At 37.7% G+C, this 129,428-nt stretch overlaps 1 protein-coding gene and 1 pseudogene across 2 annotated transcripts; both read left to right on the forward strand.

The window, feature by feature from the left end:
- The first annotated feature begins 57,187 nt into the window (after positions 1 to 57,187).
- Positions 57,188 to 57,254, forward strand: LOC136386618 (U7 small nuclear RNA; annotated as a pseudogene).
- A 23,572-nt stretch (positions 57,255 to 80,826) lies between these two features.
- On the forward strand, positions 80,827 to 121,145 carry NEXMIF (neurite extension and migration factor). 2 transcript variants are annotated; one of them, XM_066357279.1, is made up of 4 exons: positions 80,827 to 80,928; positions 113,093 to 113,218; positions 114,589 to 118,960; positions 119,562 to 121,145. In XM_066357279.1, the coding sequence occupies exons 2-4, from the start codon at positions 113,140 to 113,142 to the stop codon at positions 119,653 to 119,655; spliced, it is 4,545 nt and encodes a 1,514-aa protein (XP_066213376.1). In that variant the 5' UTR covers positions 80,827 to 80,928; positions 113,093 to 113,139; the 3' UTR covers positions 119,656 to 121,145. The 2 variants fall into 2 exon arrangements, with proteins under 2 accessions (XP_066213376.1, XP_066213378.1); XM_066357281.1 differs by having other exon boundaries at positions 114,589 to 118,479; positions 119,562 to 119,666.
- Positions 121,146 to 129,428: the final 8,283 nt, after the last annotated feature.

Here is a 129,428-nt window from a genome sequence, read left to right on the forward strand (position 1 = left end):
ATAATATATCTGGGGATCACAGTGAAACTTTTCTTCCAGGAGACCTTGATAATTAAATTTTGCAGAAAGGAGCCCAGGCCCAGCATAAAAGATCTATTTTTGTTGTTAAGCTAAAACATAATAGGCATTTCCTAAAGAAACCTCATCCATGAACTTCTTTGTGAAAAGTAATTAGTGTTATGAATGTATGATAGTTTTCCTATTGAAAAAAATCTCTCATGATGGGAAAGTGCACACCTTAACATAGAGAGGTGTTTCTTCCTTCACTCTTTGTGCCTCAATTCTCTTGAATATTCCATACCACCACTCCCTAAATATTATTTTGAAATGGTTATTTCCCAGTGAACAGCCCATTAGACCTGTTTTTCAATGCTGTGTAAGCTAGCCTTCCCAATGTTTTTCTACCTTTCATTGACTTAATGGTTTCCCCCAATTTACAGAAACATTTATGGCCTAAAGCCAATGATTGCCTTGGGTCTGGAAACAGTCATAATCTACTTACCCATATAATATATACTGCCTGTTTCTACCAAATTTATTTATTTAATTTAGAAGATTAAATTTAACAGGGTGACATTGGTCAACTAGAGTACATAGATTTGGGGCAAACATCTACACATCATTTGGACAGTCAATTATGTTATATAAAAATCTGGTTAAAATTGGTCTGTTTTTATTTGTGGTAAAAATTCTTTTCAGGCCATATATAACAAACCATCAGCTAATATCATACTCAATGGTGCAAAAATGAAGGCTTTTCCTCCGAAATCAGGAACAAGACAAGACTGCCCACTCTCTCCATTCTTATTAAACATAGCTCTGGATATTTTAGCCAGATCGATCAAGGAAAAGAAAGAAATAAAAGGCATCCATATTGGGAAAAAAGTAAAGGTATTACTTTTTTCAGGTGACATGATCCTGTATATAGAAAACCCCAAAGACTCCACCAAAAACTATTAGAAACAATAAACCAATACAGTAAAGTCACAGGATACAAAATCAATATACAAAAGTCTATTGCTTTTTTATATGTCATCAGTGAAACTTTGGAAAATGAACTAAAAAAAGCAACTCTTTTTACAATTACAAAATAAAAAAAATACCTAGGAATAAATTTAACAAAGGACATGAAGGACCTATATACTGAAAACTATAAAACATTATTGAAAGAAATTGAAAAAGACACAATGAAATGGAAAAATATTCCATGTTCATGGATTGGAAGAGTCAACATAGTTAAAATGGCCATATTACCCAAAGCAATATATAAATTTAATGCAATCCCCATTAAAATCCCAATGTCATGTTTTGAAGAAGTAGGATAAAAAAATCACCAGGTAGCCAAATAGCCAAAGGAATCTTGAAGAAAAAAGAATGAAGCTGGAGGTATCACACTATCTGATTTCAAATTATACTATAGAACCATGATAATCAAAATGCATAGTATTGGTAGAAAAACAGACATACAGAACAACAGAATCAAGAGCCCAGAAATAAAACTACATACATATATGTGGACAAATCATCTTTGACAAAGGAGCCTAAAATACAAGATGGAGAATAGAAAGATTCTTCAATAAATGGTGCTGGGAAAATTGGAAAGCCACATGCAAAAGAATTTAACTTGACTACAGTTTGTCACTCTGCACTAAAATTAATTCAAAATGGATCAAAGACCTAAATACAAGATCTGGAACAATGAATTACATGGAAGAAAACAGGTACTAAGCTCATGGACATTGCCATAGAGAATAGTTTGTGAATTTGACCCTAAAAGCAATGGAAGTAAAGGCAAAAATAAATGAATGGGACTATATCAAACTGAAAAGCTTTTGCACAGCTAAGGAAACTGACAACAAAACAAATAGGCAGTTAACTAAATGGGGTTGATATTTGCAAACAACAGCCCTGATAAGGAGTTAATATCCAGAACATATAAAGAACATCTCATCTACTGTGATTGTGAACAATCCTCACAGCCTTTTGGACTGAGAGTAAACCCCACCCACTGATGTGCCAACAGCAATCAAGTCTTTTCTACAACAGAAGGGCACACACAAGAGACATTCTTGGAGCACCTGGTTCAGATTACCAGGGAAAATGCAGCACGGGGCACCACAGGACACCTACTACATAAGTACAACCTGCAAAATCTGGGAGATATAGCAGACACACCACATACATAAAAATGAATTAACAGGAGAAAACTTCAGAAAAAGAAAAGTGGAAGCAAGAAATCTACCAAATATAGTATTCAAAAACAATCATTATAAGGATGCTTAAGGAATATAAGGGAAGAAAAAATGATTTAGTGAGACCTTCAAAAAAGAGACAGTAAACATGAAAAAGGATGCAGAAACCATAAAAGAGAACTAATCATATGAAAACTACAATACCTGAAATAATACACTATAGGGAATCAACAGCAGATCAGATGAAGCAGAGAATCAAATCAGCAATTTAGAAGACATGGAAAACACCAAATCCAAATAATAAAAATAAACAAAGAACAAAAAAAATGAGGATACTTTAAGGGATCTCTGGGACAACAATTGTACCAAGATTGGCATTATTGGGTAACAGAAGAAGATAGAGAGAAAAACCAAGGAATCAAAAACTTATTTAAAGTAGTAATGACTGAAAACTTTCTTATCCTGGCAAAGGAAATAGATATATAAGTCTAGGAAGTGTAGAGAGTCCCAAAGAAGATGAACCTAAAGAGATAAATACCAAGACATAATTAAAATGCCAAAGGGAAAAGCCAGTAGTAACCTACAAGGGAGTTCCCATAAGACTTTCAGCAGATTTCTCAACAGAAACTTGGTAAACTAGAAGGGATTGGCATGGAATATTCAAAGTGATTAAAAGTGAGGACCTATAACCAAGGCTAATCTACCCAATAAGGCTATTATTTAGAATCAAAAGAGGAGTTAAGAGTTTCCTGAAAAAAAGTTAAATAAGTTTGTCACCACCAAACCAGTTATAGAAGAAATGTTAAATGGGATTATTTAAGAAGAAGGGGGGGGAAGATCATAAATATGAACAATAAAATGGAAATAACTACATACTTATCAATAATCACTTTAAGTGCAAATGGATTAATAGTAAATGTAAATCAAAAGACATAGAATGCCTGAATGGATAAGAAAACAAGACCCTTACCTTACATATGCTGTTTACAAGAGACCCACTTTATGTAAAAAGACACACACACACACACACACACACACACTCACACACACACACGCTGAAATTAAAGGGATATAAAAAGATATTTCATGCAAATGGAAACCAAAAAAAAAGTTGGGGTAATAATACTTACATCACACAAAATAGATTTTAAAACAATGGCTGTAACAAAAGGCAAAGTGATTCCAAGATGGCTGCAGAATAGGTGGAAGTTACGCTTACCTGCTCCCAGCCCTAAACCATATTTATAGCTAAAGTATACAGCAATCAACCAGAATAACCAATTGAAGGTTAGATGAACTATTATAACCAAGGATTTACAGAAGAAGCCATATAGAGACTGGTAGGAAGGGCAGAGATGCAGAAATGGTTGGACCCCATACCCGTGAGTGGTGGCTGAGAAACCAGAGGGATATCTTGACTGCCAAATTCCCTCCCCACCGAAGCATGGCATCTCAACTCCATGCAGGGATCTTCAACCCAGAGCAACAGAGATGGCAAGAGGACCCTGTGGAGCATCAACTTGAAAATCAATGAGGAATGAATCTTCCTGGAAGAGCAGGGAGATTCAGATTCACCTTCCCAGGGATGAACATTTCTACTGTTATAGCACCAGCCTAATGGGGTCACTGTGAAGTCTTCTACCTACTGGTGAGGCCACTGTGCTATGCTCAGGTCCTGCAGAGGGGTCTGTTGGCTGCACCCAGCTGTGATGTTTGGGGCACTCTTTTTCTGGGGAGGTTCTTAGTGGATAATCACACAATGACTGAACTATATGGCTTTGGAAAAGGGACTGGTCTCCCCCACTTCAAGCATACAGCTGGTGTCCCCCCATCTGTTGACATGGCTAGCCCCATCCTGGTGAATAGTGTCACACAGGGAGATCAGAGTGTTGTGGAGAGCTGGGACTTTTGGAATGTGTCTCTGAGGAAGCTTTTCTCTGGGAATCAAAGGGTGCTGGGGTTTGTGGCCATATTGTGTGTGTGGGAGGGTACTTCTCTCTCTCCTGTGAGCTCAGTGTGTTCTATGCTGGGAAGGGGAAGAAGTGCCTACCCACCTCCAGCAAGCTTGTGGGCAACATTTCCAAAGGTAGACTGTTTGGATCTGTCCTTCTAAGTCCTAAATATCCCATCTTTCTGAGCTCAGTTCTGTGGGAGGAAGGAAGAGTTGCTCAGAGCTGGGGCGTTCAGAGTGTGAGTCCCTCGGAGGATATTGTCTGGTACTGAGAAGAAGTGCTTGGCCCTTCCTGTGGACCCCAATGAGAGACTCTTTTGATCTGTCCCCCTGAGCCTGGTGGCTCTTCCTGGAAGAGCTTGCTTCTGCAGTGGGGATGATTGGCTGCACTCAAACTGATCCTGCAGTGTGCTCCTCCTGGAGAAACTAGAATTGGAGATTTTGGAAGAAAGTGAGTGATTCAGCTCTGGAGTAGGGGCCACTTCCCCCTCATTGAGTATCTGACTGCATGATCCCAAAGTAGGGGAACCACTAATTCTGTCCTCTCGACACTGGTTGTCCTGCCCTACCAAGTTTGTAACATGGAGAAGGGTCTGTGGGTCACTACCAGCCTGGGACCACTCCACAGTCTTTTTTTAGAAGAATCTGGAGGAAGACCAGGCAACCTCAGAGGGAGGCAAAGTAGCAGAAAGGTGGAGGTGGACCTCAGGAAGCATTGGTCCTTTTATAGATTTGCCACTAGTCCTTAGCTGGAGGAATCCAACCCCCATACACAGATTAGCACGTCTTATGCACACTGAGGCCTAGTAGATGCAGCCAAAAAGGTAAAGAGCATGGTAGCTCGAGATAGGTAGCACAAGACCTGTTACACAAAATATCTGACATCAACTTGTACCTAAACCTCACCCAAGTGGACCTAGAACCAACATACCAGTGGCAGACTTCACACCATACCAGAGCTCAACCCATAGAGGCACCCAAGTGACACACCCAAAGGGGAACAAGTCTGCCTTGGGAGGCTGTCCCTGTGCAGGGAGTCATACATGGTGATCAATGTTTATTCTTAAAGGGTTATTTCCACCTACAAAATGGCCAACAACATTCAAGATTCAATTACAACAAGAGGGTGCACACAAATCACAAGAAACATCCTTGGAGCATGAAGTTCAGGTGATCTGGAAGATTGTGCCACTGAGCCCAATAACACCTTCATTATAAAGTCATAAAAACATATGGTAGTCATAGAAGATCCATCTCTTGATTCACAGAGAAAAAATGGGAAGACAAATAAATATACCTCAAATGAAAGAACAAGAAAAATCCATGGAAAAAAAAGAATTACATGAAATGGAAGCAACTAAATACCAGATGCAGAGTTTAAGACAATGTTTATAAGGATGCTCAAAAACCTTAGGGGAAGAAGGCATGATCTTAATGAGAACTTAAACAAATAGAAAATAAGCATTAGAAAGGACATAGAAACCATAAAAAAGAAATCATCAGAAATGAAGAACACAATATTTAAAATAAAGAATACATTAGAAGGAATTAGAGCAGGTTAGATGAAGCAGACGATCAAATCAGTGATTAAGAGGACAAGATAACATTAAGCATTCAAGCAGAGCAGCAAAAAGAAAAGAGAAATTTTTTTAAATGAGGAAAGTTTAAGAGACCTCAGGGACAACATTAGGCATAAAAACATCTGCATCATAAAGGTACAAGAAGGAGAAGAGAGTGAACAAGGGATAGAGAACCTGTTTGAAGAAATAATGGCAGAAAACTTTCCTAACCTGGTAAAGGAAAAAGTCACACAAGTTCAGGAAGTTCAGAGAGTCCCAATCAAGATGAATCCGAAGAGACCCACACCAAGACACATCATAATTAAAATGCCTAAGATAAGAAACAAAGAAAGAATCCTAAAAGCAGCAGGAATAAGACAATTAATTACCTACAAAGAAACCCCCCTAAAGTTGTCATCTGATTTCTTAGCAGAAGTACTTCAGGCCAGAAGAAATTGGCATGAAATAGAGAAAGTGATGAAAAGCAAGGACCTACCACCAAGACTACTTTATCCAAGTTATCATTTAAAATTGAAGGTAAAATAAAGAGCTTCTCAGAGCCCTCCCTCAAAAAACAAACAAACCAAAAAAAACCAAACAAACAAAAAAAAGCTAACGGACTTCATTAGCACCAAACCAAACCAATATTACAAGAAATGTTAAAGTTCCCACATTAAGAAGAAGGAAGAAAAAAAGAAATCAAGAGAGAGGGAACATAGGTATAAAGAATAAAATAGCAATAAATATGTACCTATCAATAATAACCTTAAACAGAGACTCATAGACACAGATAACAGTTTGATGGTTACCAGAGGGCAGGGTGTGGAGGATGGTGGTGGGTAAAGGAAGCCAAATATATAGTGATGGAAAATGGTTTGATTTTGGGTGATGGGTTTGTAAAAAAAAAAAAGAATATTAAATGCTCCAATCAAGAGACAGAAAGTAGCTGCATGAATAAGAAAACAAGACCTGTATATATGCTGTCCTCAGAAGACCCACTTCAGAACATAAGATACACATAGACTGAAAGTGAAGGGATTGAAAAAAGTATTCCATGCAAATAAAAATAAAAAATAATCTGGGGTAACAATATATTTATATCTGACAAAATAGACTTCAACACCAATGCCATAAGAGGCAGAGAAAGTCACTACATAATACTAAAAGGATTGATCCAACAAAGAGTGTAACCTTTGTAAATATATATACACCCAACATAGGAGCACCTAAGTATATAAAAAAAATTTTTGGTGGACATTAAGGGAAAGATCGTCAGGAATAGAGTAATATATAGTAGGGGATCTTAACATCCAACTGACATCAATAGATATATCTCCCAGGGAAAAAAAAATCAACAAGACAACCTTAAATGGCACATTGGATCAGATGGATTTAATTGACATTTACAGAATGTTTCATCCCAAAGCAGCACATTATACATTCTTCTCAAGTGCACATAAAACATTCTCAAAGATAGATCACATGTTAGGAAACAAAAACAGTCTTAAAAGACTTAAGAAGTTTGAAATCATATCAAGTATCTTCTCTGAACGCAATGGTAAGAAAAAAGAAATCAACTGCAATGAAAACACTGAAAAACACTTAAACACATGGAAGCTAAATAGCATGTTATTAAACAAAAAAATGGGTTAACAATGAGATCAAGGAAGAGATCAAAAGTTAACTGGAAACAAATGAAAGTTAAAACATAACCATTCAAATTCTATAGAACACAGCGAAAGCAGTCCTGAGTGGGAGGTTCATATCAGTATAGGCATACCTCAAGAAGCAAGAAAAATCTCAAATAAATGATCTAACCCTACACATAAAAGAATTAGGAAAATAAGAACAAACAAAGCCCAAGGTTAGTAGAAAGAAGGAACTATTAAAGATCAGAGCAAAAATAAATGACATAGAGACTAAAAAAAATACAAAAGATCAATGAAACTAAGAGCTGGTTCTTTGAAATGATAAACAAGATTAATGAACCTTTAACCAGACTCAACAATAGAAAGACAGACCCCAAATAAATAAAATAAAAAATGGAAGAGAAGAAATAACAGCTGACACCATAGCGATGAGGAGGACTGTAAGAAAATACTATGAACAACTCCATGGCAACAAATTGGACAAACTGGGCAAAATGAATAAATTCCTTGAAGTACAGTGTGTCTGTAAAGTCATGGTGCACTTTTGACAGGTCACAGGAAAGCAACAAAAGACAATAGAAATGTGAAATCTGCACCAAATAAAAGGAAAACCCTTCCAGTTTCTGTAGGATGATGTAGCAGCATGGGCCTATCACCTTATCATGCATCAGGCCACACCACACGTTCACTTTAGGGTTGTTACGTTCGTACTAAATATAGGCATGAGGATGTTCAGCAGCCCATATTTGGACGTTATGGCGATGAACATGTCCACAGATATGGAAGGTCGCCTCATATCTAAACACAATCTTCTGAAAAAATCTTGCATCATTGTTGATCTCATGAAGCATATCTGTAGCAAAGGTGTATCATGTGGGTCTATCTGCCAGTTTGATAGCGTGCAACAGCCGCAATTTGTACCCCATAAAACAGAGATGTTTCTTTAACATCTTATGAACTGTAGTCTTGCCTAGGTGTAATTGTCGAGCACACGCACACACAGATTTTTTAGGGCTCCTTAGGTAGCTATCCCGTATAGCCTCTACAGACTCGTCACTGACTGATGGCCTACCAGAATGCGGTTTCTCCACCAAACTGCCGGTTTCCTTCCACTGTTTATCCCACCGAGTAATGTTATTCCTATGTGGTGGTGCTTCGTTATAAACGCGCCGATATTCACATTGCACTTTGGTCACAGATTCGAATTTAGCAAGCCACAGAACACACTGAACTTTCCTCTGTACCGTCCACATCTCGACTGGCATGGCCCTGGGCTGCTCCGCTGTATACACGGTGTTACGTCATCATCTGCACATGCTCACATGCTACCACATCATCCTACAGAAACTGGGAGGGTTTTTCTTTTATTTGGTGCAGATTTCACATTGCTATCGTCTTTTGTTGCTTTCCTATGACTGGTCAAAAGTGCACCATGACTTTACGGACACACTGTATACAATCTTCCAAAACTGAATGATGAAGAATAGGAAAACCTGAATAGACCAATTACAACTAATGAAATTGAAGCAGTATCCAAAAAACTGTCAGCAAACAAAATTTCTATACCAGATGGTTTCACAGGCAGATTTTACCAGACATTCAAATAAGAACCAACACCTATCTCAAAGTATTCCAAAACACTGAAAAGGGAGGAAACTTTGAAGCTCTTTTTAGGAAGCAAACATTTTCCTAATTTCAAAAACAGATAAAGACACTACAAAGAAAGAAAATTATAGGCAAATTTCCTTGATGAATATAGATGCTAAAATGCTCAACAAGTTATTAGCAAACCAGATACAGCAATATATTAAAAAGAGTATACACCTTTATCAAGTGAGATTTATTTTGGGGGGGCAAAGTTGATACAATTTTTGTAAATCAATAAACATGATACACCACACAAACAAAATGAAGAATAAAAATTACATGATGCAGAAAAAGAATTTGATAAAATCCAGCACACATTTATGTTAAAACTCTCAGCAAAGTGAGAATAGAGGGCTCATACCTCAACATAATAAAGTCCATATATGACAAACCCACAGCCAACATTATACTCAATTAGCATAAACCAAAACTGTATTCCTTAAGATCAGAAACAAGACAAGGATATCCACTTGCACTACTTTTATTCAACATAGTACTAGACGTACTAGCCTCAGCAATCAGATGAAAAGAAAAAAATAAAAGGCATCTAAATTGAAAAGAAGAAGTAAAATTGTCATTATTTGCAGATGACATGATACTGTATATAGAAAACCCTAAAGATTCCACCAAAAAACTACTAGATCTAATAAATGAATGTAGCAGGATACAAAATTAGTATTCAGAAATCACTGACAGTTTTATACACAAATAATGAACTACCAGAAATAGAAAATAAGAAAACAATCCCATTTTCTATTGCAACAACAATAAAAAATCAGATACCTAGAATAAATTTAACAAAGGAGGTAAAACACCAATAGTAAGAAAATTATAAGATATTAAAGAAAGTGATTGAGGAAGATACAAACAAGTGGAAGCATATACTGTGTTCATGGATAGGAAGAATTCACATCAGTAAAATGTCCATGCTATCCAAAGCAATCTACAGATTCAATGCAATGCCTATTAAAATACCAATGGCGTGTTTTAAATATCTGAACAAATATTCCAACATTTTATATAAAACCACAAAAGACCCCAAATAACCTCAGCAACTATGCTACAAGGCCATTGTAATCAAAACAGCCTGGTACTGACAAAACAATAGGCATACAGATCAATGGAACAGAACAGAGTACCCAGAAATAAACCCACAGCTATTGGCCAATTAAAGTTTGACAAAGGCAATAACGTACAATGGAGTAAAGACAGTCTCTTCAATAAATTGATGTTAGGAATATTGGAAAGGTACATGCAAAAAAAAAATGAAACTAAATCACCAGTTTACTTCATGCACAATAATAAACTAAAACTAGAAAAAAAAAACTTAAATGTAAGTCAGAAAACCATAAAAATTTTAGAAGGAAACAGGCAGTAAAATCTCAGACATTTCTCATAATAAAATTTTTGCTGATATATCTCCTCTTGCAAGGGAAACAAAAGGAAAAAGTAAACGAATGGGACTCAATTAAACTAGAAAGTTTTTGCATAGTAAAGGAAACCATCAACAAATTGAAACAACAATCTAGTGAATTGAAGAACATATTCTCTAGTGATACATCTGATAAAGGGTTAATATCCAAAAAGTTTAAAGAACTTATAAAACTCAACACTAGGAAGGTAAACAATCCATTAAAAAATGGGCAAAGGGTCTGACTCGACACTTTCCCCAAGAGGAAATACAAATGGCTGGTAGACATTAAAAATGCTCAATGCCACTCGTCATCAGAGAAATGCAAATTAAGACCACGAGATATCACCTCACATCTCTCGGAATAGGTATCATCAATAGTTACACAAATGAGAAGTGCTGGCGAGGATGTGGAGAAAAGGGAATCCTCGTGCACTGTTGGTGGGAGTGCTGATTGGTACAGCCACTGTGGAAAACAGAATGGAGTTTCCTCAGAAAATTAAAAGTGAACTGCCTTATGACCCAGTGGTTCCTCTTCTGGAAATATATTTGAAGAAACCCAAAACACTAATTCAGAATAATACATGCACCATGTTCACTGCAGTGTTATTTACTTAGATTTTTAATAAATATATTTTTAAATTTATTCATTTTAGAGAGGAGGAGGTGGGGAGGAGCAGGAAGCGTCCACTCCCATATGTGCCTTGGCCAGGCAAGCCCAGGGTTTTGAACCTCAGCGCTCCAGGTTGATGATTTATCTATTGCACCACTACAGGTCAGGCCTGCAGTGTTATTTACAATAGCCAGGATTTAGAAGCAGCTCAAATGCCCATCAAGCCTGCTCCCTTTCTTGATTCATGAAACAGCCTGGCTAGTTTGGGCAGGGTTGGTAATTTTGACTCTTCCTAAGGATTAGATATGAATTATGCAAACTTTTAACCTCAGCTTTAATGCTGATAAACTTGGGATCTTTTAATTTGTCTTGGTCTCAGCTGTTCTTGTCAGTGAAAGGGGACAGATAGAGTGAACATTAATTTGCATTTATGTAAAAGGTATGGCATATACTTGGTGAGGTAGAGAAATGGAAAGTGCAGGACATAGTGGCAAAAATGGAGTTGTAAATCATTTAAATGGTATTTGGATAATATTGTATTTACTCAGAGATGCAGATATCTTGACCCAGTGGCAAACCTCAGCAAACCATTTTTATCAATAGAGGGCCAAAACACCCCAACTCCTTCAATGTAGTAGGCTCCATCACTTCCAGACCAACAGATATCTGGTGACCAAGGGCCATCCAAGTCAGAAGGGAGTCCTAGTAGTGCTTAAGGCATGTGACTGCAGTGACCCAAATCATATCTGGATTTATAATGAAGAGCATGAATTGGTTTCAAATAATCTGCTTTGCCTGAATATGTCAGAAACTCACTCATCAGAACCACCATGACTCATGAAGTTCCATGAGACAGAAGGAACTCAGCAATGGATTTTTGGGAAGAATAATAGGCAGGTGTCAATTACATAGCACTTGAGAGTGGTTGATACACTGAGTCACAAAGATTATGTTGCTATAGCAATCTGTGATGGCTCCTTCTCACAACAGTGACATTTGTAAGGTTAATATGGATGCCATGGCTGAAATGGTGATTCATCATTCTTGTCCTCCTATGGAGATGCCTGAGAAGATCAGCATAGGTAAGACAACAGGTATACTGGAGGCAGGAACACCAATTGACCATCAAGAGGTGAAGAAGTATGTTAAACCAAGACATTAAGATAATTTCTGAGCTTGTGTTAAGTAATTTCTTGCTTATGGTAGGAAATAAGAATACAACTTTAATATAAAGAGTCAAGTTTGTACAGACTGACAATACCTAGAAAATGGACATGTCTATTCAGATTTATTTATGCTTCTTTATTTTATTCTTTATTAAATTTATTGGGTTGCCATTCATTAATAAGTATATAAATTTCAAGTATACAATCTGTATATTGCATTGTATGCTCATCATTCAAAGTCTAGTCTCTTCTGTCACAATATACTATTTGACCCCCTTTACCCTTTTCAACCTCCCCACCCTCCTTCCCAACTGGTAACCACCATACTGTTTTCTATGTCTATGAGGTTTGTTGTTTGTTTGTTCATTTGTTGCTTTCTGTCTTACATCCCACATATAAGTGAAATCATATGGTTTTTATCCTGTTCCACCTGACTTGTTTTGCTTAGCATGACACTCTCAGGATTTGTGTTGTCAGAAATAGCAGTGTTTTATATTTTCTCTTGGCTGAATACTATTCCAGTTATATATGTACTACATCTTTATCTAATTATTCATTGAAGGACACTAGGTTGTTTTCATGTTTTGGCTATTGTAAATAATGCTGCATGAACATAAGGTTGCACATATCTTTAGGAATAAATGTTTTAACTTTGGGGGGTTCATAACTCAGAAGAAGGATTTCTGGGTCATATAGTAGTTATTTTATTAATTTTTTGAAAAACCTCTATACTGTTTTTCATTTTAAAAAAGTAATCCCCTTTAATAATGGAATGGTGTTTATCTTATCAGAAACTGTCATGATTTTCTTAGAAGATTTCATAGGAGACAGTTAATTTTTTTTTACTTCTATTATCATGTTCTAAATAGATCACTTTGAACAAACTAATTGCATCCGCATTACTTTTAACTTCAGAAAGCATTATTTATAAGATTATACTTAAGAGGCAGTTACCTATTATAAATTATTTTATTGAGTTATGGTATTATTTACATTTAAAGTAAAGGATCCTTTTAATTAAAAAAATTATCTGATCCAATCTCCTTTATTTTAAAACATGTATAGAAATTGAGGCTCAGAGAGGGATGTAACTTGCCCAATGTTACACAAAGGAGTTAGAGATGGAACTCCATACAGATCAGTCATTCTCAAACTTTTAAATGTAGCATAATTACATGGACAGCTAATAAAGAACACTGAGGTACAGTCTTGAAGGATATTAGAGGATGGGCTTTGGTATCCCTAAGTTCTTCAGATGATTCTGTTACACACCAAAATTCTAGACTGATCAACACCATACTGATTTCTGTAATATTATTAGGTATTATTTCAATGCTTATGCTATCATATCATTCATTATATATGTACAAGCCATAGTGTCAGTTGTTTTTTATATATTTGCTTCAAGGTTATGTCTGAAACTGAAAGAACATGGTATTGCTATCACTACTCTGGTTGCCCAAATTAACCTTTTATCTTCTGTTGTACTGTATTAGAGAAAGTATAATTCAGTGCTAAAAGACCTAGACCTAATTTAAAAGTTAAGAAGATGGTTAATACATTCTCAGAAGACTTATGTTCTTCTGTGTGGCATAATTTTAAATGCTGTAGGAATTTGGGCAGCAGGCAGTAGAATGTCCTGACTGGAGGAAATAATACCTGATAGGAAGTTGCAGAAAATAAGGGACAAACAATAAAGAACATTTTTTTAATTGCAAAATATATATTGAAGAGGCAGTACAGGTGAATGAGTGAGCCCTAAACTGGTGATGGCAGTTATGAGTTGGGCTCTCAGCTTCTCCTTGATTGGCTAAGATATTTTCACTTCTTTGTGTACCTTGGATTTTTCATCTAAATATCTAACAACAATCCTGGTTACCTAGCTTACTCTTACAGATGTTTGACAATTAATGAGATGACAGTTTGAGTTTTTTGAGCTCTTTCAATGAAGGTATTCCAAACCTGTGGCATTACTATTATGCCTCATAGACATCTTTCTTAAATTTTGTTGTTCCTTGGAGAACTTACTGTAAGTTGAACAGAACACTGCTTATATATCCATTATAGAAACTTGCCTTCAGGACTTGAATGATATGAGGACCAACTGGAAACAATGAAATTTTGGTAGAAAAGAGTGAATATTTCAGAATGCTAAATGTGTACATGTACAGTTCATATGTGTTTTTTAAAATTTTGACTAATTTATAACTTAAAATCTGCAAGAATAAATAGTACAAATAATTTCTATATACACCTCTCTCAGATTCCCAAAATTTTAACATTTTACCACATTTAATTTCTCCTTCTCCCTCCCTCCCCATCTCTTTTCTCATTGATATTATCATATTATGTGCCTGTGTGTCTCTCTATTCTCTCTCTCTCTCTGACTCTTTCTCCTCTTCTTCCTGAAGTCTTTAATAGTAGCATACATGATGCTCCTTTATTATCTCTAAATACTACAGGGAACATTTCTAAAAACAAGACTATTATTTTTCATAATTACAGTAATGATCAAAATCAGGAATCTCATCAATTGTCACAATAATGTTCTTTATAGCAAAGGAAAATGCTAAAACATGTGCTACATTCTGTTGTCACAACTCTTTCATCTTCTTTAAGCTGGAATAGTTCTTCAGTCCTACCTTGTCTTTTAAGGTAATGTTTTTGAAGGGTATGGACCAATTTTTTTTTTTTTTTGTATTTTTCTGAAGCTGGAAACGGGGAGAGACAGTCAGACAGACTCCCGCATGCACCCGACCGGGATCCACCCGGCAGGCCCACCAGGGGCAACGCTCTGCCCACCAGGGGGCGATGCTCTGCCCCTCTGGGGCGTCTCTTTGCCATGACCAGAGCCACTCTAGTGCCTGGGGCAGAGGCCAAGGAGCCATCCCCAGCGCCCGGGCCATCCCTGCTCCAATGGAGCCTTGGCTGCGGGAGGGGAAGAGAGAGACAGAGAGGAAGGAGGGGTGGGTGGAGAAGCAAATGGGTGCTTCTCCTATGTGCCCTGGCCGGAAATCGAACCCGGGTCCCCCGCACGCCAGGCCAACGCACCACCGCTGAGCCAACCGGCCAGGGCCGACCAATTATTTTTTAACAGCTTTATTGAAATATAATTAGTATACCATGCAGTTTACCCATTCAAAACATACAGTTAAGTGTTGTTTGGTATAAGAGTGGGCAAATGCAGGTTTATAGTTGCTTGTATGGAAAATAATACAATAATTAATAAACAAGAATACAAGAATAAACTCTGTATTTAATTTCATTTCCCTGATGACTAATGATGTTAAGCATCTTTTCATGTGCTTATTAATTATTTGTATATATATTTTGAAGAAATGTCTATTCAAACCCTTTGCTCATTTAAAATTGTTTTATTTGAATTTTTATTGGAGTTGTAGGCATTCTTTATATTTTCTGTATAAATATCCCTTATCAGATATGTGGTTGCAAGTATTTTTTCACATTTTTTGGGTCATTTTGCTATTTTTTGATGGTGTCCTTTGTAGCACAAAAGATTTTAATATTGAAATTTAATTTATTTGTTTTTTTCTTTTGTTGATTGTACTTTTGGTGTCATATGTAAGAAATATTGTTGAACCAAAGTCACAAAAATTTACTTCTATGTCTTCTTTCCAGGGTTTATAGTGTTTTAAATTTTTTTTTAGATTTCCTTTATTCATTTTGAGAGAGAGAGGAGAGAGAGAGAGAAAGAAAGAAGGAGGATGGAGCAGGAAGCATTAACTCCCATATGTGCCTTGACCAAGCAATTCCAGGGTTTCGAACGAGTGACCCCAGCATTCCAGGTTAACATTTGATCCATTGCACCACCACAGGTGAAGTGAGAGTTTATAGTTTAAGCTCTTGTATTTAGGTCTGTGGTGGTCCGTTTTAGTTCATTTTTATGTATAGTGTGAGGATGGGGTCCAACTTCACTCTTTGCATGTGGATATCCAGTTTTTCCAACACCATTTTTTGAAAGAGTTATTTATTCTACTGAATGGCCTTGGCACCCTTGTTGACAATCAGTTTATCATAAATATAAGCATTTATTTTTCATCTCTTAAATTCTATCCCATTGGTTCACAGTCTATACTTGTACCAGCACCACACTGTCTTGATTACTGTAGCATTGTAGTAAGATTTAAAATTAGAAAGTGTAATGCGTCTAGCTTTGTTCTTTACAAGATTGTTTTGGTTATTGTGGGACCCCTTACATTCCCATACGACTTTTAAGATCAGCTTGTCAGTTGCTACAAAAAAGCCACCCGAGACTTTGGTAAGAATTGTGTTCAATCTGCACATCAGTTTGGGAAGTACAAACATCTTAACAATATTAAATCTTCTGATCCATGAACATGGATGTTTTTAAATTATTGATAGCTTTCTAAGTTTCTTTCAACAGTGTTTTCAATTTTTAATGTACACATCTTACACTTCTTTTTAAAAATATTTTTCCTAAGTATTTTATCCTTTTTGATGGTATTATAAATGGAATTATTTTTTATTTCATTTTTGGATTGTTCATTGAAAATGTATAGAAATAAAATTGATTTTTTTTGTATATTGGTCCTGCAACATTGCTGAAACCATTTATTAGTTCACATATCCTTAATAATATATATATATATATATTGTATAACCTTATGAATTGAGATAGCTTTATTTTTTAATAATATGAATACCTTTTATTTCTTTTTTCTTGCATAATTGCTCTGAATAGACACCCCAATATAATGTTGAATGAATGGACATTGTCTTGTTCCTGATCTTAGGGGGAGCACACTATGTTTTTTATCATTAAGCATGACATTAACTATGGAATATTTATTGATGCTTTTTATCAAGTTGAGGAACTTTCCTTGCAATCCTAATTTGTTTAGTGTTCTTTTTTTTAGTCAAAGAAGGGTATTGGATTCTGTCAGATGCTTTTGTGCATCTATTGGGATGATCATTTGGTTTTGAACTTCTATTAATATGGTGTATTATAGTGGTTGATTTCTTCAGGTTAAACCAACCTTGCATTCCTAGGACAAATTCTATTTGGTCATGGTGTATAATCCTTTTCATATATGGCTGACATCAGTTTGTTAGTATTTCTTTTTTAAAAATTTTTTTTATTCATTTTAGAGAGGAGAGGGAGAGAAAGAGAGAGGAGAGAGAGAGAGAGAGAAGGGAGGAGGAGCTGGAAGCAGCAACTCCCATATGTGCCTTGACCAGGCAAGCCCAGGGTTTTGAACCGGCGACCTCAGCATTTCCAGGTCGATGCTTTATCCACTGTGCCACCACAGGTCAGGCAGTTTGTTAGTATTTCAATGAGGATTTTTGTATCTATATTCATACCAGTTATTTATTTTTATTTTATTTTATTTATTTATTTATTTATTTATTTATTTATTTATTTATTTTAGTGAGTGGGGGAGGCAGAGACAGAGTCCTGCATGCACCTGGACTGGGATCCACCTGGCAAGCCCAGTAGGGGGTGATGCTCTGCCCATCTATGGCCCTTGCTCTGTTGCAACTGGAGCCATTTTTTAGTGCCTGAAGCAGAGACCATGGAGCCATCCTCAGTGCTTGGGGACAACTCACTCCAAACCAGCCATGGCTGCAGATGGAAGGAGGAGAGAGAGAGAGAGAGAGAGAGAGAGCGAGAGAGAGAGAGAGAGAGAGAGAGAGAGAGAGAGAGAGAGAAGCAAGAGGAGGAGGGGTGGAAAAACAGATGGGCACTTCTCCTGTGTGTCCTGGCCAGGAATCAAACCGAGGACATCCACATGCTGGGCCAACACTCTGCCACTGAGCCAACCCACCAGGGCCCAATTATTTTTTAAAATGTCTCTCAATTTGAGTTTGTCTCATGTTTCCAATGATGAGATACAAAATGTGTATTTTTGGCAAGAATGCCACATAAATGATAATATGTTCTTCTCACTGTTTCATACATATCACAAGATGCAAAATACCAATTTGTCTCATTACTAGCGATATTAATTTTAATCATATGTGTTTATAAAATAGGTTTTATTGAAATTTTATTTGAGTTGAGCAGTAGTTCAAGATCAGAGCAGCAGAGAGATAGCTGCATAAATAAGGTTTAGACAAACTCTCTTTGATCTTTTGGGTACGAAGGATAGTATGTTTTTAAAAGTCGCTTTTCAAGTTGCTGATTACTGCTATTTTGTCATATTGGATTGCCTTGAAAGAATCATAATGATTGTACCAACTCCCTGGAGTAGTGGGCATATCATTCAGCAGTGTGGTATAAAGAATGAGAGCTCAGAAATCTGGTTATCTGAGTTCACGTTTTAGCTCTGCAATTTGTAATTGTGTGATCATGGGAAAATTACTTAACGTCACTCACAAAAACTCAATTTTCTGATTTGCTAGCAGGACTAATTATAGTGTATACCTCATACAAATTTTGTGTGGAATAAATGAAATAATGTTCATTTGGTTTGTATTAAATATTCAAATGTTAACTGTTAATGATATGGAGGTAATTTTATGGCGTTTGGCCCATATGCCAATAAAAATAAGCCTATTTTATCTTGAAAATAAATTTCATAGATACTGAACCCTATCACTGTGTTGAGACTTTCAGTTCCCTTCTCTCCCAGGATTTCATTTATATTTTGATAGTAAGGATATTTATCATTTATAAGGTACCTATAAGAAGAAGCATGTAAAATTTAAAGGTCTTCAAACATTTTAAGGAATTCTAAAATAAGATACATAATCAGGCACAGTAAGATGACTTATGATCAGTTTTCAATCACTGTAAATTTTATGAACATGTTATTTTGTTTTTCCTATTCCTTTTTTGTTGCTTCCCACTATTGTCCTTTTAAAACTGCCAAAAAAAGAAGGAGTGAGGCATAAGGAATAGGAAAAAATGAAATCAGTCAATCTTGCTACTTTGGTAATAGGGGGAAAGGAATAATATTGAAAATTGATTAGTTAAATGAGATTTTTATATAGTTTTTATAGTTAATGTTTTCTTTGTCCAGAAGCATCTTAGAATATTGAAAGCTGGTTGTATATAAGAGTAGTGGAAAACTAGGTAGTGCTATAGAAATATGCCATGGCAGAGACAAAGTACTTTTTACCCTTTTAGGAAACACTGACTCAAAATTCAAAGACCAAATCAAAATTAAAAAGCAACCTATTTCAGTTATAACTTTTTTCTTAATTTATTGAGATATAATTGACATGTAATATTGTGTAAATTTACATGTACAAAATTATTTAATACATGTATATATTGCAAAATTGTTCCCACAATAAGGTCAAGTTAACATATCCATTACCTCACATTATTAACTTTTTTTTGTGGTGAAAACATTTAAGATCTCTCTTAGCAACTTTCAAGTGTATAATACAGTATTGTTAACTATAATCACCATGCTGTACATTAGATCCCCAGAACTTTTTTATCTTATAATCAAGTGTGTATCTTTGAAACATCTTTCCATTTCCCCTCCTTCCCCAGCCCAGGCAACCACCATGCTACTCTCTGTTTCTGTAAATTAGGCTTTTGTATATTCCACATATAATTTCTACATAAAACCAACATAAGGACAAACTCAACTGATTTTAAAAATTAAGAACAGGAGTTGAGGTAAATATCCAAATAATTTACATGTTATCCACTTTTATTTTTTTAAATCACAAAATGATTTTTTTCACTTTTTATGAATGTAAAATGTTAAAATGTTTGCATATTATTACAATAATTTCCACAGCAGTTGGAACAAACTCTGATACATTATTAATGGTATAGTTAAAAATGTGTGCACTATATGCAGTTATCCAAGAGTTTTTGGGTTTTTTTTTTGTATTTTTCTGAAGCTGGAAACGGGGAGAGACAGTCAGACAGACTCCAGCATGCACCCGACCGGGATCCACCCGGCACGTCCACCAGGGGGCGACGCTCTGCCCTCCAGGGGGCGATGCTCTGCCCCTCCAGGGCGTCGCTCTGTTGCAACCAGAGCCACCCTAGTGCCTGGGGCAGAGGCCAAGGAGCCATCCCCAGCGCCCAGGCCATCTTTGCTCCAATGGAGCCTCGCTGCGGGAGGGGAAGAGAGAGACAGAGAGGAATGAGAGGGGGAAGGGTGGAGAAGCAGATGGGCGCTTCTCCTGTGTGCCCTGGCCGGGAATCGAACTCGGGACTTCTGCATGCTAGGCCGACGCTCTACCACTGAGCCAACTGGCCAGGGCTTATCCAAGAGTTTTTTGAAAAGATTCTTAAACCTTGTATATTTTATAGTCAGGTTCAGCAAATAAACACCATGCATACTGCAAGTTACCTCTTTCAAGTGCTAAAGGGAGAAGAGAGATAGGAGATAATTAATGTTGGGAAAGAAATGCAAGAAGTACAGGAAGAGAAGGCAAAAAAGGATCCTTCTTAAAGGAAACAAAAGGTTGTTTCCTACTAAAGCATGGAAATTGAAAGTTAACATATCTACTGTGTAAGATCACCTAGGACTAAAGATATTAGTACTATTAACATTAGGGAAGTGGAGTTGTAGAAGAGATTAAAGAAGTAGGGTTGTTTACACTAAAAGACTGGGAAATAGGTGGCATGATTTTTGTCGTTATATATCTTAAAACTTAAAAGAAAGAGGAATTAGTCTTCTATTATATGGCAGAAACTATAGAAAAGAAAGTTTGTTTTATCATATGTGAGCATGGAATGGGAAGGCTACTTTCAGGAGGTAGTAAATGTACTCTTCACTGGAGTTACTTTAGTATCATGAAGCCTTAGTTTAGGTGACTTGTAAGGTCTTCCTGATACTGTGGTATGTGGAGAGATAAAGGAATTTGTATTTTCTTTCACTATTAATAAAAGATGTTATGGAAAGCTTTTGTTGTCTTGCCTTAATCTTCTGGAAGGTAGACCATGGAAGGTATGTGATAACTAGTGTACTGTGGGATTTCTTTTATAGGAACTGGCTGTTTAAGACTTAGGCCACAGCATTATGCTACATTAATCTTCTATTCTTGTGAGTTCATTTGTAATGGCTGAAGACCAAGAATAAAAATAACAAAATCATATATTGAATTTCTGTTTAGCTTTCTACTCCCAACATTATTTTTTGTGATTGAGGGTTTTCCCTAAATTAGAAATTTGACCAAATAAAACATCTCTGAACCTCTCGTTTTTAAATTTTATACCAGTGAATGAAATACTCATTATATTCTAATGGTACAAATGAGAACAGAATAGGTTGAATAAAAATCAATTTAAATGTAGAAATAAGATTTCAAATTGGACTTTATAGTGTATTAAAATACATTGTGTAAGAAATATGTTTTACTGTGTTAATGCTCACAGATTTTATTACATTATCATTTATGTTGTTGGAAAAGCTTAATAAGTCACAGCAGATGCTATACAATCTCAGACCCATTTTCTTGCCAAATCTTCTACTGCTAGAGAAAAGGAGTTACTTGTGATATGGAGATTTTGTTGTCATCCATCGTATTCAAGTAAAAAATGTCAGAGTTAAGGATAACTCATTTAGGAATCTATGTTTACTGATGAGGTTTTAATCAAAGTCTTACCAAATAAAAGGGGATACACTTAAGCAAGGGATTATTAAGAAATCATTAAAGTTAATCTAGCTTTAAAAAACTATTCTTTTATCTCTAAGTGTAATGGTGTTTGCTTATTTGTTATCTATTTATTCTATATAGGACAAAGCATTTGGGAATTAAAAAGGAAATGGTTGAATAATTACAAAAGCCAATATTTTAGTTTCCTTTCATATTGACTGGGCTTGAATTTCTTTAAAAAAATATATGTACCTTAGAGTTGTAAGACTGAAAGTTATGTTCATTTCATTTAACACACAGATAATTTTTCTCTAAGAATAGCACACGTGTTCATTGCTTTGGTGAGAAACATTCAATAATACGGAAAAGCAACCACAAAAGGAGAACAATAATTGCAAATTATATATTTGATAATGGGTTAATAACTAAAATATATAAGGAACTCACACAACTTAATAGTAAAAAAAATTCCAATTGAAAAATGGACAGAGGAACTGACCATTTTTCTAAAGAATATACACGAGTGGCCAATAGGTACATGAAAACGTGTTCGACATCTGTAATTAGGGAAATGCAAATCAGTGAGATATCACCTCACACCTGTTAGAATGGCTATCATCAAAATGCTAAGCAATGAAAAGTGTTGGTGAGGATATGGAGAAAAAGGAACTCTCATTGAGAGTTGGTGAGAAAGTCAATTGGTTCAGCCATTGTGGAAAACCATATGGGGTTCCTCAAAAACTTAAAACAAGCACTACACTATGATTCAGCAATTTCACTTCTAAGGGTATATATCCAAAGGAAATGAAATTAATGTCTTGAAGAGTTATTTGCATTTCCATCTTTATTGCAGAGTATTCACAATATCCAAGGTATGGAAACAACCTAAGTGTCTTTCAACAGATATATGGATAAAGTAACAATTCACTTCTGGGAATATATCCTAAGAATCCTGAAACAGTAATTCAAAAGGATATGTGCACCCCTATGTTCATTACAACATTATTTACAATAGCCAAGATCTGGAAATAGGCCAAGTGCCCATCAGTAAATGAGTGGATAAAAAAGCTGTGGTCCATTTACACAATGGAATACTATGTGACCATAAAAAGGAAGGAAATCTTACCCTTTGCAACAGGATAGATGGACCTGGAGAGTGATAAGTCACCAAGGAGGGATACACAAGACATGATCAGTTTTTAAGAAGTTTATTTATTCATCTGTGAACAGATAGGTTGAGACCCTAGTAGCATCAGCAGTGAGAGGATGAAGAGTCTCATCCTGATAAGACTGAGTTTGGCTGTGTTTCTCACTGAAGGGGGAAAACTTCTGTTACCTGTGGCAGTTGAACAATGGAAGGGTTAAACAATGGAGGGTGTCCTGACTAACGAACAAGCAACAGAAGGTTGAGTAAGTGAAGGCAGGGGGGATGTCTAGCTGACAGAATGTCTGAGGGTCAGACATCAATCAGGATTGCTCAGGTGGAGATCTATGGGAATTACCCTGGATCCAGGTCACCAAAAGTTCAGTTTGGCTAGTTGAGGCTATTGGTAAGGGGCTCTGGACCCAAACCTAACAGAGGGCTTTATACTAAGTGAAATAAGCCAGTCAGACAAATACCATATGATCTCAATTTTGGAGAGGGGAGAGACTGGATGAAAGAATGTGAAGGAATTAACCAAATAGCATATATATATAAACACATAGATTCAGACAATAGTGTGGTGATAGCCAGAGGGAAAGGGGGTGGGGGTAGGTGGGGGTGGGCAAAGGGAGGGATGGGAACAGAAGAGACTTTCCTTGGGGCGATAAGCAGTGTGCAGTGTACAGATGGTGTTTTATTGAGTTGTACACTTGAAGCCTGTATAGTTTTGCAAGCCAATGCCACCCCAGTATATTCAATTAAAAAAAGATGTGAGAATATATTATTATTTTATATTTTACATACTTTATAATATTTTATGACATATATTAATTATATGTTATAATTAATTCATATATTATTCAGCCATGAGAAAGAAGGAAATTCTGCTGTTTGCAGCAACATGCGTGGACCTTGACTGCATTATGCTAAGTGAAATAAGTCAGACAAAGACAAATATTGCATATCACTTATATGTAGAATCTAAAATAAAAGTCATAGAAACAGAGGGTAAAATGGTGGTTTCCAGGGGTTGGGAGGAGTGAAAGAAATGGGGTGATGTTGGTCAGAGGGTACAGACTTTCAATCATCAGATGAACAATTCACAAGGACCTATTATACAGCATGGTGATTATAGTTAAGAATACTGTATTAGACATTGAGGAAAAAGATGGCAGCAGAGTAGGCGGATGCACAGACGCCCAGCTCTCACCACCAAACTGGAATACAAATCAATTTAGGAAAAATCAGCATGAAAAACCAACTCTGAACTGCAAGAACGGCTCTCAAAAACAAAGGAGCAAAGAGGAAATCACAGGAGTCCTGGTGGGGAGTGCCTGAACCTCCTCTGCTTGACGAACGAGGGGGGGGGCTGAGAGCCCAGAGAGGATCTCAGAGGGAGGGGAGCAGAAACTACTGCTCACAGCCACTTGCCTGGTGACCAGGGAGCGAGGTGCGTTGAAAGGACCAGCTTATCTCCCAGGTGGAGAGGACAGGGAGAGGGACAGACTGTGAGGGGATAAGGAATGCAGGAGACGAGCTAAAAGGGCTGACTCATCCATGCTGGAGGCGGCCATGGCTGGGGGAGGGACTGAACCTTTCACAAAACAGAGCTGAAGTGCTTCTGGATCAGAGATCTCCAAACATCTCTCCAGCTCCAATCAGCACAACAAGACACAGCTGAAAACAAGAAGTGGGGAGGAGGGGCAGTAACTCAGGTCTCCATGGAGATCTGAGATACACCTCCCCCTACTGAAGCTGAGAAAACACCCTGCCCCCAGTGAGTCTAGCTGGCTAAAGAGGCCTTCAGAGTCTCAGGTTACACCCACCGCATTCCTGGATTAAGTTTCAAGGAAGTCCCCTGCTGAGATCAGTAAACAAGACTATCACCTGTTAAGAAAACAAACAAATCAAGACTTCAAAGCTGCCCAAATCCGAAAGTGGATTACAGATAACAGCTGATACCAACCCAAGAAGACCTAGAAATAACACAACTGAAAACTGGAGGCAGACAACACCAAGCCTAGACTCAACCAACTCTACAAATAAAACAAAAAAAAAGAGGATGAGAAGACAAAGGAGTGCAATCCAAATGAAACCACAAGAGACACCTTTGAGAGATGAACTGAGTGATATGGAAATAATCAAACTTCCAGATGCGGAGTTCAGAATAATGATTGTAAGGATGCTTAGGGATCTTAGAACAACAATGGAGGGGCAGTTTGAAAACCTAAATAAAGAAATAGCAAGTATAAAAAAGAATCAGTTGGAGACGACAAATACAATATCAGAAATAAAGACCACAATGGAAGGAATTAAAAACAGGATAGATAGAGCAAAGGATCGAATCAGCGAGTTAGAGGACAACTGGAATGAAGGCATGAAAGCAGAGAAGAAAAGAGAAAAAAGACTCAAAAAGTCAGAGGAAACTCTTAGAGAGCTCTGTGACAACATGAAGAGAAATAAAATCCACATCATAGGGGTTCCTGAAGAAGAAGAAAAAGAACAAGGGATAGAGACTTTGTTCAATCATATCATAGCTGAAAACTTCCCTAAATTAATGCAAGAGAAACTCTCACAAATCCAAGAAGCACAGAGGACTCCATTAAAGAGAAACCCAAAGAAACCTACACCAAGACACATCATAATTAAAATACCAAATCTAAGCGATAAAGAGAAAATATTAAAAGGTGCAAGAGAAAAAAAATTATCACCTACAAAGGAGCCCCCATAAGGATGACATCTGACTTCTCAACAGAAACACTTGAGGCCAGAAGGGAATGGCAAGAAATATTCAAAGTAATGCAGAACAAGAACCTACAACCAAGACTACTTTATCCAGCAAGGCTATCGTTTAAAATCGAAGGAGAAATAAAAAGCTTCCCAGACAAAAAACAACTCAAGAAATTCATTACAACCAAACCAATGCTGCAGGAAATATTAAGGGGCCTGGTGTAAACAGATCAAAGTGGGAAAAGAATACAGCAAAAAAAGAGGAATACACCTTTAAAGAAGAAAACGGCAATAAATAACTACATATCAATAATAACCTTAAATGTAAATGGATTAAATGATCCAATCAAAAGACATAGAGTAGCTGCGTGGATAAGAAAACAAGACCCATACATATGTTGTCTACAAGAGACACACATTAGAACAAAAGACACACATAGATTGAAGGTAAAAGGATAGAAAAAACGTTTCATGCAAACGGAAATGAAAAAAAAGCTGGGGTAGCGATACTGATATCAGACAAATTGGACTTTAAAACAAAGGATATAGTAAGAGATAAAGAAGGCCACTACATAATGATAAAGGGAGTAATCCAACAGGAAGATATAACTATTATAAATATCTATGCACCTAATATAGGAGCACCTAAATATATAAAGCAGACTTTGATGGATTTAAAGGGTGAGATCAACAGCAATACTATAATAGTAGGGGATTTCAATACCCCACTAACATCACTAGATAGATCCTCAAGAAAGAAAATTAACAAAGAAACAGCAGACTTATTGGAAACACTAGATCAACTCGATTTAATAGATATCTTCAGAACCTTTCACCCTAAAGCAGCAGAATATACATTCTTTTCAAGTGCTCATGGTACATTCTCTAGGATAGACCACATGTTAGGGCACAAAAGTGCTCTCAACAAATTTAAGAAGACTGAAATCGTATCAAGCACTTTCTCCGATCACAATGGCATGAAACTAGAAATGAATCACAACAGAAAAGCTAAAAAATTCTCAAACACATGGAAACTAAATAGCAGGTTGTTAAATAATGAATGTATTAAGAATGAGATCAAAGAAGAAATAAAAAAATTCCTAGAAAAGAATGACAATGAGCATACAACAACTCAAAATTTATGGGACACAGTGAAAGCAGTGCTGAGAGGGAAGTTCATAGCACTACAGGCACACTTTCAGAAGCTAGAAAAATCTTAAATAAACAACTTGACCCTGCATCTAAAAGAATTAGAAAAAGAACAGCAAGTAAAGCCCAAATGTAGTAGAAGGAAGGAAATAGTAAAGATCAGAGCAAAAATAAATGACATAGAGGCTAAAGAAACAATACAGAAGATCAATGAAACTAGGAGCTGGTTCTTTGAAAAGGTAAACAAGATTGATGAACCTTTAACTAGACTCACCAAGAAAAAGAGAGAGAGGACTCAAATAAATAAAATTAGAAATGAGAGAGGAGAAATAACAACTGACATAACAGAAATACAAAATATTGTAAGAAAATACTATGAAGAACTGTATGCCAAAAAACTAGACAACCTAGATGAAATGGACAAATTCCTTGAAACATATAATCTTCCAAAAATCAATCTGGAAGAATCAGAAAACCTAAACAGACCGATTACAACAAAGGAGATCAAAACAGTTATCAAAAAACTCCCAACAAAGAAAAATCCAGGGCTCGATGGCTTCACAACAGAATTCTACCAAATATTCAAAGAAGAACGAACTCCTATCCTTCTCAAACTATTTCAAAAAATTCAAGAGGAAGGAAGACTTCCAAGCTCCTTTTATGAGGCAAGCATAATTCTGATTCCAAAACCAGGCAAAGACAACACAAAGAAAGAAAATTATAGGCCAATATCTCTGATGAATATAGATGCTAACTCTTAAACAAAATATTAGCAAACCGGATCCAACAATATATGGAAAAAATCATACACCATGATCAAGTGGGATTTATTCTGGGGAGGCAAGGATGGTACAATATTCGTAAATCAATCAATGTGATTCATCACATAAACAAAAAGAAGGAGAAAAACCATATGATAATTTCAATAGATGCAGAAAAAGCATTTGATAAAATCCAGCACCCATTCATGATCAAAACTCTCAGCAAAGTGGGAATACAGGGAATATACATCAACATGATAAAAGCCATCTATGAGAAACCCACAGCCAACATCATACCTAATGGGCAAAAATTAAAAGCAATACCCTTAAGATCAGGAACAAGGCAGGGGTGCCCCCTTTCACCACTCTTATTTAACATGGTCCTAGAAGTCCTAGCCACAGCTATCAGACAAGAAGAAGAAATAAAAGGAATTCACGTGGGAAAAGAAGAAGTAAAATTATCATTATTTGCAGATGATATGATATTGTATATAGAAAACCCTAAAGTCTCAGTCAAAAAGCTACTGGACCTGATAAATGAATTCAGCAAAGTGGCAGGATATAAAATCAATACTCAGAAATCAGAGGCATTTTTATACACCAACAATGAACAGTCAGAAAGAGATATTAAGGAAACAATCCCCTTCCTATTACAACCAAAAAAATAAAGTACCTAGGAGTACAGTTAACCAAGGAGACTAAAGACTTGTACTCGGAAAATTACAAAGCATTGATAAAAGAAATCAAGGAAGATACAAACAAGTGGAAGCATATACCATGCTCATGGTTAGGAAGAATAAACATCATTAAAATGTCTATATTACCCAAAGCAATCTATAAATTCAATGCAATATCAATTAAAATACCAATGACATACTTCAAAGATATAGAACACATATTCCAAAAATTTATATGGAACCAAAAGAGAATACGAATAGCCTCAGCAATCTTAAAAAAGAAGAATAAAGTGGGAGGTATCACACTTCCTGATATCAAGTTATACTACAAGGGCATTGTACTCAAAACAGCCTGGTACTGGCATAAGAACAGGCATATAGATCAATGGAACAGAACAGAGAACCCAGAAATAAACCCACAGTTCTATGGACAACTGATATTTGACAAAGGAGGCAAGGAAATACAATGGAGTAAAGACAGCCTCTTTAACAAATGGTGTTGGGAAAATTGGACAGCTACCTGCAAAAAAATGAAACTAGATCACCAGCTTACACCACTCACAAAAATAAACTCAAAATGGATAAAAGACTTAAATGTAGGCTGTGAAACCATAAGCATCTTAGAATAAAACATAGGCAGTAAGCTCTTTGACATCTCTCAGAGCAATATATTTGATGATTTATCTCCATGGGGAAGTGAAATAAAAGACAGGATAAACAAATGGGACTATATCAAACTTAAAAGCTTTTGCACAGCTAAAGACAACAAGAACAGAATAAAAAGACAAACTACACAATGGGAGAACATATTTGACAATACGTCTGATAAGGGGTTAATAACCAAAATTTATAAAGAACTTGTAAATCTCAACACCAGGAAGACAAACAATCCAATCCAAAAATGGGCAAAAGAGATGAATAGACACTTCTCCAAAGAGGACATACAGATGGCCAACAGGCATGTGAAAAAATGCTCAACATCACTAATCATTAGAGAAATGCAAATTAAAAACACAATGAGATATCACCTCACACCAGTCAGAATGGCGCTCATCAACAAAACAACACAGAATAAGTGCTGGCGAGGATGTGGAGAAAAGGGAACCCTCCTGCACTGCTGGTGGGAATGCAGACTGGTGCAGCCTCTGTGGAAAACAGTATGGAGATTCCTCAAAAAACTGAAAATCGAACTTCCTTTTGACCCAGCTATCCCACTTTTAGGAATATACCCCAAGGACACTATAGAACGGCTCGAAAAGGAGAAATGCACCCCCATGTTTGTGGCAGCATTGTTCACAATAGCGAAGATCTGGAAACAACCCAAGTGGCCGTCAGAGGACGAGTGGATTAAAAAGCTTTGGTACATATATACTATGGAGTACTACTCAGTCATAAGAAATGATGACATTGGATCCTTTACAATAACATGGATGGACCTTGATAACATTATTCGGAGTGAAATAAGTAAATCAGAAAAAAAAACTAAGAACTACATGAATCCATACATAGAAGGGACATAAAAATGAGACTCAGAGACATGAACAAGGATGTGATGGCAACAGGGGTAGGGGGAGGGAGGATGGGGTGAAGAAGGAGAGAGGGGTTGGGGGAGGGGAGAGGCACAAAGAAAACCAGATAGAAGGTGACAGAAGACAATTTAACTTTGGGGGAGGGGTATACAGCACAATCAAATGTCAAAATAATCTAGAGATGTTTTCTCTTAACATATGTACTCTGATTTATCAATGTCACTGCATTAAATTTAATAAATAAATTTAAAAAAAAGAATACTGTATTATATACTTGAAACTTAAGTAGATCTTAAATGTTCTTACCACAAAAGAAGAAATGGTGCCTATGTGAGGTGATGAAGGTGTTAGCTAATGTTACTGTGGTAATTGTTTTACAACCTTTCATGCACTGGCATGAAATTTCTGGTGGACTGGCACCCATCTGCAGACCAGTGGTTGAAAAACACTGGTGTAGAACATATTTTGTGGAGTGAGAGTAGCTAGAAAGCTCTGCCTTAACCTAATTGTGAGACAATGAGGGCATAGCATAGGGTTCTACAAGTATTGGTCGACTTACAACCTATGCAACTTATGACCATTCGACTTTACCACCACAATCGCTAGCCATGACTGCTCCGTGTCTGGCAGCGCAAGCATTGCCCAGCTGGGCGTACAACAGTGTGGACCACCTTCCAGCAGCACTACCATCTCCACGTGCACTATTTCAATTGTTATCCCAGACTCAGTATAGCAATTTGTGTTTTGTGTCTTGGATATTTTTCTTTTTTTTTCTGAAGTTGGAAACGGGGAGGCAGTCAGACAGACTCCCGCATGTGCCCGACCGGTATCCACCCGGCATGCCCACCAGGGGGCAATGCTCTGCCCATCTGGGGCATTGCTCTGTTGCAACCAGAGCCATTCTAGTGCCTGAGGCAGAGGCCAAAGAGCCATCCTCAGAACCCGGGCCAACTTTGCTCCAATGGAGCCTTGGCTGTGGGAGGGGAAGAGAGAGACAGAGAGGAAGGAGAGAGGGAGGGGTGGAGAAGTAGATGGGTGCTTCTCCTGTATGCCCTGGCTGGGAATCGAACCCAGGTCTCCTGCACGCCAGGCCAATGCTCTACCACTGAGCCAACCAGCCAGGGCCTGTCTTGAATATTTTTCATCAAATCCCTCCCAAGATGTCTACCAAGAGGAAAACGTCTTTGCAAATATTAAACCAGTTGTACTGGTAATGCAGTGTTTTACTTAAACCTGATGAATGTAAAAATAAGAAACAAAATGGTGTAAAGATGATACAAATGGCATAAAATGAACAAAGAAAACTATGATATGTAACAATAATGAAAGAAAATTATGATAAAATATGACTTAAAGATTTTTATAACATCATTTCATAGTACTGTACATATAGCCTACTCAACTTACAACCAAATCCTGTTACAACTGGTCTGTTGGAACCAATCGTGGTCGTAAGTCGAACACTAGCTGTATTAGCATTGCAAAAAGATGCAGTAGAGTTTAGATATGGTGTCTTGATAGATTTAGGGCACAAGAATGGCTCTCACTCTCTCAGATTTGAAACCCTAAAATTATCATGCCTTTAACAGAGATAAAATACTGGCCTTAAGTTTAGACATTTTCCAGTGTCAACTGATGGTTGTTGATGCCAATTGAGTGCCAACAGGAATCCCCAATTTGGGGTGAGGTGAAGAAGAAAGCTTATTCAATTCAAATAGCTTAATTGTAATCTAGCAAGGCTATGTAACAGCATGGCTCTGAGGTGGACCTGGGGCGAGACATTTCTCCTGCTAGACTGCTCTGGTCTGTTTCACGTGGTCCACCTGCTCCACCTTCTCTAGTCTGCTCCCTCCACTCTGTCCCACGCTGGTATGCTTTGCTCTTCTCCAGCAAGTCATCTTTGGTGTTTCAGCTCCACTGAAGGACATGTTGTCTTCAGTTTTCAGTGGAAAGGGAAAGTATGCTCCTGGAGCCAAAGGAAAGCTGGTTTACACAGAAAGAAGCCTCCGTTTCTGGTCACTGATTGGATGGTCTTCATACAAATGAGGATTCCAAATCCTTGCAGTTTGATTGCTCCAAAAGGCACTCTCCTGATTGGTTAGAATGGAGCTATTCTCATTGGTCAGTGAAGATGCTGAGGTTATGACTGCAAAGCTCCAATTAGAGAAAGGCTCAGTGGTGGAAATAGGATTCTAAGAACTCCTATAATCCTATATATAAGGGCTGGCTCAGATTATAGGAACGGAGTGCAAGCAGGCAGTTTCATTGTGGGAAACAGGCTTCTCTCTGGAGTGTGTGAACCTCTTGTTTAGAAATGGCTGTGAAGCTCTGCTCTTATTTTTAAAAAAGATTTTATTTATTGAATTTTTAGAGAGAGGAGAGAGTGAGAGAGATAGGGGTAGGAAATGGAAGCATCTACTTGTAGTAGTTGCTCCTCGTATGTACCTTGACTGGGCAAACCTGGTGTTTTGAACCAGTGACCTCAGTGTCCCAGTTCAATGCCTTATCTGATGCACCACCACAGGCTCTGCTTTTAAATTCGAGCCAAGTTAGCCATCAGAAGCCCTTCTTGGTAGGTATCTTCTTAGGGTCCACAGCAATGATTCTGAAAGATTTTATTTCAGTTAGTTTTGATACATAAAGTGAAAAATCCATCATTCAGTTTTATCATGAAGCTGAAATTAATCTTAAAATGTAAAATATAAATAAATACTTTAATTGTATATATACATGTCATCTAAAAATAAACCCTGCAGCTGTCTGAGTTGTAAAGACCGTGTATTAAGGTTAAATCAAACAAGTATGCATTCTTTATAGAAAAGCTGATTAAATTGACTTTCTGATTAGTGATTTAAATCAACTCTTCCTGATTAGTGATTTAAATTGATGTGATTTATTCCATTAATGCAAAGATTCTGTGCCCTCTGGGGGTTTCTCTGGAAGGGCAAGACAACTCACTGACAGCATGGACTGGAATACTGCCAAGCCAGTTCCAGAGCTCAACCCACTTTGTCTAGAAATTAAACCCAATAAAAAATTCCTTGAGGCTTCATGACAACACAAGAATGTATGGGTGTCACTTATGAACCAACGGGGGTTAAAAAGCAGGAAGTCAATTTTATATTTAGCCTCACATTTTCTGTAATTGTCTCACATCAAATATATTCAGTGATGTATTGATAGCTAATGGATTTGTGTCAATAGTATTTTCTTATATTATGGTCAAGTTGTTGTTTGCTTCACATACATCAAATTCCTAAGTAAATTGGAAGCTCCTCAGGACAGGGACTATGCATCTGTTTTGTTTCCTCCCAATGCATACCATGAGACCTGGCACGTGGCTGTATTGAAGTAGCATAAAGTATTTTAGAATATGTGAGTCTGGACCCATAGTGCTATTGGGGACTTCTGTAACACTTTGGATTCCACAAAAGTACTGTAAATGTTGACTTCCATTAGTAAGATAACTGAATATTCCTATTAAAGTTGTTCTCAGTAATACTATTTGTGTATAATTTTTCAAGATACAAACTAGAAAGTAGAAATATATACTTATCTGTAAAATGAGAGGATATAATTTATAATAGTCTATTCTTGGCTTTTACTTGGGCTCTCCCCAATTAAACTCACTGAGCTCAGAGTTTGCCTACCTGGGAAATAGGATAGTAATTCCAACCTTGGCAACTGGTTGTAATGATTAAATATAATAACATGTCAATATCCTAGTAGTACAAGTTCCTTTGGAGTGAGAAGAGGTAACTCATTGTCCATTTTGTTGAAATGTGCTACAAGAATGACAATAAAACTCTCTGACAAATCTATTCACAAATTCTGGTTCTGAGTAGCAGTATCCACGACTGATACTAACATACTGTTAAGCTCTGAAATGCTGTGGTGATAATTTTCATGATATGTTTTTTATGTTTATTGTCATTTATAATACAGAAAATTTTTTACAATTCTTATTGCATTTTGTTACCAGAAAGGGGTCCTGGCCTTGAACAGGTCTGCCTAGGGTCTGCTGGTAGTGTGTGGGTTCTTGACTTCATGTAGGAAAGATTTCACAACACAAGTCCAGATGAATTTGAGACTATGTTTGTTAAAGATGGGGACATTGAAACAAGAAAGGGCTGGGATAGAAGAAGCAACAAAAGAGAGCCTAGACAGGGCTGCTTTGCCTTTCTGGAAATATTATTGGGAAAAAATTAGCCTAAGTGGGCCTGCTTTGGCTCATTGAGCAGTCAGAGAAAAGGGGCCTTGGAGACAGGTTCAGGGGTTATACCAGGACAAGCTGCTGATGTCCATTGTTCCCCTACTTACAAGTCCTGTGGGGACCCTTACAGTTCAGGAGATGCACAACTGTAGGGGGAGAAGAGGGAAAAGGGGAAGGCCTGGGCATGTTCAGTGGGGAGGGAGAGCACACAGTGTGTTCTTAATCTTGAAGGTTTTAAAGCAGGTGTCCCCAAACTACGGCCTGCAGGCTGCATGCAGCTCCCTGAGGCCATTTATCTGGCCCCCTACCGCACTTCCGGAAGGGGCACCTCTTTCATTGGTGGTCAGTGAGAGGAGCACTGTATGTGGCAGCCCTCCAGTGGTCTGAGGGACAGTGAACTGGCCCCCTGTGTAAAAAGTTTGGGGACCCCTGTAAAAGCCTGGGGGCTTAGGGGATGTCTTAGGGGAGGATCTCAATAGAATATTCATCAACTTTATGCTGATGCCCCAAAATGAAATTTATTCCCCCGACTTCATCTGTTCTTGGGTGTGATTGGCACAAATGGCATTAATTGGATTTCTGCTATCTTATCTCCCTGAGTAGGGTGATTTAAACTATTTTCTCTGTGATTGGGGAGAAGTGTGAACCATTTACTCTTAAGTGTGCTTGGTTAGGGAAGATAGGATTTTATGATTTACTTAAATGGCTATAAACTGTATGGGCATTTAACTATCTGTCTCAGTTTCTCTATTCTACTTCCTGACTACTGGCCTGTCTCAATTTGAGCCTCATAACTGAAATAAATGCACTAAAAGTACTAATTTCTTTATTGAATCCTTAATACATGCTAATGAATACATGTGCTCAATAAAATCACTCAGTACTGATAATGATGGTAAATTCATGATACAAGTAAAAATTTCTGCTGTCATGAAACTCACATTCTGGTGGATTAAACTTTGAGTGAAGAAACCTGGCTTCTAATTCTAATATAGCTACTAACTCACTAATTGTGAGAGAAAATTGTGTGTATTTATATTCATGTGTGTAAGTGTTTTTACCTTGATACTTTCATAAGACATTCACTTTTTGAAATAGACTATTGCCTCAAATAAAATACTAGTTTAATCCAACCCATTGTCAAAGTTTATGAAACTTGTCTTTAGAATGCATAGAAATGATCTCATCTCTGTTTGGTGGCACCTATGGGCAGCACTTGGTAAAACACTTTGTCTCAAGAAGGAACCTGGAAACAGTTATTTATAGTGTATTTTCTTCAGCATCTTATTTATACATCTGCCTTTCATCTTTTTGTTTTATTCAAAATTTGAATTTTATGCAGAGTAATGTGGAGACTCTGAATTGTTTGATTTCTGTTTTGTTGTTTACTTAAGGCTATGCCATATAATTATTGCAGGTCCTTATAAAGAATCTCAGTTTAATGAAATAATTATTTTCTAAGTGTTTTCTGACCTTTCTTCTTTAGCTTCACATTCTCCTTGAGAATTTTGGGATTGTTATGATTGCTGTTTAACAGCATGAGAAACGAAGGTAAAAGAAAGTAAATAGCTAGGCCAATATTTTCTGGGAGAAAAAAGCAGTAAGTGTCACTTTTAGACTTCTTCTTTATTCTGTACAGCAGGTTATCCCAACTCATCCAGCCAGTGATCCAATACACCAGGCCAGAAAGCTGCAATTTGCTGAACTTGAAGTCAAAAGACTTCACTGCTGGTCCTAAGTCTGCATCTTTTATGACCTTGGACAAGCAGTTAAGTTTAATGGGTTACTGTAAAATGGGATAAACAATAACCCTTTCTTGAAGCTTTCCCCTTAAATATCTTGATCTGATCTTATCCTTTTTCTCTGATTTTCTTTTCTCCTATTTGTCATCCTTCTGAGTTGAGACTTGCCCTCTTTCTTATAGGCTTGACTCCAATCTTTTTTTTTTACTGCAATCATTTTATTTTTTTACTCCAATCTTTTTAAACCTGCCTATCCTCCTCTTGGTATTTTATTGTCCTATGTAATATTTAGCTGATCCATTTCTTCCATCATCCATGAATGAAGGAGGAAGCAAACCTGATTTGTCATTTTTACAACAGATACAATATCTTAATCCATTACTCATCAAAAGCATATGAAATATTAAACAAAATTAAGATTAAAGATCTTAAATAACTTGATAAAGATTTATTTTATTTCAAGGAGCTAACAAATAACTTTTGTTTAAGTACATTTTCAAAAAGAGCCTATTAACCTTATGCCTATTAGATTAGCTATTATCAACAAGACAGGTGATAACAAGTGTTGGAGAGGCTGTGGAGAAAAAGGAACCCTCATTCACTGTTGGTGGGAATGTAAAGTAGTACAACCATTATGGAAGAAAGAATAGTGGTTCCTCAAAAAATTAAGAATAGAACTACCATATGACCCAGCAATCCCTCTACTGTGTATATACCCCCCAAACTCAAAAACATTGGTACGTAAAGACACATGCAGTCCCATGTTCATTGCAGCATTGTTCACAATGGCCAAGACATGGAAACAACCAAAAAGCCCTTCAATAGATGACTGGATAAAGAAGATGTGGCACATATACACTATGGAATACTACTCAGCCATAAGAAATGATGACATACGATCATTTATGACAATGGGAATGGACCTTGATAACATTATACTAAGGGTTCTAAGATGGCCACAGAGTAGGCAGACACTCCAACTCCCACTTCCCAGAACAAAGCTGGATTACTAAATAAATCTGAGAACACTCATCATGAAAGAAAAACTTTGGACTAAACTAAGAAGATTCTACAGCCAAGGACCACCAAAGAACCCACACTGAGACTGGCAGGAAAGGTGAGAACGTGAAAAGGGCCTCTTTGCTCCTGGGAGTGAGTGGCAGTCAGGAGGGACTTTCACGAAGCGGAGGGCTGTCCAGCAAGTTGTAGGTCTTTATCCCCAAAATGGGAATCCCAGACTAGAGCCCTGGAGCCTGGAAGGGACTTATGGACTATATTTGGCTGAGAAAAAAAGTCTAGACACGTTTGAGAGACAGGGCTCTCACTCCCAGTCTCCATATTAAAGGAACTGCCCAGAGAGCCGTGCTCACAGCCACATTCCTGGAGCTCCAGGAGGACAACCTAACCCCTGGGCTGAGTCACTCCCTAAATTTAAAGTGAACATTTTTCCTGGGAACAGCATCGCCAACAAAGGAAAGAAAGTTCCCTGTCCACCTAAAGCTCCCCTACCCTAGCTAGAACAAAGGTGCTTAGAGCCAGGCACCATGTTAGGGACACAAATAGAGAGTGCAGAGGTCTAAGCTACACCACCGCACACACTGCTGAGTGCTCACCAGGGTAGGCAGGCCGGAGGCAGCAGGGCGTGGCTGCAGAACTTCGAGCGAGCACATGCAAGCCAGCCCGCAGAGCTGGGAATTGCCACTGCTGCTGCAGAGGTCCGGGCTCACACACAGTTCTGCTTGCTGAGTGGGCCCGCCCTTGGTGGGGGTGGAGGCCTGAGCATCAGCGGAGAGGGTAGGTGTGGGTGTGCAAGAGTTTGCCAGAGACGGTGGAAGACCAGGTGGCCACTATGGGGATCGGGGCCTGTACCCAAAACTGCTCAGGATGTGGGTGCAACCTCAGCAGCAGCAAAAGCAGGGGTGACCTCGGCAGTGATCTGAGCGAGTATGTGCGAACCACCTGCGGCAGCTGCTGAGATCTGAGCTGACACACAGACCTTCAGCAATGCTGACGGAGCCCTCGGAAACAGTGGAGGCAGAAGCAGCCTCGGAAGTGGTCCGAGCGGGCATGAGCGGCCCCAACCCGGAGGTGAAAGTTGGGGCAGATGCCCAAGCCTGTGAGCAAAAGTGCCTGTAGTGTGCACCAGCTCTCAGAGGCAACGGCGGCTGGGGCGGCCATGGAAGCAGTCCAAATGAACATACAGACATGTATGAGCCCGATAAGGACAGTGGTGATTGTGGAGGTGGGCTGGCACCGGCAGCACCTGAGCCCAAAAGCCCAGGGCATCAACAGCAGCAGTGGCCAGGTAAACAGACCACACAACAAGAGCATAGGGGCCACACCCACTGGACCCATGTGACTATACCCTACTGAGTGCTGAAAAAAACCCAAAAAATAAAATAAAATAAGTAAATAAAATGTCTGGATAGAATGACACCTGAGGCAAAGGAGTAGGCCACATCTAATACCGTACCTAGTCACTAAATTACAGTACTGATCCCAACAAGTAGCCAGCAATAAGAGGCAACAGAAAGTGGATGTCAGGGGAATTTGAACTTTTAAAGGAACTTCTCCCAAGCCAAGAGTAGATAAAAGCAAGCCTAGGAGTACAGCTGATATTTACAATGGCACCTGGATCTAGGAGAGACAGCCACAAGATCTGGATAACCTGTAGCTCCCAAAAGGTGGATAAGAACCAGTCATACACAGTGACCCCCACTGATCTCTTCCATGCTGTGAGCAGGGAAGTCCAGGGCAACACAGACAAAATGGGAAGATAGAGAACTGCAATCCAAATAAATCAGTAAGAGAAACGCCCAGAAAATGAACTGAGTGAGATGGAAATAAGCAAACAGGGCCCATGGGAACTGAGGCTTGAAGCCTGACGCGGGAGCCGGCCTCTCCCACAGGGGTGGAGTGAAAGCCAAGAGCAGGCAGAGTCCCGTGACTGAGCGAGGGCACGCAGCCCCGCCCAGCCTGTGGAGCCAAGGCTTGCACCTGTCCCACGAGCAGGCTCCTCCTGCAGGAGTGAGAAGAAAGCCCGGAACCTAGCAGAGACCCGCTGCTGAGTAAAGGTTCTCACCCTTGCCATCAGGGCCAAGGCTTGCAGCTGGGCACGGTGCACATAAAACAACCCATGGGGTCAGAGCAAATGCTGAGGCCACTGAGGCTTGTACACCCAAGCAGGTGATCACAGACCCTCCCATGAAGGAGAGGCAGAAACCACAACAACAGCCCCAGTGGGCTGGCACTGGCAACACCCATACCCGAATGCCTTAGATAGCAGCAGCAGAGGGGGTAGCGGGCCTGCAGACAGACCACACCTAGGGAACAAAGAGGCCATATCCAGTGGATTCCAGTGGCCAAAACCTTCTTTTACACAGACAAAATGAGAAAGCAAAGAAATGCAACACAAATGAATCAAGAGAAATCCCCAGGAAATTACCTGAATGAGCCAGATATAACCAAATTACTGGATGCAGAGTTTAAAATAACAATTTTTAGGATGCTCAAAGATATTAGAACAACAATAGATGGTCAATATGAACACCTAAATAAAGAGATAGCAAATACAAAAAAAGGATATTGAAATAATAAAAAAGGGCCCTGGCCGGTTGGCTCAGCGGTAGAGCGTCGGCCTAGCTTGCGGAGGACCCGGGTTCGATTCCCGGCCAGGGCACAAAGGAGAAGTGCCCATTTGCTTCTCCACCCCTCCGCCGCGCCTTCCTCTCTGTCTCTCTCTTCCCCTCCCGCAGCCAAGGCTCCATTGGAGCAAAGATGGCCCGGGCGCTGGGGATGGCTCTGTGGCCTCTGTCTCAGGCGCTAGAGTGGCTCTGGTCACAACATGGCGACGCCCAGGATGGGCAGAGCATCGCCCCCTGGTGGGCAGAGCGTCGCCCCATGGTGGGCATGCCGGGTGGATCCCGGTCGGGCACATGCGGGAGTCTGTCGGACTGTCTCTCCCTGTTTCCAGCTTCAGAGAAATGCAAAAAATAAAAATAAAAAAGAATCAGGCAGAAATGACAAATACAATATCAGAAATAAAGAACACAATGGAAGGAATTAAAAGCAGGATGGATGAAGCTGAGGATCGAATCAGAGAGTTAGAGGACAAGATAAATGAAGGCACGGAAGCAGAGCAGAAAAAAGAAAAGAGACTCAAAAAGTCTGAGGAAACTCTAAGAGAGCTCTGTGACAACATGAAGAGAAATAACATCTGCATCATAAGGATTCCTGAAGAAGAAGAGAAAGAACAAAGGATAGAGACTTTGTTCAAACATATCATAGCTGAAAACTTCCCTAAAATAAGGCAGAAAAATGTCTCACAAGTTTAAGAAGCACAGAGAACTCCATTAAAGAGAAACCCAAAGAAATCTACACCAAGACACGTCATAATAAAAATACCAAAGCTAAGTGATTAAGAGAAAATATTAAAAGCTGCTAGAGAAAAAAAAGGATATCACCTACAAAGGAGCCCCCATAAAGATGACTTCTGAATTCTCAACAGACACACTTGAGGCCAGAAGGGAATGGCAAGAAATATTCAAAGTAATGCAGAACAAGAACCTACAACCTACAACCAAGACTACTTTATCCAACAAGGCTATCATTTAAAAATGAAGAAAAAATAAAAAGCTTCCCAGGCCAAAAAAAAAAATCCTCAAGGAATTCACTACACTCAAACCAATACTGAAACAAATGCTAATGGGCCTGTTGTAAACAGATCAAAGGGGAAAAAGAATATAGCAAAAGAGGAATACAGTTTTAAAGAATAAAATGGCAATAAACAACTACATATCAATAATAACCTTAAATGTAAATGGAATAAATGATTCGATCAAAAGACAAAGGGTAGCTGCATGGATAAGAAAACAGGACCCATACATATGCTGTCCACAAGAGACACACCTTAAAACAAAATATGCACATAGACTGATAATAAAGGGATGGAAAAAATATTTTATGCCAATAGAAATGAAAAAAAAAAGCTGGAGTAGCAATACTTATATCAGACAAAATGGACTTTAAAACAAAGGCTATAGTAAGAGATAAAAAAAAGTCATTACATAATGATAAAGGGAGCAATCCAACAGGAAGATATAACCATTATAAATATCTATGCACCTAATTTGGAGCACCTAAATATATATAGCAGACGTTGATGGTTTTAAGGAGAAGATCAACAGCAATACTATACTAGTAGGGGATTTCAATACCCCACAAACATCACGAGATAGATCCTCAAGAAAGAAAATTAACGAAGAAACAGCAGACTTAAAAGACACACTAGATCAACTCGATTTAATAGATATTTTCAGAACCTTTCACCATAAAGCAGCAGCATACACATTCTTTTCAAGTACTCATGGTACATTCTGTAGGATAGACCAAAAGTTAGGGCTCAAAAGCGGTCTCAACAAATTTAAGAAGATTGAAATCATATCAAGCACTTTCTCTGATCACAATGGAATGAAACTACAAATCATCCACAACAGAAAAACTGAAAAATAGTAAAACACATGGAAACTAAATAGCATGTTATTAAATAAAGGGTTAACAATGAGATCAAAGAAGAAATAAAAAAATTTCTAGAAACGAATGATAATGACCATACATCAACTCAAAATTTATGGGACACAGCAAAAGCAGTTCTGAGAGGCAAGTTCATAGCATTACAGGCATACCGTAAGAAGCTAGAAAAAGCTAAATAAACAACTTGAGACTGCATCTAAAAGAACTAGAAAAAGAACAGCAAGTAAAGCCCAGAGGTAGTAAAAGAAAGGAAATATTAAAGATCAAAGTGGAAATAAATGACATAGAGGCTAAAGAAACAATACAGAAGGTCAATGAAACCAGGAGCTGGTTCCTTGAAAAGGCAAACAAAATCAATGAACCTTTAACCAGACTCACCAAGAGAAAAAGAGAGGACTCGATATATAAAATTAGAAATGAGAGGGGAGAAATAACAACTGACACAACAGAAATACAAAATATTGTAAGAAAATACTATGAAGAACTGTATGCCAAAAAATTAGATAACCTAGATGAAATGGACAAATTCCTTGAAACATAAAATCTTCCAAATCAATCTGGAAGAATCAGAAAACCTAGACAGACCAATTAGACCAAATGAGATCGAAACAGTTATCAAAAAACTCCCAACAAAGAAAAGTCCGGGGTCTGATGGCTTCACAAGTGAATTCTACCAAATATTCAAAGAAGAACTAACTTCTATGTTTCTCAAGCTATTTCAAAAAATTCAAAAGGAAGGAAGACATTCAAGCTCCTTTTACAAGGTGAGCATAATTCTGATTCCAAAACCAGGCAAAGACAACACAAAGAAAGAAAATTATAGGACAATATCCCTGATGAAGGTAGTTGCTGAAATTCTCAACAAAATATTAGCAAACCAGATCCAGCAATATATGAAAAAAATCATATACCATAATAAAGTGGGATTAATTCTTGTGAGGCAAGCCTGGTACAATATTCGTAAATCAATCAATGTGATTCATCACATAAACAAAAGGAAGGAGAAAAACCACATCATGCTTTCAATAGATGCAGAAAAAGCATTAAAAAAATTCAGCACCATTCATGATAAAAACTCTCAGCAAACTGGGAATACAGGGAACATACCTCAACATGATAAAGGCCATCTATGACAAACCCACAGCCAACATCATACTCAATGGGCAAAAATTAAAAGCAATCCCCTTAATATCAAGAACAAGGCAGGGGTGCCCCCTTTCACCACTCTTATTCAACATAGTTCTGGAAGTCCTAGCCACAGCAATCAGACGAGAAAAAGAAATAAAAGGCATCCAAATTGGAAAAGAAGAAGTAAAACTATCATTATTTTCAGATGATATGATATTGTACATAGAAAACCCTAAAAAGCAGAGGTCCCCAAACTTTTTGCACAGGGGGCCAGTTTACTGTCCCTCAGACTGTTGGAGGGCCGCCACATACATTGTTTCTCTCACTGACCACCAATAAAAGAGGTGCCCCTTCCAGAAGTGCAGCAGGAGGCTGGATAAATGGCCTCACGTGGCCGCATGCAGTCTGTGGGCCGCAGTTTGGGGACGCCTGCCCTAAAGTCTCAAGTAAAAAAACTACTGGTCCTGATAAATAAATTCAGCAAGGTGGCAGGACATAAAATTAATACTCAGAAGTCAGAGACATTTTTATACACGAACAATGAACAATCAGAAAGAAAAATTAAGGAAACAGTCCCCTTCACCATTGCAACCAAAAAAATGAAGTACCTAGGAGTACATTTAACCAGGGAGATAAAAGATTTGTACTCAGAAAATTATAAAACATTGATAAAAGAAATCAGGGAAGATACAAACAAGTGGAAGGATATATCGTGCTCATGGTTAGGAAGAGTAAACATCGTTAAAATGTCTATATTACCCAAAGCAATTTATAAATTTAATGCAATACCAATTAAAATACCAATGACATACTTCAAAGATATAGATCATATATTCCAAAAATTTATATGGGACCAAAAGAGAACATGAATAGCCTCAGAAATCTTGAAAGGAAAGAATAAAGGGGGAGGTATCACACTTCCAGATATCAAGATATTCTAGAAGGCCATTGTACTCAAAACAGCCTGGTACTGGCATAAGAACAGGCATATAGATCAATGGAACAAAACAGAGAACCCAGAAAGAAACCCACAGCATTATGGACAACTGATATTTGACAAAGGAGGTAAGAGCATACAATGGAGTAAAGACAGCCTCTTCAACAAATGCTGTTGGGAAAACTGGACAACTACCTGCAAAAAAATGAAACTAGACCACCAACTTACACCATTCACAAAAATAAACTCAAAATGCATAAAAGACTTAAATGTAAGCCGTAAAACCATAAGCATCTTAGAAGTAAACATAGGCAGTAAGCTCTCTGACATCTCTTGCAGCAATATATTTGCCAACTTATCTCCATGGGCAAGTGAAATAAAAGACATGATAAACAAATGGGAGTATATCAAACTAAAAAGGTTTTGTGCAGCTAAAAACAATAAGAACAAAATAAAAAGACAAACGACACAATGGGAGAACATAGGCCCTGGCCGGTTGGCTCAGTGGTAGAGCATTGGCCTGGCGTGCAGGAGTCCTGGGTTTGATTCCTGGCTGGGGCACACAGGAGAAGTGCTTATCTGCTTCTCCAACCCTCCCCCTCTCCTTCCTCTCTGTCTCTCTCTTTCCCTCCCGCAGCCAAGGCTCCATTGGAGAAAAGTTGGCCTGGGTGCTGAGGATGGCTCTATGACCTCTGCCTCAGGTGCTAGAATGGCTCTGGTTACAACAGAGTAACACCACAGATGGGCAGAGCATTTACCCCTGGTGGGTGTGCTGGGTGGATCCCGGTCTGGTGCATGTGGGAGTCTGTCTGACTGCCTCCCTGATTCCAACTTCGGAAAAATACAAAGAAAAACAAAAAAAAGACAATGGGAGAATATATTTGACAATACATCTGTAAAAGAGTTAATAACCAAAATTTATAAAGAACTTGTAAAACTCAACACCAGGAAGACAAACAATACAATTGAAAAATGGGTGAAAGAAATGAATAGACAATTCTCCAAAGTGGACATAGAGATGGAAAATAGGCATATGAAAAAATACTCAACATCACTAATCATTAGAGAAATGCAAATTAAAACCACCATGAGATACCACCTCACCCCAGTCAGAATGGTGCTCATCAACAAAACAACACAGAATAAGTGCTGGCGAGGATGTGGAGAAAAGGGAACCCTCCTGCACTACTGGTGGGAATGCAGACTGGTGCAGCCACTGTGGAAAACAGTATGAAGATTCTTCAAAAATTTGAAAATCGAAATTCCTTTTGACCCAGCTATCCCACTTTTAGGAATATACACCAAGAACACCATAGTATTTTTTCAAATGGAGAAATGCACCACCATGTTTATGAGAGCATTTTTCATAATAGCGAAGATCTGGAAACAGCCCAAGTGCCCATCAGTGGACAAGTGGATTAAAAAGCTTTGGTACATATATACTATGGAATACTACTCAGCCATAAGAAATGATGACATCAGATCATATACAACAACATGGATGGACCTTGAAAACATTATATGGAGCGAAATAAGTAAATTAGAAAAAATTAAGAACTATATGATTACAGACATAGGTGGGACATAAAAATGAGAGTCAGAAACATGGACAAGATTGTGGTGGTTATTGGCAGGGTTCAGGGAAGAGAGGGAGGGGGTGGGGGATGGGAAGGACATAAAGAAAATCAATTAGAAGGTGACGGAAGACAATTGGACTTTGGGTAATGGGAATGCATTATAATCAAATGTTAAAATAAATGGAGATGTTTTTGCTGAACATATGTACCCTGATTTATCAATGTCACCCCATTAAAATTAATAATAATAAAAATTAAAGATATGGTATAATGCTATTAATTTAAACTAAAAAAAGAAATAAGCAAAATACCATATGCAGAGTTTAAAATAATGATTATCAGAATGCTGAAATATCTTAGAACAACAGTGGATCAACACAGTGAGCTCAGAAATAGAGATAAGAAGCATCAAAAAAGACATTGAAATAATAAAGAAGAAATAGTCAGAAATAACAAATACAATATCAGAAATAAAGACTACACTAGAAGAAATTACAAGCAGGCTGGATGAAGCAGGGGATCAAATCAGCAATTTAGAAGACAAGATAAACAAAAACACAAAGCAGAGCAGTAACAAGAAAAGAGACTGAAAAAATATGAGGAAACTCTAAGAGTGCTCTGTGACAACCCAAAGAGAAACAGCATCTGCATCATAGAGGTTCCTGAAGAAGAAGAAAAATAACAAGAGATTGAGACCTTGTTCAATCAAATCATAACTAAAAACTTCCCTAAATTGATGCAGGAAAAAGTCACACAAGTTCAAGAAGCACAGAGAATTCCATTAAAGAGAAATGCAAAGAAATCCACACCAAGACACACCATAATGAAAATAACAAAACTAAGAGATAAAAAGAAAATATTCAAAGCTGCAAGAGAAAAAAAGAATATCACCTACAAAGGAGCCCCCAAAAGGATGACATCCGAGTTCTCACCAGAAACAAGGCTAGAAAGGAATGGAAAGAAATATTCAAAGTAATGCAGAACAAGAGACTACAACCAACACTACTTTATCCAGCAAGGCTATCATTTAAAATTGAAGGAGAAATAAAAAGCTTCCCAGACCCAAAAAAAAAAAAAAAAAAAATCAGAATTCATTACAACCAAACCAATTCTATAAGAAATGTTAAGGGACCTAGTGTAAACAGAATAAAGGGGGAAAAGAATATAGTAAAAGAGAAATATAGCATTAAAGAATAAAATGGCAATAAACAACTACATATCAATAATAACATTAACTGGAAATGGATTCAATGAACCAATCAAAAGACATAGTGTAGCTGCATGGATAAGAAAACAGGACCCATACATATGGTGTCTACAAGAGACACACCTCAAAGTAAATGACACATAGATTGAAGGTAAAAGAATGAAAAAAAAAATTCATACAAATGGAAATGAAAAAAAAACCTGAGGTAGCAATACTTATATCAGACAAAGTGGACTTTAAAACGAAGGCAACAGTAAGAGGTAAAGAAGGTCACTACATAATGATAAAGGGAGCAATCTAACAGAAAGATATAAACATTATAAATATCTATGCACCTAATATAGGAGCACCTAAATATATAAAGCAGACTTTGATGGATTTAAAGGGCGAGATCCACAGCAATACTATACTAGTAGGAAATTTAAATACTCCACTAACATCACTAGATAGATCCTCAAGAAAGAAAATTAACAAAAAAATAAAAAGCAGACTTAAAGGATGACACACTAGATCAACTGGATTTAATAGATATTTTCAGAACCTTTCACACTAAAGCAGAAGAATATACATTTTTTTCAAGTGTTCATGGTACATTCTCTTAAATTACATCTTAGGGCACAAAAGCAGTCTCAACTAATTTAAGAAGATTAAAATTATATCAAGCATTTTCTTTGATCACAATGGCATGAAACTACAAATCAACCACAACAGTAAAATTGAAAAATACTCAAACACATGGAAAATAAATAAGCATGTTATTAAATAATGAATGGGTTAACAATGAGATCAAAGAAGAAACAAAAAAATTCCTAGAAACGAATGATAATAATGAGCATACAACAACTCAAAATTTATGGGACACAGTGAAAGCAGAACTGAAAGGAAAGTTTATAGCACTACGGGCATACGTTAAGAAGCTAGAAAAAAACTCAAATAAACAACCTAAACCTGTATCTAAAAGAACTAGAAAAAGAAACAGCAAGTAAAGCCCAGGGGTAATAGATGGAAGGAAATAATATAGGTCAGAGCAAAAATAAATGGCATAGAGGGTAAAGAAACAATACAGAGGATCAATGAAACCAAGAGATGGTTCTTTGAAAACGTAAACAAGATCAATGAACCTTTAACCAGACATACTAAGAAAAAAGCAAATAGGACTCAAATAAATAAAATTAGAAATGAGAATGGAGAAAAAAACCACTGACACAACAGAAATACAAAATATTGTAAGAAAATACTATGAAGAACTGTATGCCAAAAAACTAGACAACCTAGATGAAATGGACAAATTCCTTGAAAAATATAATCTTCCAAAAATTAATCTGGAAGGATCAGAAAACTTAAACAGAACAATTACAGCAAATGAGATCAAAACAGTTATCAAAAAAACTGCCAAGAAACAAAAGCCGTGGGCTACTGGCTTCACTAGTGAATTCTACCAAATATTCAAAGAAGAGCTAACTCCTATCTTTCTCAAGCTATTTCAAAAAATTCAAGAAGGAAAATTTCCAAGCTCCTTTTATGATGCGAGCATAATTCTGATTCCAAAACCAGGCAAAGTCAACACAAAGAAAGAAAATTATAGGACAATATCCCTGAAAAATTTAGATGCTAAAATCCCCAACAAAATATTAGCAAACCAGAATCAGCAATACATGAAAAAAAATCATACATTATGATCAAGTGTGATTTATTCTGGGGAGGCAAGGCTGGTACAATATTCGCAAATCAATCAATGCGATTCATCACAGAAACAAAAGGAAGAAGAAAAACCACATTATAATTTCAATAGATGCAGAAAAAGCATTTGATAAAATCCAGCACCCATTCATGATCAAAACTTTCAGCAAAGTGGGAATACAGGGATCAAACCTCGACATGATAAAGGCCATCTATGAAAAACCAAAAGCCAACATTATAATCAATGGGCAAAAATTAAAAGCAATCCCCATAAGATAAGGAACAAGGCAGGGGTTCCCCCTTCCACCACTCTTAATTAACATACTACTAGAAGTCTTAGCTACAGCAATCAGAAAAGGAAAAGAAATAAAAGGTATCCAAATTGGAAAAGAAGAAGTAAAACTATTATTATTTGCAGATGATACGATACTGTGTATAGAAAACCCTAAAGTCTCAGTAAAAAAACTACTGGACCTGATAAATGAATTCAGCAAGGTGGCAGGGTATAAAATTAATACACATGCTGTTTTGATTGTCTTGGCCCGATAGTATAGTTTGAAGTCAGGTATTGTAATGCCCCCAGCTTCATTCTTTTTTCTTAGGATTGCTTTGGCTATTTAGGGTTTTTTATACTTCCATATAAATCTGATGATTTTTTCTTCCATTTCTTTAAAAAATGTCATCAGAATTTTGATGGCAATTGCATTAAATTTATAAATTGCTTTCGGTAATATGGCCATTTTGATTATATTTATTCTTCCTATCCAAGAACAAGGAATATGTCTCCATCTCATTCTATCCTTTCTGATTTCCCTTAACAATACTTTGTAGTTTTCATTATATAGGTCCTTTACATTCTTTGTTATGTTTATTCTTAGGCATTTTTTTGTTGTTGTTGTTGCAATCTTGAAGGGAATTATTTTTTTTAGTTCATTTCCTAGTATTTTATTGTTGGCATATAGAAAGGCTATGGACTGTTCTATATTAATTTTGTATCCTGTGACCTTACTGTATTGGTTTATTGTTTCTAGTAATCTTTTTTGTGGAGTCTTTTGGGTTTTTGATGTATAGGATCATATCATCTGCAAAAAGTGATACTTTTATTTCTTCTTTTCTGATATGGATGTCTTTTATTTCTTTGTCTTGTCTCATTGCTCTGGCCAGAACTTCTAGCACCACATTAAATAAGAGTGGAGAGAGTGGACAACCATGTCTTGTTCCTCATTTAAGGGGGAAATTCGTCAGTTTTATGCCATTTAATATGATGTTGGCTGATGGTTTATCATATATGGCCTTTATCATGTTGAGATATTTTCCTTCCATACCCATTTTGTTGAGTTTCTTAAACATAAAGTTGTGTTGTATTTTATCAAATGCCTTTTCTGCATCTATTGATGAGATCATGTGGTTATTGTTCTCTGTTTTGTTGATATGGTGTATTACGTTAACTGTTTTACGTATGTTGAACCATCCTTGAGATTCTGGGTATGAATCCCACTTGATCATGATGTATTATTTTTTTAATATGTTGTTGTATTCGATTTGCTAGTATTTTGTTTAGTATTTTAGCATCTGTATTCATTAGAGATATTGGTCTGTAGTTTTCTTTTTTTGTGCCTCCTTGCCAGGTTTCAGTATGAGGGTTATGTTGGCCTCATAAAATGTGTTTGGAAGTATTGCTTCTTCTTCAATTTTTTGGAAGACTTTGAGTAGAATAGGAACCAAGTCTTCTTTGAATGTTTGATAGAATTTACTAGTATAACTGTCTGTGCCTGGACTTTTATTTTTGGGGAGGTTTTTAATAGTTTTCTCTTTTTCCTCTCTGCTAATTGGTTTGTTTAGGCATTCTGCTTCTTCATGACTCAGTCTAGGAAGGTTGAGTTGTTCTAGGAATTTATCCATTTCTTCTAGATTGTTGAATCTGGTGGCATATAGTTTTTCATAGTATTCTACAATAATTCTTTGTATATCTATGATATCTGTGGTGATTTCTTCTCCTTCATTTTGGACTTTGTTTATATGAGTCCTTTCTCTGTTTTCCTTGATGAGTCTGCCCAAGGGTTTGTCAATTTTGTTGATCTTTTCAAAGAACCAGCTCCTTGTTTTATTAATTTTTTCTGTTCTTTATTTCATTTATTTCTGCTCTAATTTTTATTATTTCTTTTCTTCGGCTGGTTTTGGGTTGTCTTTGTTCTTCTTTTTCTAGTTCCTTAAGGTTTGAAGTTAAGTGGTTTACTTGGGCTCTTCCTTGTTTAATCATATAGGCCTGAAGTGATATGAACTTCCCTCTTATTACTGCTTTTGATGCATCCCAGAGATTCTGATATGTCGTATTGCCATTTTCATTTGTCTGTATATATCTTTTGATCTCTGTACTTATTTCTTCTTTGACCCATTCATTTTTTAAAAGTATATTGTTTAGTTTCCACATTTTTGTGGGTTTTTTCCCCTCTTTTTTGCATGATATTGGCATAAAAATAGACACTCAGAACAATGGAACAGAATAGAAAGTCCAGAAATAAAACCACATATATATGGTCAAATAATTTTCGATAAAGGGGCCAACAATACACAATGGAGAAAAGAAAACCTCTTCAACAAATGGTGCTGGGAAAGCTGGAAAGCCACATGCAAAAGAATGAAACTCGACTACAGCTTGTCCCCTTGTACTAAAATTAATTCAAAATGGATCAAAGACCTAAATATAAGACCTGAAACAATAAAGTACATAGAAGAAGACATAGGTACTAAACTCATGGACCTGGGTTTTAAAGAGCATTTTATGAATTTGACTCCAAAGGCAAGAGAAGTGAAGGCAAAGATAAATGAATGGGACTACATCAGACTACGAAGATTTTTCTCAGCAAGAGAAATGACAACAAAATAAACAGACAGCCAACTAAATGGGAAATGATATTTTCAAACAACAGCTCAGATAAGGGCCTAATATCCAAAATATACAAAGAACTAAAAAAACTCAACAACAAAGAAACAAACAATCCTATAAAAAAATGGGAAGAGGACATGAACAGACACTTCTCCCAGGAATACAAATGGCCAACAGATATATGAAAAGATGCTCATCTTTATTAGTTATTAGAGAAATGCAAATCAAAACTACAATGAGGCCCTGGCTGTTGGCTCAGTGATGGAGCATCGGCCAGGCATGCAAGAGTCCTGGGTTTGATTCCTGGCCAGGGCACACAGGAGAGGTGCCCATCTGCTTCTCCACTCCTCCCCCTGTCCTTCCTCTCTGTGTCTCTCTTCCCCTCCCGCAGCCGGGGCTCCATTGGAGCGGGGTTGGCCTGGGCACTAAGGATTGCTCTGTGGCCTCTGCTTCAGGCGCCAAAATGGCTCTGGTTGCAACAGAGCGACGCCCCGAATGGGCAGAGCATTGCCTCCTGGTGGGCGTGCCGGGTGGATCCTGGTCAGGTACATGCAGGAGTCTATCTGAGTGCCTCCCCATTTCCAAATTCAGAAAAATACAAAAAAAAAAAAAAAAACTACAATGAGATACCACCTCACACCTCTTAAATTAGCTATTATCAAGACAGGTAATAGCAAATGTTGGAGAAGCTGTGGAGAAAAAGTAACCCTCATTCACTGTTGGTGGGAATGTAAAGTAGTACAACCATTATGGAAGAAAGTATGGTGAATCCTCAAAAAACTGAAAATAGAACTACCTTATGACCCAGCAATCCCTCTACTGGGTATATACCCCCAAAACTCAGAAGCATTGATACATAAAGACACATGCAGCCCCATGTTCATTGCAGCATTGTCCACAGTGGCCAAGACATGGAAACAACCAAAAAGCCCTTCAACAGAAGACTGGATAAAGAAGATGCAGCACATGTACACTATGGAATACTACTCAGCCATAAGAAATGATGACATCGGATCATTTACAACAAAATGGTGGTATCTTGATAACATTATACGGAGAGAAATAAATCAGAGAAAAACAAGAACTGCATGATTCTATACATTGGTGGCACATAAAAATGAGACTAAGAAACATGGACAAGAGTATGGTGGTTACCAGGGTGAGAAGGAGGGAAAAGGGAAGGGGAGGAGGAGGGGCACAAAGAAAACTAGATAGAAGGTGACGGAGGACAATCTGACTTTGGGTGATGGGTATGCAACATAATTGAATGACAAGATAACCTGGACATGTTTTCTTTGAATTTATGTACCCTGATTTATTTATGTCACCCCATTAACATTAATAAAAATTTATTTATATAAAAATTAATACACAGAACTCGGTGGACTTTTTATACACCAGCAATGAACTGTCAGAAACAGAAATTAAGGAAACAATCCCCTTTACTATTGCAACAAATAAAATAAAGTACCTGGAAGTAAATTTAACCAAGGAGATAAAAGACTTATACCCAGAAAATTATTAAGAATTGATAAAAGAAATCAAGGAAGGTACAAACAAATGCAAGCATATACCACGTTCATGGAGAGGAAGAATAAACCTCATTAAAATGTCTGTATTACCCAAAGCACTCTATAAATGCGATGCAGTTCCTATTAAAATACGAATGACATATTTCAAAGATATAGGAGATATATTCCAAAAATTTATATGGAACCAAGAAAGAACACAAATAGCATCAGTAATCCTGAAAAAGAACAATAAAGTGGGGGTATCACAGCTCCTGATATCACATTATACTACAAGGCCATTGTACTCAAAACAGCTTGGTATTGGCATAAGAACAGGCATACAGATCAATGGAACAGAACAGAGAACCCTGAAATAATCCCACACCTATATGGACAATTGATATTTGACAAAGGAGGTAAGAGCATACAATGGAGTAAAGACTGTCTCTTTAACAAATGGTGTTGGGAAAATAATTTGATAGGTACTTGCAAAAAAATGAAATTGGATTACCAACTTACACCATTCACAAAAATAAACTCAAATTGGATAGAAGACTTAAATGTAATTCGTGAAACCATAAACATCTGGGAAGAAAACATAGGCAGTAAACTCTCTGACATCTCTCATAGCAATGTTTGCTGATTTATCACCACAGACAAGTGAAATAAAAGACAGGATAAACAAATGGGACTATATTAAACTAAAAGCTTTTGCACAGCAAAAGACACCATTAACAAAATAAAAAGAGAATCCACACAATGGGAGAATATATTCGCCAATACATCTGATAAGGGGTTAATAACCAAAATTTATAAAGAACTTGTAAAACTCAACACCAGGAATGTCAACAATCTAATAAAAAAAATGGGCAAAAAAATGAATATACACTTCTCCAAAGAAGACATACAGATAGCCAATAGACAGATGAAAAAATATTCAACATCACTAATCATTAGAGAAATGCAAATTAAAACCACCATGAGATACTACCTCACACCAGTCAAAATGGTGCTCATTAAAAAAACAACACCTGATAGGTACCGGTAAGGATGTGGAGAAAGGGGAAGCCTCCTGCGCTGCTGATGGGAATGCAGACTGGTGCAGCCACTATAGAAAAACGGTATGGAGATTCCTCAAAAAATTAAAAATGGGCCTGACCAGGTGGTGGCACAGTGGATGGAGCATCAGACTGGTATGCAGAGGATCCACATTTGAGACCCCAAGGTCCCCAGCTTGAGCGTGGGCTCATGTAGTTTGAGCAAAGCTCACCAGCTTGGACCCAAGGTGGCTGGCTTGAGCAAGGGGTTACTTGGTCTGCTGAAGGCCCATGGTCAAGGCACATATGAGAAAGCAGTCAATGAACTACTAAGGTGTCACAACAAAAAACTAATGATTGATATTTCTCATCTCTCTCTCTGTTCCTGTCTGTCTGTCCCTATCTATTCCTCTCTCTGACTCTCTCTGTCTCTGTAAAAAAAAAAAAAAGAAATTAAAAATGGAACTGCCTTTTGATACAACCATCCCACTTTTAGGAATATATCCCAAGAACACCATATCACTGATTCAAAAAAAGAAATGCACCCCCATGGTTATGGCAGCATTGTTTACAATAGTGAAGTTCTGGAAACAGCCCATTGTCTGTCAGTGGAAGAGTGGATTAAAAAGCAGTGGTACATATATTCAATAGAATACTATGGGGCCATGAAAAAGGAAATGTTACCTTTTGCAACAACATGGATAGACTTGGAAACTATTATGTTAAGTGAAATAAGCCAGGCAGAGAAAGAAAAATATCATATGACCTCACTCATTTGAGGAATCCAAGGAACTATGTGAACTGAGTAACAGAATTATTAAACCTGAAGGGAAGGTGGAGGCAGCTGTTGAGAGGGGGTAAAGGAGGTGTTGAGGGGATGGGCAGGGGGGATGCCTTCAGGGCAACACTAGAATCTATGTAAACACAATAAATTAAATTAAAAAATTATACTGAGTGAAATAAGTAAATTTGAAAAAACTAAGAACTGTATGATTCCATACACAGGTGGGACACAAAACTGAGACTCATGGACATGGATAAGAGTGTGGTGGTTACAAGGGGGAGGGGGAATGAGGAGAGTAAAGAGGTGGGTGGAGGTGAGGTGCATAAAGAAAACCAAATAATAAGTGATGGATGACAATTTGACCTTGGGTGATAGGTATACAACAATCAAATGTCAAAATGATCTGGAGATGTTTTCTCTCAATCTATGTACTCTAATTAATCAATGTCACCCCATTAAAATTAATTGTCTAAATTAAATTTTAAAATAAAGAGAGGCTATTAAACTAGGGAAACTATTAATTTGATATGCATGTATGGTATGTGTGTGTATAATTTTAATTGTTTGGATATTGTTTGTTTCTGATGTGTAAATTTTACACATTAAATGAGTTATTCTTAGTGATTAATAGTGAATAGAATAGCTCATGACTTGTGTTACTGTTTTTTGAGGCTCTATGCTAGAAATAATGATAACATGAAACTCTACATCCTAATTACTCCCAGTGTCCAAATGTGCCTTTTATATAGTCTTCACTAAATTATAGCAGCACAGAAGTGGCAAGATGGTGATGGAATAGGCAGATGTACCAACTTCCACCTCCCAAAAACAAAGTGGATTACAACCTATTTTTAAGAACAATCATCTGGAAAAACCAACTTTGGACTAACTGAGAGGAGTCTTTAAGCAAGAATCACTAAAGAAATCACACTGAGACTGGTAGGACATGTGGAAACACAGAGAGGGCTACCCAGCTCCCAGGAGCAAACGGCAGCCCAGAGAGACTTGTGCGGTGGGAAGTGAGTTTAGCAGAAAGGGTAGGGTCCTGGGCCCCAAGATCGAAGCCCCAGCCTGCAGCCCTAGATCCTAGAAGAGTCGTATGGACAGTATTTAGCTGAGAAACAAGCCAGTATACTGTTTGTGAGAAAGAGACAGATTTCTCAAGCCCAGGATTCTTCTTAAAGAGACCATGCAGGAAACCTCTTTCACAGCCACTCACCCAGGGCTCCAGTGGATGAAAAGAGATGAGAGGACCAGAGTAGCAAGAAGAGAGTGTAATCTAGAAGGCACAGGGAGAAACACTTTGAGGGACAGCTACTCTAACCCCTGGGATGAGTCATTCCCCAAATCTAAAGTGAATATTTCCCCTGGAACAAGCAATACCAGCAAAGGGAAGCAGGACACCAGCCAAACAGATCTCCTGCTGCCTCAGAGCAGAGTCGCTGAGAAGTAAGGAGCCATCAGGGATACAGTATTGAATGTTAAGGCCTGAGCTGCATCACCCCCCTGCATACACTGTTGAAAGCTCGCTGGAGGACGGGTGGTGGTGGACATGAAAGCACAGTCCCATTGGTGAGGGCAGAAGCTGGGGGCAGGCCATAGCTATGGCTCAGACACGAGCACAGTCCTGCTCACTAAGGCAGAAGCCAGGGCCAGTTCTGACTGAGGCCCGGTGTGAGCGCAGTCCCACCCACAGGGGTGGAGGCTGAGGGCAGCCACGGCATTGGAAGGGGCACACAAAAGCAGTCTGAACCATGGCTGCGGGCTGGGCTAGTGAGAGCTGTTCCACCTGCAGTCCCTCTGACAAGGGTAAGGCGAAAGCCAGAGAACTGGCTGAGACCTGTGCCTGAGCAAAAGGAGCACAGCCCTGCCCGCATGGCCAAGGCTTGCAGCCCCAGCGTGTGAACACAGTCCTACCGTAGGGGTAGGGTGAAGGCCAAGGCTGGCCAAGGCTTGCAGCCTGGGCATGCGAACACAGTCCTGCCCACAGAGGAAAGGCAGAAACCGTAGCAACTGCCGCAGTGGGCCGGCATCGGCAATGCCCATGCCTGAATGCCAGAGGCAGCAGCAGTTGGGGTGGCAGGCCTGCAGACAGACCACACCTATGGAACACAGAGGCCACACTATCGGACTCCAGTGGCCACACCCTTCTTATAAACAGAAAAAATGGGAAGGCAGAGAAATGTAACCCAAATGAATCAAGAGAAATCCCCAGAAAAAGAGTTGAATGAGTCAGAAATAACCAAATTACCCGATGCACAGTTTAAAATAATGATTGTAAGGATGCTCAAAGATCTTAGAGCAATGATGGATGGAGATAATGAGCACCTAAATAAAGGGATAGCAAGTATAAAAAAGGACATTGAAATAATAAAAAAGAATCAGTCAGAAATGAGAAACACAGCCCTGGCCGGTTGGCTCAGCGGTAGAGCGTCGGCCTAGCGTGCAGAGGACCTGGGTTCGATTCCCAGCCAGGGCACACAGGAGAAGCGCCCATTTGCTTCTCCACCCCTCTGCCGCGATTTCCTCTCTGTCTCTCTCTTCCCCTCCTGCAGCCAAAGGCTCCATTGGAGCAAAGATGGCCCGGGCGCTGGGGATGGCTCTGTGGCCTCTGCCTCAGGCGCTAGAGTGGCTCTGGTCGCAACATGGCGACGCCCAGGATGGGCAGAGCATCGCCCCCTGGTGGGCAGAGCGTCACCCCTGGTGGGCGTGCCGGGTGGATCCCGGTCGGGCGCATGCAGGAGTCTGTCTGACTGTCTCTCCCTGTTTCCAGCTTCAGAAAAATGAAAAATAAAATAAAATAAAATAAAATAAAATAAAAAGAAATGAGAAACACAATGTCAGAAATGAAGACCACACTAGAAGGAATTAAAAGCAGGATGGATGAAGCTGAGGATCGAATCAGCAAGTTAAAGGACAAGATAAACAAAAGCATGGAAGCAGCTCAGCAAAAAGAAAAGACGTTCAAAAAGTCTGAGGAAACTCTAAGAGAGCTCAGTGACAACATGAAGAGAAATAACATCCGCATCATAGGGGTTCCTGAAAGAGAAGAGAAAGAACAAGGGATAGAGAATCTGATTGAAGAAATCATAGCTGAAAACTTCCCTAAATTCATGAAGGAAAAAGACATACAAGTTCAAGAAGCACAGAGAGTCCCATTAAGGATGAACCCAAAGAGGCCAACACCAAGACACATCATAATTAAAATACAAAAATTAATTTAAGTGCTTACAGCTCTTTTTGAATTTGTCTAGTAGGTCTTTTTTCCGATGTTTGCCGGAAGGCCCCCCCCCCAAAAAAAAATACAAAAATTAAGACACAAAGAAAGAATACTAAAAGCTATTTTAAAAAAAGCAGTCATTACCTACAGAGGAGCCACCACAAGGATGGCATCTGACTTCTCAACAGAAACATTAAAGGCCAGAAGGGAATGGCAAGAAATATTCAAAGTAATGCAACACATTAGCCTACAACCAAGACTTCTCTATCCAGCAAGGCTATGATTTGAAATTGAAGGAGAAATTAAAGGCTTCCCAGGAAAAAAAAGAAACTCAAGGAATTCATTACAACCAAACCAATGCTATAAGAAATGTTAAGGGGCCCTGCTGTAAACAGAACAAGGGGTGGGGGATCTAGTAAAAGACGAATGTAGATTTGAAGACTAAAATGGCAATAAACAACTACATATCAATAATAACCTTAAATATAAATGGGTTAAATGTTCCAATCAAAAGACATAGAGTAGCTGCATGGATCAGAAAACAGGACCCATACATATGCTGTCTACAAGAGACACACCTCCAAACAAAAGATACACATAGACTGAAAGTAAAGGGATGGAAGAAAATATTTCATGCAAATGGAAATGGAAAAAAAGCTGGGGTAGCAATACTTATATCAGACAAAATGGACTTTAAAACAAAGGCTACAGTAAGGGATAAAGAAGATCACTACATAATGATAAATGAGCAATCTAACAGGAAAATATAACCATTATAAATATCTATGCACCTAATATAGGAGCACCTAAATATATAAAGCATATTTTGATAGACATAAAAGGTGAGATCAACAGCAATACTATAATAGTAGGGAATTTCAATACCCCACTAACATCACTAGATAGATTCTCAAGAAAAAATATTAACAAAGAAACAGCAGACTTAAAGGACACACTAGATCAACTTGATTTAATAGATATCTTCAAAACCTTTCATGCTAAAGCAGCAGAATATACATTCTTTTCATTTGCTCATGGTACATTCTCTAGGATAGACCACATGCTAGGACACAAAACAAGTCTCAAGAAATTTAAGAAGATTGAAATCACATCAAGCATCTTCTCAGATCACAATGGCATGAAACTAGAAATCAACTACAATAGAAAACTGAAAAACACTCAAACTCTTAGAAACTAAATAGCATATTATTAAATAATGAATGGGTTAACAATGACATCAAGGAAGAAATAAAAAATTTTCTTAAAACAAGTGAAAACAAACAGACAACAACTCAAAATTTATGGGACACAGCAAAGCAATCCTGAGGGGAAGTTTATAGCACTACGGGCATACCTTAAGAAGCTAGAAAAACCTCAAATAAACAATTTAACCCTGTATCTAAAAGAACTAGAAAAAGAACTGCGAGTAAAACTCAGAGGAAGTAGAAGGAAGGAAATAATATAGATCAGATTGGAAATAAATGGCATAGAGGCAAAAAAAAAAAAAAAAAAAAAAAAACAATACAGAGAATCAATGAAACCAAGAGCTGGTTCTTTGAAAAGGTAAACAAGATAGATGAACCTTTTAACAGACTCACCAAGAAATAAAAGAGAGAGAACTCAAATAAATAAAATTAGAAATGAGAGAGAAATAACAACTGACATAGCAGAAATACAAAATATTATAAGAAAATACTATGAAGAACTGTATGCCATAAAATTAGACAGCTGAGGTGAAATGGACAAATTCCTTGAAACATGTAATCTCTCAAAAATCAATATAGAAAAATCAGGAAATCTAAACAGACCGATTTCATCAAATAAGATTGAAAGTTATCAAAAAAACTCCCAACAAACAAAAGCCCTGGGCCAGATGGCTTCTCAGGATAATTTTACCAAATATTCAAAGAAGAACTAACTCCTATCCTTCTCAAGCTATTTCAAAACATTCAAGAGGAGGGAAGACTTCCAAACTTCTCTTATGAGACAAGCATAATACTGATTCCAAAAACCAGGCAAAGACAGTACAGAGAAAGAAAACTATAGACCAATATCTCTGATGAACTCAGATGCTAAAATTTTCAACAAAATATTAGCAAACCGGACCCAGCAATACATGAAAAAAATTTTAAATCATATTCAGGTGGGATTTATTCTAGGGAGACAAAGCTGGTAAAATATTTGCAAATCAATCAATGTGATACAACACATAAACAAAAGAAAGGATAAAATCATGTGATAATATCTGTAGATGCAGAAAAAGCATTTGATAAAATCCAGCACCCATTTACGTCCAAAACTCTCAGCAAAGTGGGAATACAGGGATCATAACTCAACATGATAAAGGCCATTTATGACAAACCCAAAGCCAACATCATAATCAATGTGCAAAAATTGAAAGCAATCCCCTTACGATCAGAAACAAGGCAGGGGTGTCCCCTTTCAACACTCTTATTAAATGTAGTTCAGGAAGTCGTGGCCACAGCAATCAGACAAGAAGAAAAGATAAAAGGTATCCAAATTGGAAAAGAAGAAGTAAAACTATCATTATTTGCTGATGATATAATACTGTACATAGAAAACCCTAAAGTCTCAGTCAAAAACCTACTGGACCTGATAAATGAATTCAGCAATGTGGCAGGATATAAAATCAATATTCAGAAATCAGTGGCATTTTTTTTACATCAACAATGACCTCTCTGAAAGAGAAATTAAGAAAACAATCCCCTTCACTATTGCAACAACAACAAAAATAAAGTACTTAGGAGTAAATTTAACCAAGGAGGTTAAAGACTTGTACTTGGAAAATTATAAAACTTTGATAAAAGAAATCAAGGAAGATAAAAACAAGTACAAGCATATACCATGTTCATGGATAGGAAGAATAAACATCATTAAAATGTCTATGTTACCCAAAGCAATCTATAACTTCAATGCAGTTGCTATTAAAATACCAATGACATACTTCAAAGATATAGAAGATATATTCCAAAAATTTATATGGAACCAAGAAAGAACACAAATAGCCTCTGCAATTTTGAAAAAGAAGAATAAAGTGAGGGTATCACAGTTCCTGATATCAAGTTATATTACACAAGGCCATTGTACTCAAAACAGCTTGGTACTGGCATAAGAACAGGCATACAGATCAATGGAACAGAACAGAGAACCCAGAAATAAACCCACACCCATATGGACAATTGATATTTGACAAAGGAGGCAAGAGTATACAATGGAGTAAAGACTGTCTTTTTAACAAATGGTGTTGGGAAAATAATTGGACAGGTACTTGCAAAAAATTAAACTGGATCACCAACTTACACCATTCACAATAATAAACTCAAATTGGTTAGAAGACTTAAATGTAAGTCATGAAACCATAAACACCTGGGAAGAAAACATAGGCAGTAAACTCTCGAATATCTCTTGTAGCAATATGTTTGCTGATTTATCTCCACGGGCAAGTGAAATAAAGGACAGGATGAACAAATGGGACTACATCAAACTATAAAGCTTTTGCACAGCAAAAGACACCATTAACAAAATAAAAAGAGAATCCACACAGTGAATATATTCGCCAATACATCTGATAAGGGGTTAATAACCAAAATGTATAAAGACCTTGTAAAACTCAACACCGGGAAAGTAAACAATTCAATCAAAAATGAGCAAAAGAAATTAATAGACACTTCTCCAAAGAGGACATACAGATGGCCAATAGACAGATGAAAAAATATTCAACATCACTAATCATTAGAGAAACGCAAATTAAAACCACAATGATATAGCACTTCACACCTGTTAGAATGGCACTTACTAACAAAACAACACATAACAGGTGCTGGAGAGGGTGTGGATAAAAGGGAACCCCCCCCCCTGCACTCCTGGTGGGAATGCAGACTGGTGCAGCCACTGTGGAAAACAGTATGGAGATTCCTCAAAAATTAAAAATGGAACTGCCCTTTGACCCAGCCATCCCACTTTTAGGAATATATCCTATGAATACCAAATCACTGATTCAAAAGAAGAAATGCACCCCCATGTTTATTGCAGCATTGTTTACAATAGTCAAGATCTGGAAACAGCCCAAGTGTCTGTCAGTGGACGAGTGGATTAAGAAACTGTGGTACATATACACAATGGAATACTATGTGGCCATGAGGAAGAAGGAAATCTTACCTTTCACGACCACATGGGTGGACCTGGAAACTGTCATGCTAAGTGAAATAAACCAGGCAGAGAAAGAAAATATTATATGACCTCATTCATTTGAGGAATCCAATGAACAATGTGAATTGAGCAATGGAATAGAGGCAGGGTCAGTATCAAAGGGACCAGAGGGAAAGTAGAAGAGAAGATGGGATCAGAGAAGAGAAAGAAATTAATAAAATTATATATACATAACACAGCATTATAGAAAACAGGACAGCAAATCCTGGAGGGAAGGAGGGAAGGCATTGGGAGGAAGGGGCATAGGAGGACCAAGGGGAATAAGGGTGTGGGGGGAGATATATTCGGTGGGACACTTGAATCTATGTAAGCACAATAAATTAAAATAAATTAAAAAAAGAAATAGTTGATGAATATTTCCAAAACATGGAAAGAGCTAGTTCCTCAAACCCAAGAAAGAAATAGATCACCTAATTATCTCAATCCTAACGAGCCTTCTTCAAGGGACATTATATTAGAACTGTCAAAAATTAATGACAAGGAAAAATCTCAAGGCAGCCAGGGAAAAGAAGGTGATGACTTATAAAAGAAATCCCATTATATTATTGTCAGATTTCTCAGTAGAAACCTTATAAGGCAGAAGAGAGAGGAACCAACTATTCAAACTACTAAAAGAGAGGAATTACCAGCTAAGAATAATACATACATCAAAGTTATCTTATAAATATAAAGGAGAAATAAAGACATTGCCACATGTACAGAGGCTGAGGGAATTTACCACTGCAACACTTCCATTAGAGGAAATACTGAAGAGGGCTATTCTTCTTGAAACAAAAGGCAAAGGAATACAGAACTATGAATAAGATGACTAAAACACAGTCAGAGGCAGAATATAACTCTTATAAACATATATACACCCAACATAGGAACACCCAAATATATATATAAAGCAAATCTTGATGGACATAAATAGAGAGATCAACAGTAATATAGTCATAGTTGGGTATTTTAACACCCCACTGACATCAATGGATAGATCTTCCAGAGAGAAAATCAACAAGGAAACAGTGGACTTAAAAGGACTATTCATTCTTTTGTATGATTTATCATACAATAAATATTTTGTAGCTGTAAAAGAAGGATGAAAGAGCCCAGAAAAGACAAATCACATATTAGATTAGATTGATTTAAATATCAAGTCTCAATAAATTTAAGAAGATTAAAATCATATCAAGAACCTTCTCTGACTACAATGGTATGAAGCTAGAAATAAATGCCATGAAAAAACTGAAAGACATGAAGGCTAAGTACATGAAAGCATTAACAATGAGATCAAGGAAGAATTTAAAACATACCTTGAAACAAATGAAAATAAGAACACAACAACTATTAAAAAGCATCAACAAGAAATATTCAAAGTGATGAAAAACAAAGAGTGATACACCTATTCTATAATGGTAGCTCAAGTAAATGCATTTCTAACCTAAAAATTAATTAATTAGTTAAATAATTAAAGAATAAAAAGAACTCTCATATAAATACTAGAGGGATGAAAGTAAGAATCACTAACCAAGGATTTAATGCTCTCACAGGAAGAAACCTTTCTGATGACACGTCTGCAAGTTGGCTGGTTGAGATATGCTCATCTGGTCTATAAGCAAGACTTAAAAATTCCTTAGAAAGTCCCTTAAATGCATATTACTAAGTGAAAGAAGCCAATCTGAAAAGGCTACAGATCATAAGAATCCAACTTCATAATATTCTAATAAAGTCAAAACTATGGAAACAGTAAAAATATAAGTGATTGTCAGGGGTTCAAGGGGAGAAAGAGAGAGATGAATAGATGGAGCATAGGGAATTTTTAGTGCAGTAAAACTATTCTGTGTTATACTGTCATGATACATGTAATTTTACATTTTCCACATTCTATAGAATATACAGCACAAAAAGTGAGCCCTAATGTAAATAACAAACTTTAGTTAATAATACATCAATATCGACTCATAAAAATGTAGAAAAACAACACTAAAATATTATTTTTCTTCAAAAATGAGACTATTGGCCTTACTTATTTGTCTGGAATGAATAAGAGTTTTAGCATGGAACCTGGCACAGGGTTAGTGCTCAGTGTCTGATGATAGCCTTTGAAGTAAAATATTGAAAACAATTGAAATGTCCATCAGTAAAGGACCAGCTAAACAAATTCTACTGTATTATTGACCTATACGATAAATATTTTGCAGCTATAAAAAAAAGGATGAGACAGTCCAGAAAATACAATACAATAGAGACAGAAAACAGATCAGTTGTTACTAGGACTAGAGGAGGGATTGTTTCCAAAGGAGGAGCACAAGGGAATTTCTGGGGTGATGGAGCTATTCTGTATCTTAATTGTTGTGTAACTGTTTGTTTATAAAAACTCATAAAACTGTTCAAGAAATGTGAATTTTACAATGTAGAATTAAAAAAAATAAGAACAGGATGAGGGATTTGTAAAAGCTGTTAGAAAAGCTTGTAGTATTAGCCTTACAATTATAAAAGTTCTCAAACCACTCAAGAGTATTGCTTTCAGTGAACAAATGTTTCAATTAGAATCAAATTGTTCAGGATAGAAAGGTTCTTAAAGATCTGTAAGCCCTTCTCCACAAACACTCTCATTTTGCAGGAGGAGAAACTGGGGACCAGAAAGAAAGGATTTTCCCAAGATCATGTGCAAATCAGTGACAAGCTAGTACTGGAACTTAGATTTCTCCTCACTCTTAATTCAATGCTCTTTCTCCTACATTTTATTTGTAAGTTTACCTAATTGGGTTTGTGTCTGTTAAACTATATAATAAGGTGAGTTTTTTTTTTTTTATTCTAAACCATTCTCTGGAATTTGCTAAGTTGTGAAATTATAGCAGCTAAGTCTTCTATTTTTAAAAATATTTGAGGTAAAATTCATATAACATGAAATTCACCGTTTTAACCCTTTTAAAGTATATAAGTCTATGGCATTTATATAGAACCAAATGAATAAAGTCTTCTAGGGACAATTTGACACCAGCAGGAAGAGTGAGGAGACCAACTATAGGAGAAGTTTGTGTCTGGGTGAAAAGATGCTGGGATAATATCAAGATTGAGATCATTGTCAAGTCATTCAAGAAGTGTGGCATTTCAAATGTCATAGATGGACTGAGGATGAGGCAATATATGAAGACAGTGATTCATCATCAGACATCGATGAGAACAAGCTAATGAATGGGAGTTTTGACAGTGATGAGTTGTATGAATTTTATGAAGAATAAAACTTGAGTTAAATAACTTTATGTAATAACCTTTTTTTTTTTTTTGAAGTTTCGGGCCCCGAAATTAAGGTGCATCTTATACATGGGGAAATATGGTAATATCCACAAGGTGTCTCATCCTAAGGAAACTAGAAAGAGGAAGTTTCTGAAAATGACCACCCATGCCAGATAGTACTGGCAGGGTACTCGCCAGTACTCTGGGAACTGAAATTCTGAAAATTCTGTGAGACTTAAAATTTTATCACCCTCCTCTCTTCTCTTGGTAAAGGGATTTAGAGCCAAATTCAGGAAACTGAATACAAAATTTCTGGCTCTTAGCATATACCTCCCTGCTAATTCAGGAAGTTAGCCTGGAGTTTTATGTTGGCAAGCATTCCAACAGATAAACTTGTATAATGATAATCTTTGCCTTAGACAATAAGTTTTGACCTGAAATGGGGTATGCAACATAATATCCTGTTTGTGTTCCTTGCAGAACTCACTGCAAAGTAGAAGAAGCTTGGAACGCTGATGTCTGGATTCTAATGTAAGCTATCTAGTGCTCAAGCTCTCTTAGCCTCCTATTCATCATCTGTAAAATAGGGTTACTGTAATAACATCTTCCCATTCACACTCACAGGGTTGTCGGCAGGGACCAACATACGATAAATAATAGAAAACATATCAAAGTACTTTATAAATTTAACATCACACAAATGTGAATTATTAATTATTAATGATCAAATCAGACAGAATATAAAATGATAAGCATGTTAGGTGGTATCACATATTACTAAATCACTCTTGAAGCTGCAATCTATTTTCCCATCATGCAAAGTAGATATTTAGTTTTCTATTTTATAGTTTATGTATTTTATTTATTCTTATTTTACTTTGTATTTTTAATGATTTTTAAATTTTCAATACTATATTAGCTTCAGATGTACACATCAGTAATTAGAAATAATTTAATTTACTAAATAATCATTCCAATAAATCGTTTTATTTATTTATTTTGGGGGAGTATTTTTCTGAAGTGAAAAACAGGAAGGTAGAGAGACAGACTCCCGCATGTGCCTGACTGGGACCTACCCAACAAGTCCACTAGGGAGTGATACTCTGTCCATCTGGGCCATTGCTTCATTGCAACCAGAGCCATTCTAGCACCTGAGGTGGAGGCCATGGAGCCATCCTCAGCGCCCAGGCCAACTTTGCTCCAGTGGAGCCTTGGCTGTGGGAGGGGAAGAGAGAGATAGAGAGAAAGTAGAGGGGGGAGGGTGGAGAAGCAAATGGGTGCTTCTGCTGTGTGCCCTGGCCGGGAATCAAACCGGGACTTCCACACACCAGGCTGACACTCTACTGTTGATCCAACTGGCCAAGGCCTCCAATAAATCTTGTACCCATCTGACACCATACATAGTCATTAGAATATTATTGACTATTTCCCTGTGCTGTACTTTACATCCCCATGACTATTCTGTAACAACCAATTTGTACAGCTTGATCCCATTCCCACAACCCCCCTCCCATCTGGCAGCTGTCAAAATGTTCTCTATCTGAGTCTGTTTCTGTTATGCCTGTTTATTTATTTTGTTTTTTTCGATTGTTGATAGATATGTATTTATTGTCATTTTAATATTCATATTTTTAATCCTTTTTTCTTTTTCTTAAACACCCTTTAACATTTCATGTAAGACTGGTGGGGTGGTGATGCACTACTTTTCCGTTTTCTTGTCTAGGATGCTCCATATATGTCCTTTGATTCTAAATTACAGCTTTGCTGGGTAGAGTAATCTTGGTTGTAGGTCCTTGCTTTTCATCACTTTGAATATTTCTTGCCACTTCTTTCTGGCCTGCAAAGTTTCTGTTGAGAAATTAGCTGACAGTCTTATGGGAGCTACCTAGTAGGAAACTAACTACTTTTCTCTTGCTGCTTTTAAGGTGTTTTATTTGTCTTTAACCTTTTGCATTTTAATTTTGATGTGTCTTGGTGTGGGCCACTTTGAGTTCATCTTGTTTGGGACTCTCTGCTTTTCCTAGACTTGTGTGTCTATTTTCTTCACCAGGTAATGAAAGTTTTCTGTCATTTCTTCAAATACCTTCTTGATTCCTTGTTCTCTCTGGCACCCCCATGATGTGAATGTTGATGTACTTGATGTTGTCCCAGAGGTCCCTCAAACTATCCTCATTATTTTTTATTCTTTTTTCTTTTTGTTGTTCTGATTGGGTGTTTTCTGCTACCTTATCTTTTAAATCACCGATTTGATCCTATGCTTTATCTACCCTACTGTTGATTCCTTCTAGTGTATTTTTTGCTTTTGTTATTGTATTCTTCATTTATGACTGGTTTTTGTTGTTTCTATGTCCTTTCTCATGCTGTTGAATTTGACACTAAATTCCTTGAATATTATTACAGTGTTTTGAACTCTAGAAGTTACAAATACTGGCAGTGATCTAAGTCCATAAACGTCCTGCCTTTTGGCTTGATCAACTTTGAATATAAAATATATTTTAATAAATTCAATTAAAATAATTTTATAAAATTAAAAAAATTTTAACAGCTCAGTAGCATAAAATGTTAGTTGTCAAATTTCCAAACCTACAGTCGTGTCTCTGCCCTGTCCTAAAGAGCAGTAAGTGTTGGCCTCCACCAACAGAGCTACACCAAACCCTGGTAAGAGGGAAAATATTAGTATAAATTTCATATACATCAAACCTGAGGCTACTCTTTTGTTCTTTCTCCCGGTCCCCCCCCCATACACACACACACACCTCTCTCCCTCTACTCTCCCTCTTACTTACTGTCTTAAACATACTATGGTATGGTGTTCAATACCAATTGCATATTTTGCAGTGGGCAAAAATACAAAACTCCTCCTCTCATCTGTTCAAACTGCTAGCCTGATTCAGTTTTCTCTGCAGGAGATCTTAGCAAGCTCTCCCAATGTTCTTTTCCAACCAATACTGTATGCTCTTTTTCTGGAGATAGGTGGAATGTCACCAAAGAGCACGTTGTAACTATTTTAAACAGTGGCCTCTGGAAGCTAAAGGGAGAAGAGACAGATGGTAATAAGTAGAATATGGGCCCTTATAACAGAATTGTGGGAGCCACTGTGGAGTAGTAGATGGAGCATAGGTCTGAAGACTATATATTAGACTTAGTTTTCTTTTAACTAACAGTTGTTCAGCCTTTGCATATAGCTCTCACATATTTATCTACCATAAAGGTAAAGATCATGGTTCATTAGAACCCCCACAGTGCTGTAACCTCCCTTCCCTGCCCAGCTTGTCCATGCTCTTGGTCCAGGTCTTGTTTCTAAGCTTTGAGGCCTTGGGTAGGTTTTGTAACTTCTATGATCCTGAATTTGTTTCACCCTACATAAAAAGAAATAATACCTGCTTTATAGTTTTTATTGCACAGATACAATAAAATAACAGATATGATATATTTTATAACCTATAAAGTACTGTGAAAATGTAAGGCAGTTTTAGTAAAAAAAAAAAAAAAAAGTCAAAAAGCATAAAATTTTATCTCATATATGATCCATTATTCCTATTTTGTGTAGTTACAGGCCTACTTATAGACACAGGTTTGCTTAGGTTTAGCTCATTTTGCTACTTTGATTAAAGTTGACATTAGAAAAAAAAATTCCAACCTTTATCTGTGTTTGATACAAAAGCCAATAGCAATTACATCACTTGAATGTAGTTAGATTTCATTTTCCTTTGGTATCATGGTAAAACTCTCCAAAGAATATCCAGGAGTAATTAAAGCAGAACGCCTCTGGTGGAGGAAGTCCATTAAAAGCAATTAGTAAAATGTAACACAGTTAGATGAAAACTGAATCTACACTTCCTCAGCCATTTCCAAATATAAACTATATAAAATCTGTGTTCTAAATTTGCCAAAGGAAATAGCAGCAAGGATTTAGTGAGCCTTTGTTGCATGTCCAGCTCTGTTAGAAGCATGGTGTGGCAGTAGATATAAAATCCTGAAGGCCTATTTTCCAGGAGCTCAGATCTGGTTGGGTCCACAATGCGCAGAATACATAATTTTTTGTTTTGTTTTGTTTTGGTTAGTAGGCTGGGCCTTGAAAGGTGGAGTTTAGAGAGGCAAAGAGGGAGAAAGCAGGGATATCTTGCCTATGTTGGTATAGTAAGCATGTCAAGTGATGTGCATGGTTCTATATTAGTCTACTGAGTTATGGTGGAGCCAGATTATGGAAGTTGTTGAAAACCTGGTAGAGGAGACTAGATTTGATGCAATAAGCAATGATGATTTGTGAGATGTCAAGCAAGGAGATTGGTAAGAAAATACTGTGCTAGGAAGCATTTAGAGTAGAGACAGTCACCTGCTACCAAAAATCCATTTGTTAGCTCCTCTTGTATGATGCAGTAGTAGGAATAGAGGACTATTGAAAACAAGATATGGCTAAAGAAAAGAGAACCAGATCAATTGGGGTCAGAAGGTCAGGTTATGTCTTATTTAATCACTCAAAACTCATGCATCATAGGTGATTTTAGTGAAAAAAAAAGTGTCTGCCAGTTAGAAACAAAATTTTAACATTAAATGGTGTAAAATGTGGTGAGTTCCCAGAGTTCAATCAGTGAATGGCTTTTGCACTAGACCTGTTTCCACCAAAGAGCATATATAAGAATCTGTCTTCTCTAGGCTTTCTCAGAGCTGAAGGGCCCAGCATTTATGTTAGTATGACTGGGTTAAAATAAAAACTTCTATTGTCTCTGAAAAGAAATTAAGAAAGTGCCAGAGACAAACTGAACAAACCACTGGCACACAAAGACTGTAAATGAAGGGGAAGTTACAAAAAGATAAGAAAAAAATATTGAATTAGCAATTTAGTCTTAATTACTCAAGAAAGTACTGTTCACATTTACATACATACATACACACACATGCACATATACCTCTTCCCTCCATTCAAATATATATGTGTAACCTGAACATACTTGATCTAGAATGACAGTAATAAGGCTGTGGGACTTTCAGCATTAAATTCCATGAATTCTCTGAGATTTAGTTTTCTCATTTACAAAATAACAATGCTAAATTCTACATACTGTACAGGGCTTTTGTAAGGGTTAAATGAAAATTAATATAAAGCTTCTAGTATACACTAGTGTTGCATAAATGTTAATACCCTTATCATTAGACAGCATGAGATGATAGGTCAGCTTAGTATTAGGATTTACCTGCATTCATCTAAGAAAGCAAAAGTTTTCCTCAGCTTGCTGTTTATGATAATCCTACTCCCTAGGAATAAAGTTAGCCCAATCCTAAGAGTAATATAACTGCAGTTTAACTGATTCAAAATCAGCATCCCTGTATTTTTCCATGAACCTTGACTATGATATAGCTTCACTTGGCAGAACTCAAGAGAGAATGAAAGATACCATATGAGAAATGTTGATAGCGAAAGCTGTTTATTGCCATTCACCTGCAAACTTTGTCACATATTTATGCATACCAGACACATGAACACTCTCCATTTATCTGCAATACCTTGAAAAAGGATGACATACTCATATGTTTAGAGAAATTTCCCTTTTGCTTGGGTGGGTTTCCTTCTGTGTTCAATAGAGCCAGGATTTTATTTAAGGAAGTACAAAGGCCATTAGGCTACTATGGGTTAAGTACTTTGTGCAGATGTTCCCTTGCCCTTTTTAATTAATTAATTAAAACGTGTTTTTAGTTAATTACATAAAATAGAGAAATCATTTAGCTACAATTTAAGTGTTTAGAAATCTTTGATTCTTTTTTTTTCTTTTTTTAATTTTTATTTAATTAATTGTGTTTACATAGATTCTAGGGTCACCTCGAATGCCTCCCCCCTCCCCCCTATTCCCCTCAACATCTCCCTTGCCCCCTCCCTACAGCACCCTTCCCCCTTCCCTTCAGGTTTATCCCATCCTATCATCCCCTTTCCCTCTGTCGTCTTTTCCTCTGGTTCCTTTGATCCTCCTCTGTCTCAATTCTGTTCCTCAATTCTCATTATTCCTTGGATCCCTCAAATGAGTGAGGTCATATGATATTTTTCTTTCTCTGCCTGGCTTATTTCACTCAACATAATAGTTTCCAGGTCCCTCCATATTGTTGCAAAAGGTAATATTTCCTTCTTTTTCATAGCCCCATAGTATAGTCAGAATGGCTCTCATTGACAAAACAACACACGTTAGGTGCTGGCGAGGATGTGGAGAAATGGGAACCCTCCTGCACTGCTGGTGGGAATGCAGACTGGTGCAGCCACTGTGGAAAACAGTATGGAGATTCCTCAAAAAATTAGAAATGGAACTGCCCTTTGACCCAGCCATCCCACTTATAGGAATATATCCCAAGCACACCATATCACCGACTGAAAAAAAGAAATGCACCCTCATGTTTATGGCAGCATTGTTTACAATAGTGAAGATCTGGAAACAGCACAAGTGTCCATCAGTGGACACGTGGATTAAAAAGCTTTGGTACATATATACAATAGAAATCTTTGATTCTAAGGTACCACATAATTCTCCACGTAATTTATCAGGTAATATAATGCTAAGCCTACTGTGGCCACTCCACTGAAATGGATTCAAATCACAATATTAGTTTATCACTCTAAGCTTGTTGGTGACAACTGGGTGGCTACATGGATTTTACAGAGTGACAGCAGCTAGAGCTGCCGCCTTGAGGTGACAAGATTGAGCCCTAGTATATTTAATCTAGGGGCAGAGATAAGAAATAGCAACAGACTTTGTCATATTAACTCACCTATACATTTTTCAAATCCCCATACCAATTGATGGGACAACTCCAGCTCCTTAGTCTCTGTTCTTCTTATTCTAAGTACCTAAAAATCCTTCTCTAGCAAAGCAAGCTTTGTAATGAGGAAGATATAAGTTCACTATTCCTGCCTCCTTGCTTGTATCTTGGTCTTTAAATGAGGCTGCTTTCCTTGGACCTTAGTAGTCCTTAGAGTTCAGAGGAAATTTGGGTTAGGTAGAGAGGTAGCCAGAAAATGGAAGAGTCAGCAATTTCATCACATTTATCATCTTCTTTTAATTTTTTCTTGAATTTATTAAGGTCATATTTGTTAATAAAATTACACAAGTTTCAGGTACACCATCCTACAATGTGTCATCTGTATATTTCATTGTATATTCACCACCCCAAGTACATTTATCTTATTCTTAACTAATTCAAAGAAAGCACTGAAAGTATCCAAAAGATATAAGGCATAGTTTTGGGGTGATGTATTGTCTTATTTATTCACTAAGAATAGTTTTGGTTGGCATGACAATTTACTTATGTACCATAAGTGACAACAGAATGGATGATCCTGAGAATATTTATTAAAAATTAACTAACTTCTCTAGCCATCAAAGGTCTGATTTATTTCAAGGTATCTGGTGACCTACTAAGCACTCTTACATCTATTATTTCTTTCATTTGCGCTCCCAACATCTCTGTTAAGTAGAAATGGCAGGGACATTCATCTTTATTTTATAGGTTCACAAATTAAAAAAGATGATGAAACTATAACTAGAACCCAGAGCCCATGACACCCAGTCCAGCATTCCTCTTGTCTACAGTTCTGACTTTCATGATTCATCCTGAGTCAACTTATATTAAAGTACTACTTTGATTATGTCAGTCCGCTACTTAAAAATGTGCTAAACAAAGGCTATCATTTATGGTTTCAGGGCCCACCCAGCCCCATCTCAATAACTTCATATTATTACTTCCCTGGTCCTTAGTTTTCTCTTCTGTCAATAGAAATGATGATACTTTTTTTCCCTGACTCACAGAGTGGTAATTTTCAACTGTCAGGATGGATATGATAGTTTTATTAAACTGTAAAGCCCACAATAGTCCTATTACCGTATTTACTTAATTTCTTCGCTTTAATTGGAACTGACAGTGGAAAAATATGTTACTTTCTTAGCTGTGAAAAAAATATGTTCTTGATAAGACAATATTCTTTTGGGGTTCTTTTGGTAAGTTTGATCTTACAAAAATACCTCAAACAAACGCTAACCCTTGATTTAGAGATTCTTCAAATTAGGAACCTACTAGAGTTTCTCTAGTTTCCTTCTTACTTTTCTCTCCAGACATGCCTCACATGTAAAGAGTTCAACCTGATCATTTAGAGCAGTATGTTACTGAATTGAAGTTGCCTTATTGATCTTGGGACAAGAGTCCACTTATATAGTCCCACCAAAGACTGAACCATGGTCCTAAGTCCAGGCACGTGAGAAGCCTTTGATAAGTGGCAGGACCATGAGTTTTAGGGAAACTCAGTACTACTGACTCTTCCGCTAGCTAGGTGAGCCTGAAATAGTTACTTAACTTTTTCTGAGTCTCAAGTTCCTTATCTATTGGGAGACATAATGATACATATCTCATAAAACTGATATTTTAAAGTAATGAATATTTTTAAGGTACTTAGTAGTATAACACTCAATAAATATTAGTCTTCTTCCCGTCTCATACTGTGAGCATAACTGGTAACCAGGTGAGCATATGGATGGATCAGCATAGAATCCCCCACTGCTGGAAAAAGTCCTGAGTTCATACCTTAGGAATGGAGAAAGTTACAAGCATCATATTTGAATACTAATGGAAATATTTTTAGATATACATGCACAGCAAAGACATCATCTTTAACAGCTGTTTTTAGTTAAGTAACAGATTTAGAAAGTGCAGACTTTAACCTGTTTTTTCCTGGGATTTTATCACCATCTGATTTTTTTTCTGGCTAAAAAAAAAATAATTGTAGCTTGATTCCCCTCTCTTCCAACACCCTCCCCCACACACACACACACATCCCAGCCATCCTCTCAAGAACTAACTGCCTTTTAAAAATCTTAATAAGAAGCTGAATAAGCATTTGGAAAACATGAGGACAGTAGATACCTGAGGAGCTAAGCAGTTGAGAGCTTTGGAATGAAAGCTTTAATATTTCTTTTTCAGGTCTTATTTCCTTTATACCTACAGAGAATAGATGACTCTAGAAATACTAAGTCAAAGCTTGATTCCTGTTTGTTGCATAGCTGGGTGAGGCAATAAGCAAGACAGAAACTCATTGAGTAAAGACACTAAATGGAGCAGGTAGTGGAAATTGAGCATTTTCTCTTTCTTTAAAGAAGAAAAAGAAGGGAAGGGAAAGGTAGCAGAAACTTGTCATCAACTTTCTGGGGGTAGATACCACTGGTTCATCTCCCCTCTCTCTCTCTTTTCCCTCTACCTAAAAACCCAAATGGATTCTGGATATACCACTTAGGGCTGTTTTAAGATTTTGCAGCCATGGAGGAACTCAGCTTCATGGAAGAAGGCAAGGTTTTTCAATTTATCTTAGACCATGTCCCCTCATTTTCAATCACTCATCCCCTCACTGAGCAATACTTTGCAGCCACCAAACAGAATGTAGGAACTTGAGCATTATCATTGCTGCTAGTGCCACAAAATATCATAGAAACGATGAAGTAAAAACCAGAGTACCCCATTCAGGTAGATCTTGTCTACCAACCTGTTGAGTTGCCTTGAACACTGGTTTCTGTGCCCCCTACCTTGAACAACCCCAAGATCTTGGGGATTCGACCTCCCAATTTAAGAGAATCTTGTCAGGAACTTTTAAATGGTTATTCTGGGGTGAGAAGGGAGAATAAGATGAGAACTACCACTTTTGAGGACCCACAATGAGCCAGATGTTGTGCTACTTTATATATGTAAACCAGTTAACTCTCACAATAATCCTATGCAGATGAGAAAACTGGAGCTTAGAAAGTTTATGTGATGTTCCGAGTGTCATATAGCTACTAAGTGGCAGAGCTAGGACTAGAAGCCAGCCTACTGACTTCTAATTAATACTGATTAATTTATTTTCCTTATTTCCACAGGAAGATGGCACTATTTAAGTATTAGCTGTTATTATCATTTTCATGTATCACTGGCCTCTGGAACTGAAGTAGCTGTAGAGAGAAAAATAAAAAGAAATAAAACTGATAGTTACTAAGTCCTGTACTATGAGGGGACATATAACAATAACAAGCAGCTACTTTTGGACTATAGCCCTAAGGTTGATTTGGAATCTTTGATACCACAGCACAAATTTATTGAAACAAATCTGATATGTAAAATCAAAGATTTCAAACCAACCAATAATTCCAATGCTAGTACCACCAGTATCATGCTGGAGCTATTCCTTAGAGGCCATAAAATGCCTGTCTTGTCAACACACAGGGAGAACTAAAGATGTGAACAGTCATGATTTACTGGGTGCCTGGGGCCAAGTACATTTGTTGTCTTGGAAACCTAGAGTAGCCATGTGCCACTAAATAAAATTTATGAAATAAACATTAATACATTTTTATTATAAATGTGCTAAAACAAAGAATTTGATAAACATATATAGAGTATGCAGATATGGGAGATAATAGAATGTTATATAAAGGACCAAGGCTGCACTACCTTTATTTCTTAAGAAGCTGCTAGTTTTTTTTCACAGTACCAGCATTTCATTTTTATTTTAATTTTCAGGGCATGTTTGTACTTAATTGGCACTGCGGCAGGTTTTCTGCATGTTTTATTGTAATTGAATCTGGGCTAGAAGAGAAATTGAAGAGTATAACAAGCACTAAAATCCAGCCAAGTGTAATGTCATGTCATCTGGCTTTCAAACTGAGCAGAGTCCTGGAGAAATATGGCATTGTCCTCCTGGAGAAAACCTGTTTTGTTTTTTAGGTTAAGAGAAATACTGCCAAGGTCCTAAAAGCAAGATCACTCATCTTCGTAGAGGCCAATTTACATGTGTCTTAATTGCTATAGAAAAAAGTGTAATGGCTTTGTATGAGAAAAAGAACTATAAATTAGTTCTTAAGATTTTCTTTTGAACTATAGTATTCCTCCAGTGGCCAAAGCCTGTTGTTCTTAAGAGAATCTCTCTGTCCTTTATAAAAAAGGTGCCTCACCATGGCTTGAGATCATTGGCAGGTCATACTCCTTGTTGTTACGGGCCTATATCCAAAGTAATACTTGGTGTTGGAGTATGGGAATGTCTTCTGTTATTGGTTTTTTGTTTTTTTTCACACACATAGATAGCTTGAGTGAGACTTAGTTTTATTAGCTTTGCTGTATTTTTTATGCCTTTTTATTTTTCTGTTAAAGTTGATATTCAATACTGTTTTATATTAGTTTCAAGTGTAAAGCACAGTGGTTAAACAATTATATATACTACTTTACAAAGTGTTCCTCCCAATATTTCCAGTCCCCATCTGGGACCATACACTGTTATTATAATGTTATTAACTATATCCTTATGTTGTACTTTATATCCCTGTGACAGTTCTGTAACTACCAATCTGTACTTCTTGATCCCTTCACCTTTTTTCACCCATTCCTAAAAACACCTCCTCTCTGACAAACTTCAGTCCCTTCTCTGTATCCATGAGTCTATTTCTGTTTTATTTGTTCATATTGTTCTTTAGATTCTACATATAAGTGAAACCATATGGTATTTGTCTTTCTCTGACTTACTTCACTTAGCATTATACCCTCTAAGTTCATCCATGCTGTTGCAAAAAGTAAGCTTTCTTTCTCTTTTTATGGCCAACTAATATTCATATATATTCTATAAATATATCTAAAGCACTACTTTAGATATAGGCCCACATCTTCTTTATCCATTCATCTACTGATGGGCACTTGGATTGCTTCCATATCTTGGTTATTGTAAATAATGCTGCAATGAACATAAGGGGCATTTATCTTTTCATATGAGTATTTTGGGTTTCTTCAGATATATACCCAGAAAAGGAATGGCTGAATTATAAAGCAGTTACATTTTTAATATTTTGAGGAAATTCCATACTGTTTTCTATAGTGGCTGCACCAATCTGCATTCCCACCAACAGTGCACGAGTGTTCCCTTTTCTCCACACCCTCGCCACTTGTTTGTTGATTTACTAATGGTTGCCATTCTGACAGGTGTAAGGTGATATCTTGTGATTTTAATTTGCATTTCTCTGATGATAAGTGACATCGGGAAGCTTTACATTTGTCTACTGGTCACCTTTATGTCCTTTTTAGAGAAGTGTCTATTCAGGTCCTCTGTCCATTTTTTAATTGGGTTGTTTTTTTGTATTGAGTTATAGGAGTTCTTTATAAATTTTGGATATTAATCCCTTATCAGATGTATCATTGCCAAATATCTTTTCCCATTCAGTATGTTAGGTACTCATTTTGTTGATGGTTTCTTTTCTGTACAGAAACGTTTTAGTTTGATGTAATCCCATTTGTTTATTTTTAATTTTGTTTCCCTTGCTCAAGGAGATAGATAAGAAAATATATTGCTAAGAGAAATGGCAGAGAGTTTACTGCCTATGTTTTCTTCTAGTTTTATGGTATCAAGACTTACATTTAAGTGTTTAATCCATTTTTAGTTTATTTCCTATACGAAGGTGGTCTTATTTCATTTTTTTCATTTATTGGTCCAAATTTGCCTACATCACTTATTGAATAGAGGCTATCTTTACCTGATTGTATGTTCTTGCCTCTTTTGTCATATATGAATTATCCACATAGGTGTGTCTTTCTTTCTGGCTCTCTCTTCTGTTCCATTGATCTCTGTGCCTGGTTGTTTTTCCTCCTTCTTTTCCAAGTGAGAGGAGGGGAGATAGACAGACTCCCACATGTGCCCTGACTGGGATCCACCCAGCTACCCCCATCTGGGGCTGATGCTCTGCCCATCTGGATGATGCTCACAACTGAGCTATTTTTAGCACCTGGGTCATAGGATCCAAGGAGCCATCCTTAGTACCCAGGGCCGATGCACTACTAGAACCGATTGAGCCATGGCTTCGCGAGGAGAAGAGAGAGATAGAGAAAGAAGGGGGAGATGGAAGGGTGGAGAACCAGATAGGTGTTTCTCCAGTGTGCCCTGACTAGGAATTGAACTGGGACATCCACATGTCAGACTGACGCTTTACCACTGAACCAACTGGCCAGGGCCTCTATGTCTGTTTTGATGCCATTATAATCCCAATTTGATTCCTGTGGCCTTGTGATATAGACTGATATCAGGTAGTGTGATTCTTCCAGTTTTGTTCTCTTTTCTCAAGATTGCTGTGTCTATTTGGGATCTTTTGTGGTTCCATATAGTTTTTTGGAGTATTCACTCTATTTCTGTGATAAACAACATTGGTATTTTTTTAAGTGAGACATGGGGAGGCAGAGAGACAGACTCCCGCATGTGCCCCAATCAAGATCTACCCAGCAAGCCCCCAACCCAGTGATGCTCTGCCCATCTGGGGCCGCTGCTCCATTGCTCAGCAACTGAACTGTTTCAGCACCTGAGGGGAGGCCATGGAGCCATCCTCAGTGCCCAGGGCCAACTTGCTCAAACCATATGAGCCATGGCTGTGGGAAGGAAAGAGAGAGAGAGACAGAAGGGGGAAGTGGAGGGGTGGAGAAGCAGTTGGTCACTTCTCCTATGTGCCCTGACAGGGAATCTAATGCAGGAATTCCACACACCAGGCTGATGCTCTACTGCTGAACCAACCAGCCAGGACCACCATTGGTATGCTGATAAGAATTGTGCTGAACATATAGATCATGTTGGGTAGTACAGACATTTTAAATAATGTTAATTATTCCTACATATGAGCACAGTCTGTGACTTTACTTGTTTGTATCTTCTTTAATATCTTATAATTTCTGAGTACAAATCTTTTACTTCCCTGGTTATTGTATTTCTTATGCAATAATTCATTGGATTGTTTTCTTAGTTTCTCTTTCTGGTAGTTCATAATTGACCTATAACAATGAAACTGATTTCTGAATATGTATTTTGTTTCTTGCTATTTTACTGAATTCATTTATCAGTTCTAACAGTTTTTTGGTGTAATCTTTAGGGTTCTCTATATATAGTATCATGTCATCTGCAAATAATGACAGTTTTACTTCTTTTTTTCTAATTTGGATGCCTTTCATTTCTTCTTGTTGTCTGATTGCTGTGGCTAGGACTTCAGTACTATGTGGAATAAGAGTGGTGAAAGTGGATATCCCTGCCTTGTGCATGCTCTTAAGGAAAACACTTTAAGCTTTTTCTGTTCAATTTGATATTAGCTATGGGCTTGTCATATATAGTCTTAATTATGTTGAGGTATGCTCCCTTTATTCCCACTTTATTGAGACTTTTTATCATAAATGTGAGCTGAATTTTGTCAAGTGCTTTTGTGCATCTTCTGATATGATCATATAACTTTTATCTTTCATTTTGTTTATATAATGGGTCGTGATAAATGATCTGCAAATACTGAACCACTGTTATTCCAGGAATAAATTTCGATTGATCATGGTGAATGATATTTTAAATGTATTGCTGAATTAGGTGCTAATATTTCATTGAGGAATTTTTGCATCTATGTTTATCAAGGATATTTTCTTATAATTTTCTTTTTATGTAATGTCTTTGTTAGGTTTGTGGTTCAGGATAATGCTGGCTTTATAAAATAAGTTGGGGGGTTTTCCCTGCACTTGAATTTTTTGGAATAATTTGAGAAGAATAGGTGTTAATTCTTCTTTAAATGTTTGGTCAGATTCACTTGTGAAATGATCCAATCCAGGAATTTTGTTTGTTGGAAACTTTTTTATAGTTGCTTCAAGTTCATTGGCAGTAATCTGTCTATTCAGATTCACTGATTCTTCCTGATTAAGTTTTGGAAGTTTATATGTTTCTAGGAATTTAACCATTTCTTCCAGATTGATCAATTTGTTAGCATATAGTTGCTGATAGTATTTTCTTACAATCCTTTGTATTTCTTTGGTGTCAGTTGTTATTTCTCTTTCATTTATGATTTTATTTATTTGGGCCCTCTCTCTTTTTTTCTTGATGAGTCTGGTTGAAGGTTTCTCAATCTTACTTACCTTTTTGAAGACCTAACTCTTGGTTTCATTGATCTTTTGTATTTTTTTACACTGTTTCATTTATTTCCCCTCTGATTTTTATTATTTCCTTCATTCTACTCACTTTCGGCTTTGTTGATTTTTTTCCTTCTAATTCCTTTAAGTATATAGCTAGAATGGTTGGAGATTTTGATTGTTTCTTGAGGTAGTTCTTTATTGCAATGAATTTACCTCTTAGGACTGCTTTTACTATGTTCCATAGATTATAGGTCATTCTGTTTTTATTTTCATTTGTCAGAAGGTATCTTTAGATTTATACCTTGATCTCATCGTTAACCTATTCATTGTTTTAGTAACATGTTATTTAATCTTCATGTGTTTGTTTATTTTTAAGTTTCTTTCCTGTTATTAATTTCTAGTTTAAATCATTATGGTCAGTAGAAGGTGCTTGATATGATTTCAACCTTCTTAAAATTATTGAGATATGTTTTGTGGCCTAAAATGTGGTCTATCTTGGAAAATGTTTCATGTGCAAACAATGTATAAGGTCTACTGGAAAGTTCTGTCCATTTCTATCACAACAAGTTTCAACATGTAAGCATGTTTATTTGGCACATGTGTGCCTCTATATTTTTATCACTTAATGTAAACATACTGACGTAGCAAATTAACTAAAACAAAGTTGATTCACGTTAGTCTTCTGTGTGAAGTGATAGTGTACCCATGGCTACTGATAAAGTTCATTTACGCCACTGTAATTTTTACAAATTTCAACAAGGAAGAAATGCTACAGAAGCATGTCTGTTGCATCCACCATATTCCCCAGACTTAGCACCCTCCGACTATCACTTGTTTTTGTCCTTACAAAATTTTTTGAAGGACAACAAATTCAAAAATAAAGAAGATACCAAACAAGCACTGGTTCAATTTTTTGCATCAAAAGATAAAACATTTTTCAAAAATGGGATATACAAATTGCCCTCATGCTGGCAAGAAATCATTAATGATAATGGCAATTATATTATTTAATGAAGTTTATTGATGGTAAGAAAAAGTTGTATTTTGTTTTATTCCAAAAACAGACAGAACTTTCCGGTAGACCATATATATTTTGCTTCTTTGGGGTGAAATGCTCTAAAAGTATTAATTAAATTAATCTGATCTAATTTTTAAATTACAGTGTTTTCTTGTTGATTTTCTCTTTAATCTATTTTTTTATTTTATTTATTGATTTTTTTTTAGAGAGAGGAGAGAGAGAGAGAGAGAGAGAGAGAGAGAGAGAGAGAGAAGGGGGAGGAACAGGAAGCATCAACTCCCCTATGTGCCTTGACCAGGCAAGCCAAGGATTTCGAACCGGCAACCTCAGTGTTCCAGGTCGACGCTTTATCCCACTGCACCACCACAGGTCAGGCTTGATTTTCTCTTTAAATGATCTATTCATTGATGTCAATGGAGAATTTAAGTCCTCATCTATGACTGTATTACAGTCTATCTCTCTATTTTTTAAATTTTTATTTATTTTTATCCATTTACTATTGAATTTATTGGGGTGACATTGTTTAATAAAATTATATCGGTTTCAGGTATACAATTCTATACTATGACATCTGTATATTGTATTGTGTTTTCATAACCCTAAGTCAAGTTTCCTTGCATTACCATTTATTCCCCCCTTTACTCTCTTCTACTTTACCCCACTACAACTTTTTATCTTTACTAAGGTGCTCCTCTGTTGGATATAAAAATGTTTACAGGTGTTATATCCTTTTGTTGTATCACTCCTTTCTTCATTTGAAATTCCTATTTTGTCTCTTTTTACAGTCTTTGTTACAAAGTCTATTTTGTTTGATATATTTTTACCCCAGCTTTTATTTTTCTTTTTCATTTGCATAAAATACTTTTTCCAGCCCTTTACTTTTAGTCTGTATGTTTCTTTTGTTCTGGGTTGACTCTTTTTTTTTTTTTTAATTTTATTTTTTTTAATGGGGTGACATCAATAAATCAGGATACATATATTCAAAGATAACAAGTCCAGGTTATCTTGTCGTTCAATTATGTTGCATACCCACCACCCAAAGTCAGATTGTCCTCTGTCACCTTCTATTTTGTTTTCTTTGTGCCCCTCCCCACCCCCTATCCCTCTCCCATTCCCCCCTCCCCCCCGTAACCACCACACTCTTATCAATGTCTCTTAGTTTCACTATTATGTCCCACCTACGTATGGAATAATACAGTTCCTATTTTTTTCTGATTTACTTATTTCGCTTCGTATCATGTTATCAAGATCCCACCATTTTGCTGTAAATGTTCCGATGTCATCATTTCTTATGGCTGAGTAGCATTCCATAGTGTATATGTGCCACATCTTCTTTATCCAGTCATCTATTGATGGGCTTTTTGGTTGTTTCCATGTCCTGGCCACTGTGAACAATGCTGCAATAAACATGGGGCTGCATGTGTCTTTACGTATCAATGTTTCTGAGTTTTTGGGATATATACCCAGTAGAGGGATTGCTGGGTCATAAGGTAGTTCTATTTGCAGTTTTTTGAGGAACCACCATACTTTCTTCCATAATGGTTGTACTACTTTACATTCCCACCAACAGTGTATGAGGGTTCCTTTTTCTCTACAGCCTCTCCAACATTTGCTATTACCTGACTTGCTAATAACAGCTAATCAAACAGGTGTGAGATGGTATCTCATTGCCGTTTTGATTTGCATTTCTCTAATAGCTAAAGAAGATGAGCATCTTTTCATATGGGTTGACTCTTTTGTAGGTAACATGTTTATGGATCTGTTCACTACCTTATGTCTTTAGATTGGAACACTTAGTCCATTTACATTTAAACTGATTAAAAATAAGTAAACAGTTATTAGCATTTTATTACTGATATTTAGTAGTATTTTTCTTTATTTTTTATTTATTATTATTAATTTTAATGGGGTGACATTGGTAAATCAGGGTTAATATGTTCAGAGAAAACATCTCAAGGTTATTTTGACATTTGATCTTGTTACATACCCATCACCCAAAGTCAAGTCCTCTGTCACCTTCTATCTGGTTTTCTTTGTGCCCTGCCCCTCCCCCTTCTTCCCCCCCCATAACCACCACCCCCTTGTCCATGATTCTGAGTCTCATTTTTATGTCCCACCTATGTATGCAATCATATGGTTCTTAGTTTTTTCTGATTTACTTATTTAACTCAGTATAATGTTATCAAGGTCCATCCATATTGTTGTAAATGATCCGATGTCATCATTTCTTATGGCTGAGCAGTATTCCATAGTATATATGTACCAAAGCTTTTTAATCCGCTCGTCCACTGACAGACACTTGGGCAGTTTCTACATCTTCACTATTGTGGACAATGCTGCCATAAACATAGGGGTGCATTTCCCCTTTTGAAACAGTGCTATGGTGTTCTTGGGTTATATTCTAAAGGTAGGATAGCTGGGTCAAAAGGCAGTTCAATTTTAAATTTCTTCAAGAATCTCCATACTGTTTTCCATAGTGGCTGCACCAGTCTGCATTCTCACCAGCAGTGCATGAGGGTTCCCTTTTCTCCACATCCTCACCAGCATTTATTCTGTGTTGTTTTATTGATGAGCACCATTCTGACTGCTGTGAGGTGATATCTCATTGTGGTTTTAATTTGCATTTCTCTAATGATTAGTGATGTTGACTATTTTTTAATATGCCTATTGGCCATCTGTAGGTTCTCTAGGAAGAAGTGTCTATTCATTTCCTTTGCCCATTTTTTAATTGGATTGTTTCTCTTCCTGGTGTTGAATTTACAAGTTCTTTATAAATTTTGGTTATTAACCCCTCATAAGATGTATTGTCAAATATGGTCTCCAATTGTGTAGTTTGTCCTTTTATTCTGTGCTTATTGTCTTTAGCTGTGAAAAAGCTTTTTAGTTTGATACAGTCCCATTTGTTTATCCTGTCCTTTATTTCACTTGCCTGTGGAGATAAATTGCCAAATATATTGCTGCGAGAGATGTCGGAGAGCTTACTGCTTATGTTTTCTTCTAAGATGCTTATGGTTTCACGTCTTATATTTAAGTCTTTTATCCATTTTGAGTTTATTTTGTGAATGGTGTAAGTTGGTGGTCTAGTTTCATTTTTTTGCAAGTAGATGTCCAATTTTCCTAACACCATTTGTTAAAGAGGCTGTCTTTACTCCATTGTATGCTCTTACCTCCTTTATCAAATATCTGTTGTCCATAAAGGTGTGGGTTTATCTCTGGGTTCTCTGTTCTGTTCCATTGATCTATATGCCTGTTCTTAAGGCAGTACCAGGCTGTTTTCAGTACAATGGCCTTGTAGTATAACTTGATATCAGGAAGTGTGACAAGTCTCACTTTATTCTTCCTTTTCAAGACTGCTGAGGCTATTTGTGTGGGGTGTTTTTTTGTGTGTGTGTGGTTCCATATAAATTTTTGGAATATTTTTTCTATATCTTTGAAGTATGTCATAGGTATTTTAATTTGTATTGCATTGAGTTTATAAATTGCTTTGGGTAATAGAGACATTTTAATGATGTTTATTCTTCCCAACCATGAACATGGTACATGCTTCAACTTCTTTATATCTTCCTTGATTTCTTTTATCAATGTTTTATAATTTTCCAAGTACAAGACTATAATCTCCTTGGTTAAATTTACTCCTAGGTACTTCATTTTTGTTGTTGTTGCAATAGTGAAGGGGATTGTTTCCTTAATTTCTCTTTCTGACAGTTCATTGTTGGTGTATAAAAACGCCTCTGACTTCTGAGTATTAATTTTATATCTTGCCACCTTGTTGAATTCATTTATCAGGTCTAGTCATTCTTTGAATAAGATTTTAGGGTTTTCTATATACAATATTATATCATCTGCAAAGAATGATAATTTTACTAATTCTTTTCCAATTTGAATGCCTTTTATTTCTTTTTCTTGTCTGATTACTCTGGCTAGGACTTCCAGAACTCTGTTGAATAAGAGAGGTGAAAGAGGGCACCCCTTCCTTGTTCCTGATCTTAAGGGGATTGCTTTTAATTTTTGCCCATTGAGTATGATGTTGGCTGTGGGTTTGTCATAGATGGCCTTTATCATGTTGAGGTATGTTCCCTGTATTCCCACTTTGCTGAGAGTTTTGATCATGAATGGGTGCTGTATTTTATCAAATGCTTTTTCTGTATCTATTGAAATTATCATGTGATTTTTCTCCTTCCTTTTTTATGTAATGAATCACATTGATTGATTTGTGAATATTGTACCAGCCTTGCCTCCCCAGAATAAATCCCACTTGATCATGATGTAGGATTTTTTCATATATTGCTGGATCCAGTTTGCTAATATTTTGTGGAGGACTTTAGCATCTAAACTCATCAAGGATATTGGCCTATAATTTTCTTTCTTTGTGTTGTCTTTGCCGGGTTTTGGAATCAGAATTATGCTCAACTCATAAAAGGAGCTTGGAAGTCTTCCTTCCTCTTGAATTTTTTGAAATAGCTTGAAAAGGATAGGAGTTAGTTCTTCTTTGAATATTTGGTAGAATTCAGTAGTGAAACCATCAGGCCCAGGACTTTCTTTGTTGGGAGTTTTTTGATAACTTTTTATCTCATTTGTTGTAATCAGTCTGTTTAGGTTTTCTGATTCTTCCAGATTAATTTTTTGAAGATTATATGTTTCAAGAAATTTGTCCATTTCATCTAGGTTGGCTAATTTTTTGGCATACAATTCTTCATGGTATTTTCTTACAATAGTTTGTATTTCTGTTGTGTTAGTTGATATTTCTCCACTCTCATTTCTAATTTTATTTATTTGAGTGTTCTCTTTTTTTCTTGGTGATTGTGTTTAAAGGTTCATCGATCTTGTTTACCTTTACAAAAAACAAGCTCCTGGTTTCATTGATCCTCTGTATTGTTTCTTTAAACTCTATGTCATTTATTTCCACTCTGATCTTTATTATGTCCTTCCTTCTACTACCTCTGGGCTTTACTTGCTGTTCTTTTTCTAGTTCTTTTAGATGCAGGGTTAAGTTGTTTATTTGAGGTTTTTTAATCTTCTTAAGGTATGCCTGTAATTCTATGAACTTCTCTCTCGAACTTCCCTCTCAGGACTGCTTTTGCTGTGTCCCATAAATTTTGAGTTGATATATGCTCATTATCATTTATTTCTAGGAATTTTTTATTTCTTCTTTGGTCTCATTGTTAACCCATTTGTTATTTAATAACATGCTATTTAGTTTTCAAGTGTTTGATTATTTTTCAGTTTTTCTGTAGTGGATGATTTCTAGTTTCATGCCACTGTGATTAGAGAAAATGCTTGATATGATTTTAATCTTCTTAACTTTGTTGAGACCACTTTTGTGCTCTAACATGTGGTCTATTCTAGAGAATGTACCATGAGCACTTGAAAAGAATGTATATTGTGCTGCTTTAGGTTGTAAGGTTCTGAAAATATCTATTAAATCCAGTTGACCTAGTGTGTCCTTTAAGTCTGCTGTTTCTTTCATAACCTTTTTCTTGATGATCTAGATATTGATTTAGTGGTGTTTTGAAATTCTCTACAATTATAGTATAGCTGTTTATCTCACCCTTTATATCCATTAATGTCTGCTTTATATATCTAGGTGCTCCTCTATTAGGTGTGTAGATATTTATAATGGTTATATCTCTCTGTTGGATTGCTCCCTTTATCATTATGTAGTGGCCTTCTTTATCTCTTACTATACCTTTAGTTTTAAAGTCCATTTGTCTGATATAAGTATTGCTACCCCAGCTTTATTTTCATTTCTATTTTCATGAAATATTTTTTCATCCATTTACCTTCCGTCTATGTGCATCTTTTGTCTTGAGGTGTGTCTCTTGTAGACAGCATATGTATGGGTCCTGTTTTCTTATCCACACAGCTATGCTATGTCTTTTGATCAAATCATTTAATTTATTTACATTTAAGATTATTATTGATATGTAGTTATTTATTCCATTTTATTTTTTAGAGCTGTATTCCTCTTTTGCTATGTTTTTTTTCTCCTTTGATCTGTTTACAACAGGCCCCTTAGCATTTCTTGCAGCATTGGTTTGGTTGTAGTGAGTTACTTGAGTTTTTTTTTTTTTTTTTTTTGGTCTGGATAGCTTTTTATTTCTCCTTTAATTTTAAATGATAGCCTTGCTGGATAAAGTATTCTTGATTGTAGGCTCTTGTTCTGCATTACCTTGAATATTTCTTGCCAGTCTCTTCTGGCCTCAAGTGTTTCCATTGAAAAGTCAGATGTCACCCTGATGGGGGCTTTTTTGTAGGTGATAGTATTTTTTTCTCTAGCACATTTTAATATTTTGTGTTTATCACCTAGCTTTGGTATTTTAATTATGATGTATCTTGGTGTAGATTTCTTTAAGTTTCTCTTTAATGGAGTTCTCTGTGTTTCTTGAAGTTGTGAGACTTTTTCCTGCATCAATTCAGGGAAGTTTTCAGCTATGATATGATTGAACAAAGTCTGTATCCCTTGTTCTTTCTCTTCTTCTTCAGGAACCCCTATGATGCGAATGTTATTTCTCTTCATGTTGTTACAGAGCTCTCTTAGTTTCCTCAGACATTTTGAGTCTCTTCTCTTTTTTCTGCTCTGCTTCCATGCCTTTATTTATATCTTGTCCTCTAACTTGCTTATTTCATCCTCAGCTTCATCCATCCTGCTTTTAATTCCTTCCATTTTGGTCTTATTTCTGATATTGTATTTGTCATTTCTGACTGATTCTTTTTTATTATTTCAATGTACTTTTTTATATTTGCTATCTCTTTATTTAAGTGTTCGTAATGACCATCTATTGTTGTTCTAAAATCTTTAAGCATCCTAACAATCGTTATTTTAAACTCTGCATCCAGTAATTTGGTTATATATGACTCATTCAGGTCCTTTTCTGGGGATTTCTCTTGATTCATTTGTGTTGCATTTCTCTGCCTTCCTATTTTGTCTGTGTATAAGAAGGTTTTGGCCGCTGGAGTCCAATGGGTGTGGTCTCTGTGTTTTCTAGGTGTGGTCTATCTGCAGGCCCACCACCCCCTCTGCCACTGCTGTTTAGGGTGTTTGAGTATGGGCATTGCCAGTGCCAGCCTGCTGGGGCTGTCACTGCTATTTCCACCTCTCCTCCTTGGGAGGGGCTGTGATCATATGCCTGGGTCTACAAGCCTCGGTGGGCTTGGCCTTCACACCACCCCCACTGGTGTGGTTATGCACCATGCCCAGGCTGCAAGCCTTGGTACCACAGGGAGTGGTGAGCACCTTTGCTCAGCTGCAGGTCTCCACCTGTTTCTAGGCTTTCACCCCACCCCCGTGGGAGAAGCTTGCTCTGGTTGGCTGCAAGCCCTGTCTCCACGAGCAGGGCTGGGCTGCTCACCTGGCTCAGTCGTGAGTCCCCACATTTCTGGGCTTTTGCCCCACCCCCACTTGTGGAGCCAGCTTGTGCATTGGGCTGAAAGACTTGGTTCTGCAGGCTGGCTTTTTCTTCTTAAAGATGTTTCTTTAGCATTTCTTTTATTACTGACTTGGTGGTGATGAACTCCTTTAGTTATTTCTTGTCTGTAAAGCTCTTTATTTTTATTTCAATTTTAAATTACAGTCTTGCTATGTAGAGTAGTGGTGGTGGTAGGGCCTTGCTTTTCATCACTTTGAAAAACATTTTGTTCCAATCCCTCTGGACTTGTAAGTTTCTGGTAAGAAAGTCAGGTGCCAAAATTTGGAGTGAGCCCCCTTGTAGATAACTGTCTTTCTCATGCTGCCTTCAAGATTTTTCTCTTTGTCTTTAACATCTGCCATTTTAATTATGATGTATCCTCATGTAGGTCTCTTTGAGTTAATCTTATTTGGGACTCTCTGTGCTTCCTGGACTTCTGTGAATTTTTCCTTCACCAGTATAGAGACGTTTCCAGTCATTATTTCTTCAAATAGGTTATCAGTCACTGGTTCTCTCTTTTCTTTCTGGAACCCTTATAATGTGGATGTTGTTATGCTTGATGTTGTCCAAGAGGTCCTTTAAACAGTCCTCATTTTTTTTTGCTACTCTGATTGAATGTTTTCTGCTACCTTGTTTCCTGAATCAATTATTTGATTCTTTGCTTTATCTAATCTGCTGTAGGTTTTTCCAGTGTATTCTTCATTTCTGTCTGGTTGTTTTTCATGTTTTCTATGTACTTCTTAATATTGACTATCTCTTTGTTGAAGTCCTCACTGTTTTCTGAGCCACCCATAAACCATTGTTTTATATTCTCTGTCTGGTTGATTGCTTGCCTCTATTTTGTTTCACTTTTCTTCTTGGTATTTATTCTATTCTTTCATTTGGGGCATGTTTATCTCCTCATTTTGGCTGCCTCTTTGTGTTTGTTTCTGTGTGTGAAGAAGATCTGCCACATCACTCAGACTTAGTAGCCTTTTGTAATATATGTCTCCTGAGGCCAAGTTGGCAGTCTCCCTGGTCACCTGATCCAGGTATTACATGAGTGACCTTGTGTAGGTTATATTGTAGTTGAGCCTTGATTGCTATTTGCACATTTGTGAGTAGTGTTGATCTTCAGGCTAGCTGGCTGTGAGAATTGGCCATGACTTTAATGTAATAGCTACTGTGCAGGGGCTGACTCAATGAAGCAGAAATCACCTCAGCAGTGTCTGTAGTTCACTGAGACTCCCCTTTTGGTTTGCTGCTTGTGGAGCTAATAGGTGGTTCATTGTCATGGTCTGAAGCCAGCCCTCAGTTATGTTGGTTCTGTGACCTTTTGGATGGGATTGTAGTAGAGATCAATTTCAGATGATGCTTGTGAGTGCCCCTATACTACCTGTTTGGAGTTATAAAGCAGTCCACTTTTGGGTGGTAGCTGCCTCTGATGTCTTGGGTGTCCATTAGAAGAGACAAGCTGCTTTACAAGACTGGAAGTCACCATACCTGGATGCCCTAGGCAGCAGCAGCAGAGGAGGTGGCAGGCCTGCAGAAAGATCACACCTAGGGAACACAGAGGCCATACCTATTGAACTCCAGTGGCCAAAACCTTCTTATACACAGACAAAATGAAAAGGCAGAAAAATGTAACACAAAGGAATCAAGAGAAATCCCCAGAAAAGGGCCTGATGAGTCAGATATAACCAAATTACCAGATGCAGAGTTTAAAATAACAATTGTTAGAGTGCTCAAAGATCTTAGAACAAAAATAAATGGTCATTATGAACACCTAAAGAAAGACATAGCAAACATAAAAAAAGACATTGAAGTAATTAAAAAGAATCAGTCAAAAATGACAAATACAATATTAGAAATAAGACCAAAATGGAAGGAATTAAAAGCAGGATGGATGAAGCTGAGGATGAAATAAGCAAGTTAGAAGACAAGATAAATAAAGGCATGGAAGCAGAGCAGAAAAAAGAGAAAAGACTCAAAATGTCTGAGGAAACTAAGAGAGATCTGTAACAACATGAAGAGAAATAACATTCACATCATAGGAGTTCCTGAAGAAGAAGAGAAAGAACAAGGGATACAGACTTTGTTCAATCATATCATAGCTGAAAACTTCCCTGAATTGATGCAGGAAAAAGCCTCACAACTTCAAGAAGCACAGAGAACTCCATTAAAGAGAATCCTAAAGAAATCTACACCAAGACACATCATAATTAAAATACCAAAGCTAAGCAATAAAGAGAAAATATTAAAAGGTGCTAAAGAAAGAAAGGCTATCACCTACAAAGAATTCCCATTAAGGATGACATCTGACTTCTCAGCAGAAACACTTGAACCCAAAAGGAATGGCAAGAAATATTCAAAGTAATGCACAACAAGAGCCTACAACCAAGACTACTTTATCCAGCAAGGCTATCATTTAAATTGAAGGAGAAATAAAAAGCTTCCCAGACAAAAAAAAAAAACTCAAAGAATTCACTACAACCAAACCAATGCTGCAAGAAATGCCAAGGGGCCTGTTGTAAACAGATCAAAGGAGAAAAACAATATAGCAAAAAAGGAATACAGCTTTAAAGAATAAAATGGCAATAAACAACTACATATCAATAATAAACTTAAATATAAATGGATTAAATGATCTGATCAAAACACATAGGGTAGCTGCATGGATAAGAAAACAGGACCCAAACATATGCTGTCTACAAGAGACACACCTCAAAACAAAAGATACACATAGACTAAAGGTAAAAGGATGAAAGAAAATATTTCATGAAAATGAAAAAAAAAAAATCTGGGGTAGCAATACTTATATCAGACAAAATGGACTTTAAAACAAAGGCTATAGTAAAAGATAAAGAAGGTCACTACATAATGATAAAGGGAACAATCCAACAGGAAGATATAACCATTATAAATATCTATGCACCTAATATAGGAGCACCTAAATATATAAAGCAAACTTTGATGGACATAAAGTGTGAGATCAACAGCAATAGTATAATAGTGGGGGATTTCAATACCCTACTAACATCACTAGATAGATCCCCAAGAAAGAAAATTAACAAAGAAAGAGTAAACTTAAAGGATGACACACTAGATCAACTGGATTTAACAGATATCTTTAGAATCTTTCACCCTAAAGCAGCGGAATATACATTCTTCTCAAGTCCTCATGATAAATTCTCTAGGATAGACCATGTGTTAGGGCACAAAAGTGATATCAACAAATTTAAGAAGACTGAAATCATATCAAGCATTTTCTCTGATCAAAATGGCATGAAACTAGAAATCAACCACTACAGAAAAACTGAAACATACTCAAACACTTGGAAACTAAATAGCATGTTATTGAAAAACAAATGGGTTATCAATGATATCAAAGAAGAAATAAAACAATTTCTAGAAACGAATGATAATGAGCATACATCAACTCAAAATTTATGGGACACAGCAAAAGCAATCTTTAGAGGGAAGTGCATAGCATTACAGGCATACTTTAAGAAAAAACTCAAATAAACAACTTGACCCTGCATCTAAACAAACTAAAAAAAGAACAGCAAGTAAAGCCCAGGGATAGTAGAGGAAAGGAAATAATAAAGATCAAAGCAGAAATAAATGACATAGAGTTTAAAGAAACAATACAGAGGATCAATGAAACCAGGAGCTGGTTCTTGAGAAGATAAACAAGATCAATGAGCCTTTAACCATAATCACCAAGAAAAAAAGAGAGAACACTCAATAAATAAAATTAGAAAAGACAGTGGAAAAATAACAACTAACACAACAGAAATACAAAATATTATAAGAAAATACTATGAAGAACTGTATGCCAAAAAATTAGACAACCTAGATGAAATGGACAAATTCCTTGAAACATATAATCTTCAAAAAATTAATCTGGAAGAATCAGAAAACCTAAACAGACTGATTACAACAAATGAGATCGAAACAGTTATCAAAAAACTCCCAACAAAGAAAAGTCCTGGGCCTGATGGTTTCACTACTGAATTCTACCAAATATTCAAAGAAGAACTAACTCCTATCCTTTTCAAGCTATTTCAAAAAATTCAAGAGGAAGGAAGATTTCCAAGCTCCTTTTATGAGGCGAACAAAATTCTGATTCCAAAACCAGGCAAAGACAACACAAAGAAAGAAAATTATAGGCCAATATCCCTGATGAATTTACATGCTAAAATCCTCCACAAAATATTACAAACCAGATCCAGCTATATATGATAAAAATCATACATCATGATTAGGTGGGATTTATTCTGGGGAGGCATGGCTGGCACAATATTTGTATATCAAACAATGTGATTCATCACATCAACAAAAGGAAGGAGAAAAACCACATGATAATTTCAATGAATGCAGAAAAGGCATTTGATAAAATCCAGCACTCATTCATGATCAAAACTCTCAGCAAAGTGAGAATACAGGGAACATACTTCAACATGATAAAGGCCATCTATGACAACCCCACAGCCAATATCATACTCAATGGGCAAAAATTAAAAGCAATCCCCTTAAGATCAGGAACAAGGCAGGGGTGCCCTCTTTCACCTCTCTTATTCAACATAGTTCTGGAAGTCACAGCCACAGCAATCAAACAAGAAGAAGAAATAAAAGGCATCCAAATTAGAAAAGAAGAAGTAAAACTATCATTATTTGCAGATGATATGATATGGTATATAGAAAACCCTAAAATCTTACTTAAAGAACTACTGGACCTGATAAATGAATTCAACAAAGTGGCAAGATATAAAATTAATACTCAGAAGTCAGAGGCATTTTTATACACCAACAATGAACTGTCAGAAAGAGAAATTAAGGAAACAATCCCCTTCACTATTGCAACAACAAAAAAGATAAAGTACCTAGGAGTTAATTTAACTAAGGAGATTATAGTCTTGTACTTGGAAAATTATAAAACATTGATAAAAGAAATACAAACAAGTGGAAGCATATACCATGTTCATGGTTAGGAATAATAAACATCATTAAAATGTCTCTATTACCCAAAGCAATTTATAAATTCAATGCAATACCAATTAAAATACCAATGATATAGAAAAAATATCCCAAAAATTTATATGGAACCAAAAAAGAACAGGAATAGCCTCAGCAATCTTGAAAAGGAAGAATAAAGTGGGAGGTATCACACTTCCTGATATCAAGTTATACTACAAGGCCATTGTACTCAAAACATCTTGGTACTGGCATAAGAAGAGGCATATAGATCAATGGAACAGAACAGAGAACCCAGAAATAAACCCATACCTTTATGGACAACTGATATTTGACAAAGAAGTTAAGAGCATACAATGGAGTAAAGACATCCTCTTTAACAAATGGTGTTGGGAAAATTGGACACCTACTTGCAGAAAAACAGTCACAAAAATAAACTCAAAATGGATCAAAGACTTAAATGTGTGCCGTGAAACCATAAGCATCTTAGAAGAAAACATAGGCAGTAAGCTCTCTGACCTCTCTCACAGCGATATATTTGCCGATTTATCTCCACGGGGAAGTGAAATAAAAGACAGGATAAAAAAATGTGACTATATCAAACTAAAAAGCTTTTGTGCAGCTAAAGACAATAAGAACAGAATAAAAAGACAAACTACACGATGGGAGACCATATTCGACAATACGTTTGATATGGGGTTAATAACCAAAATTTATAAAGAACTTGTAAAATTCAACACCAGGAAAACAAACAATCCAATCAAATAATGGGCAAAAGAAATGAATAGACACTTCTCCAAAGAGGACATACAGATGAACAATAGGCATATGAAAAAATGCTCAACATCACTAATCATTAGAGAAATGCAAATTAAAACCACAATGAGATATCACCTCACACCAGTCAGAATGGCGCTCATCAACAAAACAACACAGAATAAGTGCTGGGGAGGATGTGAAGAAAAGGGAACCCTCCTGCACTGCTGTTGGGAATGCAGACTGGTGCAGCCACTATGGAAAACAGTATGGAGATTCCTGAAAAAAAAAAAAAAGTCGAACTGCCTTTTGACCCAGCTAGCCCACTTTTATGAATATACTCCAAGAACACCATAGCTCTGTTTCAAAAGGAGAAATGCACCCCCATGGTTATGGCAGCATTGTTCACAATAGCGAAGATCTGGAAATAGCCCAGTGTCCATCAGTGGACGAGTGGATTAAAAAGCTTTGGTACATATATATAGTGTGTCCGTAAAGTAGTGGTGCACTTTTGACCGGTCACAGGAAAGCAACAAAAGACGATAGAAATGTGAGATCTGCACCAAAAGGAAAACCCTCCCAGTTTCTGTAGGATGATGTGGCAGCATATGTGCATGCGCAGATGATGACGTAATACCATGTATACAACAGAGCAGCCCATGTCCATGCCAGTTGAGATGTGGACAGTACAGAGGAAAGTTCGATGTGTTCTGTGGCCCGCTAAATTCAAATCCATGACCAAAGTGCAATGTGAATATCGGCGCGTTTATAACGAAGTGCCACCACATAGAAATAACATTACTTGGTGGGATAAACAGTTGAAGGAAACTGGCAGTTTGGTGGAGAAACCCTGTTCTGGTAGGCCATCAGTCAGTGATGAGTCTGTAGAGGCTATACGGGATAGCTACCTAAGGAGCCCTAAAAAATCTGTGCGTGAGCCCACATTTAACTGCAGTGAATAGATATGAAACTGTGAGAGTTTTTCTTTTATTTGGTGCAGATTTCACATTTCTATCATCTTTTGTTGCTTTCCTGTGACGAGTCAAAAGTGCACCATGACTTTACGAACACACTGTATGTACTATGAAATACTACTTAGCCATATGAAATGATGACATCGGATCATTTACAACAACATGGATAACATGGATGGACCTTGTTAACATTATACTGGGTGAAATAAGTAAATCAGAAAAAACTAAGAACTATATGATTCCATACATAGGTGGGACATAAAAATGAGACTCAGAGACATGGACAAGAGAGTGGTGGTTAGGGGGGGGGGGTGGCACAAAGAAAACCGGATAGAAGGTGATGGAAGACAATTTGACTTTGGATGATGGGTATGCAACATAATCAAATGTCAAAATAACCTGGAGATGTTTTCTCTGAGCATATGTACCCTGATTTATCAATGTCACCCCATTAAAATTAATAATAATAAAAATAAATAGAAGGAAACCTGAAATGTTAGAAAGAAAAAAGAGATGTCAGAACAGGCATGCCACTGTAGTTCGCCAGGTGTGTACTTACGTTTGTGTGTTCCAATAAAACGTTATTTATGGGCACTGAAAAAAAGACTGGTAGTCACCAGTACCTGGCCTTGAGCAGGTCATCAAAAGGCCCAAGGCACCTCGAGACCAGTCACTGACTGCCAACTACCTGTAAGGTTAACCACTGAAAGAGCCTTGGACTGTATACAAGTTGCATGAGTCATGTTGTCAGTGAGTCACTGGGTAAGAGCATATAGTGTTCACCATGTTAATACAGATCCAAAGTCAGTGCTGTGTCTAGGGCCACTCAGCAAAAGTCTCAGGGTAGAGAAAAGCCAATGCCTACTTGCTTGTGGCCCTTAACAGCAGGGCGGCATCTCAGGGAGTTATCAGGGTGGAGCTAGTGTAGCCCACCAGCCTACTGCTATGGCAGAGGTGAGGACTCAACACAGGAATGGTGGCACCAGTCAGACACGCAGGAAAATGGCCCTTGCCCTACAACCACACAATTCAGTTTCTCCCTGTGTGTCTCTGGCACCCCTTGAATTTGACAAGAATTCTTAGAGTTGTTTTTTTTTAAAGGAAGATTGCAATGTGGTCCAGGCTCTTTGCCACTGAAAGAGACTCTGTGCTTGCATGAGTTGGGTAATGTGGGACCTCACAGTGTCCTCAGGATGGAACTAGTGTAGCTCAGCAGACTAATTCCCTGTTCAGGGATTCTTTTCTTTTATGTTATTGTATTGATTTTAGAGAAAGAGGGACAAAAAAGGAGAGAGGGAGAGAGACAGGAACATCAATCTGCTCCTCCCTATTCCCTGACCAGGGATTGAACCAGCAACCTCTATGCTTCAGGATGAGGCTCTATCCAACTGGGCTATCCGGCCAAGACTGTTCAGGGATTCTTAACCCAGGAAAGATTACACCTATGGGCCATGCTGTAAGAAGACTCCACGTGGGGGCATTGGCAATTATCCCTCTAGCCTCATCTGAAAGCCACACAACTCAGTCTCTCCCTGTATGACTCTGGCATCCCCTAAGGCAGGGGTCTCAAACTCAACTCAGCATGTGGGCCGCAGAGCAAGATCACAGCTGTTGGGCGGGCCGCACTAGGTCTACAAAAGGCAACTGTTACGCAACACTTTTCTCACTGCAGTTGAAAACAGTCTGCGGGCTGCACAAAATTGTTCGGCGGGCCGCATGCGGCCCCCAGGCCGCGAGTTTGAGACCCCTGCTAAGGCATCATCCTTCTGCTAGAGCCCAAGGTGAGAGCCTTTGAGCTGGAGTTTGTGCACTGTCCCTTCTGTCTCACCTGAGGGATGGAATCCCTGCTGATTTTCACAGTCTGGTGTTATGTCGGCTCTTCTTCCCAGCACTGGTGCTCTGGGCTGGGTAGCCTGGAGTGGGGTTGAGACCTCCTGTTCCTCAGTAGGGACTTCTCCAGCTGAGATATCCCTGCAGATTCTCAACCTCCACATGTGGTTATAGAAATAGCTTGTTTTTGCATCTCTGTCACTCCTATAAGTCTTCACATGGCTTCTTATGTATATCTTTATAGTTATAGGACTTCTGTTCAGCTAGTCTTCAGATGGTTATACAGGTTGATTGTTCTATAATTTAGTTGTAATTTTAATGTGATTTGAGGATGAAGTAAGTGAAGCTTCCACCTACTCTGCCATCATGAATTCCTAGCTCTCTTTTATGCCTTTTTAAAAGCTTCTTAAATTCATTTCACATTTCTACAACTGATTTTCTTACTGTCACATTTAATTATAAAGTTTTAGAGTCATTTAGTTCAGCTTGTCTATCCAGTGATTAAATCTATTTTTTAATGGTGTTGAATTGTTGCTCAACTTTTGCCTGAACACTTCTAGTGACAGTAAGCTGAGTATTTTTTCCTATGCCTGCCTTCCAGCACCCATCTTTGGATATTCTGTTGGTACATTTGTTGAGCTACATTATTCATCCCTAAGTTACTTCCCATTGTGATCTAACTAAACAAGTTTAGTTTTACTTTTTTGTGATAACTCTTCAGGTATTTGGAGATAGAAAACACATTTCCTTCCTGAGTTTAACATCAGTTTTGTGTCTCCCTGTTCTGGATTTTTTACTCTAAATTAGTACCCATTTGTCTATGTCCCTTATCAAAGTTGATTAGACCATATATTTGTTTCCTTTCTGCCAACTAAATGACATCATGTCTCCTGTTCAATTTCTTCTTTGTATTTCTGTAGATTAATCATTTTTTAAATGTTAGGTTATTAGCACTGGCAGATGATTTTATTAAAATACATAACTTCAAACACTCCTTCCCAGAACCCTCTTTCCCCAGGAGACAAACATACTAATTTCGTATGACACTTATGTAACTATGCCTAGCATATGATGTGCCTAAAAGGTCATCTTCCATTTTTTTCCCTTATGGAGTAGTTTAATTGAATTCAAGTTCAGGATGTTTTTGAAATCTTAAATCTCTATGAGGTGTTTTTCATAATATCTTCAAACTGAGATAACTTTGCAATAAGTTAAGTACGTTGCACTGGATTAAAATATTATTTTCCTGGTATGTAAAATTAACAGAGAGTATGAAACCTCCCATTAGACCCTAAACATCTCTGGCTGTCAGTGCAGCAATCCTATCTCCATTATGTTCTTAACCCCCACTGCTCATTGAAAACTTTAGTGAGGAAACTAACCATCAAACTGACCTTTAATGGCAGAAAAGCAAGGAACTACAAGAAGAGTCAGACATAAACAAAGAGATAAAGGACTTTATAAGCTAATAACCTGAGTCCAGGTAATCAGAGCTGAAGACCAATGGAAGCCCATTATTTGAAGTTAAGAATAGGAAAGAAACCTCATATAAGACCAGAGCCAAGCAAAAAATGGACAATGACCAATAACAGACAAAGAGTGATATTAGAAAGTTAGACCACTGAAAGATAGGACAAGGTTGCATATTCCAAGAAGTTAAGATATGGGCAATAAAAATGAGGTCACACATTCAAATTATAAATACTTTTGTTTATATATAATTTTCTTTGAAGACTTTCTGTGAAGCCAGGAACTTCTGCCAAGAGTTCTGTAAAGTGCTAGTCCAGGCATCCTGAGTGTTTATCATAATGAGAAGAAATAGGTGAAATATGGTTTGTGCATACATAAGGCATTATGCAGCAGATAAAAGCAACCGGCTAGATGTACACATAGAAGTATGTATGTCTTAACATGATTCATAGTAAAAATTAAAGGAATTAAGTTTACAGCATGATACCATTTCTATAATTTAAAACAATATACACATAGAAAATGCACCATTTAAAAGAACACAAAGATACACACTTGCCACATTGCCACATTAGAATGGTTACCAATGGACTTTATAAAACTGAAAAGCTTCTGCACAACAAAAGAAACTGATAACAGAACAAATAAGCAACCAACAAAATGGGAGATGATATTTACAAACAACGGCTGCAATAAAGGGTTAATATTCAAAATATATAAAGAACTCACAAAGCTAAGCAACAAACAGACAAACAATTCAGTTGAAAAATGGGGAGAGGACCCCAACAGACACTTCTCTAAGAAGATGTACAAAATGACCAGCAGTTATATAAAAAGATGCTCATTTTTACTACCATTTCCCCAAAAATAAGACATCCCCCAAAAATAAAACCTAGTGCAATTTTTTTTTTCAAGCTTAGATAAATAAGGCCTTCCTTGAAAATAAGACCTAGTGCATCTTTAGGAGCAAAAATTAATATAAGACACTGTCTTATTTTTGGAAAAACAGGGTAGATTGTTGTACATGGAAATAGAGTCACAAGAAATTCTTGATGGAATTCAGAGTTTGGCTGGTTATGCTGATGTTTGTGATGACATGATTACAGTATATTAATAAATGTTGATTTTCTTGTTCATCAATAAATATGAATTCTTGTTCATGGAAAAATAAGACATTCCCTGAAAATAAAATCTAGCATGTCTTTAGGAGCAAAAATTAATATAAGACACTGTCTTATTTTCGGGGAAACACAGTAGCTGTTAGAGAAATTCAAATCAAAACCACAATGAGATATCACCTCACAACTGTTAGATTGACTATTATCACAAGACAGGTAATAACAAGTGTTGGAGACGCTGTGGAGAAAAGGAACCCCCATTCACTGCTGGTGGGAATGTAAACTGGTATAGCCACTATGGAAAAAATTAGGGTGGTTCCTCAAAAAATTAAAAATAGAACTATCATATTGTCCAGCAATCCTTCTAATGGGTATCTACCCAAATAATTTGAAAACACTGGTAAGTAAAGAGACATGAACTCCCTTATTCATTGCAGCATTATTCCCATTGGCCAAGACATGGAAACAACTGAAGTGCCCCTTGATAGAGGACTGGATAAAGAAGATGTGGTTCATATATACAATGGAATACTACTCAGGGCATAAGAAATGATGACATAATGACATTTACAACAATATGGATGGACCTTGAGAACATTATACTGAGTGAAATAAGTAAATCAGAAAAAGCTAAGAACTATATGATTTCACACACAGATGGGATATAAAAATGAGACTCATCAATATAGACAAAAGTGAAGTAGTTACCAGAGGGATGAAGGGGACTAAAGAGGGACAAATATAAAGTGATGTAAAATGATTTGACTTTGGGTGATGGGTACACAACATAATCAACAGTTCAAATACTATAGAAATGTTTACCTAAAACTGATGTACTCTTACTGATCAATGTCACTTCATTAAATTTCATTTTCTAAAAATTATTTTTAAAATAATGTATTGGCCCTGGCCAGTTGGCTCAGTGCAGCGGTAGAGTGTTAGCCCGGCATTTGGATGTCCTCTGTTCGATTCCCAGCCAGGACACACAGGAGAAGTGCCCATCTGCTTCTTCACCCTTCCCTCTCTCCTTTCTCTCTTTCTCTTCCCCTCCCACAGCGAAGACTCCATTGGAGCAAAGTTGGCCCGGGTGCTGAGGATGGTCCATGGCCTCTGCTTCCGGTGCTAAAATGGCTCTGGTTGCAAAGGAGCAATGCCCCAAATGGGCAGAGCATTGCCCCCTAGTGGGTTTGCCAGGTGGATCCCAATCGGGTGCATGCAGGAGTCTGTCTCTCTGCCTCCTTGCTTCTCACCTCAGAAAAATGCAAATAATAATAATAATAATAATAATGCATTAAAGTATCATTACACAATGGTTAAGTGGGATTTATTCCAGGGATGCAAGGTTGGTTCAATACCTGCAAATCAGTTGATGTGATACACCACATAAATAAAATGAAGGATAAAATGATCATAGTAATAGATGCAGAAAAAGCATTTGACAAAATCCAGCATCCATTATGATAAAAACTATCAGCAAAGTGGGAATACAAGGAATATACCTCAGTATAATGAAGGCCAGATATGATGAACCCACAGTTAACATACTCAAAGGGAGGAAGCTAAAAGGATTTTCCTTACTATCAGGAAAAATACAAGAATTTCACTTTCACCACTCTTATTTAGTATTGTATTGGAAGTTCTAGCCACATCGATCAGACAAGAAGAAATAAAAAGCATTCAAATTGGAAAGGAAGAAGTAAAACTGTCAATATTTTCAGATGACACAATACTATATAGAGAGAACCTAATAGATTCCACTGAAAACTTTTAGAACTTGTAAGTGAATTCAGTAAAGTAACAGGATATAAAATAAATATTCAGAAATTGGTTACATTTTTATATACCAATAACAAACTATCAGAAAAAGAACTTAAGAAAGTAATCTGCCGGACCAGGTGGTGGCAGAGTGGATAGAACATCAACCTGGGATGCTGAGGTTCCAGGTTCAAAACCCCAAGGTCACCAGCTTGAGTATGAAAACATCAACATGATTCTATGGTCACTGTCTTGAAGCCCAAAGTCTCTGGCTTGAGTCCAAGGTCACTGGCCTGAGCAAGTGGTTGCTGGCCCAGCTGGAGCCCCCCCAGTCATGGCACATATGAGAAGCAATCAATGAACAACTAAAGTCATGCAACTATGAGTTGATACTTCTCATCTCTCTCCCTTCCTGTCTCTGTCTCCATCTCCCTCCCTCCCTCTCTCTCTCTCTCTCTCTCTCTCTCTCTCTCTCTCTCTCTCTCTCTCAAAAAGGAAAGAAAAGAATCTCATTCACAATTGCATCAAAAAATTAAAATACTTAGGAATAAACTTAACCTAGGAGATAAAAGACCTATACTTAGAAAATTATAAAACACTGAAAGAAGAAATTGGAAAAGATACAAATAAATGGAAGTATATACTGTGCTCATGGATAGGAAGAATTAATATCATTAAAATGTCTATACTAGCCCTGGCCGGTTGGCTCAGCGGTAGAGTGTCGGTCTAGCGTGCGGAGGACCCGGGTTCGATTCCCGGCCAGGGCACACAGGAGAAGCACCCATTTGCTTCTCCACCCCTCCGCCATGCCTTCCTCTCTGTCTCTCTCTTCCCCTCCCGCAGCCAAGGCTCCATTGGAGCAAAGATGGCCCGGGCGCTGGGGATGGCTCTGTGGCCTCTGCCTCAGGAGCTAGAGTGGCTCTGGTCGCAACATGGCGACGCCCAGGATGGGCAGAGCATCGTCCCCTGGTGGGCAGAGCGTCGCCCCCTGGTGGGTGTGCCGGGTGGATCCCGGTCGGGCGCATGCGGGAGTCTGTCTGACTGTCTCTCCCTGTTTCCAGCTTCAGAAAAATGCAAAAAAAAAAAAAAAAAAATTCTATACTACCCAAAGCAATCTATTGGTTTAATGCAATTCTTTTTTTTTTTTTTTTTTTGGTTTAATGCAATTCTTAACAAAAAACCAATGGCATTTTTTTTCACAGAACTAAAATAAATGATCCTAAAATTTATATGGAACCACAAAAGACCCTGAGTAGCCACAACAATCTTGAGAGAGAAAAACAAAGTTGGAGGAACCATGCTACTTGAAATCAAACTATACTGCAAGGCCATAGTAATCAAGACAGTTTGGTACTGGCATAACAATAGGCATATAGATCAATGGAACAGAATAGAGAATACAGAAATAAATGCATGCCTATATGGTCAATGAATCTATATCAAAGGAGGTAAGACTATATAGTAAGGTAAGGAGAGTGTCTTCAATAAATAGTTTTGTGAAAACTGGACAGATACGTGCAAAAAACCATTGAAACTAAACCACCTTTTTACACGATACACAAGGATAAACTCAAAATAGATTAAAGACCTAAATGTAAAACCCCAAACCATAAAACTCCTAGAAGAAAACATAGGCAATAAAGTTACTGACATTTCTCTTAACAATATTTTTTCTGATATATCTCATTCAGCAGGAAACAAACAAAAAAATAAACAAATGAGACTACGTTAAACTAAAAAGTTTTGCACAGCAAGGGAATCATTAGCAAAATGAAAAGACAACTTATTGGATGGGAGACAATATTTTCCAGTGCTACATCTGATAAAGGGTTTATTTCCAAAATTTATAAAAGAATTCATACAACTTAACACCAACAAAAAATCCATTTAAAAAGTGGTCAGGAAACCTGAATAAACACTTCCAAAGTGAACAGATGGATAGTAGACATACAAAAAGATACTCCAAGTCAGTAATCATTAGAGAAATTCAAAGTAAAATCTCAATGAGCTATCATCTCACACCTGTCAGAATAGCTATCATTAATAGACCAACAAACAAGTATTGGCAAGGTTGTGGGGAAAAGGGAACCCTCGTGCACTGTTGGTGGGAATGCAGATTGGTATAGCCACTGTGGAAAGCAGTACGGATATAACCTCAAAAATTAAAAATGGAACTGCCTATGACCCAGTGATTTAAATTCTGGGAATATATTCAAAGAAATCCAAAACACTAATATGAAAATATATTTTCACCCTTATATTCATTGCACTGTTATTTACAATAGCCAAGAATGGAAATAACCAAGTACCCATCATTAGAAAATTGAATATAGAAGATTTGGTGCATATATACAATCGAATATTAACCATAAAAAGAATGAAGTCTTACCATTTGTGACAGCATGGATTGACCTGGAGAGTATTATGCTAAGTGAAGTAGGCCAGTCAGAGAAAGTCAAATATCATATGATTTCACTTATATGTGGAATCTAATGAACAATATAAATGAACAAACAAAACAGATTCATAGCTATAGAGAATAGACCGATGGTTGCCTAATGGGAGAGGTGTTGGGAGGCTGGGTTAAAAAGGTGAAGGGATTAAGAAGTACAGATTGGTAGTTGCAAAACATTCTCAGAGGGTAAAATAATCTCAGGGATGTACAATACAGCATAGGGAATATGGTCTATAATATTATAATAACCAGACAGGTATTGGATTTATCAGTAGGATCAATTCATAAATTATATAAATGTCTAACCACTATGCTGTACATATGAAACTAATATGAAATAATGTTGAATATCTACTTTACTTGAAAAAAATAAATAAAAAGTGAATAATGGCAAGAAAGTCACTAAATTGAAGAATATGGTGACATGAACCCACTGTGACTGAGATAAAAATGTTAAATAAAATACTAGGGCATCCATTACAAGTAGAGAAGGTGACTAGATGATTAGGACAGAAGAATAACAGTGCTACCTAGTAAAATTTCCTTTGATAATGAAAAGGGTCTATATCTGCACTGTTCAATATAGTAACCACTAGTCACCTGTGATTACTTAGCACTTGAAATATAACTAGTGTTAATGAGGAACTAAAATTTAATTTAATTTTAATTAATTTAAATATAAATAGCTACATGTGATTATTGGCTACTCTATTGGACAGTGCAGGTTAGAATTTGCAAGTAAGCCCAGATACTGGCATTGAGAAGGTAAATAGATGCTGTAGTTGCAGACAACACTCCTAAGAAACACTTGGACTTAACAGTAGATAAAAAGATAGCAAAGAAATCTGAGAAAACCAGTATCACTAGGAAAGCACGGCACTCATCTTTGCCTTCTCCAGGACTTGTTGTGCCCATGACTGGGTGAACCTCTAGAAGCTGGACTCCAAGAAGTTCCTCCCTCCTGTGGACTTGGCTGTTAGAATTAGGAAGTTTTGCACAGCCAACCGCTGCTGTTCAACAAATGTGAGCTTTGGACTTGAACAAGCAATGGGTGTTTTCTCTGTAGACTTTAATGAACTCAGGGCCCCAGAATGACGTATGTACAGCTTTGGGCCTCAGCCAAGATTGTCTTTAAGTGGGTGCTGGAGAAGATGCCCCAGGGAGCTATTTCAGAGACTCTGGTAATATAAGGGCATTTTTGCTATGTTGGCTATAGGTAACAGTAATGATTTTCAGAGGTCAGAATAGAGAGGTAATAGTCATAGATGATTGCTAGGCTATTGCAGAATTCTAACTAGAATAGCAACACACCTATTCTTATACTCAACCTCACTTCTTTTCTGATCTCTCTCCACCTTCTAACCCTATCCTTTCCCTCATTCCTGGATAGTCATTGTTGTCCTATGTAGAAAATTGAAGGAATATGATAAAAATTCCTCTGATGGGAGGAAGGGGTGCATGACCTTGTGAATATATGGTGTTGGGTTCCTAGAGGTTTTTGTGAGGTTATTGGAATTTTCCTGTTTTGAATAAAACTTCTCTAGCAGCTCTAACTGTATTTTTGTAAATTGCCAAACTCATCTTAAAATATTTTTCTCTACATATAGGGAACCACACAAAGAGATACCCTAGTGAAGTCTACTTACTAGTAGAGGATTTCTGGACATTCTGAGCTTTGGCAGTGACAGATGTGCTGGTTGTAGAAAGGTGCAGGCATCTACCAGCCTAAGAGTGACTCTCAAGCTCTACTATAAGCATATCTTCAAAAAGAATATGATATGGTGGGATGGGATCTGGAACAATAGTCTAACTACTTGCTAGGAGTTGCCTAGCAGCTGTGTACTTATTGTAATAAGAGTTAGTCCAAAGTCAAGTGGGAAGTTTCATTTGTCTTCATGGTGTGATCAAAGATGGATTCATGGCCCTGGCCGGTTGGCTCAGTGGTAGAGCGTCGGCCTGGCGTGCAGAGGTCCCGGGTTCGATTCCCGGCCAGGGCACACAGGAGAGGCGCCCATCTGCCTCTCCACCCCTCCCCCTCTCCTTCCTCTCTGTCTCTCTCTTCCCCTCCCACAGCCAAGGCTCCATGGGAGCAAAGATGGCCCAGGCGCTGGGGATGGCTCCTTGGCCTCTGCCCCAGGCGCTAGAGTGGCTCTGGTCGCGGCAGAGCGACGCCCCGGAGGGGGAGCATCGCCCCCTGGTGGGCAGAGCGTCGCCCCCTGGTGGGCATGCCGGGTGGATCCCGGTCGGGCGCATGCGGGAGTCTGTCTTTCTCTCCCCATTTACAGCTTCAGAAAAATACAAAAAAAAAAAAAAAAAAAAAAAAAAAAAAGATGGATTCATTTTTCTAAAGACTTGAGCATATGAATTAGAAGGGTTTTTTTTTTCTTGATGAAATAAATCTTAGTTGGTTCAATAGCTGAAATAACTTTTCTGGAGATTGACAAGGCTAGAACAATTTGAAGTAAAATAAAAATATGGAAATGAATATCTGAGGCAATCTAGGACTTATCACACTGAAAGATACCTGCTATGCCAAGTATAGTCTTACCTCTCCTAGACTGTAAGTATCTTGGCAATAAAGTTTGTGTTTTTCACTTCTGTTTTTCTAATGGCATATAAAACATTCAATAATTGTGGACATAGTTAATGTACATTCACACTGATGTGCCAGTACCAGCCTTCCAACCAGCTGGTTTCCACATAGACAAAAGAGGTAAGAAAGTGGGGTGCTCAACTAACCTCCAAATCCACAGATCTTCATCAGTGTTGAACTATGCTGTTCTTCACTGCTTAGAACAGGATAGGTACTCCTCTTGCAAGTACACATCTAGGTCTTGGAACTGTTTCTGAAATTAAAAAAGAAGACCAGAGATTTTATGAATGATGGAACAGCCCCAAGTTAGCTGTAACAGCTTGCTCTGTATCTCGTTGGAACACTCCAGTAGAACCAAAATTGATTCAAAATTCCTAGGCCAATCTAATTGTCTTGCTTTTGCTCATAGAATGTTTTGTTTTTGGTTATGTGTTGTCTCTTCAACTTACTTGGAACCATTTACAGATGATTCTTGTCTACTTAAAAATAGCTGATCTATTAGGAAATAAGTAAATATGTCTGAAATTCTTTAGGGGTTCTAAATAAATTAATTTGATGTTTATTTCTTTATATTTTTATTTCCTGCTTTAGTGGTTAGAATAAACTAAGAAAAGTAAAACTATAGAAAAATTAGCATGATCACTTGGGACTTTCAAAAACCTTTTTACTTGTGATATCCCTGATTCTTTAATCTCCCACCCAAAATTTCAAGTGGTATTTTAACTATACATTATTAAATAGTTGAATTCATTTTAGCACTTTCAGATCAAATGAACTACCAGCTCTACTTGTCTTCCAACGCTGGTCCAGTATGCAGTACTGTGTTTCTACAATGAGAGAAGAAAGACACTAAGATTTTTTTAGTGTACATGAACATAATGTGTGTGTGTGGAAGGGAGAAATAGGGTGCTTAGACTGGTATGTCTCAGGGTGACAAAACAAAGCTCTATAGTCTAGAGGCTGGAAGAGCAGATGGATTTGGAGTTTGGCTTTTTATTCATAACCTTCCACTCCCTCTCTTGGCATAAGCAAGACCATTTTTCTTATTTACTCCAATAAAGACAAACAAATATTAGAAGCCCTCTGATTAGTAGTTATTTTTTATATGTGACTTGGTGCCAAAGGGCTATTTCCAAGGATGTGTATATGTTACCAACTCACTGTGTGACATTGGCAAGGATAGTTTCCCCTTTCTTGGATTTGGTTACTCAGTTGTAAAATAGGGTGTTTGGGAATATACTATCTTCCAAGATCCTTCTAGCCCTAGAGTTCAATGATTATATTTCTGAAAAGAATTTAATAACATTTCACCTGACCTGTGGTGGCACAGTAGATAGAGCATTGACCTGAAACACTGAGGTTACTGGTTCAAAACCCTGACCTTGCCCAATCAGGGCACATACTACAAGCAACCAATGAATAACTGAAGTGAAGCAACTGTGTGTTGATACTTCTTGTTTGTCATGCCCCCTTTCATAAAATCAACAAATAAAATATTTAAAATAAAGAATTTAATAACATTTCAAAATGTAATTAACAGGATAGATTAGTAGTAATAAAAGAGATTAAAAACCATATGGAGACAGTAAAAGATTTCAGCAAACAGTTATTGCATTGAACCATTACATGTAACTCAGTGCTGCCTGGCAATGAAGACACTCTGTGATTAGGACACAGTTCTTGTATAAACTTATTCTTTCAAGGTGTCATGCTACTGTGGTACAGTCCTTCCAAGGGTTCACCATCTTGTACACATCAATGGGTGTTTCAGGTTGTTCTTTCTATGCCTAATATGTCATTATACTGCTCATGTGGGTCTGGTGATAAGAAGAGAAGAGACTCTTTTTAGAAAGAAATACCCCACATTTTACCTGATAAACAGTGGTTGGAATTCTCTACTACTTATTCCTTGGACTGAAAAAGAAAGCAGGCTTGAGAAGTCCTAAAAATAAAATTATTTTGCAAAGGCAAAGGGATATAGATGTGCTAATAAAGTTGAGCTACCTATGGTCTAAACATTTAGAAATTACGACTAGAGACTATTCTTAACTTGAGCCCATGAGTGCCTCTGCTTGTTTCTTTCTGTCCCTTATTTGGTTCTTAAGGAATAGTTGGTTTTCTGGCATTTGTGTAGTGCTTTAACATAGACATTGCATTTTCATATACTTTCTCATTGGTATATACACCGTCTTATACACTGATCTTATACACCGTCTTTTAAGAAATCTCTTTAGGGTGGTGTCACAAAGAATGGCACATTTAGGAACAGCAATAATTATAGGAATACAGGGAAGGAGATGAGATGGGAGGGAGTATAAAGTTCCCTGAAGTGTACATCTTAGGTTTATATCAGTATCACACAAAAAAATCAGAACTCTTCATATATGTAATTTTTTCCTAGTATGTTTTAATGAAAAAATGAATTATTTGTTGCTCAGCTCAATTTTTATGGCATAGCAAATAAAACTTAGGACCAGGGAGGGGAATGAGCTTTTCTGTGAACACCCAACTAGTGAGTACTTGTACTTCATCCTTTATACAATATCACCTGTTCTATGTGAGTTGTGTGTGTGTGTGTGTGTGTGTGCATCTTTTGAGTTTCATAATCTTTATTATGGGAAATAAAATAGATTCATAGCCTACTTTTGAGATATATAGAATTCTTTAGCTTAACTGCAATCATTTCTCTTTTTTGTCTTTTGTTTTGTTTGTTTTTGTTTTGTATTTTTCTGAAGTGAGAAGCGAGGAGGCAGACAGACAGACTCCCACGTGCGCCCAACCAGGATCCACCCAGCATGCCCACCAGGGGGCAATGCTCTGCCTATCTGGAGTGTTGCTCCTTTGCAACTGGAACCATTCTAGTGCCTGAGGTAGAGGCCATGGAACCTTACTCAGCGCCCGGGCCAACTTTGCTCCAATGGAGCCTTGGCTGTGGGAGAGGAAGAGAGAGACAGAGAGGAAGAAGAGGGGGAAGGGTGGAGAATCAGATGGGTGCTTCTCCTGTGTGCCCTGACTGGGAATCAAACCCAGGACTTCTACATGCCAGGCTGATGCTCTATCACTGAGCCAACCGGCCAGAGCCTGCAATCATTTCTTTCTGATGTCTCTCTCACCCTTAATATTTTAAAACTTATATTACTTCTCCTCATTGAAACATGTTTTCTGTATTTAAAAGCATCACACTTCCATATTTCTAACCTGGTATCTTAAAATCCTGATAGGTATTAGAAAATGGAGTTAGCCAAGCAGTATTATAGATAAGAACGTGTTCTCTTACTATCGCTAGTTTTGTCATGCATCATACTGACTCAGGTTGAACTGGGAAGAATCAGACTAGACAGTGATTAGCTAGTCTAGCCTGGAAACCTTCTGTGAACCTGTTTGCAACAGTAGTCCTACCTGCTTGCTCCATTTAAGTCCCTAACCAAACCTGTGGATTCCTCTATAATTCAGAAACAGTTGTTTAGAGAATAGACTGGAGTGGTGAGAGACTCATAGCATCTCATGAAATTCCTTTAGCCTGGAATGCCTTTCTTTCCTCTATGCTTCCCCACATCCACCTCCTGAAAGACCATCCTTCAAGATCATCTTCAATGTTGCTATTACTAGTGAAGCCTTTCCTGATGTCCCTGTTCTCTAAAAGTGAATTGATTTTTCTTCATGTTGAAACTCCCATAGAAACTTTCTGCCTCTCTTTCACTGTATTATATATTAGTTAGAATCTGTCTACGACTTGTTTTTCCCAATATACTCTGAGCACTTTGAGAACATGGATATAGCTCATTCATCTGTCTTTTCTACTGGTACTAACATGATCACAAGTATGACTCAATTGTTGAATTAATTTAAAGTGGTTTTCCAGAGATCAGCATTATTCAAATTTCAAAGGCTATGTTGTCGCAGGTCTATAGGCAGAAACATGATTTACTTTTATGCCTTGCTTTTTTTTTCCAATTGGAAAAGACCAAGGACAACTCCCAACACAAATGTTGGTGTGGGTCATCTAGACTCTGAGACCTGATGCTTAAAGTTACTTGAGAAAGAGCATAGCACCCTACTGGGACAGCAGCTATGAGCCCTCCTCAGGCCCACCCAAGGGGGGGGGACAGGTAGGAGAGGTTGCTTTTCTGGTTTAACTGAGCATTCTCTTGGTTCAAAATACCTTGGTTCATTCTCCATGTTAATGTTATTTCAATGCCATTACACTGCAGGATATCATGCTCAGCAAAGCAATTTGTTCTACATTATTCAAAAAGTGTTAATAAATTTTAGCTAAAAATAGATTTTTAAAGCCCCATGAAAGGTGTCCTAAAATGCTGACCAGTGAGGAAAAGCTAAAGCAATCCCAGAGCTGTTTTTGTGTTATAGCTATAGAAAATTATAATCCCTCTCAAGTCTTTTTCATAAACAGCTAAAGTATAAATAAATGAAAATGTGGCAAAATATATACCTTTAGGTTGTTCTGTTTAGAGCTGATATTTGAAGAGTCATAAGAAAGAACTGAAGGATTGTCTGCTTATGGTTTAGCCTTCTAATTTTATAGAACAAAGGCCTAAGTAATTGATCATAATTAAGTTAAAATCTTTAATACTAAGTTTTCCCTTTGAAAGAAATATGGGAACTTAATAGAAGCAATCATACAAGGTGATAATAAATGCAAAATGACAAAGCTGCTGTAACCATATCCAGCCTACCACCTAGTGGGCATATTCATTCCCTTTTATATCTCTTTCCAACTCAAGCTCCCATACCCCTTTGCACCTCTTCTTTATCTCTTGCCTAAGTGTATATCCCTGTTATCGACCCTGTAAGATTCCCTTTACTTCAGAGCCATAAATCCTGGGTGCTTGGTCAGATTTTCTATTAAAGGAAATTTATGTTCTTCTGGAAATAACATCCCAAAGTAAAGTTACAACAGCACTAACATGTTCCCTGACGTTGTGTTCTTACCTTGTTTGATAAGATTGGAAAATTCTTGATAGTTAAATGTATTGCTTCTATATATTTTTTGGCACATTAATTTTTATTAATAATATTTGCCTCTGGCGGCTGTTGGTGATTTCATTAACTAAAAGGGGGTGGAAGTGCAGATTAGTAATACATAGAAATTGATATTTCTACACCCTTTGGGGGGTCAGAGGTTAGAAATACTAAGAATTATAGAAAAGCATTTTGTGTTTTAAGAAAAAAATTCCTAGTCTTTTGGTGAGGATACTCGGGTTCCTTTCATAGATCTGCCACTATGTTATTTTTTTTTTCTTTTGCTTTGCCTTGGTCTTCCTAGTAATAAAAACAGACTTTCTTATAGTTAACCTTAAGCATAATAGACAAGAAGACAATAAATTATTGAAATCTAAAAATAATAATTTCCCCCTTATTAAATCCCTGCAAAGATGGAATTAGTGGAGGGGTTAAAGAAGGATAAAATTATACCTGAAGTTCTATTGAGTTTCTTAAAAAAAAAGATACATGGAGCAATCCATTAATGGCAGTATGACTCTGTCAGACCCATAGGATCCTCTGAAAAGCAGTGGCTCAGCCATCTAATCTGTTCATTCAGTTCCACCACAAATGTGCCCTCTTTGCCAAGGGATGGGGACTTTAACATTACTAGCATTCCTTTATACTCTTTAGAAGTCTCCAGCTTTTCTTTCTGCATAAATACAGCAACTAAGCATCTTTTTCTCTTTTCCCGGGTAGCTGTGGTTTATTGGCTACTTAAGTCAGATCTTGTATAAATGAGAAAAAATTTTGGCAATTCTGGTATATATGAATGTTAGGAGAAACCCAGAATCACCTAACATTTTTTAAAACTGATGATTGCCTTATAAAGGCTTCTCATTTTACAGATAAGAAAATAGGCCTAGATAGGTAAAATATCATATTGATTGAACCATATAAAATAGTCTTTGCTTACTGCTTTTTGTTCTGTCAATGCTGGGCCTACCTTTTATGCTATATGCATATATTAGGATAAATGAGTATACAATTGAGGTTCTTGTAATAGCTGATTGGCCATAACTAGTCTGCTTGTTTTTTAAATACAGAATAGTATACTTGCCTGAGGAGAAGGTCTAAGAAAAGAAGATTGAAAACAATAGAGATTTATAGATGTTGTAGTGGCACACAGTAGACACCTCATGTAAAGTAGCCTTGAGTGCTATCATTTTGCATATATCTACCACCCAGGTTGGTGAGCAGAAGATAAGGGACTATAGATATGTGTTCTATACCCTAAAATAGAAGATGATGTTGGGAATTTTTTATAAATTTTAGATATTCTTTGTAGTCACATCTTAAAATCTTGCTGTAGACTTGGAAGGATACCTGTGACCACCATGATACTTTTCAACTTCGTAAGTCAAGAAACCAAAGAAAGAATTCTATACCCCTTTTATTCTTAGCAGTCAAATTTTAAGGTACACAGAGAGAATATCTGAGTGTGATGTAAATGTGTGTGTTTGTGTGTGTGTGTGTGTGTGTGTGTGTATGAATTGACTTGTATGTGAAGAGCTTCAAATCGTCTGAAATAGGAATGAAGCAAGAAGAATTAAAGCCAATCTCCGCATAAGAACACACCTCTTAATCCCAGGTTACCCTGGACTCCATTTTGCAACCTTCCCTTTTTTTTTAATTGAGAAGGGGGGACACAGACTCCCACATGTGTCCCAACTGGGATCCACTCAGAAACCCCCATATGAGGCCTATGTTCAAATCAACTGAGCTATCAGTGCCCAGGGCCAATGCTTGCTCAAGCCAGTCAAGCCACTGACTGTGGGAGGGGAACAGACAGCAAAGGGGAAGACGGAAAGAAGGGTGAAAGAAGAAGATGGTCGCTTCTACTGTGTGTCCTGACTGGGGATCAAACCAGGGGTATCCACACACGGGTCCTACACTCTATCCACTGAACAAAACCAGCCAGGGGGCATCCTTCTTAATTGGACAGTTGTGATTAAGTTAAATGTGCTACTATCTAGAAGAAAGTACAAGTTTGCCTGCTTCCTCAGAGGGATAGAGGGATCTAAGATGTATGAATGAAGTGTAAGTTTCTAAATTGACTTAAATGGTACATGTAAACTATGAAACAATACAATAGCAATAATGAAGCCACTCTGGAAACAGGTAAATTCCAGCAAGTTTTATAAGACCTCTCTAGCTGAAATAACCTTAAAACAGAGGAAAAACAAGTTTAATGACTGATATATATTTGAAATGTGCAGGTTGGACAGCATTTGGACTTGGAATGAAACTGTAAGAGGTTACATTCATGGATAACCAACAAGATAAGGCTCTTATTGCCTCAGCCAATGGAGAAAACACTCTGATTAATGGGGTCAAAGAAAATGGTAAGGGAATTTAATTATAGTATATAATATCTCTCACAGTAGTCTTTGGTGTTATTATGGATTTTTAGTATCCACCATGTCTGGGCAGGTTAAGTCCCCAAACTACGGCCCACGGGCCGCATGCGGCCCCCTGAGGCCATTTATCCGGCCCCCACCACACTTCCGGAAGGGGCACCTTTTTCATTGGTGGTCAGTGAGAGGAGCATAGTTCCCATTGAAATACTGGTCAGTTTGTTGATTTAAATTTACTTGTTCTTTATTTTAAATATTGTATTTGTTCCCATTTTGTTTTTTTACTTTAAAATAAGATATGTGCAGTGTGCATAGGGATTTGTTCATAGGTTTTTTTTTATAGTCTGGCCCTCCAACGGTCTGAGGGACAGTGAACTGGCCCCCGTGTAAAAAGTTTGGGGACCCCTGTCCTAAACTTTATTCCACCAAATCTCTATCTGAACTAGAAGGGTCTCTAAGACATATCTAACCCAATCCCTTTCCTCTCCCAAATCATCTCTGTCAGATGATTACTTAAATTTCTCAAAATTCCTAGTGAATTAGAAATAAACTCTGATGTGAGACTTGAAACATGTATATTTGGAATGAGCTTCCAGAACAGAGGTCTCAATAATAAGACAGCCTCACAGCTCAGAACCATGAATATCCCATCTGAGTATTTTCTTATTCTGAAAGCCTTGACTTTCCAATTGATCAAGCAATCAATTCAATATTTCTTAATTTCTGGGGAAAGTCTCTGTCTGAAGAAAAAGGTGAACCTAAAGAAATAAAGTTTTTTGTTTTGTTTTGTATTTTTCCAAAGTTAGAAGCAGCGAGGCAGTCAGACTCCCGCATGCACCCAACTGGGATCCACCCAGCATGCCCACCAGGGGGTGATGCTCTACCCATCTGAGGCATTGCTCTGTTGTGGCCGGAGCCATTTTAGTGCCTGAGGCAGAGGCCACAGAGCCATCCTCGGCACCTGGACCAACTTTGCTCCAATGGAGCCTTGGCTGTGGGAAGGGAAGAGAGAGATAGAGAGGAAGGAGAGGTGGAAGGGTGGAGAAAGCAGATGGGCGCTTCTCCTGTGTGCCCTGACTGGGAATTGTACTCCAGACTTCCACACGCCGAGCTGACGCTCTACTGCTGAGTCAACCAGCCAGGGCAAAAAATAATACTTTTTTACTCACATGAATATTCAATATAAAATCAGAGTTGTTCTTGAACTTTGTAATTTCTTGTTCTTAAGGTAGAGAAACTGAGGCCTAGGTTATATAATAAGATCAAGTACCAGAAACTGACCAAGCAAAAGAGAGTTAATGAGTCTGGTCTAAGGCCTTTAACTTTATTCCTATCATTTTTTTTCCTTTTTTCTCTAGACTCAGAGAACCAGGATATGCCAATTAAGTCATTTGCAGCTCTAGAGGCTGCTGCATCTATCCAGCCTATACCAGTGGTTCAGAAAGAAACCCTGATGTATCCCAGAGGTCTCTTGCCTCTGCCCTCCAAGAAGCCCTGTATACAGAACCCTCCCTCTCCTTTGGGCCTGACTGAAGCACCTGCGCATGCTGCTAATAGTGCTTCTGTGAATGCCATCTCCCTTACATCTGGTGTTGGAAAAGGGCTGAACACATGGTCACTGCCCAATGAGTGTGAGAAAGCTTCATTCGCCATTATGGAGCCTTCAGGCATGTCAGCTCTGAATGGGGACTGCCTCATGCAACCAAGCCGAACTTGCTTGGGCTGCTTCATGGAATCCAAGGATGCAGTAGATCCTGAGCCAGGGATCAGTCTAAAAGTCGGTGATCTAAATAGGGAATATGACACCTGTGCAGTCTCTGATATAGGGATTCAGTGTATTAATGCTGGAGAAAACATAAAATATGGAGAGCAGCTGCTCTCGGATCAGCTCCTTGGCTTCCCCCTACACAAATCAAGGGCAGGAGATAGACGAGATGCTGAGAAACCTGACATTGACTTGGAGGATCCAGCTCAGAAAAGCTATTATGAGGCATTACTGTTAGATAAGTGCAACACAGAAGAGGCTTTGCTGGCAAATTCCAGTCAGGACTGGGGTTACTTTGAGACTTTCATTAGTGAGAGTAAGATTGAACTGCTTGACCTCTGTTCCAAGAATGAGCTGTCTGTCAACCTATTCTCTGAAGAGGATGTGGATAACTACATGTTTGATGATGATGAGTCAACATTGGGTAGTGATGTCTGCTCCCTGAAAATTCGATATGAGTCCTTCCAAGACAACGTTCGAGACAAGACCACCCTTCTGATGCAGGAGGATGCCCAATTCAACTTTTTCCCTAGTGTCTTTACTACCTGCCCCAAACGGGAGTCTAAGAGTGGGGCCCTGAAGCAGAGTAACGATCTTTCCCAATTCAAGGTCCCTGACGTGAGTATCATCTGGGGGGAAGAAGATAAAAATCTGGACAAGAAAAAAGGCAAAGAAGAAGGACAGGAAGACAAAGGTATAGAGAAAAAAGATGGAAAGGATAATGGAGAAAAGTCTGCCTTAAATAAACCATGCAGTGGGACTGAGGGAGGGCAATTTAAGAGTCCAAAACAGGGCCATCTTGCCAATTCCTTGGAGGCATCAGGGAATTTCAGTGATGACAGTTCCTTCATTGAGGCCTCTTATGATGCTATGAAGGAGATCAAAGATTGTAGCCGCTATATGGCTCGGGACAATAATTCTGGCAGCTCGTCCTCCCAGCAGAACTATGGGCTGCGAGCAAAGAGAAAAGTCAGGTACAGTGAAGATTATCTATATGATGTTGATTCATTAGAGGGTGAAAAAGTAAATGAGAGGAAAGAATGGCTTCCAGTTGGTTCCAAAGAGGAAGATGATGATGAATGGTGTCCCAAAAAAAGAAGAAAAGTAACCCGTAAAGAGCCCCCTGTTATTATAAAATACATTATCATCAATCGCTTTAAAGGTGAGAAGAACATGCTGGTGAAGTTGGGTAGGGTGGATGCTAGTGAGACAACAGTGAATTTGAGTGAGCTCCAGCTAAACAAATATGCCAAGCTGGCGCCCTTGAAGGACTTCTGGCAGAAGAAGAGGAAGCAAAGAAACAGCAGCACAGACTCCAACAAGATACACTTATGTGCAAAGCAAAGCTTTGAATCAGGTAGCTTTGAGGGGTCATTCCTGCCACCTGCTCGCAAACGAAAATCTAAACTTGGCAACAGGCACAGGATTCAAAGAATCCCATCCATGGAAACTTCAGCAAATGGTAAGCAAGTTTCATTCTGCAATGATCAGAGACAAGCTAATAGTCTTAAAGAAGATGGAAGCCTGAAAGGTACACTGAAACCAGCCCCTCTGGTTGCTCCTAGCTGTGCAAATGGATCACATTTAAATGACATCACAGGATCCGATTCAGTGAAATTCAAAGCCCAAGATGCAGAATTTAAGGGGCCAGAGAGGAAAGTACTGAACAAAATCAAATTTAAAAGTGAAGCCAGATTAAAATCTAAGAAAATGAAAGCTGGGCAAGAAAGCAAGCCAGTTGTTCAAATGAGCCTTCTTTTGGAAGACAGATCATCCAAGGCTGATTTAAACAGTGAAGGTATCCCTGGGACCTCAAACAGTTCCCATCTATCTGAATTTCATGAGGCAAAGGTTGCTAACAATTCTACCTTCCTACCAACAACCTGCTCTTCTGAAATGCCTCTATCATCTGCTAATGTTGCCACCAATATACCTGTTATCCCTGGAGGGTATCTGCAGACACTGTTAGATTCTTCTGACTTGTCAAATAATACTGGTGTCTCATACTTTACTCACCATCCTCCAGAGCAAAATGAAGACAGCCTCACTCAGACAGAAAAATCATTTGTACCTCTCCAGCCTGCCCAGGACTGTGTGCTTTCCTCACCCTCTGAGTCTGAGCTGCAGCAGTCATCCCAAAACTTCAAAATGGAATCAAGCAACTATGCAGATGTGTGGCCCAACAAGCCTACTTCTGGTACCCAAGAATTCATATCTGAAGTCTCAAGGGAGACAGCTGAAACCCAATCCAGTGGATTTGGAGTCTCCCGGGTAGTGTCCATGGAAAATAACCTCACAGCTGCGACATACAATCCAATTTGCCTCAATAGCAGTGGCAGTAGTTGCAACAAGGTCCCATATGCCTCTGTGCAAGACACCCATCTTCCATCTGATGACTCTTATCAATTATGTCACTTTAATAATGGAGATATCTGCTTTCCTTTCCAGCAAGGCCCAGTCAATATGGATAATGGTCGACTCTTTAGCTTTGATTCCATTACCCCACTCTCTGTCAATTCAAGCAATTATTGCTCCTTAAGCTTGAAATCTTGTGAAAAGGATGGTGATGATGATATCACTGATGACTTCCTGGCCCATTGCAGCCCTAAGCTGGTGATCCAGCAGAGCATTGATGAAATAACACCACTAAAGGAATCCACTGACCTCCTGGATATTTCCAACTTTACTCCTGACAAATTCCGCCACTCTTCCCTCTCAGAGATGTCCCCACCTGACACCCCCAGTATTTCCCCTCAAATTACCAGATGTGAGAGTATGAAGACTCTAGGAACACTGAAGGGGTTCCAAGAGGGTGTCCCAGGACCACTGGGCAATATGGAAAAGATCAAATGGGACTGCAGTGCCCTTTCACAGCAAGTCCAAGTGGAAGATGGATTTTCTTTAAATAACCATCAGTTTCAGTTCCATATGTTCAATGATGAGGATTCTGTCAGCCTACACCAAAAAAACCCTTGCTTATCATATAATGATCCATCTGGTCAAATGAATACCAACAACAAAATGTCGAAATCAAGAAAGAAAAGTTCCCCCAACAAGAGTGGGGCTATGAACCAAAGTTCTTCTCAGAAAAACACCAGGAAAAAATCTTCCAAAGTTACCAACAAAGGGATTGAAAAGCCAACTGGAAAAACCTTCCGCCAGGTCCCCAAGTCAACAAAGAAAGGGAAATACATGGCTGCAATCAATGGAGAGAAAGTGCAAATTGGCATCAGCCGTGGGGGAAGTCAAATCAACAGCATATCCTCCACAGGGAAGACACTGACCGAATGTATTCAATATGGTGGTCCTGGGGCCTCTATGAAGATGGCAAGTCAGAGGGGGCTTTCTGGAGATTGGGCTTTGGGGAAAGACAGCAGCCAAGGCTGGAGCGACATGACCATGGGTACCAACACCAACAGCCTCCTAGATGATGATCAGCGGGAATTTCAGGAGCCTTCTTATATCTTGTCCAACATTGCCTCTGGTATGGCAGATGTGCAGAGATTCATGATGGCTTCCATGGAGCCCCTTTGGGAACCCGTGCAGCACCGTGGGGACCCCAACATATTCTATTCCCCTGAGTCTAATAGTCTAAAATTAAAAACCCTCAAAATATTGGCTGGAACACCACAGGAATCTAAGAAAAAAGTCAACAGTGGGTCACCAGGAGCCACTAAGAATCACAGGTCCATCAAGGGTGTAAGTAAAAGCAATGGGAAAGCAGCAATAGGTGATCCTGGTCATGCAAACATGCCTGGTTATAATGAGGACTCTCGCTCTGCCTTTCTTGATAAAAAGTATAATAACCTGAGCACTTTAGGCACTAACGGACCAACACACAAAAAGTTATATCGTCACAAATCCAGCTCCAAGACCCTGAGAGATGAGAAGTGTAAGGGAAAGCATATGGAGCGAGAACAGGTCCACAAGGATGAAGCTGGAACAGCTTCTTTTGAAAAACTGAGGTAATACTGCACCAAAATGGCTGAGATGATGCACCCTTACCTTTCCTCCTCCTACCTACTAAGTCCACAGTCCGTCATTTCCCCCCTCTTGAAAGCAAAAGTTTGCATGAAAGAAACTGCCCAATTCCCTTCTTTTTCAGATTAAAAAGAAAAGAAAACACTGCATGAAAATCCTTATACCTTTAAGCCACCCAAAAGATTGGGACAATTTGATTGTGGCTTGGCTAGGTATAAGCTCTGACAAGGCTACATTTTCTGCTATTCAAGATTAGTTTTTATTTATCAAGAAAATAGAATTAAAATATGCTCTTCAGCGATTTGGGAAAGGGCAGGGTTTTGCAGAAAGAAAAATTCAACAACAGAATTAAGAAGTTATACAGACAAAAGTCAAAGATTATTTAAGTAAAAAGAACATAATTTGGAAAACAAAATCTCATCCTGCTGTAATTAGCAGTGCTTTCTAGGGCCCCCTGCTATTTGTATCTTTTTCTGCATCATACGATGTCTAGTATGATGTAAACAAATTTAGATTTTGTGATCCCTTTGTGGGGCATACACTAAAACTAACTAAGATGGCATAAATTGTTTGGTTTTTCTGCAGGGATTCCGACTACAATCTCCTAAAAGCAGAAACAGCATTTTGGGTTTTACCTGTATTTGAAGAAGAGGCTCGCATTTTCCAGAAAGACATTTGATGTTTGTATTTTATTTCTTTCAAAATATGCCTTGTGGTATGTATGTTAACATGTAAGTGCTTAAAGAAAAGACTTAAAGTGTGAGAATAAGTCTTTGGAAGCAAACTTTAATCTGATATTCTACGTAAAAGACTTTAAAAGTCACAAACTTGCACAAGTAGTTTATGCACTATTTACCCAAGGGGAAAAAAAGGAAAACATTGTGCCAAACTACAAACAAGTGACTCTATTGTATATATTTTTACTTCTATATCAACATTTGGTTGTGAGTATTTGGGGAGCTTGTCCCTGTTGATTTACTAGAAACATTCCAGTGGTTCTTGCTATTAACCACCGCCCTCCCCCACTTATGTGGATAGCACCTATAGATCACAGTGGAAAAAAATATGTCATGCTACACAATTTACCCAAACTTAAAGGATGCTGTTTGAGATGTGCCAAATTTCCTTACTTCATCTTACAAATTCACCCCACAGTTTAAAAATCATTAATGAATTTTTAAATATATATGTGCATACATACATTAGTTAAAAATTTTAAACTCTGTTGTCCTGTGTGAAAACATGAAGAATTAAACATGGCATGATAAAGGTTTGTTTGTTCCATTGTCCAACAGTTAAAATGTTGGAAAAGTCTGGAAGTCACAACGGCTAAGTCCATCAGGGACCCAGGTATATACATTTACAGAACCTTTTACAAGGAAACAAAAGAGCTGCTTTAAAGTTTGTTTTCTAAAAGCAAAATCTGTAGCTGAAAATTATTTAAAGTGCAAAGTTATATTGCTGATACTTTATATCTCAGTTTTATATATTTTATAATAGTCTGGGATAAATTATAAAATAGCTATAAAATCAACACTAATGATAAATGAAGTACATAGATTGCTTTTATTTGAGTAGTTTCCTACATGTTTTATTCCAGTTTTGTCAAAAGTGCACTCATATCACAGCTTTAGTTGTTCTCTAAGTGTTTAATCTTGCAATGCCAATGTCACTTAAAGAAAATGTTAATGCATCCCAGTATAACTCTTATGAGTTACATACATTTACATATATATATATACATATATATATGTATATATATATATATATCAGCTAAACTGAGTAGTTTGTGGTAATTACTAATTTGGGCCATATATACTTAGTCTGAGGATGACTAGTATTTGATGCCACACACTAAACTTAAATTTCAGTTTTTATACATATTTTTGAAATCACATTTTTTATTCAGTCCTATCCCCCCTTCTTAAATTTCATAGCTCCAACATCCCTCACTATTAGCTTTTTCTTCCCCTTGATTTACCACTTTCCTTCTAACATTTGATCTATTTTCCTTGCACAGTTGAAGACCTTTGTGTCTGATGACTGATGCATTATGGCACAGATGAGATGATGGATGTGAAAGCGCTTTGTAGATCGTAAAGTGCTATACAGATATAGGGGATTAATATTATTAATGTTGTTGATTGTTGTTGTTGTTAACATTACTATTCTTACTAATATTGTTACTAACCTATTAACTTTTGAATATATAAGCTGTGAGTGGGAGGGTAGAGAATAAGTGGGTGGGGGAAAAGGGGATTTTAAAAAACAGGAAGATGTTTCAAAAAGAAGATTTAAGCAAAATATGAATCTACCTAGTTATTGCCACCTAAATATATTCACAAACAGAGAAGAAACATTTGAAATTAGTCAGAGAGAAATGGAAGGAAGCCTGTCACATATATTAGTATACACACTTCCCAGTTCATGATTCCTTTCATCTGCTCTATTTCTTATAACTAGGCTATAAAATGAACAAGCCTGTGTTCTTGATGGTGTGATTGTGTGCGTCTGTAGGGATGGGTGGGCGAGGAGCATTTTTTTAAACTGCTTCAGGTCTGTTTCTAGGCTTTGATGCTCTGTGTGTGATGACTCCTGGAAAATTACTTACTCAAAAGGCACCAGATGCAACATGTCTCTTGCTCTACAGCTGCCATCCAGAAGGGAAAATAATCAAATTGGAACACTTTCTTCTATTTCACCTCTTTGATAGCTAGCTGTTTGCACTAAATTCTATGGCTGGTTCCTAGGAGCTGGTATTTGTTTTTGTTTGTTTGTTTGTTTGTTTGTTTGTTTTTCTATTTTGCAGCTGAATTTTGGTTTGGAATCACCAACTCTGCCTATATTGTGATCCCCAAGACTTCAGACTTCAAAGTCACCTGCTAGCAATTAAAAGAAGAAATGAATAAAATGTTCCATGAATACAATGTGCTTTATAAAAATAATATAGAAGTAATTGTCCAGTTTTTCTCAGTATCAGTTCAGCTTTGGGGAAAGGGGTGGGGTGAGTAGAAAGACAACCTGAAACTGTTGGAAACAAACAATTTTTTTGTCACACCTTACTATCCTTTGGAGCTTATTAGGGGCCAATTTTAGGGAATGGTTCATCCCTTACTCCAAAAAGAATTGCCATTTCAAAGTACCTTTTTTTATTGGCCTAAGTGCATTTTATGTTTTTAACATATCAATTAATAACCTGTAACCAATCACTTTGTATTAATGTGTAATAAGAAACTGAGTTTGAGAAATGAGCAATAGGACTAGTCAAAAGATGCTTATTCTCTTAATATCCCTGTCAGTACATAATGTTCTGACTTCTTTGGTTTTTAGGGCTTTGTTGACCCTGTCTCTCCTCTCACAATTTTTTTCCTGTGACAACATAGTAGGCCTGACTTTTTGAAGATCCCTTATTCAACCAGCTGCCTTAGTGGAGTGAGGACCAATGATATAAAAATAGTGTTTTGCTCTAACACTGATTTCTCAAGTCAGATATATAAAATATTCCTTGGTCTAAAATTCCTGATTGCCACTACCTATAAACCTCTACTCTCTGAGAAGCTGCTTCCTATTAATGCCTTCCCAAATAAATCCTCTTTAATTTTTACTTTCCTGGGAATGGTATTCTCACTTGTTGTTCTTACTTAATCTCAGTCCTTGGTCTTAGAATTTCTTTTCTTTTATAATCTCATATTCCACCTTCCCAAAGTGTCAGTGTATAAGAACCTTAGCCAGACTATTTCCTTGCAGAAGTTCAGAGAATAACCTTCTCATTCTTAATTACCTTTAATTGCTTTGGCCATTTTCAAATCTAATTTCAAACACATGTTCATACACACACACACACACACACACACACACACACACACACAATTGTCACATGACAGAGCAAAGTTGAAAACTCCTTTTCCTTGAAAATCTCTGAGAATAGACCTGATCCCCTTTCTGCCCTAATTAGGTACTGGACTGTGTGGAGCAGGGTGTTAAAACAGTGGCCTTGACCAAGGTTCTTCAAAGACTTTGGGATTATATTTGGGCTGTGTTAATGGCTTGAACCAATGGCCTCTCTAGTGTCTCATCTACCACATTCCTATGCTGCTTCCTCCCGGCTTTCTCTTCTAACTTCTTGTTACTCTGTGCAATTATGTGTTCAGGCCTTACCATTTCCTAAATGTTTTCAAAACTCCTGTACTACCTTGACCATCAGTTATTTAGCCATCTCCCTGAAGTCCTTGGTGCTAGGTGGGCTTTTGTGACAACTTTCATCTTCTCTGAACTTTTTCTTTGCTGAGACGTATTTGTATGAGTGCTAGGGGAAGGGAAATATGTGTGTATATAACAGAGAAGCATAAAGGATGTTTCACAAGCTGTAAAAAACTCTGGATAACATCCTATGTCCTGTTATGTGAGGTTCTGCAGTTTTAGTTAAGTTCTGTTACAGTGAATTGTAGTAAGTATTTACTGCCTAAAGGAGAAAAACCATAGCCAAGGACTTCTTAACCAGGCTTGCTCTTACCAAGTTGAACCAGTCTGATGCAGATCTGCCACACCTTCAATTTACAGATGCTCTCAGAACAGTTCCAAGAATTGAAAAGAGCTAAGTTGCTGCGCTGAAGAGGAGAATAGAGTACTAGCTAGTCCTAACTACTGCTAGAACTAGAAATGTTTGTTTTATTCTGTATTACTGAAAAATTATCTAATTTAAGGAGTTTTTGTTTACATGGCATTATTTTGATGACAGTGCTCAGTCTATCCTTTAAGGCACGTGTTTTCATTTTTGTTTTGTTTTTTTACTCAGATTATTAAGCAGTAGCTACAGTCATGAAGCAGAACCCCCATTACAACTACATAATACTTGAGATGTGCTCTTGGTTTCAGAATCATTACTAAGAACAACTTAAAAGAGGCTTAATACAAAGTTGAAGGTATGAATGAGGCTTTTAAAATCAGTATCTGGGTTAATAGATACCAACATTAGAAAAGATGTATGTCCATCTAACAGGCTCACTGGTTTCTGACTCATTAAAAACATCCCCTTCAAAAAGAAGAAAGGAGATATTTAAATCATTTTGCATCTGAGAGACACCTAGTTTTACAGCGCAAGGGCGCACGCACGCGTACGCACACACACACACACACACACACACACACACACACACACAGGCTTAGAATGAAAACTGGAAGAGGCCTTTTATTTTTTACTCTCAGTGAGGAGTGAGAAAGCTTAACATGCTCTACTGGGATACCTGTAGCACTGACTAGGGTTTGCTGCCTACAGAGTTTTGAATGTACTAGTCCTTAATTTAATTTCCATAAAACTGAATGCACCTCTTTAGTAAGTTACTGATTTATGGTGCTTAAAAGAGTATCCCCATTTTTCTCCTCTCCTAAGCCCCTTAAATATTTAAGAACATTTAAAATAAAAGTGTTAGAAGCCCTTTTTATGAATGTAACCCGAATTTCTGTTTGATATATGACACTCCAACTTTAAAAACTTAGGAAATTACTTGCCTTTTTTCTTTTAGAGTTAAGTTTTATAAATAATCTGTAGAGTCAACTGAAGTATAAAGCTTAAGGATCAGTCTTAAGACGCCTACAAAAGCTTGTATATTTTTAAGTGTGCCAATTTGTAACATATTTTGTAAGTGTATATTTTTCTTAGAAAAGTGCTGTGAAGTGTCTGTATGTGAGAGTTTTCCTTTTGTGCACCACAAGGTGCTAATAAAGGATATTTACTTCAAAGTTTCTGGTTTTAAAAACCACACAAAGAAAAAAATACACTTTTGTTGGGAATTTTGTAACACAAAACATGTTGTGAAAGAGTATAGTGATCTTGTGCAAAAGAAAATGAACATTTGTGAGTTTCTTGCTGTTTTATAGATTTTCTTGTAAATTATTCTTGTAACACCTCTGGTTTTGTTGTTCTTGTTGCAAAGGTTTTGAATATTTGTGACTGAGTGTATGGTGAAACTGTCATAATGTTACCTAGCTGAGTTTTGTTATTGTTTATGGAATAAATAAAAAGAAAAGTTTAAAATACTGCTTTAGAATCATATGTAACAGAAATCAAACCATTTCCAATTAAATTCTATGTCCCAAATAAAAAGTTCTTCATTATCTAGAGCAGTGTTTCTCAAACTACCTGTGGTGAGGTACCATTTATTTTCCTCAAATCTATCACAGACTGATACTATCATAAAACAAAATAAGAATGAATTTTTACAGGGAAAAAATATGCAAAATAAAATTCCTACCATATTTAATTTAACATGTAAAATTGCAATTTAAAACAAACATAGGGAAAAAGAAAAGAATTGCAAAAATTTGGTACTCTGTTTAAGACAAGTCCTTTGATTAATGCCAAATTGCCATAGAAGGTTCTCACCATGCTTTGAGAAACAATTTGAGTAAGGCTAACAGCATCAGCATCATCTGGGAACTTGTTAGGAATGCTGAATTCTAAACCTTACACTGATTCTGCTGAATTACAATCTGTAATTTAACAAAATTCCCAGTTGATTTGTAGGCATATTAAAGTTTGAGAAGCACTGGGCTGGAGTTTTATGCAGGGAATTTTGCTGCCCATGAATTGAGAAATCATTTACTAATGTGTCCAGTCTTGAAAGAGCTTAGAACAAACAAATGGTGTCCATGTTTTGTGGTATAAATGGATTCTGCAGAGATGCAGTCCTCTCTAAGTGTCAAAGTTGTTTATTGAAAGTAATAAACGCTAATTTGCCTGATACCCAAAAGATGTCAGATTTTCCATAATTCCCTCCCATTCCTACATCATTTTACTTATTATTCACCCATGGATCCTGTTTTCTTTCATCAGTACTTTCCCAAACTCTATTCTCACTTTGTTCAGTATTTTAATATTCTATATGTGTATGAAAACAGGAAAACTGGAGTCACCCATCAGAGAGAGCCTGGAACCCTGGCTAACCACATAAATAAACTATTATCAATTCACAGAAAATGATTGTAAATTTTGGGGGTAAAAAGAATGAGGAGCACACCTCTTAAAAACCCCTAATGTTCTGAAGCTTTATTTCTCCCAATTTTTGTGAGTTCTCTATGTGATGGAGATTACAAATATATGTTCTTTACTCCATGCAGAATCCAGAGGTCAACATAGCCTTAAGGAAAGATCCTTCTTGAACTGAACAAATGGCAAAGTTGGAGTAGATCAGTGATCCCATTCTTTTCCCTGTGGTTTCATTTTATTCTCTCTCTCTCTTTTGACTAAAGTTGAGATAGTATCAGAAGATGTGAGCTCCTTTGTCAAAGATACTTTTTTTTATCTGTGTTGCATTTGAACTTTCCATGTAGTTAATTTGGGAGAAGAGTGATTATGACACTGTTTTAATACAGTATTCCATCTAAATTAATTGGAGTTATGGTTATTAAAATTTCAGGCCACATATCAATCAGTTTAAGGATCTAATAAAATCAATTAGCCTTCACCCCAGAAAATGAACATGACCATAATTTTTCATAGAATTTCAGAGAATTCACAAATTAAAAATTTTTGCATTAGGGGCATGAATTCCCTGAAACATCTTCCCCACATATATAATGAAGTTTTTTTAGTCTCGCTACGTCTTTCTACTGACCCAAGATAATTCTCATTTATTTATTGTCTACGTGCTAGGCATGTTACATGAATTATCATTTCTCACAATATCCCTGCAAGAGAGGCACCTTTCTTATTTTGCATTATAAAAATTAGGACACATTGAGGTAAAGAATCTCACAACTAATAACCTTAAAATAGCTGACAAAGCCTCTGTTCCTATCTCTAACTCAAGTTAGTTATTTTCAGCATAAACCATATTGTCTCTACCACTTCAAAAATATAATAACTATTAATACTGACATTAACCATTCTTCAATAAATATTTAGCTCTGTCAGGTATTGTGCTAGATGCTGAGAAAAAATTAAAAATAGATATAAAGCACATGCCTTGCCCTCTATGAACCCACAGATAAAAAAAAAGAGGTACGGTGTAATAATTTAAACAGAAAAAACACCCACTGTTGGTTTATTTTTTATTTTTTGTATTTTTCTGAAGTTGGAAACAGGGAAGCAGTCAGACAGACTCCCGCATTCGCCCAACCGGGATCAACCTGGCACGCCCACCAAGGGGTAATGCTCTGCCCATCTGGGGCATTGCTCTGTTGCAACCAGAGCCATTCTAGCACCTGAGGCAGAGGCCACAGAGCCATCCTCAGTGCCCAGGCCAACTTTGCTCCAATGGAGCCTTGGCTGCAGGAGGGGAAGAGAGAGACAGAGAGGAAGGAGAGGGGGAGGGGTGGAGAAGCAGATGGGCGCTTCTCCTGTGTGCCCTGACCAGGAATCGAACCCGGGACTCCTGCATTCCAGGCCAATGCTCTACCACTGAGCCAAACGGCCAGGGCACTGTTGGTTTAAGTAACTAATGATTTACTATCCTTAAGCGCCTGAAAAGAAAAAAAAAACTCTATTTTAATGGAGAAACTAATATCACAAAATGTCACTCCTAGTAACCAATACCTCACCTTCAACTCTTCCTGCTGCTTTGGAATAAGAGTTGATAGTGAGCCTAGTCCACCACTTACTAGCCATGTAATTTAGACCAAATTTATATTGCGGTATCCCAGAGTCTCTGTCAAAAAACAACAACAAAAACAACAGTATAACAAGACTATCATTCCATTGACTTATTATGAATAAAGAAATTACAGCAAGATGACATCAGAGTAATGGCGTGGTAGGAAGCGATATTGATAAATCTCCCCCAAAACTCAACAAGCTCTTCAACCAGAAACAGAAAAACCTATCCTTGGAGCCTCCAGATGTTTCGCAATACACCCGAAGGTATGGTCGAGCAAAAAATTGGCTAAATATATATTCAAACCCCGAAAGAAATAGGGAGTAAGAAATGCTCCGCCTTCCTCACTAACCTAAACAGGGTGTCTTTCACTGGGAACTGAGAATATAGAAACTGAGGCGGGCAAAGGGGGTGAATAGATCCAGGCCACGGCACAAACGGCCGAACCAGGCTGTGGCACAGAGATCCAAGCGGAGGAAAAACTGTTCCTGTGGCAACCCAGGCAATATAAGCTAACACTCACGCCAAACCCAGACAAAGAAAGACAAGCGGGGCAGCCATTTTCCCCAATCTCCAGGTCAGCGCGCGCAGATAGTGAGTGAGAGATTCCTTCCAAAGCCCCGGTAGTGTGCGCCCGTGTTGTCCCACAGAGAGACAGAGTCAGAGGCCTTTGTGTGGGCAAAAAGCAGAATCTCTGGGCCACCCCAGCACCCTGGGAAAGCTGCGCAAGGGGAGGGAGCAAGAGCCAATTCCAACACTGGAACTTTTCCATGTGGGCGGAGGTTTCACTCAGAGGGTGAGGCGGCCGGCCTGATATCCTGGTCGGCGAGCACAGAGAGAGAGCAAGAGATTCCTCCCAGCACCTCAGGAGTGGGCGCCCGTGTTACCCGACAGAGGGGCAGAGTCAGAGGCCTCTGTGTGGGCCAAAAGCGGAATCTCCGGACCACCCCAGTGCCCTGAGGGAGCCACGAATGGGGATGGAGCGAGAGCCAATTCCAACGCTGCAACTTTTCTGTGCGGGTGGGGGTTTCACTCAGAGGGTGAGGCGGCTGGCCTGATATCCTGGTCTGCGCACGCAGATAGTGAGCGAGAGATTCCTCCGAGTGCCTCGGCAGTGCCCGCCCGTGTTATCCCACAGAGGGGCAGAGTCAGGGGCCTTTGTGTGGGCCAAAAAGTGGAATCTTGGGCCACCCCAGCGCCCTGAAAAAGCCGTGCCCGGGGACGAAGCGAGAGCCAATTCCAACGCTGCAACTTTTCCATGCGGGCGAGGGTTTCACTCGGAGTGAGAGGCAGCCGGCCTGATATCCTGGTCTGTGTGCGCAGATAGTGGGCAAGAGATTCCTCCAAGTGCCTCAGCAGTGTGCGCCCGTGTTATCCCACAGAGTGGCAGAGCCAGAGGTCTTTGAGTGGGCGGAAGCCCCGCCTGATTATGCTAGCAGCTCTGACTGACTGAGCCTTACCCAGAGCCCTGTGCTGAGTGGGAGTAGAGTGGGGAATTGCCAGCTCTTTGAGCCTCTTACTATCCAGGCAGAGGCAGCAGTAACCCCATAGCTGGATTATCAGGCTACTAATTGAGGAAGGAAAGACTAGGAGAAAGGCTCCAGGAACACGGACTCTCTCACTGGCGGAGCCTATAAATGCTAATGAGCCTCAACTGCCAACGAGACTGAAGCACAATACATGACATCACCATAGAGACTTATCAACTGTAAACCTCTCTGAGAGTGCCAAAGGGGCAGAACCTGAGGTACAGAGTCACCGACCAGGAAGAGGGAGAGAAAAGAAAAAATAAGAAGATAACCTCTCAAAATCAAGAATAATACGCAGACTTTAGAGCCTATCCCATTTTATTATATTTGTT

The sequence above is a fragment of the Saccopteryx leptura genome, chromosome X (assembly GCF_036850995.1).
Source record: "Saccopteryx leptura isolate mSacLep1 chromosome X, mSacLep1_pri_phased_curated, whole genome shotgun sequence".
Lineage (NCBI taxonomy): Eukaryota > Metazoa > Chordata > Mammalia > Chiroptera > Emballonuridae > Saccopteryx > Saccopteryx leptura.

Excerpts from the sequence above, each read along its gene's own strand:
- NEXMIF (XM_066357279.1), top strand. The coding sequence starts at position 113,140 with ATGGATAACCAACAAGATAAGGCTCTTATTGCCTCAGCCAATGGAGAA. Across the intron at positions 113,219-114,588 it reads TAATGGGGTCAAAGAAAATG|ACTCAGAGAACCAGGATATG; the intron begins GTAAGGGAATTT and ends TTTTTTCTCTAG. Across the intron at positions 118,961-119,561 it reads GCTTCTTTTGAAAAACTGAG|GGATTCCGACTACAATCTCC; the intron begins GTAATACTGCAC and ends GTTTTTCTGCAG.